The 112,082-nt window shown below is 30.1% G+C and overlaps 11 protein-coding genes and 2 long non-coding RNA genes across 37 annotated transcripts in view; 7 read left to right on the plus strand and 6 right to left on the minus strand.

Annotated features, from left to right (window-relative positions):
- The window catches only part of LOC105207734 (cleavage and polyadenylation specificity factor subunit 6), an 18,380-nt gene extending 10,832 nt beyond the window's left edge, over positions 1 to 7,548 (plus strand). For 7 of the 9 annotated variants that reach the window (XM_011177351.3, XM_039457034.1, XM_039457035.1 and 4 more), the window contains 3 exons: positions 369 to 633; positions 3,376 to 3,456; positions 4,531 to 4,829. In XM_011177351.3, the coding sequence (XP_011175653.1) occupies positions 369 to 633; positions 3,376 to 3,456; positions 4,531 to 4,699 (515 nt within the window). In that variant the 3' untranslated portion in view covers positions 4,700 to 4,829. Of the gene's footprint in view, positions 1 to 368; positions 634 to 3,375; positions 3,457 to 4,530; positions 4,830 to 7,351 lie in introns of those variants that run through there. The other 2 variants (XM_039457036.1, XM_039457038.1) reach the window with 2 other exon arrangements.
- A 5,384-nt stretch (positions 7,549 to 12,932) lies between these two features.
- On the minus strand, positions 12,933 to 19,522 carry LOC105207735 (Hermansky-Pudlak syndrome 5 protein homolog). Its single transcript, XM_011177358.3, has 6 exons — positions 19,369 to 19,522; positions 17,981 to 18,091; positions 17,597 to 17,830; positions 14,804 to 16,779; positions 14,020 to 14,137; positions 12,933 to 13,687 (listed from the first exon to the last, which is right to left on the minus strand). The coding sequence occupies exons 1-6, from the start codon at positions 19,465 to 19,467 to the stop codon at positions 13,433 to 13,435; spliced, it is 2,793 nt and encodes a 930-aa protein (XP_011175660.1). The 5' UTR covers positions 19,468 to 19,522; the 3' UTR covers positions 12,933 to 13,432.
- Positions 19,523 to 21,370: 1,848 nt separating this feature from the next.
- LOC105207814 (probable cytochrome P450 301a1, mitochondrial) lies at positions 21,371 to 32,848 on the plus strand. The gene is made up of 10 exons (XM_011177459.3): positions 21,371 to 21,712; positions 24,617 to 25,099; positions 26,127 to 26,243; positions 26,326 to 26,402; positions 29,438 to 29,639; positions 30,427 to 30,589; positions 30,771 to 30,940; positions 31,493 to 31,571; positions 31,750 to 31,953; positions 32,428 to 32,848. Exons 1-10 carry the CDS (start codon positions 21,690 to 21,692, stop codon positions 32,533 to 32,535), a joined length of 1,626 nt encoding a protein of 541 aa, XP_011175761.2. The 5' UTR covers positions 21,371 to 21,689; the 3' UTR covers positions 32,536 to 32,848.
- A 61-nt stretch (positions 32,849 to 32,909) lies between these two features.
- LOC105207736 (probable cytochrome P450 49a1) lies at positions 32,910 to 55,149 on the minus strand. Of its 4 annotated transcripts, none has more exons than XM_026134052.2 (15): positions 54,689 to 55,149; positions 54,458 to 54,612; positions 52,440 to 52,735; positions 51,878 to 52,066; positions 51,514 to 51,700; positions 45,989 to 46,199; positions 40,561 to 40,807; positions 39,454 to 39,570; positions 39,217 to 39,293; positions 38,593 to 38,788; positions 37,521 to 37,680; positions 36,844 to 37,013; positions 36,021 to 36,099; positions 34,683 to 34,880; positions 32,910 to 33,234 (listed from the first exon to the last, which is right to left on the minus strand). In XM_026134052.2, the coding sequence occupies exons 6-15, from the start codon at positions 46,188 to 46,190 to the stop codon at positions 33,127 to 33,129; spliced, it is 1,554 nt and encodes a 517-aa protein (XP_025989837.2). In that variant the 5' UTR covers positions 46,191 to 46,199; positions 51,514 to 51,700; positions 51,878 to 52,066; positions 52,440 to 52,735; positions 54,458 to 54,612; positions 54,689 to 55,149; the 3' UTR covers positions 32,910 to 33,126. The 4 variants fall into 4 exon arrangements, with proteins under 4 accessions (XP_025989837.2, XP_025989836.2, XP_011175661.2 ...); XM_026134051.2 differs by having other exon boundaries at positions 52,440 to 52,750; XM_011177359.3 differs by having other exon boundaries at positions 52,440 to 52,775.
- Positions 55,150 to 55,506: 357 nt separating this feature from the next.
- LOC105207739 (transmembrane protein 131) lies at positions 55,507 to 76,596 on the plus strand. 5 transcript variants are annotated; one of them, XM_026133973.2, is made up of 23 exons: positions 55,507 to 55,769; positions 58,766 to 58,830; positions 59,316 to 59,344; positions 61,797 to 61,880; positions 61,950 to 62,073; positions 62,862 to 62,975; positions 64,600 to 64,722; positions 64,817 to 64,980; positions 65,241 to 65,427; positions 65,544 to 65,652; positions 65,740 to 65,999; positions 66,115 to 66,531; positions 66,819 to 67,007; positions 67,096 to 67,324; positions 67,617 to 67,998; positions 68,583 to 68,798; positions 68,877 to 69,064; positions 69,509 to 70,788; positions 72,183 to 72,507; positions 72,931 to 73,361; positions 73,437 to 73,638; positions 74,107 to 74,276; positions 74,346 to 76,596. In XM_026133973.2, the coding sequence occupies exons 1-23, from the start codon at positions 55,676 to 55,678 to the stop codon at positions 74,433 to 74,435; spliced, it is 5,472 nt and encodes a 1,823-aa protein (XP_025989758.2). In that variant the 5' UTR covers positions 55,507 to 55,675; the 3' UTR covers positions 74,436 to 76,596. The 5 variants fall into 5 exon arrangements, with proteins under 5 accessions (XP_025989758.2, XP_025989759.2, XP_025989761.2 ...); XM_026133974.2 differs by having other exon boundaries at positions 73,440 to 73,638; XM_026133976.2 differs by having other exon boundaries at positions 68,877 to 69,016; positions 73,440 to 73,638.
- A 77-nt stretch (positions 76,597 to 76,673) lies between these two features.
- Positions 76,674 to 78,288, minus strand: LOC105207738 (cilia- and flagella-associated protein 97-like). Its single transcript, XM_011177363.3, has 2 exons — positions 77,439 to 78,288; positions 76,674 to 77,315 (listed from the first exon to the last, which is right to left on the minus strand). The coding sequence occupies exons 1-2, from the start codon at positions 78,237 to 78,239 to the stop codon at positions 77,232 to 77,234; spliced, it is 885 nt and encodes a 294-aa protein (XP_011175665.3). The 5' UTR covers positions 78,240 to 78,288; the 3' UTR covers positions 76,674 to 77,231.
- Positions 78,262 to 81,760, minus strand: LOC113003648 (mini-chromosome maintenance complex-binding protein-like). 7 transcript variants are annotated; one of them, XM_039457008.1, is made up of 7 exons: positions 81,567 to 81,759; positions 81,028 to 81,168; positions 80,299 to 80,463; positions 79,867 to 80,168; positions 79,616 to 79,798; positions 79,408 to 79,439; positions 78,262 to 78,444 (listed from the first exon to the last, which is right to left on the minus strand). In XM_039457008.1, exons 2-7 carry the CDS (start codon positions 81,052 to 81,054, stop codon positions 78,299 to 78,301), a joined length of 855 nt encoding a protein of 284 aa, XP_039312942.1. In that variant the 5' UTR covers positions 81,055 to 81,168; positions 81,567 to 81,759; the 3' UTR covers positions 78,262 to 78,298. The 7 variants fall into 7 exon arrangements, with proteins under 7 accessions (XP_039312942.1, XP_039312943.1, XP_039312937.1 ...); XM_039457009.1 differs by lacking the exon at positions 79,408 to 79,439 and having other exon boundaries at positions 78,328 to 78,444; XM_039457003.1 differs by lacking the exon at positions 78,262 to 78,444 and having other exon boundaries at positions 78,765 to 79,439; positions 81,567 to 81,760.
- On the plus strand, positions 78,300 to 79,492 carry LOC120359466. The gene is made up of 3 exons (XR_005576242.1): positions 78,300 to 78,533; positions 78,765 to 78,871; positions 79,198 to 79,492. It is a non-coding gene; the product is annotated as an uncharacterized LOC120359466 (long non-coding RNA).
- Positions 81,761 to 82,470: 710 nt separating the features above from the next.
- LOC105207741 (DNA replication licensing factor Mcm2) lies at positions 82,471 to 86,684 on the minus strand. Its single transcript, XM_026134044.2, has 12 exons — positions 86,320 to 86,684; positions 86,094 to 86,176; positions 85,837 to 86,019; positions 85,349 to 85,560; positions 85,049 to 85,238; positions 84,748 to 84,954; positions 84,378 to 84,597; positions 84,051 to 84,301; positions 83,651 to 83,815; positions 83,143 to 83,442; positions 82,827 to 83,009; positions 82,471 to 82,725 (listed from the first exon to the last, which is right to left on the minus strand). The coding sequence occupies exons 1-12, from the start codon at positions 86,468 to 86,470 to the stop codon at positions 82,693 to 82,695; spliced, it is 2,178 nt and encodes a 725-aa protein (XP_025989829.1). The 5' UTR covers positions 86,471 to 86,684; the 3' UTR covers positions 82,471 to 82,692.
- Positions 86,685 to 87,322: 638 nt separating this feature from the next.
- Positions 87,323 to 90,596, plus strand: LOC120359515. Its single transcript, XR_005576274.1, has 2 exons — positions 87,323 to 87,450; positions 90,163 to 90,596. It is a non-coding gene; the product is annotated as an uncharacterized LOC120359515 (long non-coding RNA).
- A 1,026-nt stretch (positions 90,597 to 91,622) lies between these two features.
- LOC105207742 (THO complex subunit 3) lies at positions 91,623 to 94,560 on the minus strand. Its single transcript, XM_011177366.3, has 2 exons — positions 94,252 to 94,560; positions 91,623 to 92,509 (listed from the first exon to the last, which is right to left on the minus strand). The coding sequence occupies exons 1-2, from the start codon at positions 94,435 to 94,437 to the stop codon at positions 91,727 to 91,729; spliced, it is 969 nt and encodes a 322-aa protein (XP_011175668.1). The 5' UTR covers positions 94,438 to 94,560; the 3' UTR covers positions 91,623 to 91,726.
- A 6-nt stretch (positions 94,561 to 94,566) lies between these two features.
- Positions 94,567 to 96,514, plus strand: LOC105207743 (probable 26S proteasome non-ATPase regulatory subunit 3). Its single transcript, XM_011177367.3, has one exon. It carries the CDS (start codon positions 94,726 to 94,728, stop codon positions 96,229 to 96,231), a length of 1,506 nt encoding a protein of 501 aa, XP_011175669.1. The 5' UTR covers positions 94,567 to 94,725; the 3' UTR covers positions 96,232 to 96,514.
- A 527-nt stretch (positions 96,515 to 97,041) lies between these two features.
- LOC105207744 (RAB11-binding protein RELCH homolog) lies at positions 97,042 to 109,418 on the plus strand. Of its 4 annotated transcripts, none has more exons than XM_039457140.1 (17): positions 97,042 to 97,190; positions 97,571 to 97,692; positions 97,823 to 98,023; positions 98,408 to 98,566; positions 99,509 to 99,858; positions 100,850 to 100,963; positions 101,111 to 101,355; positions 101,829 to 102,139; positions 102,494 to 102,780; positions 103,509 to 103,836; positions 105,091 to 105,244; positions 105,538 to 105,661; positions 105,917 to 106,187; positions 106,891 to 107,026; positions 107,738 to 107,934; positions 108,476 to 108,737; positions 109,062 to 109,418. In XM_039457140.1, exons 2-17 carry the CDS (start codon positions 97,641 to 97,643, stop codon positions 109,207 to 109,209), a joined length of 3,339 nt encoding a protein of 1,112 aa, XP_039313074.1. In that variant the 5' UTR covers positions 97,042 to 97,190; positions 97,571 to 97,640; the 3' UTR covers positions 109,210 to 109,418. The 4 variants fall into 4 exon arrangements, with proteins under 4 accessions (XP_039313074.1, XP_039313073.1, XP_039313075.1 ...); XM_039457139.1 differs by having other exon boundaries at positions 97,043 to 97,190; positions 107,735 to 107,934; XM_039457141.1 differs by having other exon boundaries at positions 97,043 to 97,190; positions 103,509 to 103,796; positions 105,075 to 105,244; positions 107,735 to 107,934.
- The last annotated feature ends 2,664 nt before the right edge of the window (positions 109,419 to 112,082 follow it).

The following is a 112,082-nucleotide window of genomic DNA, read 5'->3' on the forward strand; positions in this document are numbered from 1 at the left end:
AAATATTGGATGGAAAATAATATCTTTAATTAAAAATTTTTTAATATTATAATCGCAACATTTATATTGCGTTCTTTATTATTATAATATTGAGAAATAAAAATACATTTTATTGAAATTTAAAATTCTTAAATTAGCGAGAGTCACAGAGAAACTCTTTAGATCGAAATTACGTCTAAGGAATGATATAATTTTATCCGTTTCCGTTTCTACTACTATTACTGTTACTATTAAATTATATATAAGCAAAATTATCATAAATAGAATATAATTTTCTACTTATATATGGTACAATGATTGTTAAATAAAATATATTTAATTAGTTTGAATTACTAATATTTTTTTTTGTGTAACAAATTTTCTTACAGAGCGTTCGCGTTCACGTGACAGAGAGCGTAGCCATCGAAGACGGCGCGAACGATCAAGGAGTCGAGACCGTGAATACCGTGAGCGTAGTAGAGACCGAGAGCGGGAACGTGACCGGGAACGTGATCGTGAGAGAGAAAGAGATCGCGATAGGGACAGGGAGCGCTATTACAGCGAACCATATCCAAGGGAACGTTCACGCAGTCGAGAAAGAGAACGTGAGCGTGAAAGAGATCGTGAATATAGAGAGCGAAGCAGAGAAGAAAGGTAAGCCAAATGATCTCACCAGACTACTCTTAATTGTGTCGCTGTTGTTTATTGCATAAAATTCGTCGTATAAAAGGAAAAATTTTATGGAGAGAAGCTCTTTAAGGATTTCGATTGTTAGAGAGAAAAAAAAATAAACCGTTTATATCAATACTAACAAAATATTATGTATTCTGTGAGAGATATCCGTCCTAGAAAAATACAATAGAAATAGGATATTATAAGCAACAAGAAATTAAAACGAGTTTCCATCTTGATATCCATATTTTTCTTCGCATGCGATACATAAAATTCATATTTAAATCGATAGATTTTCTTCCGTTGTTGAAGATACATCGCTAATGAAGTTCCATATTATCAGGGTATTTACAAGAAAAGTTAAAACCTGGAATTTTTAGGGAATTTATTTTAATTCTTGAAAATTACGGATTTTCATGGAACTTTATCGATACTCAGGGAAATTTTAGGAGAGAATTTTACTTTTAAATTAAAAATTTTTTTTTTTCTAATTATTTTTTTCCAATTCTTTTTTTCTTGATAATCAACGAGCAATAAATGTAGCATATATGTCCACACATACATTCTCTTGTGACTCGTGAATTTAAAAAAAGAAAAATATTAGTGACAATAAAAGACAAAACATTGTATTAAATTAGGGTATTTAATCATCTTTTGAATTCTGTATTTTCGATGAGATTCATGTTATTGTGGATAAATTGTTATATGCTCTATTTAGTTTATACTTATATTTCTTTTTAATATTTTTTCAAATTTAATATTGAAAACTCATTCTTTATTAAAGAATTCTTTAATCTTATCTTGAATAAAATTCCTTGAAAATCTAAAAATTTTCAAGAAATTTTTTTACAAAATTTAAGTAAACACCCTGATCATGCTTTTGTATCGTAATGAGACTCAAACATGAACGAATCTCGCGATTATCATTTTTGTCAATTATAAATATGGAACGCTCTGAAAAAGTAACAAAAAATAGAGATCAATATATCTATAAGCAAGGAAACATGTAACAATTTGCTTATCGATATTTTGATATACCAGAGTGAATATAACAGCGCACTTTTATTATCTCAGCCGTAACATTGTCTCATTTGTTGTCACTTCAGATCTTATCATACAGCCGTTTGAATTATTGCGCAATAATCATAAAAGAATTTAATGTTTATCTTATACCTACTTAATTTTAATGCAACGCGATATTTATAGCGATAGCTACAATTTATAAACCATTATGAGTAAAATTATCTTTGGACTTGCAAAATTATATTATATCGTCATTTTTTCTGGATAGAACATTCTGTGAATAATTTTTATGATTATGGTCGAGCATTTTTTAAATTATATATTAATATACATATAAGGTCTCATTATATTCCATGTATTTTTATGTAATATAGTTCCTAAATTTGACAAGATATATTGTATTATATATTGCACTAGATAACAAGAATTAGTATTTTTGTTTTTAATTAGTTGTGTTATTTATAAAGTATAAATTGCAGCATTATTGATCATCTACTATCAAAGTATACTGTGAAGTATAGGACGACATAAAGAGTATAAACTATTCATGAAAAAGTAAACGTTGAATTTTACTCAAGTGGAGCACTTATATTTCTATCCATTGTGTATTATTTTTATTATAAGAATAGCATCTTTATGGTGCTATATTTCAAGTATACTGAGACACGAAAGTTAAACATAATAAAGTAGATAATGATTTCTAGAAAAATATTTTACTGTAATATATAGGACAAAGGAAATTTATGTACTTTCTTAATTTGTTTATAATTCCACTTTCTTACGCGAATTCACGCTGTGTACAAAACGATTGTATTCTCTTTTTTTTAGTTTTTCTGACACATGCAGGTCAAATGTGACTTTTTTTATAAGCACGCGTGGAACAAGCCCAGACACACGATTGAGTGTAAGATTCACGTTGCACGCGGTCGCTTATGATTTTTTATTACAATTTAATTTTAAGAATTTTATTACTCTTGAATTTTAAGACTCTCTTGTGTGTCTATCACCTTTTACGCGGAATCTCATTATATCAATATTTTATAAGGATAGATCAGTGAACAGCGACAAAAGTGCTGAGTGCTGGATAAAATATAGTTTGCCAGCAAAATATGCAAAATGCGTAATAAAGTCAATTAAAACATTTTAGTAACAGATATCACTCTAATTCATGGTCCATACTCATACTGTTTTAAAATTTGTACTACAGCGTCATGGAAATATGAAACCCTGTAATCATGTACATGGACTATCGATCAAAATTACGATTATACGAGAAAAAGTAAAAGTGAATTGAAAGTATTTCAAAGCGTTATTTAATCTTTATGCAATTTATTACTTTTACGTTTTCTCATTTTGGTACATGGTACCAGGGTTAATGTTAAATCACAACGTTGTCCTAAATCATTGGTATTCAATTTAGATGTATAGTATATTAAATTCTTATTTTTATGAATTGCTACATTAATTGAATTGCAATTGTGATTCATACTCTCGGGCATCTTGTATCTGTAAGTGATTATGTAATTTATAAAATAGTGTAAGCTTCGCAAAATATGTCTCGTTGATATCGAAACGAACAACGATCCACGCGATCGTCTCTCTCTTAGAGTAATTTTTATTTTGCTTTTAATGAAATGTACTAAGCCTGGTTAATAGTATGTGCATAAATCGTCATAACAGAATATATCCATTTTCCATTAGTACAACACGTCAATCAGCCAGGCCAAGAGTAAAAGAAGAACCGCCAGAGACGGCACCCGTCTCGTCTTCCAAGGCGACTAGGTAATTAACTTTTTTTCATTACAGCGAATGCATGTAAATTTAAATAAGCGTTAAGTAAGTACGACGAAGTAACGATAGGGAACGTTACGCGTTCATTGCGTGGGTAACATAAATAAATTCATGCCCTCTTCTTCATTTCTCATTTCGGATATTGAAGAGAAAAAAAACGCGTATAGGATAATGAAATAAGAAAAGTTTTAATAAAATGATTAAGATAATTGAAAATAAAAGAAAATTGTTCTTCGATTAGATCTTCCATTGTTGGATTTTATATAAGGAAGAGAACAGGGAGAAGCATTATTTTTAAGAATTTATGTTGGTATTATATTGTTACTGTTGTGAAAATTCTCATATAACTGCATAGTCATGTCTCTGTACTTGTTGCGTGCCGATTTATTTATGTTTATGCGCTTTCATGCATAAGGTTTCAGTAAATAAAAACAGAATGAGAGAGACAAAGAGAGCGGTATACATTCATCGTTCCTTTGTATTCATTGATAATACTAGATTAATCTTTGTAACAGGGTTGTGCCGTGTGTTTTAAGATTACGTCTACATAAATCATATACCTATTGTTTACATGAGTTTTTTCACGTAAATAATACAATGTAAATTATCATAAATTGGATAATACAATATGCAAAAAAAAGTTATAATATTGTTAATACACCTGATTTTATTATAATATTAATCAAAATTATAATATTATATTCCACTTTTTAATTAATTAAATTAAAAATATTAATTATATTATTAATTAAATAAATTTATAAATTAAATAAATTATAATATCAATTATTAATACAATTTTTAATTTAATTAATTAAAAAGTGGAATATAATTTTCACTATTTCTGATGAAATGTGAGTCTTCGATATCCATAGATTATTACTTACTTAGATGACACGTGAAACATAATTTATATTTACATAGTTTACATTGTATATTTACGTAATATAAATTATTTTTCGTTTAAATATTCAACCCTGGTTCATAGTAAAGTGGACGCGTAAATATAACAAAGTATGCAAAGCAGCATTAAAGTAAGATAATTGGCTGACGTGACTTGTGTAGGTATTATGACGATCGCTACAGAGAACGCGAGAGAGAGCGAGATCGAGAGCGAGAATCGAGCCGAAGACCATCCGAGCGGGAACGGGAACCGGAACGGGAACGTGAACGGGAACGAGAGCGAGATCGTCGAGATGAACGGGGAGACTCCTCACATCGTTCAAGACATTAGAAAAAAGAAACAAGCACCGAAGACAATGCGAGCATGGAACACGTCTACGTGACATGAGATCGATGATGAAGCGGCAAATGCAACAACACACACTCACACATTGCGCGATCCTCGTTTCTTAATCCTTGAAGTAAAAGTATAGTGTGTCGCTTATAATGTGCGGATATAATTTGTTACATCCAAAGATTATTAATGATTATCAATGACACGCGCGGTATTAATGAGGAAACATTGTAGGATTACAATGGTAAAAGGGTAACTTCGAGAGTTGCTTGACGAATTGCTCTTAGGCTAATATAAAGATTTAGAAGTAGACTTTACGTAGGGAAAATTTTCTCTTAGAACTTACTTTCAGAGTAGTTGTAGGACAACATGATACTTGAAAAATTTTACTGTTATAATTTTAATAAAATTTAGTAAAGTTTCAATAAAACTTAAATTATTTTATATTATAAGAAAGATTATAAGAATTCTACCATAATTTTAGTAAAATTTTAATAAAATTTAACTAAATTATTTTATATTATAAAGAAGTTTATAAGAATTGTTTGTAAAATACTTCAGTTAAATTTATTAAAATTTTACTACTATGTAAATTATAGTAAAATGTTTATAATCTTCAATTTTAGTAAAATTTTAATAAAATTGTTTAATTTTATTGAAGTTTTATTAAAATTTTATTAAAATTATAAAAGTGAAATTCTTTGAGCACCATATTGTCCCATAATCATTATGATTTTAAGGGTAAATTCTAAGAGAAAATTCTCTCCCTGCACATAGAATTTTGAACGTGTCTTCTTTTGGGATAGCAGAGTTCAAGCTCAGTATAGAATTGATGAAAACTCTTTATTAATCGCGGAGTCCTTTTGTCTTACGTACAAATGTATTAATATGGTAGTGCACTACATGTATACACGTATACATATATCTATATAACTGTGTTATGATTAAGGAAGTATTCATTTAGTCCGAAGTTAGTGGGTTTGTAAACGAATGGTTATCGCGTATGAGTGTCGAGGGAGGGTAAGAAAGAAAGAAAAAAAGAAAGACATCTTGATTCGAATTCGTCCAAGATTATGATTCGCAGTGACAAGAAATGGAGAAGGGAAGCAGCAAGATACGTCGCGAGCAAGAGAATACGTTCAGCTAGAGAAGGAAAAATGAAGATATCTACGTGAGAAAACCATCAGCCTTCTGCACGGACGAGATTCAAGATTGTATCTTAACGTAATACATATATACGCTTTCAAAAAATATAAATGCCAAACATGTCTTTACTTTATTCATCTGTACACACAAATTCCTGATAACAAAAAAAATAGCTATATTTTTGTTTCGACGTTCTTGAGTTCACAAGTTTTTCGAAAAGCTGAATCGTTAAATGTGTGTTGTGTTCGTGCGCGCGCGCATGTATGTGTGTGTGTATGCGTGCGTGTATGTTTGTGTATGTATGTATGTATATTAATTCTCTGATGCGTATCATTTGTGTGAGGCTCGAAAAATTTATTTAATATCGTAAGAAGGCTGTACACGCATCCGAGGATTAATGGCAAAAAAATATTTCATTATTAAGGTAAACATTTGAATTCTGTACGATTCGCTTTTCGAAGGAACGCAAGTATTGAGAATGGAATATGTTTTAAGAAGAAATTAGGAATTAATGTGCTGATATATATGTTTATGAGCTTTGCACAGATTATTACTGCATGTATTTTCTCTAAAAATCTGCAGTATAATCTATTATTGTTAAGTTTCATGAAGCATATTATGAAGATAATATTTTATATTGATAATAAAATAATAATGTCTTCATAATATCGTTTTAATATCAAAAATTTACTTTAATTTTATTACAGAGAATATCTCATCTCGTGAAACATTTATATAACACAATTATTCCTATGCAAAATTAACAAACTTCTGATCTTTTGTGTTGTAAATTGTAAAACTAAGTTAAAGAAGTGCATAAGAAAGTGCTTTGATTATAATCAGACTTCGATGTATTATAACAAAGTATAAAATCAATGATTATTATATCATTGATATAGAAGTAATATTAAGAAAATCAAAAGCTAGTATACTCGATATTGATCATCAAATTGTTTACTTGATATTATATAAATGCAGCGGCGATCTATGTATCATAAAGTCGACATATCGAAAACAATACACAATAAATTGTGTATTTATTTTTATTTTTATAAATAAGTAATGTAAACAATTTGATTATAAGTACAATTTTATTGAGTTTATTCTTGCAATACATGAATATTTTTCATAATAATCTTGAAAGAAATTAAAATTTTCAGCAAAATAGCTTTGAATTGCAAAATATTCATTATATACATTTAATTTTTAAAAATATATCAATATATTCGTAAATTTATTAAAGAAATAAAATTTCGTTAATTGACGTAACATCTTTTTTCTAGAAGAAAAAAAAGTAGGAAAAAAAAACAATTTTTAACGAAGTATATCTTTTATATATAATTTAATTTGAGATATTTGTGCGAGATACAAATGCTTTTTTATTTATGTAAGTTTACATTAATGCTTTTCGAAAATGATAGTTCTATAGTTTTACGTTCAACTAGCTGTAATGTAATTTTACAGAAGAATGAAATTTTATCTATCTTTTTTTCTCTTTTTTAGGAATGGAAGAAATGAATCTTAAGAAAGATATATGCGTTAAAGAGACGCGTATATTTTCAACAGCAGAATGTTCCTGCCTTCTCTATATTATAAATTAAGAAAAATCATGAATTATTTCCATGTAATCTTAAATAATCCAATAACTCTGTTTAAATTTCTTATTAATTGATATATAGTTAAAGGTGATATGCATTTAACATTACAATCTACTACCCATCGATGCTTAAAAGGATTTTTCCTTTTTTAAGACAGATGATTTCTGCATGGTTTATATGCATCCAAATGTTTTAATTTTATTTATATTAGAAAACTTCATTCAAGGAACGAATTTTTTAACCATTATATATATATATATATATACACACATATATATATATATATATACATATATATATATACATGTAAAACGCTTTTAATGTTTATGTGTGTGTGTGTGCGCACACGTGCGTGCACGCACGCACATACACGGACACACATACCTATGCATTAAACGCATACCAAAAGAAATGTTAAAAATGCGTTTAATGCATTGTGTGATACATATATGTATATAATAACGATATATATCATATAATTCAATTAAACGCATTTTTACCATTTTTTTCGTAAATATAAGATTTTAAGAAAATATTGAGACAAATTGCACATTTAACATTAATTAAACAGTTCAAAATTGTAAATTTCTTTTTAAATTGTGAAAATAACTTTTAAATACTATTATTTGCGCTTTATCAAATTTCGACTTTATCAAATAAGAATTGTAGAAATTTTTTTTTAAATTTTTAGAAATGCTATGTAAGTGCAACTGTATATAACGTATAATTATTCGTGTGTTTGTATAATATTACACAGTACTATCTGGTTATTTAAGACTTCTGACTTCTCAGCCGAGAACTCCGCGTTGAAGGTAGCAATGTAATATCCCAGAAAAAATTAGAACTAGTAGAAATATGACAGGTTGATGATGAAATTTTGTGCACTTGTCATTTTATTATTATGTATTTTATTGTCAAATTGTAACTTGTTTCTTAGTTAACAAATTCGTAAAAATGGGCCACAAGTAAAGTTATCTTTGAATTTTATACATAAAAGTACATTTTTTACTTCTTTCAACAGTTATTCGTGTGTTTTCCTGTCCGAATAGACTTCATTTTATGTACTTTTTATGATTATTTACTGACTGTTAGGGGGAAAAAAAGAGGCCCATTTTTCCAAGTGTTTTAAAGCGATCTTATTATTCTGTTTCATCCAAATTCTCTTTATTTATAAATGCCATGGATGAAACTTTTACGTGTTATTTCTCGCTTATAACGTCACAATTTCAATATAGTCGCGCGAGGCGTCAGGAGTCTTAAGTGTTACTAAAGCAAAATACTGCTTGCTATTTTTTTTTGCTAAATCATTCAAGAATAACATATTACGATGAATGAATATTCAATTTTAATGTGCGATATTCCTTTAATGAAATTCTATTGCATTTAAATTCATTCAAGAAACAGTATTTATTAAGAAAAGTACGAAACAGTTCTCATATGCAATGCCAATACTGCAAATATTTCAATAATATACTACTACTGCAAGGAAGTATCACATAATTATGTGATATAACATGTTTTACACATATATTGAAATATCTTTTGAAACCGTGCACAATATATTCATACAATAGAATTGTTCCGTTTTAGGAGATTAAGGAAACAGTATGTTGCCATGAAAGTAGTTCTACAAATTTGTATATTAAGGATGTATTACATATAATTTCAAAATTATGAAAAAATTACAGATTTTATATTGCATTTGAAAGTAATACAAAAAATTCAACAACAATTTTCCGTCTGGATAAAAAATTGTTTTAATAAGTATAAACGTGCTCTGGTGGAAATATAAAGAAAAATTATGAATTTTTTTATGAGTTTTTTAGGTAATTTAAATGATTTATGTAAAGTTTTATTGCGAAGCAGTAATTATTTGTTTGTAAAAGTGAATGAATAAATAAATGGATTGGGACTTTATAAAGTACTTATATAAAAAAAATTCATATATTTTTATTTTTTACTTTTGACATTTCTTGCTATAAATAATGTATTTGTTTATTTACGGAATAACTAAGTTCAGAATCACAATAAAACTTTGCATAAATGAATACTTAAAATCACTTATTAAAAAATTGGAATTTTTCTCATTTCTTAAAATTTAATTTTTTATAACAAATAAAATAAATAAGTTATACAAATGTGTTAAGTAAAAATACAATGTTATTAACGCAACTCATGTATCTAGTATAGTTTAATTAAATTTTAAAATGTAAATATTAACACGTTCTAATTTCAATTTAATTTGCAGGGACTGTATGTATGTAAATGTGATACATCTTTAAATTGATAAAATTGTATCTATTATTGATAGTTTCACGTATTAATTAAAATTCTATTGTCGATGTTTTGTGCACGGTTTTGTGCGATCGCAAGTACAATCGTCTACATATAATTTGTTCCTACGTATATATTTATTTGTTTTTATTCTCTAACCTTATTTGCTAAGTGCATCTTTTATCTCGAGAGAAAGGGAGCCGTTGTCCAACGGATTCCGAAAAACCGCGATCATTCCGTCGGCGTATTATAAGTCATCCATTGCGATTATTTGTCAGATCTTTGATTTTCATATAGCATTTTGTTTGCGCAATAGAATAGAACGACACAAATAAAAATTTGCCTGGGAGAAATGTATATGGACGTAAAATGGGTAAGTGCAACCAATCGAATGGAACTCTACATTTAATCATATTTAATTTTAAGTATTTTTGTGTACAAATATGAAAGGATGCATTTTTCTCGTAAAAAGAATAAATATTTCCATTTACTATTTAACTTTATGATGCCCTCTTGGAAAAAGGACAAGAGGGCATATATATGTATATACATACACATTTGTAAACGATTTTATGTACAAATGTAACTTCATCTTTTGGAAACTAACATATTAATATGTTATCTACTGTGCCTGTGTTTCTACCAAAATTATCTTTTTATTTTTTATTCGTAATCTGTATACATAATTTAATTATTATATACAGATAATATTAAAATAATTTGATGTGTTTTTCAAGGTATTAGAACAAATTGCACAGTGGAGATCAATGTAAAGACATCTATACGAAGTGCTTCCTCTTTATAAAATTCGAACTTGTAACTATCTATTAGCAAAATCATTATTAGGAGAAGATATATCGATAGTATTATTAACTTTCAGAAGATCTGTAATTCACATCATATTTTAGGATAATATTTTATTTATAATAATTTCTTAATGTCGTGCATTTTGAAATCCATATTTTTTGGTTTCTCAAGTATTTTTCGTATATTTTATATAAAATAAATTTATAATTAATGTATTTATATATAAAACAATATTAATACATAAAATTAATTATAATATTGATGAAATTATAAATAAAATTTTATCCTAAATTCTGATACAAAGTATTATACTGTTTTTCTGAAATAAGCTTTACGAAATGTTTAACGTATACATTTTCTCCATCATCAATACTCGAAGCATTTTATTTTAAAAAGTATACTTTATTTTTAAAAATGCAAGGTTTACTAAATTATTTCTGATATTTCTAAAATGTTAAACATGTTAAGCGTTGCGATTTCAATTTGCAAAAGTGGAAGCATAAAACTTTACAACTCTATCTAAAAGAAAATTTTCTGCTTCCCCACAAATTGTTATTAGAAATTTTATTAGAAATTTGAAGATGCATACACTACGAATATTTTGCGATTTCTTAACGAAATATCTTTTCCGTGATAAACATTCGTATAATGCAATTTTTGCAAGTTACGGCTTTCAAAGAGAAAATGAAACATCTATGAATAACTTAGTAACTTAATAATTACAATTGTAATTTATATTTTGCTCAAAAAGTTATAATGCTCAAATCGAGTTAATTAAAAATTAGATACATATGTATATGAATATATTGGTAGGAATTTTTTAAATATTTAATATCTGTATTTGCTCTAACATTTTTATACTTTTTTTAATAAGTATATACAAAAATATTTTGTAGGTGAATTATGTAAAAAAAAAAATCGAGTATAACAAAGATTTATCTCTAGTCACACCATGATAGAAAATCACAAAGTTTTGTACATTTTTTGCCATTTGAACTGTGATACTGATATACACTCATGCAAAAATCTATTAAAATATTTTTCTAAACTTAATTTCATTTAATATTTAATAAGCTTTTGTGCTGCTTTTATTTTAATAAATAATGTTTGGTGCTATTGCATTGCGGAGCACAACGTGTTTGTAGAGATAGAAATCGTCCGATTTATGTAAACAAATTTTATATGAATTTATTTATTCTTAAGGATACATCGATATTTAAGTATCTATATAGAGATCTTGCTATAAATATCAGACCTGATGGTATGTGAAAATATATATTATCGCTTAAAAGTTTCAGCACGCTTGAAATTTTCTCGCATTTCACAAAAAATCTAAAAAAAGTTTTTAAACATTTTGAAAAAATTTAATAAAAATTGTAGTAATATTTTTATTTTTTTTCCCATAAACTCTTAGTTTTTAAAGTTAACATTTTATAAAAAATGAATTTTTAGTTCGTAAGAAGTTCGATATCATTGCGAGAAATTGTCGCATCAATTTTTATAAGAAAGCATTGCAATAACTAAAGACCCTAATTTAAAATAATTTTTTCTTAATTTTTGTTTCATAATGTTTATCAAGTTACAGCATTAAAAAATTAAAACGTAAAAAATTGAAAAAAAATATTAAGTTTAAATTTTATGCGCTTTAGAAACGAAAAATTCATAGTTTTATCATTCTATTATAAAATGCATTTTTAAAAACTAAACAATTTCTTCTTATCGAAATACTTTTCACGAGATGCGAAAAAATTTCAAATATACCGAAATTTTTGAGTGGTGATATATATGCAATGTACGTTACAATAATGTCATCATATACATTATGTTCACGATAGAAAAATTTTGATGACGATTCTTGACGTTTCATTAAATTTGATAAAATTTCAATGAGTGCAATAAAGTTTTCATTATATTTTGCTAAAAAGATTGCTGCGTTTAATGAAAAAAAGACAATATTTTAATGGGAATTTGATAAGAATGTAATAAAATTTCAAAGAAAAATTTATTAATACTATTTAATGAAAACGTAAAGAAAATTTTATTGACTTCTTTTGCTGAAATTGCAAAAATACTTTGCATTTCGCAACGATAAATTAATGACGTATTGAAATTTATGAAATTTTGACGAAATTATTGGTCAAAATGTTGCAAAAACAAAGTATCATTGAAATTTCATCAAAATTTAATTTAAATTTTTTCGCCAGAGGTTAAAGCTCAGTTTAATGTATCTTGGATTAATCTAGATTCTGAATTTTTTCTTGCTAAAGAATAATTTTACAAAAAAACCTTAACAACAAAAATTAAGAATGCCAAATGTACGTAATAGGTCAACGTGTACAAAGTTATATTTACACGTTGTACGCGTGTAATTGTAATATGTATTTCGATTACGTCAAATAAGGTAAGTGATAAGACAAATAATGTAATATGTAAATCTAGATGTATATTTCCTCTCCTCAATTTCTCGCAGAAGACTCAACAAGCGGCGTCAGAAATTGCACGCGTGCAAGCAGATATTTTATTTACTGTACACACGCATGTTTAATAACTCTGTACACAAATTATAATCAATTAATGATTATTTTACAACGATCTTATAAAAATGATACATTTTGATAACGAACAAAAAAAGCAGTAAATTTGAAAAATGTATCGAGATGATAATGTTTGTATTATACATCGATTTCGCTCCGTCTTACAATTTACGATGCTCTTCTGTACTGTCCAACTTGCAACTGTGATAACGAATGTACCGAGATAATAAATCCAAGTATTTGTGACGAAAGAAAAAAGATCTTTACTGAACAGGTGATAAATAATAGATTCAAGTACATCTGAAGAGAGCTTTATTTAAAAAAAGTGTATACGGTACGTAACTTTTTTATTCGACTCTTATTTACAATATTTATTGATGAAGATTGCATCTAGTGAGCTTTCTCTCTATCATACAATTCATATGGTACGCGTGGCCGCAACGGAAGATCGCAACTCCATTGTCACCCAATAGAATTGGCGTTTGTAAAGACAATGTGCAACCTGGGCATGTCAATGATTTAATCTGATGACGCTTGCCCCAATGATGAGCACCTGTCCCGAACACAGATTTATCTATCGATCGTCTTAAATCTTTCTCAAGGGCTTTCGTGAGTTGATCACGTATCTGTAATAATGAAAATAATATTTAATATATTGTTTTAAACTATTCTATTGTCACTAAGTTTTCCATTATTACTACTAATATCACTATCTCTTTATATTCACACTCTGAGAAAGAAGGTCCGAAGTTGCTCAAGTATCGCATAATTTGATTGTTTTAATTGTTGCTTACAAAGTGGTTTTAAAGAAATTCTTCAGTCTTCATATTAAGAATTTGATCAAGTTTTGAGAATATTGAAGCTTATGATTTTTATATGTATGATAAGATAATCTTCAGATTGATATTATTTGGATATTTGTTATTTTTACGATAGAGAGAATTAGTAATGGGATTACCTGTGGAGAACAAATTGTACCAAATTCAGATGTTACTTTATTAGTTTTACTAAAATCAATCGACTTCTTCAGACCTCGGTGATGCAGCATTTTTGTAAACACGATGGACTGGAATATACTGTAATAAAAATAATGTATTAATATTGATAGTTAGCCAATTCTTAGTAAAAATTACATTAATTTTTTTTATATATGTATACAAAGCTTCTTTGATGATAACCATGTGTATATTATTGAAAAAGAAACAGATTTCTTTTTCTCTCCCTGTCTGGGACATTCTACATTTTACATATATTTCTTTGGTGTTGTATTCTCTTGTATATTCTTTTACAGTTCATAAAATAATGAATAAAAAATTAAGTCTTATTATATTAATATAAATTATCTCATAATATTAGTATAACAATATATTACATTAATACTAACACAAGTTCTTTTAATAATAAAAAAACAATTAAAATGTTATATTTGCCACTCATGGAAACTTTTCTCTTTAATCTTTAAAAATTGTTGAATGAATGACAACATAATGAACAAATGCCTTTATAATACTAACAAAAGAATTTTTCAGCTAACACTTCCGCAAATAAAGTGACATTAAAAATTTTCGAATTATTGTGCAGATTATGTTCTAAATATATTGGCCTTTAATCAGGAAAAGTGAGATACAAGTTAAACTTAAAAAAAAAAAAAAAAAAAAAAATGCAATGGGAAAAATCCAGAAGTATGGAAGTCGGTGCCATATAAATTCTTTCTCTCTCAATACTTGAAAATATTTCAATACCTTCTGTCTAAATCAATGTCCGGCATCATGCTCTCCAGCTTAATCAGAAATGCCATGGCCTCGTCTGGTCCCTCCTTTCTCATGATCTCTCTGGCAATTCCGCTCCAATCTATCAATACGTCGTAATCAGGCTTTTTCGCCAAAGGCGTCGCGCAAAACAAGCAAGTACCATCTTTGATCTCACTCAGACATGCGTTCACGCAACTCCATTGTTGCTCGTTTAGCGCCGGTAACAGGAACGACAATACGATATTGTCTCTGGTCTGAAGGCACTGTCTCAACAAGTCGTCCAGCGCGTTACGTTGTTCAATGCGGATGGACAAATACACACGCCACATGTAAGGTACCTTGTCACAAATATTGCTACATTCGGTTGGCAGGTTGTCCGCGTATCTCCTAATCAGAGACTCACCGATCCCCAAGAATTTCGGCTCTATAGTCTTGTCCATTGGGTAGGGATAACCGCAGCTGCATCTGGCGTAAATCGGCGCATTGATCTCGACGAAGGCTCTCGCGAAATGCCGCATGACGTAATCATTGTTGATGGAGTCGATCAACTGCACGGAGGTGTTTTCCAGAAACACGTTGTAATAATGCAATTCCGCGGCGCGAGTGATCTCGTAGATGAAACTTTGGAGCCTGGATGAATCTCGATATGAATCCTTGATCGTTCTCATCCTTTTATCCGTTTCCAAAATAATTTCTTCGATCTCTTTCTCCGATATATTAGGTCTGACGCTGTTCGTCAGATCATAAATCGAACGCAAATCTGACTGTACTTTATGCGTAATGTCGTCCTGAAAATCCGGCTTCTGACGATCGTCATCCTTGATATCTGACATTTCTCTATCGTAACCCGAATTGAGCGTGACCTCCGAAACCGTTCCGAGAGTATTTCTTCGCGCGAAATTCTCTTCTCGGTCTTTCCTAGATTCTATTTGCATCTCGGACGAATCGTCGCTAGAAATTTCGGGAGACTGCGACGAAGACGTCATTTCACAGCCATAAGTTTTCTTATCCGTGAATTTATCTTTTTTGGAGTGCACGACTACGATTCCGGAGTCCAGTTTGGTCGGTCTACTATTACCGCTAGCCTGCAGAAGTGTAATCAATGGTCGCAGTAGTGCTTTCTCATCTCGTAACGGTGGATCTTCCATCTCGAGCAGCTCGACTATCTCCTTAGTGCCAATGGCTTTTAGTAATTGAGACTTATAAACAAGACACGCGTTCAGACACTTATTATATTGCTCGCGACAATATAGTCGCAATATCAGGTTGTCAAGTGACGATAACGCTACGCAATGAAATTCGCTACCACAGGTCATCAAATAGATTTGATCGTCCACAATCGACGTCGTGCCGATGTTCGTGTACTCGTTGCTCCATAGCAGTATGCTCGCGTTCGCAGGATCGATGACATACAGGCCACTGGCCGTATAGGAAAATAAATACTTGCGCGCGAGTACGAACAGATGCGAGAAGTTGACGGATTGCGGTGGCCACTCGTGCCTCGTCTCCTCCTTCTGACTAGATTCTAAAGTACTAGATTCTGAACGAAATATTATTGTCGGAGGAATCGCCAGAGCCTCCTTGAACTGATGCGTCTTTGTGACAATTCCATCGGCCGACACCTCCCATAGTCTCGAACCAGGGCGGGCGCAAAATATCCTCGAGTGATTTTCGCCTAAGATATTACTGTCATTGTCGGAGATCAAGTTGAACGCGCCTCGTGCGTCGTTAATATTCCTTTCTTCTTTCTGTGAATTCGAAATGATGTTCTCGTGCGTATAAAAGCAGGCGCCGAACTCTCCGTTTCGCGGTTTATTGCCTATCTGTTTGTACTGCTCCCGTATCGTATCACAAATGTAGCAACGCGCTAGCGTGGAGACCAATAGCAGGGGCGAGAAAAAGTTCAATTGCACGACACCGGAATCCAGATTCAGTATGCACGCTGGAGTTTGAAACATTCCGTTGACCTAACCGTAAAAAAAAAATAAGAATATATGCAAGTTTATCAATATAAAAAACAAATAACAATTTAAAAACGGCCACAACAGGCAATAGAGCAAGGATGGCAGTGCTTAATTCCATATTAATTTAAACAACAATTATATTTTAAATACAAAAATTCATTTTAATCATGATACATATTTCACCTCACTTAGTTTCCTTCAGTCATAGAAAAATTAGAAAATGTAAAATTTCAATTAGTATAGTACTAATTAACAGTTAATATTCAATTATAAAAAGTCAATTATAAGTATGTTCTTATAATTGAAATGTTATATCTTTTAATTTTTATATCTATGACTGAATAAAATCAAGTGAAGTTAAAACGTAAAGTAAAAGTATATTATAATTTAAATGTATTTTTATTTCAGTTGAAAATATAATTACTGTTTAAATTAATGTGGAATTAAACGCTGCTATCCTTGTTCTATTGTTCATTGAGACCGTTTTCCCATTATTATTTAAAATCACTTCTTATTTACAAAATTTTATAAATTGTTCTTAACAAAAACTTTTATATTTCTCTTTGTATAAATGCGATAATTTTTCTTCCGATAATAAGTACAAAAATAAAGTTTCAAATTCTGATTAATATTTTTTAAGAACCTATTTAAAAAACAAAATAAATTTTTGAACTTGTTTGGTTTTTATAGGAAATATTCCAATTATGTTATATATTACGATTATTTATATTAATACATATTATTTGATTATGTTGAATTGTTCATTAAAACATTAAATCTTGTTAATCTTGTTCACAATTTATGGTATTACAAAACTTACCGTAAATATGGACAGTACTATGACAAAAACCCTGCCAATTGCATCTCCTATATATAATTCGGTACTACTATTATTCCAACAGATACAAGTGATTTGTTTATACATGTGATCCGTTAAAACTGATATCAACTGCGGAGTGGATTTTAAAGAGACTAGACAGATGGTACCGCGAGTTGTTGCTAAGGCTACAGTCTTCTCATCAGGTGATATCGCCACTCGTGAGACCACACCCTCCTGATAGAAAACAAAAATAATATTAAACAACATAATCGTATGTCAATAATCATCATAAAAGAAAGTCGCCAATACATAGCAACTCCTAAAGCAACATCAATAAGAGAAATAAAAATATTTTAATATAGTTAGAATTGAAACGTCATTTACCGATAGAGGTATTATTTGAAGAAACGAACATGGCTCTCTGGAGAACAAGTAAACGCTGCCACTGGTAGAGCCTAGTACAATATAACTTGATGAAGCGTTGAAACATGTGTACTGTGAACAATGTTGTCAAGTATAAATATTTGTGATAAATATTGTATAATAATAAATTAATGTATTATAAATCAAGACAATTTGTGAAAAATGCTACAAATCTTTATATTTGCCTTCCTAAAAAATTACCCTAAATTTTCCCCCAAAAATGACCATGATGATAGCAAACTCAAATTTAAAATCTTTGTAATTATACATTGTATAATTTATTGTAGCACATATAAGAAAAACCTTATTTTCTCTGCAACTTGTGTAGCATGCATATGCAAGTGCTATACATCATTACATTATAATGTTACATTTCAATAACGTTTACTCTAGTGATTTAATAAGAAAAACTGAACATTGATGCGCACAAAGTATTCAAGTTTGAATAAGGTCTTGCACACAATGGAAGAATATTAAATATTAGGAATAAGAAGTGTAATTTTAGAATCAGTTTCTTCAGCTTCTAAAATGTTAATTCTTATTCCTTATAGCTAATATCTTTCTATTGTATGCAGAGCCTGACACACAGTAATATATTTAAACTACATTCAACAGAAAAAGCAACTTTGCAACAGGAGTGTCCCATTTGACAGTTGACCGTGTTGCAATTAGCTACAATCACAATATAACTTCTTTTGGAACAGTCAATCACAATATTTTGTATTAAATTAATCAATTATCGATGTGAGCAATTGATTATAACCATTGAACTCAAATAATACTTGAGCTCAGTGTCACCTTTTGCAATTGTTGCATGAATCATATGATTGATTTATTCAGATCCGGCAAGAACTAAGAACAAAAACCAATTGTATTAAAAAATCTTACAAAGCTGCTTTTTCTATTGAATGCAACCAATGTTATGATTAATTGAGAAGAAACCTTGAAAGAAGAAAATAGATTTTGGAAATTGCATTTTATCTATGCAACTAATAGAGCATTTGACAGCAACAACAGTTATGCAACAGTGCTATGAATAATAATTTATATGTATAGATACACAATGATGTATCTTATAAAGCTAAAAATGTTTTATTATATTTATTTCTATTCCATCTAAAGATAAAAATCTTGTTCGACACTATGAAATTGCAAACACGTTACCAAAGTTATTTATATTGTTCTTTAAAAGTTGGCCAAAACCATGGAGGAAAACCGTGTGACATTTTTTGACAGGTGCATTGTGTACGCCCATTGTATTGTACTACGTTCGAGTTAACCTCTTCGTTCTGGCGCACTGATGTGCAAAGAAACGCTGGTATCTTGCCACACAATTCGCTATACCGTACCTTTATCCGCTGCGTTGAATTGATTGGTTTGTACAGGATCGAATTGATTTCCTCACGTTCTGACAGGACGTAAGGAAAATCCGGTGCAGCGGGATACATCGTCCATCATCTTCCAACCCAATACTCCAATGCTCCAAACCACAGAACAACCATATAACCAGAGAGGAACCTGAGAGTGCCTATGCCGGCCTTCTAACTTTGGTACTTACTCTGTTTTATTCATTTCCTACTTTATCGACTCTTGATGACGGCGCCTTAGATAATCGAGTGTCGGTAAAGTAGGAAGTGAATAAAACAGAGTAAGTACCAGTTTACTTCTTCATACCTCTTTGTTCTGCATGATCCCATCGTAATAGAAGCGATTTCTTGAAATCCCGAAATCCCGGATTTCTTCTCGAAACAAATGCAAACTAAATTCCTAATCTATTTTATGGTACAGAATTAAAATCACTTGGCTATTTTTATGATGTTTCCAGCACCTCAACAAGTGCAGAATATTTCTCGCTATTATTTAATAATAATTTAATATTAAATAATATACATCCTTATTACAAATATACATGTTAAACGCAAAATAAATGACGTAAAAAGAATGAAGAAACTCCTTAATCAAAGCTTTTCCAGGAAGGAATCGTCAAACTTTACCTCATTAATAATTCGATGCTGTTTCATGGTATTCAGTCCCTATAGAGCTATTGTCTTTTGGGTTTGCTATTGTCTATGTTATGCCAGAGAGGAATCTAAGAGGCGCCCCATGGCTCTCATTTAAATTGCAGAAAAGAAACGCAATAATAACACAAAATATTTTATGACACAAATAACCGTATAACTCATATTTTAATAAATAAATACTGTAAATTTTTAAATGTAACAAAAATAACAAAAATAAATAAGAAACATTTAAGTAGCAATATTAAATACGTTATTATATTTATGGTTGTTCACGCGCGGATCGTTTTCTCGTTGCAGTGTCAAGAGCGCACTCGGTGTCGAAAAAAAAGGAGTTTGAAAAGTAGAAATAAAGAAGTGATAAACGATTCACAATGCCTTCATTTAAATCGCAAGTACACGCGACGAAGAAAAAAAGGTACGAAAAGTGGACAATAGAAAATTGTTCTCTGTGAAATCGAATTGGCAAAAGACGCGCATTTGGTCTGGCCATCCCTTTTTATACGGAAACTTGTCTCCCAGAAGGTTCCCGCTCAGAATCATCGATCCTTTGTTTATTAGTGTAATTATTTGTCAGTGGAGAACATTCTAGAAGTCATTTTAACTTATAGTTAAAAATGTTTTGATTTCGGCTCTCATGCGACGTATACCAAGCCACGCGAGAACGGGTACAAGTTCGCATTAAAAACGCTAACCGTAAATATAACAGAAAAATGCCAAACCGGAAGTGCGGTCGAAAAACGCTTAAAGCGGAAGTGGAGCCGCTTAACGCTTAAGTTTTTGCATTTAATTATTAAAAAGTGAGTAATAAATATCTCATTATCTTGAGTCTAGAATCTGCTATACAATATTTTGATCGAATTTGAATACAATCGTTCAAATTTCAATATAAAATATTGATTATAAACAAAATTATTGAATAAAATAAAAATGGATGCTATATTATCCTCTTTTTCTTTAATATTTCAAAAAAATTGCAGATTTTTGTCAGTATCCTTTAGTAATTTTTTTGTGAGATTTCAGATGCAAGATTCACTGACATTTTGCTATTTCAAAAATGTTTATCGCAATTTTTATAATACATTTCACTATTGAAATATTTCTGAAAAATTTCGATACGTTGTGAGACGCTGTTTTCATCAAAGTCACAATTAAAGCATGTTTATCGTAATATTTTATTAAATGCAGATTGAGAGATTACCTGATAAAGATAATATGTTCCGAATGACAGAGATACATATATAATAATTTTTCCTTTAGTTTCCATTATTCCTTTTCGATTAAAACAATGTCGAAAATGTTGAGAATGTTGAGAAAGGATCGAGCGAGAAAGTGTCCCGATTTCGATACTCTGACACAGGTGAGTCAAGCCAAATTTGTCGGAGATTCGGGTCATTTTATACTGGAGGGAGAGAAGAATTCTTCAGTGGGGAGTACTTAACGTGGATCGGATCCCGCGACCTTCTTCGCTCGCGGTACACATCGTTTTCAGTAACGGTGCATCCATGAGCCATAACGTTACCAAGTCTTAGCATTCTTTGTCTCAGCCATAGATTTGTGTGTATGTGTGGGTGTGTGCGTACGCATATGTGTGTGTATGAGTGGGTCACTGAAAATTCCAGGGTCGTCTTCGCGAAGAACAGATTTGGGCAATGTTGTTTTTCAATATAACGAGGTACGTGTTCGCAATAAAAATAACTAACAAGGGAATTAATTGGAATTAACCGAATAATTTTACGTCAGTTAGAATGTAATCATTAGTACGCAAATTTCGCTGATCTAAGAAAAAGATGGAAACTGTTTTCCCCTTCGAATGAAATGATTTCGATGCATGGGAGGGAATGCTTCCCGCTCGAGAGAACTCGGATGACTTTCCATAATAGTCTTCAGTTGTCTTGTATATCGTAAATATTAGAAATTTAGTATCTTAAAACGATCGGTAAATACTCCTTCTATATTATAAAATGATAAAATCACGTATTAATTGTTGAACATTGTAATTACCAAATGACTGAGAAAATATTAAAATAATAAGACTCCAAAATAATAAATTGCAAGTTAAATGATATTTTTTTAGATCTTATTTTCATACAGATTTGATAAAAACGTTATTTTTTATTGAAACCTAAAAATATATTAAATTGTTTTTTTTTGTTTATTTGTTAATTCAATTTTTTATTTGTTCATTAATTGGGCAATGAGTAATAGATAAATAAAAGATAAAGAAACGATCTATCTAGTAATATATGATAAAAATGTCTCAGTTTCCTGCAAAAAATCCATTTGCGTTGTTTAATTCAATCTTGCTTGAGTGTTTAACAGATATTTTTTTAATGCATGATAATTATTTAAATAAAATTTTTAGAAATAAAATGAGATTTTAAATGATCTCTGATTCGCCTACGGTAATAGTGTAGTACTTGAGAGATGAACCTCTGAATTTTTATGCTTTTTCGCTATAACTTTTTAGGTCATGGCGCATTGCATTTACGAAATACAACGCAATAATTGTATAATTGTAGTGTCCCAAATATTTGAAAATATTGTTTTAAATTTAATTATTATTGATTTTATAATTTTTTCAAATATTTTTGAAACATTATGAATATATTCTTCTACAATTAAATATCAATAAAGAATTTTTATATTGAAGCAGATATTGAGATTATTTCAACAAAAAATCTAATACCAAAATGTCAAACTTACAATAATTTTTAATAAAAAAGGTTTTTAATTGATTAAACGATTTGTATAAAATTCATGCAGTTAAGCATGTCATATTACACAGTGAAAGCATTCTCATGACATGAATTTAATTTTTTTTATTTATATGATTTTGCGTATATCTTTATTATTGTGCGAGGCGCCATGTTTAAGTGCACCAATTTTGGATAGTTTGATTGATCAACTTTTTAAACCCTTCTCATTTAAAATATCTTATAACATCGATATTTTAGTATTATAATTTTTGTCTCTAAATAATCTCAAAAATCTACTCTTAATTTATTATTGTCACACAAAGTCTGGTACATCATGCATTAAAAAATGTTTTGATAATATCTTTGAAATATTTTAAAATCTTCCCTTCAGTGTATTTCATTTTAAATAAAGAATATTAATTTATATTGTAAAATATTTTGAAATTTTTCTAAAAAATATATTTTGGAATACCTTTTAAAATATTGTACTTTTTAAATATTTTAAAAGTATTTCATGCTATATAGATATACTTTAAAATAGGTAAATACTATATTCTTAATAATTAATGAAACTTTTACATATTAATATTATTTTTATATAATAATTTTTTTCTTTCTTTCACTTTTTTTTACAAAAGCTAAAAATCCGAGAAAAAGAGAGATACATTTAAATTATCACATTACGATTCATTGAGTGAAAGTAAGATGTTTGTGCGGTTTAGGTCTAGATAATAAAAATACGGGAATTTGCAGCATATACATCCAATAGTAGTGGTAATCCAAGTAACACAGGTTTAAAATACGTTTAGCAAACATTGAAAATCAATTTTAAATCTTTAAACTGAAAAATAAAAATTATACAAATAATCATTAAACGTTTTTAACGTCTATTTTAATATTGTTCAAAATTTAACTAATTTAAAATATCGTTTTTATACGAGACATTTTAATGATTTAATAAACGTTGAATAGACAATAAAAAGCGTTTAATAAACATTTTTATACATCATAAAACGTATCGGCCAAATGTTTCTTAAACGTTTATTAAATGTAAATGGTTTGTCTGGAAATAATGACACTTGTGTGTAAAAGTGTAGTGTATAAAAAAGACAGATAGGTAATCAATGAAATAGGTTTAATAGAAAATAAAATAATCACGAGATAACAATTAACTCTTTACGGAAGCTTTCTAACAAAGTAACTTATGGAAATTTTTGTTTTCTAAAGATTTTGGGGTTGCTGAATTCTAGTCTTACAATTCTAAAACTCAATATAATGGACTAAATTTAAAAAGAAATAGTGCATATATCACTTAATAAAATAGTTATAAGTATATCACTGAAAACAGACTATTCACTGTCTTTCAGTGAATAATACTAAAAACACTGATTCCAATTTAGAGAGTATAGATATGTTTGAAATTTAACAAAAGCGAGAGAAGTAAAATGCCAGTGCAGTATATAATAAAAAAACAAACTCAATTAAAAATTCTCTAAGTATTAAGATTAATCAATTACGACGTATTAGCATCTTAATACAGTACTTAAAGACGGTCTTGAAATAAGATTATGAATACCGGCTTAAAACAGAATTTTATGAAAGACTATTTGCAATATTATTTTGAATATTTTTGCTTTTGAGGTCGATTCGAATAAAACGTTATCAAATTTATTGTCAAGTTTTAGAAAAATCGAGCAAGCAGTTTATAAAATAAAAAGAAGTTGCCTCAAAGAGTTAAACGTTTTCCACGTTGTTAGAATTTTTTTAATTATAATTTTCGTTCCTTCGCTATTCTCGCTGTGCTATTTTATTTTGATATCGACAGAAATACTATATACTTCGGAAAATTAAAGAAAGTGGTAACGGGAAATCGATTACAGAATGAAACCGTCACTACGAATTTGCGGGATACGACACTGTTCATTGCGGTCCTGCGAGTCGCTTTTTCGAAGAGTTGCTTATCGAGATTTCTGCAGCGATACGATCACGTCGGAGTGTCCTCATGCATCGTCGTCCCCAAGGATCGCATCCTCGTTCGTTAGACCGTACGACGAGGTGCCAGGCCCGCGGCCAATACCGATCTTAGGCAACGCATGGCGGTTGCTGCCGTTGATCGGACAGTATCAGATCTCGGACGTTGGAAAGATCTCACAACTGTTCTATGAAGAATACGGCAAAATCGTACGATTGACCGGTCTTATAGGTCGGCCCGATCTGCTCTTCGTATACGACGCCAACGAAATCGAAAAGGTGTACCGACAAGAGGGCCCCACGCCATTCAGACCCGCCATGCCCTGCCTGGTGCGCTATAAGAGTATCGTACGCAAGGATTTTTTCGGCGAATTACCCGGCGTTGTTGGCGTGTAGGTGAAAAATAATTAGCGGCGAATAATCTCAACATTAAAAATTTACTAAGAGACATGGTTTAAGTGCTAGAAAAAATTTTGAAAACGTTTTATTTATTAATCCTTAGATGTATGTTATAGCAATGACATAATTATGAAAAAGCTGAGATTTATTACTTCAAAACCGATAAATTTCTTTCTTGTCTTTCGAAAATTTATCTAACTTTATAACCATTAAAAACTACGACCAGATCAGCAAAGACAACTAAAAAATAATTCAATTGAAAATAGGACTGAAGCATGAAAAAACATTACTGATACAAAAATCACTTTTCAAAATTAATTTTGTAATTAATTGTAGAATTTAAATTTAATTATTTATACATATTATTTTTTTTTGCATAAATAATAAATAATTTTATAAAAAGTCATATGTTTTTTTAGTAATTTTTTCCGTAGAATCGATTGGCGCAATCAGTTTTCTTTCTAATACAGTTAATTTTTAATAATTTGTTTCTAACAATTAGTTGCAAAATTAATTTTGCTTTCTACGTCAATAATGTTTTTTTTTTTAATGCTCTGGTCCTATTTCCAAATATTATTTTTTAGTTATCTTTGCTGATCTGGTTATGGGTTTTAATAGGATGATAAAAATAATAAGTAATAAAGTTTCATAGAAATAAATTTTATAATAGTAAAAATTATTCTGTTAATCTATTCTTTTACGCACATACATTTATAATATATAATATATATATATATATATATATATATATATATATATAATAAATTCTATGTTTATTTAAAAACAAATTTATAGAATTAAAAATGGACGAAAATATCGAACATTTATTACCTAAATGAAAAGAAGCGTGTAAGAATATATATATAGAGTCTCAATGAAACTTTCGAGTTTTGTGACCTTGTCCTCGGTTTCTTTATTACGTCAATACTGCTTTAATGAAAAGTTCCGTACGGTTGTAAAGAACAGTCTTTATTTGCTTTGTTCGTTTATTCTGAACTCATCGCTAATTCCTCTCGTTAGACATGGCGAGCCGTGGAAGGAGTTTCGTACACGCGTCCAGAAACCTGTTCTCCAGCCAAAGACTGTGCGAAAATACATAACGCCGATTGAAGTGGTTACAAAGGACTTCATAAAAAGGTAAAAGAGGATGGAAAACAAATTTTGCATATACATGTTTACACAAATTGATGATTATTGCAATATCTTTTATGGATCGTAGAATCGAGAAGATTAAGAGGGACGATGGTGAACTGCCCGATGATTTCGATAACGAGATACATAAATGGGCTTTGGAATGTTAGTTTCTCATCTTATGTAAAGTATTATCCGCTTATCCTATGTAAACTATTAATAACATTCACTAAAAATAGAGTTTAATAAATAATAATAATAATAATAATGAAGCCTAAACAATAATTAATTATTTTTTAGATAAAGTAATTTAAATTAAATGTTTAGTTAATATATAATCAGATAATAATATTTAGTAACCATTTAATAATATTTAGTAATCATTTGGTTATTATTAACTGAATTACTAAATATTTGATTATATTAATCAAATACTCTAAAATTATTTCATCAGAAGCATGATTATTATTAGCAAATTCTGTTTTCAATGTTGATTGCAAATTATATAAAACGCCTCTCTCTCTCTCTCTTTCTCTCTCTCTACGCTAATAATGGATATTTTAAATTGTATTTAATATATTTCGAATAACTTTAATATCAAAGTATTATTCTCTTCTTAATATATTTTGAATACTACAATTGAATATTACAATTCCAATTAACTTCCAAGTTTAAAAAATGATCATGAAAAGGAAAATTCAGAGTCATCAGGTGCGAGTTATAAATTAATTTAAAAGTGTCAAATAGGTATTAACATTTAAAAAGTATATTTAAAATAAGGTACATCCCTTACAAAAAAAATACACCTAACTTAGACGTTTGCGGTCCGAAATGTCACTCAAATTGCCAACGCCTACTTGGGTGTATTTTTTTTCATAAGGAATGTGAGTTAAATAAGCCCACTAAATATATTTTATTTATAAAAAACTTGATTTAATAAAGTTTATAAAACCAACAATTGTCAAAGACTATCCTTCGACAATTGTTGGTTCGATTTAAAATCTGAAGAGCATTGATTTGATCTACTATTGTTAAGTTTATAAAATTATCATTTAAAAAATTTTATTCAGTAGGGTTTTAAAAATAGTTAAAAAAATTTTATTTAAACTTAATTATTATTAATTATTAATAAAAATTCTATTTGATAAAATTAAAAAAAAAAATACATAAATTATTATAAGTTTCTTTTTATTTAATTTAAGTACCGTACATTTATGTTAGCTTTTATTTTGGACATTACGATTCTTAATTTTGTTAGCCATTTTCAACAGTTTAGTAAAAACGTTTAATAAATTCGCAAAAAAAATTTTACATGAATAAATAAATCACAGTCAAACCGTACTAATCACAATAATAAATATAAAAAATTTGAAAAGTAAAATTTTAATCAAAACTTTGAATAAAAAAAACCGTCAGTAATTAAAAAATAGAAAAATATTAAAAAGTCGCAGATGATCAAAATTTAAAAATGTACAAGAACACGATTACAATTAAAATGATAAAAACTGAAAATAAATGCTAAGTTATATTGCTAAAAGTAAATAAGAAGTGAGGTAGAGAGAGATAAGAAGTTGGCATTTTTGTTTCTGTCGAAGTCGCAATAAACGGTCGGCAGGACCAAGTCGAAGGAAGATCGTGTGTGACTTAATTGACTTAATTATTGTGACATGTTAATCAAGATACTTCAAAGTATACATTTTCAAATGTGAAAGAGATCTTACAAGAACCGTGATAAACAATTTTAAGGTCTTACGACCGCAACAACCGACTTTCTCGATGACAATGCTATAAGAAAAACAATTATTCATATATACATAGACATAACGAGATTTGTTCTTGAACGTCCGAAAGCCTGTTGTTCGAGCATTTAAGAAGATTCTCGTTTTACATTAAAGTTGAATTATGAATATCATAGAAAACAATTTATCTTTCGATCCTAAACAGTTCCAATTTTAAACATCATAGAAAAAATCGCATAACGCTCGTCAAATACGCAAATTAAAGGTAAAGATTCAGTGTGAATATTCGGTTTCGAACACTGTAATCACAGCAATTTGTAACCGATTTTTAATTCATGCCATGGAATTTTAGTTTGTAAAAAATTTTGAAATTTAACGAATCACCATTTGTATCTGTATAGCTTCATAATAATCAGTAATTTATTTAACAAATTCAATCTCAAAAGGAAAGATTTCAAGTGGTAAAATACTTTTTGGAACATTTTATTATGATTATTTGTTATAAAGTTACATACGCTTAAAATTTATCTATTTTTGAGAGTCAGAATAGGTAATTCTTTAATTTTGCTGTTAAGTTTCCAAGCAGCACACAATATTTATAAAATATTTACTAAATATTTATAATAATTAAAAGAATATTTTTAAATTATAAGAATATTTATCAAAATATTTTATAAATATTTGTATAATCTTAGATTGAACAGATCATAAATATTGTGATTAATATTATATAAAATATTTAGTCTACATTTCAATATTTTATACATTATTTATTATAATATTTATAAACATTTTTATATTTTATTATAAATATTGTATGCTGTCTGGGTATGTATATACATGTATATGTATATCTGGCAAAATATATCTTGATTTGGATCACTTTCTATTTGGTTTTTGCATCATATTTTTATATGAGTACAGATTATCCAATCAGCAAATATTCTTTAAATGTTTTTTAAATATTTAAAAAGCATTGTCTGCTGATTGGGTAAGGTCTTATTGAATGTCAGAAATTATAAAATTTCTTGCTTTACAAACTGAAGTGTTCACCTTTAATTTTTAATATTTAACAAAATCTTTAACACACACATACACACATAGAGAGAAAGAGAGAGAATGGGAGAAATAATTTATAGAGCGGTAATTACAGAATTTAAAAGTTTCGTAACTTTTGACATTTAACAAGATCTTCAACATTTTATACACAAGGACGTAATTCATTTTACATATAGAGAGACAGGGACTATAGATAGTATCGCTATTTATTATCGCGCTCCAAGATAAGATTTTCTTAAACACTAACACATAAAAAGAGAAAGAGAGAAAGAGAGAGAAATGATTTATCTATTATGATTCTCCCGGAAAAATAATCCGTTCCAAGATTCTCATTCCCGTTATCCGGATGTGCAATGATAATAGAATTCACTACGTACTATGCATTAAACATTTGTTGGACAGGTATCGGCCGTGTGGCACTTGACGTCAGACTCGGGTGCTTAGGCGAGACCTTGTCATCGAATTCCGAGCCGCAAAAAATTATCGATGCCGCTAAATTCGCACTGAGAAATGTCGCTTCTCTCGAACTCAAAGCCCCGTATTGGAGATATATTCCAACGCCCCTCTGGACCCGTTACGTGCGCAATATGAATTATTTCATTGAGTAAGTTTAGAAAGAATAAATAAGTAAGGTAGAAAAAAGTTTCTATAAAAACATGTATACATAGGGAAATATAAAATAAATAGAAAATAGTTAGAAAAAACTTCTGACAAAATTCCCTTATATTTCTTTAATCTTTTAATTTATGGGATTAATCTGATAATCATTTGAAATCCTTTTTTGTCTAATTAGATGAGACTAGAAAATAAAAGATTTGGAAAGAATTGAATTTTTTATTTAAGATTTAGATAATTTTGCAAACAGAAATTAATAGTCGTTTGATTGTCTTTTTTTGTCCAGTTATTGTAATTTTCAAGATAAGTTTGAGAAAGAAAAATATTCATTTCGTATATAATGCAGATAATTTTTTAATTAGAAAATCTGGGATTGGTTTGATGATCGTTTGACCTCCTTTCCCTCTTATCTAATCGTTGGAAGTTTACAAGACGAGAAATCAAGAAAACTGGGAAATAAATGAATTCCTTATTTGAGATTTAAACCATGCAGTGAAAGCGAATTCTTTTCTACTTTTATCCGCATTTTATTAGAACACTTAACGTATACATGTTTGGAAATAGAAAGTTGTTACGAAAAACCAGTGGAACAAAAAAAGATTCATTTTGAAGTTGTTATCTAATTTCATAATCTAATTAAATGTTTTGTATCTAATTAAATGTTCAATGTTACATAAATCTTTTTCTAACTTAACTGAATTTACAGCTCGTTTGGTGATGATTCATTCTCGAAATTCAACGAATGATTAATTATGTAACAATATGTTTTATTTTAGGATATGCATGAAGTACATCGATGCCGCGATAGTCAGGCTTAAAAACAAGAAAGTCGTGGACGAGAGCGACTTGTCACTCGTAGAGCGAATTTTGGCCAAAGAGACAGATCCTAAGATAGCTTATATCTTCGCTCTCGATCTGATATTGGTCGGCATTGACACCGTAAGTCACACAATATTATTATTATGTTATCCCACGATTACTATATGATTTTGAAAGTAAATTCTAAGAGGAAATTCTCTCTGTATATAATCGTACCCACTATGTCTATTTAAAAAATTACGATTGCTATATATTAAATGTGTAAGAATATAATGTAATTTAAAGTATACTTATATTGTAGATATCAATGGCAGTATGTTCGATATTGTATCAATTAGCAACTAGGCCGGAAGAACAGGAAAAGATACATCAGGAACTTTTACAAATATTACCGGATCCATCCGTTTCACTCACACCGAGCCACCTAGATCAAGCGATCTACATGAAAGCTTTCATCCGCGAAGTTTTTAGGTAATATTATCATGGATAGCATCATGGATAATATCCCAAGTAGAACAAAAGTCACGATGAATGACTTAAAATGATATTAAAATATCCCAAGTAGAACAAAAGTCACGATGAATGACTTAAAATGATATTAAAATAATTTATAATTGATTGGAAAGAAATTTTGAATTATTATTTTATAGTTATTTTAACGCCATTTTTATTCCATGACTTTTTGCTTTGTTTAAGATCATAGGAAATAATAAATTTTGATAAAATAGTTAATTTGCTATTAATAAACTTTACTAATAATTAACTTAACTTTTAACTTTTTACATGTATTGATAATCCAGCAAACAAAAATAAATTAAAATGGATACAAATTAATTTATTTCGATATTTCGAATTCGCGTTTCAGATTTTTCGAATCTATTTGAATTCAAAAATACTTTGAGACTCTGAAGAGAGAATTCGAATAAATTAAAATAAATTGCAATTTTCAATTCATTTCAATTTATTTTCTGGGAGCCTGATTATTTCTGTAAATAAAAGAATCTTATACCCGTTTTGTTTCAGAGTGTATTCCACTGTCATCGGAAACGGCAGAACGTTGCAGAACGACACCGTCATTTGCGGCTATAAAGTTCCAAAAGGAGTGAGTAACATACCTTATTTTTACATTTTTTAACATTGAAAACATCTGTTTATACAAAATGGACCAGAATACGATCGGAAAGATGATTTTTAATTGTGTTTATACACATATGGATGTGTATAAATAATATGAGTAACATTTCACTGTTAAAATTAATCATTAATATTTCTAATTTTAGGTTCAAGTTGTATTCCCAACGCTTGTCACCGGTAATATGGAGGAATACGTCACGGACGCGAAAACGTTTAAACCTGCGAGGTGGCTCAAAGATTCTGATAACGAGAACTTGCATCCATTCGCGTCATTACCCTATGGTTACGGAGCACGGATGTGCCTGGGCAGACGATTCGCGGATCTTGAGATGCAAGTGCTACTTGCAAAGGTATTTCATATACATATATTTCTTTTTTAAATTTATAATCTGCATAAAATAAATCCTTGGCTCTTTTCCAAGGTTGGCCAATAATTAAGTTAGCTGACTACCTAGTTCAATGAGAAATTAAAACTATTACAGAATTTAAATTGAGATCAAGATCTCATTCAAGCTGCGGATCAATTTTTTTTCATAATAATAACAATCTTGATGTATCGTTTAATTTGACTTTTCGAATTCCTCAACTTTTGAATGAGAGTTATATTAAAGAATATGCCAGCTTGAACAATTTAATGCATACACTTATTTTTTGTCATTTAATAGTCAATTTACTTAGACTAAATGTCTAATTTTTTAAACATCTTAATTTTATTTAATTCACTTTGACTTTTAGATCTGATTTTAGTTGAATTTATAAAAAATTACGTAAATGATTTAAAACAACACATATTAATGTAAATTATTTAACAATATTCTTTTCAGCTCCTGAGATCATATAAACTGGAATATCATTACCAGCCGTTAAAATACAAAGTCACGTTCATGTACGCGCCCGATGGAGAACTCAAATTCAAAATAATAAAAAGATAACATCCCGCATGTCGTATAATTGTAAAATAAATTTAGTATACTCTTTGACAAAAAATAGTTACACGCAGACTGTCTAGACTGTCAATCTTTAAATTGTTATAACTTCATGAAAAAAATTGTATAATCTTAATGGTGTAATTTTAAAGGGCAAAGTTCTTAGGAAGATTGTACGATTTTGTTATCATAAAGTTTAAAGTTAAAAGACCTACAGTCTGAACTTGTCCGTATCTTTTTTTTTGTACAAAAAAGTGCATCTAAATATAAATATATTAAAAATTTGTAGATTAGTACTAATAAAAAATAATTCTAATTGCTACATCATGATATATCAATGTTCGACTATATCACGACATAATACTATTCATAAATATAAATCGTAAGAATATTATTTATTCTAAATGCACTGTAATGAACAGTTATATTAACATACATTTCATATAATGTAATTATTTACTCGCATGTAAAGTACGTTCTAGAAACTAATCATACGTGAATGCAAATCTACGTACAATACGCACAAAAAAAGTTTATAAATACCAGTAATATTGGCGACTATGTTTTTTTTCCCATGTATAAAAAGAAGTAGAGATATTATCTCTCGATAAATCTCAGCTTTAACGGTCCTTTCGGCGTGTACATTGGATTAATGTAATAGTCCAGTTTCTCATGGTGATATTCTATTTTGTAAAATTGAAGAATCTGAAACAAAAAATATTTTGTCATTTACGTAAAATTATGTTCAAAAACAAAATGTAGCATTATCAGAAGATAACATATATTCTCTAAAAACATGCCATTATTTTCTTATAATAGTAATTTCTAGTATATAATTTATATTGCAACAAAAATTATATTAAAGTTCATGTTATTTCAAAAGTATATGCGTTAATAATGTAAAAACTGCTGTTCGAGAAACTTGAAAATTGCTGTTAAAAGAAATCTGATCATAATTCAATTTTCCAATTTCTTATTAGAAAATTCAAATAAACTTGTTATTATATAATTAATTCAGAGTTTAAAACTAAAAAATATCTCGTGGGATGACTTTGTCATCATTTAAACGTATTAGGTTTACTATCATAATTTGGCAAAATATAGTTTTCCAGGAAGAGCTTTTTGGTAAAATCGGGACATTTAACTTGGTATAAAAACAGCGCAATCACTTTGAAAGCAATACGTCTGATCATTAAAGTAAACTTGTTGAAAGAAAATATTTATCGAAATTTTCTACAGTTTGTAAAAGTGCCGCTGTTATACCTGGAAACATTTCACATGTCATTGTAAGATTTTACAGCGCAAAATATTCTTTAATCTCATCAGCATGGAGAAAGTTCTCTACTGCGATACGACGATAATGAGGCAGTAATGTCACGCTTTGTTGGCGACAATAACTACAAGAATAATAGAAAATAACAAGTACACTGCAAAATTGCAGCTGCAAAATGCGCAGTGCATGCTCATTCCTAGGTAGTTATAATCACAGAACTGCATTGCACAAACAGTTCCTTATATTTACGACGTACCGACATACTTTTAGTGTTATGTAATTGTAGGCCTGCAATGTCAAATTTTTTTAAACTATTTTAGCTGTTGTCAATATATATATACTCGTATTTCTGCTTGTTGGACACGCATTCATTATTCAAATTTATGCTGTCACGTCAAAATATTTTTGATCTCTTGCCGCCATTTTTCTCAAAATTGTGACTGGATAACCAAATTTAAACAATGGATTCATGTCCAGCAGATAAAAATACATTAAAAACATCTAAAATTGTTAAAAAATTTTTTATAATTCTCACTTTTGTAGGCCTGTGTTATTCTTACTATTCCTGATAAAATTTCGCTATAAATAAAATATAATTATAGAAATATTTACATCAAATAAGATATGAATTTAATTGTTAATCAATAAAATTGAATTTTATTTTACATTCAAATCCACCAGAAAGAATCTGTAAAAATTAAGATTGTTGAGTCATTTTAGATTCTTGCAGAACATACTTTACATTTTCGAATAACCAATTTGCCATGTAATTGTACGAAGAAAATAAGCTGATAATCTTAATCAGTGAAAGCGCAATTTTCCATGGAACTTTTTTTTCCGGAGTTAACGCACGTCTGACCAATTGGAAGTCGACTCTCACCTTGCTAACGACAATAATTATTTCAAGTTCGGCAAAGCGTCGTCCCAAGCACATTCGTCTGCCGTAACCAAAAGGAAGTGAAGCAAACGCGTGACGGACACCATCGTCGCATAACCATCGTTCTGGGAGAAACTCATTACTTTGCGGGAAATACTTCTCTAGGTTGCTAATGACGTAGTGTTGAAATACCACGTGCACCTAAAAACAATCATCGTTCTCGATTAACATCTATTTTTTTTCGTTATTTCCGCTAATTTTAATTAACATTACAAAAATGTCATTCTAAATAATTTTAAATTAATCCTAAGGGTACACCAAAATTTTCTTAATTGGTTTTCGCGGTTTTAATGTGCCAGACAAAACTTTAAATGCAAGTTAACGTAGTTAAATGAGATTTTTTAACTTTGCAAAATATAAGGAATCAAAATATAAGGAATAAAATGATGAAAATTAAAATTATGTAAGATTATGAAAAACCTTTGTTATAAACAAGTTTTCACAACGCTATCTGGAAATTTAGTGCATAATTGAAAAAAGTAATTTCCATTCGCGAGGCAATTGAATACAAACAATATTTATCCGTTATATAAAATTATGATGATCATCTACATAATAAGGCTTTATCTTATTTTTATCTAAATATTATTAGAATTTATTTTATCTTTACTTTATTTTAAATAAAGAAAGTTTTAGCTCTTTCAAATTATCAAAATTAATATAGACAGCAAATACGAAGTATTATCCTTAGCTTCAACCTCAAAGTCATTTATTCTAACAATAGAATTTTTTGAAACGATAACAACACATTGCACCGATCAAAAAATAATAACGCAATATAAAATTACACTATAAAATTCTCGAAAACTTTTACTTAGAACTTTGTCATTTATTATAATGTAAGTTACATATTTTCTTTGATTTTTCAACTTTGATTTCTATTTGCGTATTTATTCAAATAAAAAAAGAAACAGATTTTTTGCCAGATTGAATTATTCAAAAAACTCTTTTTTTAAGAAATAAAAATTTAAATAAAAATATGAACATATTTTTGTATCCTAAATTGTTTTGTTAAAAAATGATATCATCTTCAAACGATTTAGATAAAATGTGTATAATTTTAACTTTACCTAAATAAATTTTTGAAAAAAATTATTTTTATCTTACTTAAAATGTAAAATTTATTTTTAATCTAAATGATTTTAAATGATCTAATATAATGCTTTAATTATATCTAATACAAAGTTAATATTTAAATTTGCATTGCCATTAACATCAATTACAGTGTACTGATTTATAGCTGTCAAATTTAAATTGGTAGAAGAAAATTTTTTCTCTTACTCCTTTTGGTACACGATAGTCGCCGATTACAATATCCGAAGTTGTACTTCGCCCATTGCCTATTACAACTGGATACATCCTACATAGAAAAAAAAACATTTTAATTTTAAAAATATATTCATTTACAAAACATTATAAATATTAAAATAAGATTATATAGTGTCAATAACCATAAATTAACCATAATAAATTAACCATAGATGTACACACTGAAATTGTCTCTCAGACCCAAAAAAATTTCAAAACTCTAGAGGAAGAAAAGAGATAATGGAATATCATTTTATTTTTCTAAATAACTCAGTAAATATTAATACGCCAAAAAAATTCTAACCGTCATCAGTCATCAAAAACGTCAAGTCGTTGGTGACTCGACCGCTTTCCGTTTTTGGTGACTAATGACAGGTAGAATTTTTTTTTTATTTGATACGCTGAAGATGACTCCAAAACAAGTTGAAACGTTCGTTCATTTGTAATTTAAAAATAAATAAATAATTTGTATAATATCTATTAATACGATTGCGCACGTTTACCCGCGCTGATTTACCCACTCTTATTAGCTCAATTTCCAATTACTAATTGTGTTAAATTTCAAAAGTCCTTAACTAATTTTAATAGTTTTTTAAAAAAACATTTTTTCAAGTAAATGTTTTTCAAATAAAAATGACATATTTTATTAAATGTTAAAGAAATGTTTTTTAAATTAAAAGAAGGGTACTCTAATCATTATCTTTAACATTTTTAAAAACATTGTTTGCTAATTAGGTAGAGCTTCATTGCAAAACAATAAATTCAAATACACACATATGTATTTATCTTAACAAACCTCAGAGTTTCTTTGATGCATGCTTTCAAGTATTTTAAACTGTCAATATTTGTCATCTTGAGAGGCGCGTTTCTTTGTGGAAGAACGTTGCATATTTCATCGTATGCCAAAGCTTGTTGTTCTTGATGTAGCGCTAACTGATAAAGCACCGAGGCCACTGTAGATGACGTCTACAAATAACTTGACTCTATAGCACTTGTATGTGAAAAGACGTTTTATTAAAGTAGCTAAAAATTAAACCGGATTTATAATAAATCTGAAACTAATTCTTGTTAGTCAATCGAAATAATTATGTATTATAAGACACTCAAGCTGGTTGCTAAAATTTTGTGCGGCATTGTGCCTCATATTTGAATGTCCTTCATAATTATTTTGATAGTCCAATAATATTATTTTCTACAAATCTAATAATTTAGTTAGGTCTCTAGCTAAATTATTAAATTTTTCAGCAAAATTACTCTTTCTGTGCAAATTTATAAAATTATATTTAAAAAATTAAAAATAAACGGAATAAAAGGGTATAATAAATATTCCATTTGTTTCTTCCCTGCGCTTTTTTATATCCATTAAATTTAGATGTATTGTAGATGTTTGCCATTTTTTAAAATGGGTCGTGGTCTATGCAAGTTTAAGAAATCTTAATTTAATGAGAAAATTTTAAATTACAAAATATTTACCGTGTCAACGCCAACCAAGAACAAATCTAGAGCAAGGATAGACGCTACCTTCGTATCGCCCTCGCAAGCTAAAACTCTTTCCAAAAGAGAAAGTTCCCTGTCCGAATCCATGTTGCTCTTAGTCCTTGACAGAGCGGCGGCTGTATATTTTGATATGGTACTAAATATAAAAATAAAACCAAATATCTCACATATACATATACACACATATTACTCTTACATTTATATTTTTTATATTATTTAATTAATGTTATTTATATGTATATCATAAGCCAAAACTTCTTCCCATGCAGCACAATAAACACATAAGAGTTATAAAAAAGTTATAAAATTTATAAAATAATTATAATAATTATTTGAATATCTTATAAAAATTTACCAAAATATTTCATAAATATTTTAATAATAAAAGAAACTATTGCGAGTATCAGACGTTTATATTTTTCATTTTTTGAATATTATAATAATTCCAAATAACAAAAGATAATTTTTCGTACAAAAAAGTTATTAACTTTTTAATTTTATTATTTAAAGTAGAGAAATATTAGACCAATAATGTAACAACACAAATTAAACAATAACGTCTTTGACGGTTGTAGATAGATCGTAGTGCTTATATTTATACGTGTGATTTTATATACTTCTTCAAACTCATCAAACTGCGCGTCGAATTACTTTTTCAGTCATAACACAACTCTAAGTTAAATAAGAATTAGTAATATCTCGTTTATTAAATTAAAATCAATTTAATAATAAATGATACTAACTAGCATCTAAATATTATAAGCCTTTCCCTCCTGAAAATAAATTTGAAAAAGTATATAAAATCATACGAATAAATATAAGCACTAAGATCTAGCTACAAGCGTTGAAAGCATTCTTGTTTAATATTTTTATTATTTAACTTTTAACTAATTACTACTTAACTCTGTTAATTTGTACTACTCAACTTTATATTACATATTTAGAACAATACTCAATAAGCAACAATATCAAGAAGCGTAATAAAATTCTTCAAAGATATAAAACGGTAAACGCGCGATAAAATTACTTAATTAGATCAAAATTTTACCTCACAATAGTATCCAAAGAATTTACGTATTCTTGCCATGTAGGTGTGTTAAAGAATTTCCAAAAAGGTATCTTTAATTCGAGCACAGGCACATTTTTGAAGAACGTGATTAATGCGTCTATAAGCCTCTGCGTTTCCGCGTTTGCATCATCATCCAAACAACCTAAACGCACATCCAACGCAATTTGCGCAATAGCTGTCAAGAGAAATAAAATTATTTATTAAATTCACTTATCTATGTTTACAAATTTATATAAATTTATCTTACAAATATCATCATCTATACATAACAATTATTGGGTCTTTCAGAAAATTTATAATGACTTTTTAAATAAGAACAAAAATAATATTTTTTATATTTAAAGAAGAAATATTATTTTTTAATACTTTTTATTATATATATATAAAATAATATTTTTATATAAGTATCTTTTCATTTATAATTTTGTTCCATAAACTGTCATCATTTTCCGCAATTTGAAGATTTTATTTCTTAAAAGTTTCAAATTTTTTTTAAAGAGACTTCAACAGATGAGACATCAGTTTTGAAATGAACCCAATATTCTTGTAAAAACCGGCATTTATTAATTTTTTTCTTATTGATTATATTTTTCTCTTACTCACATTCTAAAGACCATTTGTGCATTTCATTGAGAAAGTTGTCGGGCACCTCATGTTTCTGATCCCGTATCTTTGCTATTCTACAAAATGACGTAGGAATAAGTCGCCTTAGAATAGCTAAGTGGGACACAAACATAACTAGGCAGGTAAACGGCGAAAGCTATCGAGAATACTCGAAAAAGGTCAAGTATTATTGTCTGTACTAATAACAGCATTTACAAAGCAATAAAATCGACAAACCTGCGAAGCAGTGCCGTACTCGCTTCCTCGATAGCGCCAATATACATTCTCGCGATCCGCGGTTGCAACATCACTTGTTGTACCTTGCTTCGGAAATTGTACCAACTCTCACCATGTCTACAACATACAGAGAAGAGAAAAATTAAAGCAGTATAACTAGACTGTCATTCTTCCATTTGCTAAATGGAGAACATTTCATTAAAAAAAAATGAAGAATACAATCATAAATCAGAATATCAATGTAACACCAATTAATCTTACCAAAAAATTTAAAATATCGCAAAAAGCCAATTTTGAAGTATTAAATCTAAATTATTGTGTAAAATAATCTGAATTATGCTAGAAACCTAGCTGACATGCTGGTAAAATTTAGCTTGTGTTGTCTAAAAATCTTTAAAAAACATTTTATCTAGTTCAAAATAATATTCGACTATAAACTTATTGTGTTAATGTAGTAATTAAGATATCTTTTTTTACAAATTTTTTAACAAAAATAATATTGTATTTATATTAAATTTAATTAAAATGCATAATAAAAAAACACAAACACAAATAAAACAATCGATTTAATGTTTTAGTCAATCTACAATAGGTGTAGCCAAATATGAAAATAATAATATAACTAACTACAATAAATTTACTTCTTACGACTTAAAGTTTATTATGAATGTATCTATTATAAATCAGAGCTAAATAAACCTATTTTTTGACAAAAACGTGATGTATTGCTTTGCAACATAAATTAATATCTTTACATATATTAATATTCTCAACTGTTTACTTGAATCATATATATTGCTAAATATTCCAATAATAGCATAAAATCCCAAAAGTTAACATATTTTTCATTTTTTTAAAGAAAAAAATTCAATTTTAGCTATATTTACTTATTATTTAAAAAAATATTATGACGTCTCACTTAAACTTAAAAATACTTGAAATTTCGCGTTATATAAAAAACATTCATATTTATTACATTTGTATTCCTTTAAATGTTTAAACTCTTATTTTAATATTATATTATTTTCTATGTTACAATAAAAATAATTCTTTCGAAGAGCGGATTTAAAAGAGTGGATTTAAAATTTAAAATAATATCCGGCTTACACGGCGATGACACCCGGATTAGTCTGAAAGAAGTCCTTTCGTAGTACATGCTTGTAATAATCAAGCGACGGCATGGAAGGTCGATACGGCATCTTTTCTTCTCTCCGAAAAATTCGCTCGATTTCGTTTGCATCATATACAAACACCATGTCAGGCCTGCCTAAAAGGCCTTCTATCTTCACGATATCGCCGTATTGGGAGTGCAGTTTTTTCGACAGCTTGTCTATTGATTGTATTTCGTAGTTTCCTGAAATGTAATTTTTTAAAATTATATTTTAAAACAAGTTTATATGTTTTTTAGTATAAGTAAATTTTTTTCATGTATATAATTTAAAAAAAGTAACGCCGCGCAGTTTGATATGAATTGAAACCAATGAAATATTATTTCAGGATTCAACTATGACCGTCTTGGCCCAACTTCTGTTTAATTTGTTATATACAAATCGCGGTTTTAAATCTATATCGGATTATATAAATTTAATTTTTTTTACGAATTTGTCAAGTTTAAATTTGAGCAAAATATTCTACTTTTTTTAGACATATCTGAAGAGTACAAATAATTGTTTTAATAATAATAGCTTTAAAAAATTTTAATTCTTGAAGATATTATTATTTTCTATCCGATATCTTTCAACTTACAAAAATTATTAAATAATAAAAATATTTTTTTTCATACAAAATTTCGTCAGCAAATTATGGCTGCTTAATGCTTATGTATAATTTTATTTAAATATTTAACATTTTGAATATTTTCAAACAAGAATGATTTTTTTCTATGTAGATATATTGTTGTATATGAGTGAGTGTGCGTATGCGTGCATGTGTGTGTATATATATAACTTCGAAGTAAAACGTTTCCAATCAATTACTTGACGCGAAATTAACATTTACAGCGCAGTCCATTAGCGCTACCAGTTGAATCAACGCTACGCAAATAAACCGGTATTTACATATAATATTTTAATGCTCTGGGAGTTTAGAGAAAAAAAAAACCGATAATTATAAACAAAGTTGGGTAGTAACCAGTTAAAAAGTTACAAGTTTAATAACTTTTAACTTTTATAATAAAGTTGAAAGTTAATAACTTTTAATTAAACTTACTTAATAACTTTTAATTAAACTTTAACTAGTTATTTTTGAAACATAAACTTTAATTTATTAACTTTTCCTAAGTTAAAAATTTATCTTTGTAAAAAAAGAAAATAAAAAAAATACGTTCCTATAAAAAATCATATGTCTTTATTATTTCATAAAAACATAATTTACAAATAAAATATTAAAAATTTTTTTTATGATACATGTATATTACAATGTAATATGACTGTTTTGAGTTATCTAACTTTATAAAAATACTTTTAATTTAATATGAATAATGTTTATCAAACTTAACTTTCAATTTAACTTAAGTTAATTTAATCTAAACGTAATTTTTAATTGAGTTAATTCTTTTTCATGTAATTAAATTAATTTTATAAGTAATTAATTTTTTAAAATTTAATTTAGTTCAAAAAATATATTAACTTACCTAATTCTGATTATCAGTAACATTCATGCTATCTCATTGTAATACTGTTAAAGAAAAATAATATTGCTGTAATATGTTATATGCTATACGAGATCTTTTTTTTATATCTAAATTCCATTCTATTCTGTTATATTCTTTATAAAAAGATATAAATATGTTGAATGTAAAATTTTAAGCTATAAGGATTTATTACTAATTGTAAGCCTAACATCTAGAAGATTAGGTAGGAGAATTAAAATTCACTCTTCTTCAAAATACTCTTATCAGTTAAAAAAGACAAAGTCAACAAATACTTTAGAATTGTAATGTACTAAGAATCATAAAAATTCATGTCTCTTTCTCTCTTTTTAATTTGCAGAATATTAGAGACATGTACATGTACATGTACATTTTATTTTTGTAATATCTGTATCCGTACCTCAATAGAATTTTTCCAGAGTATCAGTACCTGTATCTATACAATAGGCACTGAAAATAAAGTATCTTACACAACACTGTTTATATCACACATATTTTAAAGCAGTTTTATTCGGTATGTAAATTCAATGCCTTTTTTCATAAAATTCAAAGTTTATAAGTCAAGCAATATACAAATTTAAACGATCAAAATAATTTTTTATATTTCTTATAACTTTGACCTATCCACCAATTGCATTCCATAATAAAAAAAATATGGTAATTTTTATTCGATGAGTTCTCATTAATGCATTCTCTTTTTATTTCTTTAATAATTTTAAAATGCAAATCAGATAAATGATATTGCAGAGACTGGAATAAATAATAATCTGTTTAAGTCAAGTCTGAAATCACGCAGAGTGTGAACAAAATTTCTCAACCAAGATTAAAAACTTCTCAATATTCAATATATTCATTCTTTGCGATATGATGCCTTTGGCATGCCTTACGACGTAACAAAATCACTTTCTTTGTTTCTTAATCTCTTGCAGTCAATTCAGTGTTTAAAATAATGAGTTATTGCTTTTAACGATCACTTTAACAGTTTCAACATTTTTTTATTTGAATGCAAAAAAATGCAATAATATCATGGGTCAGCAATAAAAATGTATACCAAACTAATCAATTCCCATTAATTTTGCGATGCTCATAGCACTGTTTGACAAATTTAAACTTCTTTTAGATCATAAACCGGATCAGAGATTCTTATAGATTTTTTATCGCTAAAGACAAATCCGTAAATGAAATAGCTCTATCACATTACATTTTTGAGAAAATTGTACTTAAAAATACTATTCTTTAAGACAATCAATATTTTTTTTAAGCTAAAATGGTTGAAAAATGTGACACAATAGAGCAATTTTATTTGCGGATTCCTGTTGTGTTGCTTTTGCTTTACGCAAAAAGTTACAGATAAATTAAAAGGAAAAGAGATCCACAATAATAATGCACTATACAATTTAAATAATCGCATTCTTCAACATAGTTTTGCATCACAAATGCGAATAGTCATTTGCATATATTGTATTTTTGTCTACTGAACGTGAATCCGGTATATAAATTTGTCTACGTCACTTCATAATTTTAAAGAAAATGACGTCAAAGAGATAGAAAATAACAAAATCTTAAAATAGTCATTTTTAGCCTCTTGTAATCAAAAGTTATAACAAATTCTCAATAATTAAAATATTTTATAAGTAAAAATAATTTTGTATACTTAAAGATTTTATATATTCTTTAATATATAAGTATATTTATATATTAAAATAACTGCACACTTCTAGAGCGGAGAATTTATTTTTGCATGCGGATGGCCAACTCTTCTTGCGTCTCTGAAACGATCGTTACTGAAAGAAAGTAATAATAACGACGTTACAAATAACGCGTTACTTCCTTCTTTCTATATATATTTTTTAGATTCGTACATCTCTAAAACTGTTATTCTCGATAACATATCACACGCAGTCTACGTATAGATTGGCAGCAAATTTGATTATGACAGCAAAATCATAGCTGTATCCGCATTAAGCTCATTATTAGAATCTATTGATAAAATCTCTTAACATAATATGGCCAGAAAGTTTCGTCTTATTTATAGCAGTTTGTCGATAGCATCAGATAGTATAAATAGACATATTGTGTAAAATTTATTGCCATTCTACTATCAAAAGTTAAATAGCGTGCTAGCTACACGAAATCTATTTTTGCAGACTTAGCTATTCAGGATGACGCAAGAAATATTTAAATTTTAAATTAGATAATCAGAAACCGGTAAGTTTACAACGCATCAAATTAATTTACATAACTGACACGTAAAATTTTGTGCTCTATTGAACGCTTGAAAAATTATCTATTCCAACTTAAAGAGAAAATAAAACTTTAAGATAATTTTAAAAAAAAACCCACTTTAAAAAAATTCGAAATTATTCTTTCTCTTTCTCTCTCCAAAATGTTTGATACATTTTTTCAATATCTTATTTTGTAGATATAAAGTGTGCAATTAAAATGAAACATCCTGTATATAACACGCAAACGCGCACACACATGCACGCCCGCGCCCATCCATTCACTCATCCACATACATACATACATCTCAGATCACTAGAATATCTTCAAATATTCTCAAGGTCGCTAGAATAACTTCAAACATTCTACAGGTTTCTAGAGCCTAATAAAAACATTTCATTAAAATTTTAATAAAAATCGAGACATATTAATGATGTCTAATACATTCTCATTCATAACGATGACACTCCATAATAAATGATTTATTGATTCTTTCCATTTTTATTCCTCAAGTTATGTGCAAAGAAAAATTTCTTCCGGGACTATCTCTTTAGAGAGATCACGATCGTATCCATCAATCAGGTATACGACGAGAATTAAATTAAGACAGGTGAACTATATAATTAATTGTATAATTTTATGTAAAGGAAAAGGTATGCTTTTGAAATATTATTGAGAAATTGACTGCAAGCGATAATAGACGACCGTGTGTATGCACTACAAATTGAAGGTGCTAACTGTTCTCTCTTTTCCTTCCCTACCTCGTCATCTACTTTTATTAGTAGATTCTTTTCATAATTATCATCTTTTGGGACACATCGGCGCGCTTTCACTTTTCTATCTTTCTTCGCTCCGTGTTTTTCGATGGATCACTTTAACTTTCATAAAAACTTCTAAGCCATGGGTAACTTAGAGAAGTAAACTTACTCAAGTGGGTATATTTCTTTCAAATCTGCTACATATGTAGAAATAATAATACATGAAGATAAAGTTGGGAAATAACGCGTTACTTGTAACGCCATTACCATTACTATTTTTGACTTTTTTTGAAAAGAATCCTTCCTTTTTGTCTGTTTCTGGTAACAAATTTTTCGTTACTTTATAAACAATATGTGTATAAATTATGTTGCGATTAATCAAAACTGCTATAAATTTCATATTATATTGGACAAATATTATATATACAATTGGGTGCTCTAAAAAAGTGCTAACCAACATTTTGTGTATAAATTAAAAAAAAAAATCGTTATTTTCTAAGTAATGCGTTACTTTTATGTAACAATGTTCCCTGATAAAAACAAAATTTAATACAAAATATAAAAGTGTTAAGTGATTCAAAAAGCTCTTATATCTTATATTAAATTTTGTTTTCTAATATTGGTATTCTTCTTATACATATGAGAGTGTAAAAATTGAAGGAGTAGTGACTATTACTTATGTACATACAAAAATGGAAACATGAGTGAAGTATTTTTCGTAGTTTTACATTTGCGCCAAGTTCGGAAGGAATCGAAATATATTCATTTAGGTAGGTTTATTTGTTAACTTATTTTAGTTTCTGTAAAAATTTACCATAGATGAAACCGCAGTAATAACAATTCAATAATAACGTATTTTGCGACTTGATATACTATCTGTTTTAACAAAATTATTTAACTATACCTATATAAGGCAGAAATCGCCAAGTGTTGCCTAACAAAGGAATTGGCTTAGGTCCTGGGATCTCCGAATACGGGCGAGCATGTCGTAGCAAATCCTGTCTCCCAACATCTGTAACTAGCGTATCTAACGCTCTATCGCTTTTTGTGTTGCTTCTAACGAATCGATGCAACAGTTGCTTCGCATGTTGTTTCAACGTAGTCATTTCTGGTCTCTGTAATAAAAAAAACAATTGTAAAATAATTACTTTTATCTAGGGCATCTAGGCTAATAATATTTGTATCGTAATTATCGTAACTATTGCAGTAAACGTACTATTAGAGAAGTGACCAATACGAGTTAGTGTAAAATTTAAAAAAGAAATCTAAAAAGTAAAATAATTAAAATTAATTTTTCCTTTCTCCTAATATCTTTTCTACTAAAGCTAACAATAAGTAAAAATTAATATTTATTTTTATATTTATAGAATATCTAAGAACTACTTAAATTATACAAAAATAAATTAAAATGGATAGAAGTGAATTCATTTTGACATTTTCGAATTCACGCTTTAAATTTTTCGAATCTACTTGAATCTAAAAATAATATAAATAGTAAATATCTGAATTCAGTAGTAAACAATAGTAAACATCTGAATTCAACATGAAAAATAGCTCATTTCGTATTTCAATTCATTTGAATCTAAAAATAATATAATGGGGATATGAATCCATCCGAATTCAAAATGATGAATAGCGCATTTCGCATTTCAATCTATTTGAGTTTATTTGAATTCAAAAATATTCTGGAACCTTAAAGCGCAAACTCGGATAAATTGCAACTTTTAATTAATTTAAATTTATTTGCGTTTGCTGGAATAGTTTTATTATCGTTAACGTCGTTGCGCACAGCTTTTTTACCATGCATTATATCTACGTAACGATGTTACAATGATAACGTAACTATCATTGAGAATTACGGAATAAGCCTGCAGGTTGTCTGTATTAAGTCTAAAGAAAAAAAAAATCTTAGCTGGACTCACAAAGGATCTAGGTAACGTCGAAGGACTGACAGAGTCCCGCTTCTATTACCTACTACTACTTTGCGCTACAAACGGGGCAACCGGTTTTGCACAGAGAGTGTAATGCAAACGTGACGTAATAAATAAGAGGTAATACAACATTCCTTATACAGAGAAGCATATTGATTATTATTGGGTGCATCGAAGCGTAAAGCACTAATTTCAACCACTTTCACATGAAGGTTAGTAGTAGTAATGATTGAATGATGCCTGCGATTCACAATCGAACAGAAAGTGACATTTAACGTTTCTGAATTTACCGCATTATTATCTTGTATTTTCTAAAATGTGTTTTGCATTTTTATATCATATATTACTACGCAAATCGCTGTATTTCGTATATATTAATTTTAATGCATCTTAAATCGTTGAATAAACATTTTATTATCTGAACCCAGACACAACAAATCATACTTTTTAAGATTTAAAAATTTTTAAAAATATTTATAATTTTTTAAACATTTTACAAATATTTATAAGAAACAAGAAAAAAATATAAATTTTCTTATCTTTTATCTCAAAGTAGAAATTAAAGCTGTCAATTCACTGTAACATTTCACTTGTACATGTAAAAATATTTGTTTCAATTTATATTACTACTCCCTCATAAAATTTGCAAATACTACTATCGCGATTTTACATAATAAAAATCATAATCAAATAAAAAATTAAATAACTTTTAAATCAATAAGAGACTTGTGCTTAAATCTTACACAAATATTCAAATATATTATTAGAGCAATTTATAAAATTTTTATAAATTTGATAATATTTTCAGATACAGTACATCCTTGGAATGCTTATATTATTACGTACGTATTATTTCTTATATTATATTTTAATCCAAAGTACTCCAGGTATTAGACTTTTAGACTTTCATAGCAAACTGCGCGCAGTCTGCACACAGATTGATAGCAAATTCAATCAAATCTGACAGCAGAACCGTAGCCACCTGTACGCATGCATGTTATGCATGCATTGATCAATCAAACGCTTCGAAGCATTTGTAGCATCAAGCTGACCACAACACACTGCCAAGACACTGACGTTAACAGTGTTGCATTTAGATAACTAAAAATTATCTAGATAAAGATAATGTAAGTTAAATGTAAATGTATCTTAAATAAAATAAAGATAATTTAAATTTAAATTTATTTAAATAAAAGATAAAATTAAATATTGTTTTGTCTAATAATTTTAAGACAATATCACCTTTGACGGCAGTTCGCCGACAACATCAGATATTTTGAACTAAATACAATTTTTTCTTCTCTGCCAAGATAGTATATTCTATTCAAAATCTGTGTACATCAATCGCTAACGTTAGAGGCATGGAAGATCTGTTCAGTGGGTGTTAATACATTATCATAAAACTTCAAGTCAACTTGAATGTTAGACTTCCGATTGCGCATGCATCTTCGTGGCTCTCACGGATCTGCACAGTTACACGTTCAAGTCTTCACAGCACTCCTCGAAGTAATTATAAACTAGATGCATCGAAATGTACTGATAGTGATTGATGTAATGTTCAATGATGCAATAAATTCTTTAGTAATTCCTTTTTTTTATAATGTATTCAAATATATTAAAATAAGTAAAATGGATTACAAATTTTCAATCCGTTTCCGTTTACTGGATTACTATTTATTGCATCTTTATCTTTTATTTTTACTTTTAAAATTATTATTTTATTTTTTTAAAAACATTATCGAATAGCAGAATATTGAATATTCGTCGCAACTCTAGTTCATATCCATATTATATTATTTTTTGATTTAAATGGATTCGAAAAATCTGAAGCGCAAATTAAAAATGTCGAAGTAAATTCATTTCTATCTATTTCAATTCATCTTTGTATGTTGAATCAGTAAATATTAACGCGACATAATTCTTATTAACATCAGTTTGTTAATCATAGAGTTTAGCAATTATCCTATACGTAAAAATTCATGAAGAGAGAAAAAAGTCATATTCAAGGCTTAGACTTCTAAACCTTAGAATATGATTTTCTTTCCCTCTTCAATAAATTGTAAATTATGTTCGTTCTATATACCTGACCTGAGCTTTTATCTATACGGTGATTGGTAGAACTTAATGATTAACACACTGGTGTTAATAAGAATTATATCGCGGCGCGTTAATATTTATCTGACCCAGCAAAATAAAAATTAATGAATTGAAATAAATAGAAATGAATTTATTTCAACATTTTCAAATTCACGCTTCAGATTTTTTAACTTTTGCTAAAATTAAAAAATTAATATCTAATATCTTAAAATTACGTAAAGAGTATACATCTGTAATAATCTTCGATATCGGCAAAATTAAAATTCAACTTTTATAAAGGTACAGTAAACATTATTGACCCAGTAACAATCCTACAATGTCTAACCCAGTAAACGGAAATAAATTGAAAATTTGTAATCCATTTCAATTCACTTGAATACATTTTGGATTAAAAGATAGCAATTAAATCATTTCAATCCCATGTCATGGATTTATTGGATGATCCGTGAAAATATCTTTTAGATAAAAAAAAATAAAAATCACTTTATTTCAATCCCATTTCATGGATTATAAAGTCCGCATAACTTTCTTGAATAAAAAAAAGAAATCCAGTAATTTCACTCTCACATTATAAATTAAAATGTATTCAAAAAATTCTTAAACTTTAATTGGATAAAAAAAGATTAGTGTGGTCATTGTCGAATGCAAATTCTTAATTTCTTGAATCCATTTCTAGCCATTTTAAATATTTTGAATCCATTTCCGTTTATTATAAAATCGGCTGTAACGAAGTAGTTTTTAACGGCTACTTTCACAATTCAAGGCGAATGTACGAAATATCATGACATTTCATCATCCTTATTTTACGATAATTTTTTCTTCTTTAATGTTTAAAAATGTTACCTATTTTTATTTTAGCAATTAGTTTTCGATTTTGGACTTAACAAAAAATTAGAGAAAATTGCAAAGTTTAAGTAAGCTATAGGATGTACATATTTTATATATTTTAATAATACTAAGACTAAAAAATTACTGTAATACTTTACCAAATATATTAATATTAAAAAAATTAATATTCTTTATTAGTTTTATGCAGTTTCAACATTGATACATCGTACAAGAAAAAAATAAAACTTTAAAGAGTAGTTTTATTTTATATATATATATATATATATATATATATATATATATATATATATATATAAGAATTGGTAATAAAATAGATATTTTTAAAAAATGTAGAACTTCTTTCTCTTAATAAAATATGTAATATATGTAAATATATAAGAAATTGGATATTTTTTGAATATCATATTAAAATAAAAAAGTGGAAAACATCGTGAATAATCTAACAATTCGTTTCGAGAAAAATTGCGAGGTTTATAAACCATTAATGTGGAATTCGCAATTCGTACTTACGATGCATTCACTGCACCATATATTGTCGTTACTTTCCCATAGACCGTCACAGTTGCAATTTAGGTGGTTGGTTAATGATGCATGTCATGAAAACGCATTCGCGGTATGTATTATCAAAGGCACAACAAGAAAACGTAGTTTTAATCGCACATTCTAAATATAATTCAATTGTTGTTAACTTATTTAAAAAAAGAAACTTTTCAGGTAGAAGTTACACAATTTTAAAAGAGAAATATAACGTATGCAAATAAATTTTTTATATCATGTACATGTATAAGATATAATGTTATTAATATTTTTTAATGAAAGTACATTGTTTCTGTAATCATTCTGTAAGTAAATAATAAAAATATTAAAAAATCAAAAGCTTAATATATAAAAAAAATTTTATACTTTATTCTGATATTTTAATATAAAACATAAAGTATCTTATATATATTTATATAGTATCTATATAGTATATATATATATATATGTATATATATATATATATATATATATATATATATATACACACTATTTATATAGTATATATAGTATTATATATATTTTGTTAACTTTATAACTTTTATGCATAGTGTAATAAATTAATTAGAGCATAATGAAAATATTATTGCATTTAAAAAAGTACATAACTGTTTATTTTTTTTAAATAAATTTTAAAAATATACAAATGTATAATCTATTTTGCACCTCACATGGATTTCATAAAAATACATTTTAATTGTAACAGACGCATACACATACACATATTTTTATTTCATTATAAAAATATAACTAAACAGTGCAGTCCAGAATGTTCAATAATATTCAATAATATTAAAATAAATCATGATTAATCGAAATAATCGATGTAATAATTATTTTATAGTAATGTTGACGTTATTTGGTATGATTTTTTGTTCTGCGTAAGTAAAGATGAAAAACTCATCAATAAATTTTACAAAATAAATTGATTTAAGTAATATATATTATTTTTATAAAATAATCTTAATAAAATTATTACATTATGCAATTTGTAATTGAGTCGTAAAAATCTTACCTTCTAAAACATGTTGTAGACACGAAAAAAACCATGATCTGACTGAAACCGACTTGCCTTGCTTTACACTAAAGTACCCGCTATTGAAGATGTTGGACAGAAAACCGCTCGTGAGTGGGAGAGCGAATACAGGAAGGGGAAATATGGTAATGTGGCAACAGTCACATATTTGTAGATGTATTGGAGACTGAAAGAATGAAATCCCATAATTACATTCCGTTCTGATGACTTAATAGGTCAAAAAAGTTAAGAAGTAAAAGATTAATTAATACTAAACAAAAAAAACAATAAACATTAACAAGAAATAGAAAATTCCTAATTATTAAATCGTTTTAGTTTATAATACAAAAATAATAATACATACACTACATAATTGACTATTTATTTACAATATGTTGTTCACAATATTTTTTAATGCATATTAAAAGCCATTTGAGGATTTGTACCACTTCAATTTTTTTTTAATCAATTCCTTTCAATTTACATCTAGAATTATTTTGGAGCTTGTTGAAGTTTGTGTCGTCTGTAATCAACTTCTTTGTTTCTTTATCATCTAAAACATGACAAGAGAAGTGTATTATAAAAAAAAGCAATCCATAAATTAAGAAATTCCACATAATTAAAATAAATTACAAAAAAATAAAATTAACTCTGCAGAGCCGACAGTAAATCTATTGGAATTTATCATCAATCACAGCTCTTAATTTAAAGTTAAAATAAACTTACTATTCATTTTTTTATACGAATTTTCATTATGGTTTTTAAAATTAATTAATCTTTTAGTTAACATAAATAAAACGAGTTTTATAAATCCAACGTCAGTAATCATGTTACAGATTTTAATCAGCTCCAGAAAGTTAAATATGAGATATTATAAACTATATTAGAAATTAATATATTTTACTGACATATTGTTCTGTTTTTACCTTTTTTTTTACATTCTCCAATTGCTTTGCTGCTTTATTCATCTTCTTCTGCTTTTTTACAGTCCACGTATGGAATTCAAATTATGATTTAAGATTAAAATTTCATCAATTTATCATGGCCTAGTTTGCTGATCATGCCTGTGTAATTTTTCTGGATCATTTGATTTTCTGATTTTAATTTGTTCAGCTGAAATTTCATCCTTGATGTTTTCATGTTTCTTCTTATTTTTGTTTCCAGATCACAATTAAGGGATTGCGCTCACGACTTTTATAAACTCTTCTTTCCTTTACGTTCACTAAGACACGATTCTCTATAGAGAATGCAACTATGGGTTTCTATATTAAATTTAAAAACTAATGTAAAATACCTAGATAAGACTCATTTAATTTAATTTTTTAATGTCTTTTACACTCTATTAAATAGAATTTTCATTTTTTATAAAGTATCTAGACTGACAAAAAAAAACAAAGAAGACTCTTCACGGATGTTTTAATCTCTTTCAATGTGATGAATTTACAGAAAGAATTTACAAAAAAAAGTTATGTCATGTCCAAGTGTTTTGTTAAATAGTCCTTAGAAATAGTACTTTTAATGCTTAAAATATGGAATGTTCTAACATCAAATATATGTTATAAGACTAATTATGAGAGAAAGATATTTGATAAGCAATCTCATACAGCGCAGTTAGATGAAAGACGATGAACGGTAACGACTAGATCGCTCATTTAATACCACGCAACAAGACTTTGTTTTATTTTTATTTTTATAAATTAATATGTAGTGTACAATATGTATTCAATTATACAATATGTAGTTCTATAATATATAAGTTTATTACTTAATATACATAATATACCTAATATACATAATATACCTAATATACATAATATACCTAATATACATAAAAAATACTCCTATATATATTTTGGTACATATTTTTCATAATTAAAAATCACTGAATAGAAAAAGACACAGCATTATAACATTTCTCAATCCTTATTAAACTAAACCCTCTATTATCACACGCTATGCTCTAGCATTCATCGCCAAATTTTTTAGACATTGTAGTATCAAAATATAAGTCTTTGAAATCCTAGGTGCTAGTAAAATTCTTTGATGATAATGGATCTTATGCATCAATGACCAGAATAAATTAATAATTGTTATCATGTTAGCAACAAATTTGAATCCTACTATATTTCAATTATATGTGTTTTCTACATTATTTAATACTGAAAACTTATAAATATCAAATTCTTTAAGTGTAGGTGTTTGAGATGACAGTGCAGTATTGAATACATAATAAATTTTTTTTAAACAAGTATATTTTGAACTTATTTTAGTGGTTTCTTTGAGCATTAAATTAGCACTAAATTTAGTGTATTTGTTTCTTGTTTTTGTAACCACTCTATATATTTTTTCTGATATAGGAGTGCAGCTTAATGGCAAGCTAGAACCAACCCACTTTTTATCAAATATTCTGTTAAATGGTTTGAACACCAAAATTTGAACTGTAGTACTAAATTAGCACCTAAATAGCACAAAGTTTTGACTAGATAAGAACTTGGTTTTCAATGGTGGAAAGGATCCAGCTTAATAGAAGTTATTTCTAAACTATATTAATTTTTAACAAAACAAAATGATGTTTTGAAAGTGTATCTCCAAAATTAAGGTCCTAAATAAAAGTATTTTGACACAGTATATTCAATACTATACTAGCACAAATATTTAGTTCAAATTGGTTTAAATATTCAAATTAGTCTAAATTCCTTATTGGAATGTTGTAGATATTTTGTTGATTAAAAAAGATCTAAGAAATATTCAGATTTTTTAGATTTTAAATTGTTTCTGAAAAATATTTTAATTTATTTAAAAAATTCTGACAAATTTTCTAAACGTTATAAAATTTATAGAAAAATTCTGAAAAACTATTTAAAAAATTTAAAGAAAAATTTTCACCAAGGAAAATTAAAATACATTTATATTTCTCTATTAAATGAAATATTCAGATGCATACCTTAAAAGATAAATTCCTTACAATTATTCAAGAATTTTAACCATTCACATCTGCATCAGTATCAGATGTTTTTGTATCAAAACTTTTTACTCTCCTCAATTTAGCCTTTTGCCGATACATCCAAGATAATTTCTTCCCTTTGTCACTTTTTTGTCCTAAGTGATACAAATACTAGTTATATAAATTGAACTAAATCATTGCATTTTAATATTAAGCTTTTAATATTCTTACCATGAGGTTTACCCATTTTTCATACAAATTAATCAGCTTTCAAAGCCTTTATTTTTAATTGTCTCTTAAACTTAAAACACGCGTCAACTTGCTTGAATACAAATTGCTGTTAAGCCCGTATCAGACTACGCATTGAAGATTGAGATTGAAGATTAAAGATTGAAATTTGACCAATCAAAACAAGGAAATTTTAACTCCTTTTATTTTGATTGGCCAAAGCTCAATTTTTAATTTTCAATCCTCAATTTTCAATGCGTAGTCTGATACGGGCTTTACAGCATCATACAGCATGTTACGGATTAGAACGGTTAGAACTACCTCGTTGCACCTGCACCGGTGGCTGCACCACATACTTTTGTGTGCATTCTGCTGAGCTCGAAAATAGTCGACAATCGATAGTCGATATTCGATATTGAATAAATCTCGAATATGCATTCAGCAGACTCGATATGTTGAGATATTCTTTTGGATCGTCCAATCAAACCTTTAATTCTAAAAGAATGCACCAATAACAGCAAGTGCTAACGCGGTTCATAGCGGATTAATGACGTCAAGCTCTATTTTAAGTTCTCATTGGATGATTCCAGCATATGACGTCGTTAATCTCTGACTCGGGTTAGGTTAGGTTAAAACCCATTGCACACGAAATCTCTATTATAAAATTTTAAAAGAAGCTTAAAATATTCTTCTTTAAATCTTGGCAAGTTTAATATGAAAAGTTCTTGAAAATATCACGAGAATTTTTGTCATCGGTTTTGGAATAATCGCGGCGGACCGGTGGCACCATCGAGCGGCAGTATCGCTCGTCGTGCTCTGTGGCGCTCTGTGGTCTGTGGCGCGCCACAGCACGGAATCGATATCGCGCGCTTCGATAGTACCGGAGTATGGCCGAAGGCAGACTCTCATGTCCGCTAAAGACGAAATAACGTGCAACGGCAGCAACAGCGGACGCGACAGCAGTGCAACAGCATTAGCCGCGGCGTTATTATGCCCGTGTCAAAGGTATTTTATTGTCTGCTCCTGTTGACGCTATTAGACGCGACGTCGCAGATCCGGCCGTCGCTGCACGGCCACAACAATGGTGAGTTTCTCTCTCTCTCTCACACACACTCATAAACACACACATGCACGATCTTGCTTTTGCTCTTCTCATCTCTTTCCCGCGTGACTATTTCGATGCAGCCGCAAAGCGATTTGCATCTAACAATAACAATCTACGGCGTTGTACGTTTTCACGCGCGAGCGCACGCGGAACTCACCGCGAGGTGCGCGATAAAGACCACCACCATATCCTATAGCTTAAAGAGCTTTTACGACCCCGCGCGATATCGTCAGCGATATACCCATCACGCGAGAACGCGATGACGAAGGTCACGAGCTTTTGTGCACCAAACATCACGGCACGAGTCGTGCCTCTCTTTCTCTCTCGCTCTCTTTACCTTTTTATTAGTGCAGTTTCCACTTCCCGTTTTTCGAATTTCCTAAAGAAATTGTCGCGATAATGAGAAAGAAGCGATATAACCTCTGCGCCGCCGCTCGTCATGATCGCCGTGTTTATGTTGTTGCGCGCGACAACGCGACGTACGACGAGCTTTCGTTTCATCTATCACGAGAATTTGATAACGTTTGTCGCAATGGCAGATAAATTTTAAATAAAAAATGATACACATCAATGTCAAACATTAGTTGTGGATGATAAATCATGGTATTTACTTCTGGGAAAGATTGAGAAATTTTGAAACTTTCAAGGATTTTATCTTTTGTTTTTAAGAATCATGGATTTACATAGGCTTTATTGATACTTTAAGGAAAAAAAATTTGGGGAATTTTTCTTTCAAATTTAAATTCCATTTTTCTTCTGACAAAATTTTTCTTTGATTATTTTTTTTTTATGCAAAATTGATTAACAATAAATATGACATATACATCCATGTACATTATCTGTCATTCAAAAGCTTTTATTAAAATAGAATAGACAATACATTGTTGTCATCATTACGCTGTTTGTTTAATTAGCTTTTGAATTCTGTACTTTCGAGCTACATCTGTGTTGCGTACAGATCTGTAATCATATTTAGTTTGTATTATTTTTTTAGTGCTATTATAATTCACATTTAATATTCAAAACTCAATTGGCTTTTTTTGTTTTGCATAGTTGCAAAACATTAGAAAGTATAATAAAATAAATTTGTATCAAAAAATAATGGAAAGTTACTGATATACTACTTTATTTTCGGGTAATGTTTTAAGAGCTATAAATTCAACTTTAAAAGTATGGAAACAAACTAGAAAATGTTTTCTATTAGATAGTATAGCTAAAAACATATTTTTATAAGTACTATTTTATATTTTGTAATAATTAGTTTTCACAACGTAATCCAAAAAGAACATCTGAGAAATTGAATCTTAAAATTAGCATTGCTAAGCAGCAATGACAGGCAGTAATGACAATTCAGACACAGCTCAGTAGGGAAGGAATGAGAATTATAAAATAAATTAATAAACTGTAATAAAATATATGTTTATGCATTAAACAAAGTTTATAAAATTAAATGAACAGGATTGAATCCTCTCATTGTTATGTTTTGTTGGCAACTTATTAATGAAGCTGTTGCTATTTTTTTTATCTTAAGCTATTAAAGATAATGTAAAAAAATTCATAATACATTTGTTTTGTAGTTGAAGATTTCATGGTTGTTATCTATTCTGATGGAGAAGAGAGGTGTAGCAAGTGGAGAGTTTACACAGACGATTTTATGTTTCAAGCATTACACACTATGAAAAAAATATGGACAAAATTGTTTAGGGAGCTATAAACATGTTAAATGATCTAAATAATATACACTATTGTTTATTATACAATTTGCAAGAGAAAATTATATAAATTTTATTCTTTTTTTAACAATTTGCTTTTAGCAGATTTTCTATATGTAGAAAAAATCTATGAATGTATGAATATATATATATGGCTTTTTATTTTTTGAATTATTTAAGCAGATCATGTTTTTATGAATATTACTAGAATGCAATCTTTAGTTTCTAAAAGAAAAGGGGAGGAAGGCTATGTCATTATTGGCGACTTACCTTTAAATTTATTTTTATTTTGCTGGAATTTTGAATAAAATTTCTAGAAAATTTGGGAATTTTTAAGGAATTCTTTTATAAAATTTGAATAAACTTATTTTGGTAATTGGAAACAAAATACACGAATTTAACAAAATTAATTTACACGGTATCATTTTTATGTAAGAGTATGAAATGTTCACGAATTATACTATCAACGTGGAGTTCTTGGCCAACTAGTCAGGAACCTTAAATAGAAATTTTTTATTTCATATTCTTGTAACTGATTTCAAGATTTTTTCAAACCACTATAATAAAGTATTTTTTTTTTAAGTATTTTTTTGAATTATGATTCTCGTAGCCTTTGGCATTAGCAACAAAATTAAGACTAAAAAATAGCAGAAAACATAATTTTATTTACTTGCGAAAGATACAACTTTGTAGGATCTGGCAACCCCTGCTCAACTTTCGCCTGTTGCTATACGAAATACGATTGACAAAATGCGACGTTATTTGATAAGTTATTACTAGAATTAATAGAATTTATTTATCTTCAGTATAATAAGTTCTTACTATCAAAAACTTTTTTGGGAAGGGGAACCAGTCACTTTTGTGTAACGAATAATTCAAAATTGAAAATTTGTTGGAGTCTTCAAATTGTCCTGATGCCCTCGGTTAACGATCTTATAATTCAATTTAATTTATTATGTTATCCAATTTCTAATTTATCATATATTTATATTAAATAACATAATATAAAATAGATTGCTTGTGTTATTCATGTGATAAAGATTCGTATAAACATAACGTAAATAATACGTAAATAATCCATGTAAACATGTATATAATTTTGAAATGTTCAACACAACTCTGTGTATTATTCTATAATCAATAATTCTATAATAATTTTTTGTCAAGTTAAAAAAAAATTTTTCTCTTTTTGAATTATGTCACTTTTGAAGGAAGAATGTGATATATTTGAATTGTATAAAGATGTATTTTGGTATTTTACAGCCTTTGTTCAGGATGACAACGACGTTCAATATCTTTTGGATAATATGCCAATATCTATGCATAAGGTTAGTAATTTTGTTGTACGCTATGAGTTACACAATTACATTAACTAAGTCTATATTAAAGAATGTTAACTATTCACAAAAAGAATATTTAATGCAAAGCTGTTTGTATTAATAAAGATTTTTGCATTTATTTATCTACATTCTATGGAGAACAACTTTAAATCTAATACCTGTCGAATAATTGTTCTTTATTAACTTTAGACTGCTTATATTTTTTTTATATTAACACTACTCTGGGTGAACGTTTATTCATATAATTATGAATTTTTTATATCCTTTTTTCTACTTTATAGATTGTCAGAATAACTGAACTAATACTCTTTTAATATAGATCAATTAAATGCTATTTTAAGCTATCAAGATTTTGGTAACAAAAACTTGCTAAACTTGAAAAAGATTTGGACGAAAATTCACCCACAGTAGAACTCCAGGATTAAAACAGCATGACATATACGGCAAAGATATATTTCTGTTTTTATTTATAGGAATTTGCTAATACAGTACACGGGGCTGGGTAAGCATAATACTCATTAAGATCACGGTGAGTGGAAGTAGGAAAGGTATTTATTATAATCTCTCTCTTTGATACCCATCTTGTAGAGTTGCACAGGGTATCCTGCGTATGTATTGTGAAAAACCTTGCAAGCTTTGCCGCATTATCATTGTAGGATGAAATTTTGCAGTCGTATACTTTGCCTGTATCTAATTACATGTTTTATCTGCGACCATTATCTTGTTATACTCTTGCTTGATTTATGAATCATAACAAGATTCGCTGAGCCTAGGTGATTTGCAAAAACCGTTAGCAAACCGCAGATAACATAATTCAAACTTTAATATTTATCACATATTCTAAAAAAAGAAATGAAAATATACAAGGTGACCATTAGGAAGTTTGCTGAAAGTAAATATTTATAACTTCCGTATAACGAAGGTTAATATAGGTATATAATCGTATATTCGTCAGTTTTATTTTAGCCGTTATAGAAAGCAATTTACGAAAAGAAACATGAATGATTTTACCATCGAAGAGAAGATATATCTCATTGAGTGCTTTTATGGAAGAGGAAAGATTTACGCAAATACATATCGCAAATTCCGTACAAATTATGAATCGAAACGAGTTGCAAGTGAGAACACATTGAAAAGATTAGATTTTTACTGTTTTATGTAACGGCACGTGGAAATTATATTTCTACCATGTCGCATTGTGTTAATTGTCCCAGATATTCTTAATTTCTTGATATCTTTGTACAGGATTGATAATTTTGTCACATATAGTACATTATTTGACCAAAGACATGATTTATTATATCTGGACCTTTGTTTGGCGTAACGATAGAAAAAATTATTGACATCGAAAAATATTTTGAAGCAAAATTTTTCTATTCGGAAAGCTGTTTAAGTTCGTGGATTAAAAAAAGTAAAGTTTACGGAAAATTGTAAAAAATGTTATAAAGCTACACTCATACAAAATAATAATGTATCAATTGTTAAATCCAACAGCTATAGAGAAGCGAATACAATTTTGTAACACAGTGACCGAAATATTTGAAAACGGAGATTTTAACAAAAAACAAATTATTTTTACAGACAAAGCACATTGTTTGGTGATTGTATGTGAATGAGCAAAATTATCGATTCTTGGAAAAAGAAAATTTATACTTATCCATTACCGCTTCACCCTCAAAAAAATTCAGTACGGACAGTTCTATATAAAAAAATTTATCTGGAATTTTTTAAAGAAAGAATCAGGGGAAAATTATAAACAGCCGTTAGAGACAAAATTCATTTCACATACAAAAAAAGAGACTTAGTAAATTTTTATTTTATGCAAGATGGAGCGACTCCATACCGAACTTTAGAGGTATTCGAAATGATTTATGAAATGTATATAATAGAATAATTGGTTTGAAATATTCTACACTCGTCAATGGAGATCTCGAATGGCCACTCTACTCATCAGATTTAAATTCTTGTGATTGTTTTCTTTGAGAATATATAGAAGATTATTATATATACGTTATATATATATGTACAGTATATACATCATTATATATATGTTATATATATAGAACAATACAAACATTAAAAGATTTGAAACTACCTGTTCGAAAATGTATTTAGGCCATTTTTTTTATCCATGTTAGTATGTGTATTCAATAGTTTTTGGAAACACATTGATTATTGTATAAATTCAGACGGTCATTATTTCGAAAACATCACTAAATCACACCTATAGCCAATTTTTCTTTTTTATTTATCTTAATAAATTTATAGACATATATTTTGTTTTGTATTATGTTGCAATAAAACGATGGTCTTTCTCTACAAAATGGTATTTAATTTATTTCATTCTGTTGTTTATAAAGTGGCAGCTATTTAGTTTCAACAACTTAATGGTCATTTTGTATTTAGCTGCCTGATAAATTTAAGATAAATTTTTTGTTGAAATATACATTGTATAAAAGTACATCTATTAAAAAGGTTAAGAGCGTTAAACATTAGATATTTTAGCTGAATAAGACCCACTTAATTTATTTTATTTTGTAATTAATATTGATTAAATTAATATGTATATTTTGTTAAAACTCTAATACAATTGAAAAAATGAAGTAAGTTCTATTACATTTAGTTTAGATTCTTTATAATATAAATTATTATTATATAGAATTATTATTATTATATAATTTGTTTTGTGCTGTTAAATAAAAAAAATCTATATATTGGAGCAAATGCATCATGAAAGTCATCTACCGAATAATCATTTCATCATGTCATTTTAATAAGAAAAGCTGGAATTCTAAATATCGCTTTACTAACAGTGTATCAAACTGATTTTCTTGAAACTAATTTTTCTCGTACCTTTCCTATTTTCAATTTTCACTACCAAAAGTATTCATTTAAATTAAACAAATGTACTAATATAATATAATTTTTAAACGACATTGTTTTATTTTTATTAGGGATGCTACATCGGACGAAGATAAAATGGAAAATTTATTCTCTCACATTTCTTTTGAGCCAAGTATCTTGGACTTCAAAGAAAGGTATCATTTAACGTGCTGTCACAATTCAGTAGATTGTAAAGGTTAAATTATAACAGTATAATCTTTTAGACAACTTGGTAGTCCTCACCAAGAGACTGTGATCATGTTTAACAAGGATCACAATAAAACTGTACATCTTTCATCAATATCAGGAAACACACGTCATTTCCATTCATCGTTTTTTCAAAACAAAGTAAGTTATTGAATAGTGTAGTAATTTCAGAGTAAGAAATAAATAAGTTAAAACACAGATATTGGACAGATTATATTTAATGCTTATAATGCTTTATAGAGTTGACTAATTTATGATCTTTAAATATCCAATTTATTTTATGTAACACAATTAAAATCTAGATAGTAAACGGTCATAATAGATTTTATTGCTTAATAATATATTTTGTTTGTGATTTTTATATATTTTATAGTTCTTTAAAATTGCACACTGTTATACATAATATTTGAAGTGCTTTGGTCTTGAAATATTATTGAGCAATAATTCTAGAATAATTCAGAACAATGTACTTGTAGAGATGCTCCATTGTTTTTCTTTTTTGGATTTAATTGGACGTTTTAAAAATGTATCTTATAATTTTTTAAAAATTATATCTTATTGTTCTTGTTCCCGAATTTGAAAAAAAAATAGCTTGATGGGAAGAAATTTTCATCGAATTCTGAAGTGCAAAATATTGTGAACTATTTCTTTAGTTTAGACAAAAGTTTTTTTTACCGATAATATGAAAGATTTAGAAAAACATTGGAATAAGTGCATCGAGTTAAAATAAGATAATTTTGAAAATTAAATTTTATTTTTCTCCAAAAATTTATGCTTTATTGGTTAGGTTGAAAAATTTTTAATTTATCCACGTATTATTTATTATTTTATATATATATATATATATATATATATATATATATGTATACATATAATCTTTAAAAGAAATTGTGAATATTTAATTATTTATTATTAATTTTTTTTATCAGGTTATTCCACCACTGGGGAACACAACATTTAATGTTGTATTTCTTGGTCGAGACGAAGGTGATATTGATACACACCTTTTTATACATACTTCAGATGGGACACTAAAGTATCAGGTAATAAGTTTATCTCGATTAAAGGGATGTTAAAGTAGCACAAATTATCGACATTTTACAATGACTGGAAATCTTTGAATTGGTTTTACAGGATCAAAAAAAACTTTTTAGAATTGAAATACGCGTAAAAAGAACAAGTGCAATGATACATTTTACAAGAAAATCGAATAAAAAGTTAAAAATCATTAAAAAATTACTCGCACAGTTGTCACTTGAGATTAACTTCACCTTAATACAGAAACATTTTCAACAATGTGTAAAATAAAAATTGGTAAAAATGTTAATTTATTTAAAAGATATAAGATAATGAAAGAGAACTTTCAAAAAAATTTTGTACACAATACTGTAACTCAAGATGATCAGAAACAAAAATTTTGAATTGTATTAATAGTATGGATAATAGATGTTAGATTTTTTTATGAAAATATTGTAAATTGATAGAATGGATAAAGTTTAAAGTTAACATTATATATCTTCACAAGAAATCAGTTTTTAGTTATCACGGGAAGAAACATTTATTTAAAAAAATTTTTAAAGATTGTTCCTTAGATAGACGTATATTAAAAATAAATGTTAAAGTATAATTTAATGTGTCAAATAATTTTTGAAATATTGTGCACACAGATTTTGATAATATAATTTTGAGAAAAACACATTAAAAATTTATAATTATACATAATTATTTTTTTTGTTGAAGATATATAGAAGACACATTGTTAAAGATACAGAAATAAAATTTAAAATTAATCTAGTGCATAATTTTTACCAAAAATTTGTAAAAATAATTCTGTTTTTGCGTGTAAAACAAAGTGAAAGGTTTTTTAAGTCTGATTTGTGAAGACCATAACTGTTAACTTGTATTGAAAAGTTTAATACTAGGATTTGATTGCTTTCTTTCATAATGACTTACTTAACAAAAGCATTGAGACTTCAATTAAATTTTATCCAAAGCCTTTATTATTAAGTAAAATCAGAGAAATTTCTGATTATGAAGATTTTTATAAGATTTTAATAAGATTTTATTAGTACTCGACAAATTTTGAAATTAAAAAAAATTTTTTGTGTTTTTTTTCTTTTTTTAACAAAATTTCTTTTTTTTTCTTGATATACACAATCGATTTTAGTAATAAATATAGCATGCACTTTCACATACATTTTTATTTAACTTACGAGTTTTTTTTTTTTTTAATGAAAAAATTAATGACAATGCATCGTAATCTTTGATATTTAATCATCTTCTGAATTCTGTTCTTCCAGTGAACTAGATCCATATATTGCGAACAGATCGTTATGTACTATATTTTAGTTCATATTTCACTTTATTCTTTTCTCTTAAATTTAATATTTCAAATTTAAGTATCTTTATGATTATATGATTAAAAGATATCTATTAAATAGATATAATACAATAAATTTATTTTAGTGTTTCATTAAAGAATTCTCTCTAATCGTACTTTTAAATAAAGTTTCTGGAAAATTTGGAAGGGAATTCTTTTAGAAAATTTGAGTAAACATCCTGTTACCGGTTTCGACATAAATTAACGGTTACAACTTCTACAAGCTAGATTTTATAGTATTGATACCAAATATATACATACACCTATAATGACATTGTAATTTACAGGTCAAAGGAATAAGTGTCAGTAGTCCTTATAGACTCAGACCTGTAGTTGATATCAAGTTACCATTAAATGCGTCTTTTACACCTCTTATATACATGCACAATCCACATCCAGAAGCTTTACAAGTGCGTACAAATATTCACTACATAATTTCAAATATAAGTTGTAATTATAATAATTATATAATTTTTCTTTATCTGTTGCTGTCCGAAAATCAAGGTGATGGAAGTATATAGTAGTGGCGGAGATTTTCAATTAGAATTACCATCAGGCGAGCCAGAAGGCACTCGTGAATTGTGGGAAATTTTACCTTATCAAACGAAGCCTATCATCAGACTAACTTTTAATGCTTACGCAGAAAAGAATCATACAGCATATATTAGGTGAGTACATAAAATATAGACTATTTATATGAAATATTACGTATATTTTTCAACAAAACTTAAGTGACTTTTCTTTGTGATTGCATGGTTAAGAAATATCAAAGATATAATAAAATAAAAATATTTTAAAATTGGTTTAAAAAAGCTTCTAATTTTGTTTGGAATTTTGAACAAAATTCCTGGGAAATCTCAGGGAATTTTTTTATAAAATTTGAGTAAACATTCTATATTTAAATATATTCAATTAATGTATGTTGCAGATTTAAAGTGAATAATACTGCTGAGGTTCTCGTGGTAGCAGTTGAGGTAGAAGTCAAAAGTGGAGCTGGTCTTCATTGGGGTGGAAGTTCTGGAATAATTAATTTAGGTATGGGCGGTTCGTTGCAGCCGCCTATTCGTCATCCTATTGCTTTAAAAAATTCAGCAAAGAAAGCAATTAAAGTTGTGGTAAGTTGTGTCAACAAAAAATTGTCGAAATATTATCGTGTATAGAACCTCGACATAGAAAAGAGACTCGAGGTTAATTTCAAGATAATATTAAGCAAACGAAATGATTTTTGTAGAATATTATAAATACACCTGTATCAAAAGCATTAAAACTGCATTTTGAGCCAGCAATAATTCCAGGAGAGACAGATATACCAATCGCCATTGGAATGCTGATTTACGATTGTAAGATGCAACATTGTCTAGTATAGAAAAATATCTCACGATTATATGCCGCTACTATTTAAAATAATTCCATATTAATTTTCTCAGGGAAAATCGGTTTGGACTTGCAACATTTTAAAGGCAAATTGATAATAAAAGCAATAGGTCCAGGTGGTTCTAGTCAGAAATTAGCGATTCCCTGGGTAGCCCAAGTGTTGCAGGGTGGATTAGAAGTAAACACATCGATTACGCACTATTGCTCTCCACAATCCAATCAGGCCCGGAACTTTAGCGTGGTGAATAAATTTAAATTACCGTTAGCTATTACGAATGTCACGATGTGTTCGAACGCGAAATCGCTTTTTACGGTAAGAATCATTACTTTTTTTTAACGAACATTGAATATAATCTTTTTAGTTCTCAATTTATATTTTTTTTCTCAATTTTCTTCTGAGACGAAATAATTTGTGCGATTTCTTCCAGATAAAAGATTTTACTCCTAGAGTAATAAAACCTGAACAAAAGGTCAATATATTTTCTTTACAACTTGCCAAAGAAAGAAAGAGTGATAATGTGAAAATGGAGTCGTCGATATTAATACATTCAAATGTATCGGTGACTGAAGTTCCAGTGTTGAGTTATGACGGCAAACTAAGAAAAGTTATGCCGGGCGAGAAGCAGGATGACATGGGAACAATGAATTTCGGTACTGTGGGAAGCGGTACCGAAAACGAGGCGATTTTTGCGCTGGAGAATCAGAATCCCGTCAATGTGGAACTACACAGCTGGGGTGTGAATATGCCTGGTGCGGTCTTGGAATTGATGGGTTGTCAAAACGGTCCTGCAGACTTGTTGGATAAGGAATTTCGAAATATAACTGTATGCAGTCATTCTGGAAATGTGAGTATCGCGCAATAAATTGGGGTTGGAATTGGAATTTTTAAGGACTGTTTATTGTTATAAGGGTTTATCACATTTCAATAAAAGTAAAATCTCAAGCTTTTAATGGAAAAAGCATATAAAATCAGATTTTCAATATATGTGGTAGTCAATAATTAGATCTCATTTACCCTATGTATTTATTTACATTGCTATAATTTTCTATATAAATTTTCTAAATATATTTTCTAAATATAATTTTCTATATAAATTTTCTAAATATATTTATATATAAATTTTTACTTCAGCAATATATAAAACCGGAGTTTCTGGCGATCTTTAAGATTAAAGTGAAGACTCCCATGGTCGAAGAAGACACGATTGTTGGCGACGTTTTTGTGCGAACGACCTACGAGCGATTTACCTTGCCAGTGTATATGCGAGTTGCACATGGCAAAATTTCCTTGAAGAAGCTCATTTTTACTGATTGTTTCCCTGTGAGTTGTAATCTATCTTTTTGAAACTAATGCTTTTTTTAATGAGATACTTCCACGTAACTTTACATGATTTTTCAATGTCAAACAGGGATCGATCTGTATGCAACAAGTGAAAGTGCACTCTACATTCTCAAGACCAATGGAAGTAACACACATTGCACCCATAAATAAGGATGATAGGATAAAGTATATCCCATTGGAGGAAGCTACAATGCCTGTCATATCCAAGGGCGAGAATAATGTCGGCTCGATACAAATCGACCCTTCAATGACTTGCAAACAGCAATGTTATCTAGGTTTATCACTGGACACTAACAGTAAGCAATACATTTCATATATCTGTATTTCGCTATTTACAGATTTGAAATGCATTGTATTTTCATTTTTTACTTATTTAATTCTTGTGGAAATTTTATATTTTATTTATTTTCTGTTTCTTTTACTGGAACAAAATTGTTCATAATGTAACGCTGCTAGCAGAGAATGATTTGGCGCCATGATCCATATTTAAATAAGAAATAGACTTATTTAATTTTTGTAGGAAATACTTTAATTATATTAGTCAGTATTATATGTCAGTTTAGTTATGTAGTTGCTTTTTATTTATAGCGGGTAATCAGTGGTTGAACACGATGAGCCTTCCCTCGCATACTCGCGACTCTGACTTGAACTTTCTGAACATGCGACACGTTCGCTTTATCAATTCCACTGCGGATGGTTCATGGGAAAATATCACGATGCGCTTGGATACGACCGAAGTGCGCGGTCATAAATTTTACGTGAACATCAAGCCGTACTGGCCAAGCTTATTGGCCAGTTCCAATAGCATAAAAAACAAGAGTATCCTAATGTTTCCACTGACTCAGGTCGGAAACACGTCATATCGAGCAATTAAGCTGTACAATCCGAGTGCGAGTCTGTTGATAGTTCAGCTGGTTATGGATTGGAGTTATCCTCAAGGGGCACGTCTTTACCACTCCTTGCCAATGAAGTACGTAATTGATTTCAATTTGATTAAGGAAGTTCTCCAGCTTTATTTAATATTTTAAAGATGCAAATGCCAAAAGTTTTTGTGTTCAAAATTTAAGCATTAAAAAAAACTATAATTTGTTATTTAAAAAATTTCTTTGCAATATTGATAAATATTGATGTGAAAAAAATTGAAAAAAATGGAAATTGTTTATAGTAATGATTTAAATGTAATAACAAGCGATGCCATATTAACATGATGTTATATTTAAAAAGAATTGTATAATTCGTGAACATTTTATTCTTTCAACTCTGATCTTATAAACATAGTTTTTTAAAATTATATATTTTATTTGCAATTAAATTATTTGAATCTTTTTCCTATAGATTTCAATGCTATTTTATATGAATAAAGTTGTTTAAAGAAAACTATGATCACAAAATTTTAAAAAAATTCAGGAACGTTTATACATATTAATATTAAATTTCTTAAAATTTTATTGAATTTTTTTCTTATGTATAAAAACTAAAGAACTTTATAAATAATAATTTCACAAATTAATTTTTATTTTGGTAAAAAATTAACAACGAAAAATTTGATACTAGATTTAAGCCTGTGTGCGCGCAATGTTCATCCACGATTCCAGAGGAATTCAAACTAGAAGAGAGCGCGAACGAGCGAGAATTGTTTGAAAAACAATGGGGCATAACAATAGCGCCTCAATCACTTTCTTTTTATTTAAACCCTTTGGAAACGAGAACGGTTCGCGTAGCATATACACCCTTTTCCACTTCGACATCGTCTGGTTTTTTATATATTAGGTAAGTAATGCGAAGGGGGGGGGGCAGAATATAATGCACGTGCTTCATATATTGATACATGTTTTGTTGGCTTTCCAGAAATAATATGACTATTTTAGAAGTTCTACGTTTGAGCGGTCGAGGCGCGAGCGCACAATTTAGATTTGGCCATCGCAAACCGGGATCAACTACGCCTTTATTGTTTGAACTGACGGACAAGCATCTTAAAGATTGTGAACGTATGTACGTTTCTTCATCTTCGTTTTCTTATACTCTAGGAAAAAGAGGCAAGATATACATCTTTTTTTACATGTTTAATTTATTGTCTTGTTAAACCCGTAAAACATGTTTTAAATCAATGTTTTCTTGTATCGTGTATATCGCTCATTTGCTACAATGACAGAATTAAAAAATTCTTGTTGCTTGTCCGCAAAGAAAAAAATTCTGGTCAAAATATAATACACTGAATAAAGAACTAATGAAACTTTTATTTTCCGTACAATCAGTAGATCAAATCAATACAGTAAAATCACATTTAAAAATTATATAAAAGTTTTAATGATTTAAAACTTTTAAAACATTTTTTTTTTTTTGGGAATTCTCAAGAAATTCTTTTATAAAATTTGAGTAAACACTCTGTGTAACAACTGAGCGATATTTCCTCGGTAATTTTAATTTTATTTTAATTATTGAAAGATAGAGATTTTCTTTATACCGCTTCCCTTTCCCAGGAGATCGCAGCAAACTTGTCACGACTCTTAGTGTAAAGCGATCTTTTACGGCCAGAAATACGGGGGAGCTGCCGATCGAGATTTACGGATTTTACATCAACGACTGGCACTGTGAAGGCTACGGTTTCAAAGTGCTCGATTGCTCGCCTTTCAAGTTGAGTCCGAATGCCACGAAAAGAATCGAGATAGCATTCACACCGGACTTCACGCTGTCTCGCGTGGAACGGAAGTTGTTGGTGATGACGAGCATGGGACCGGACGCTGGTGAGAACGTCGAGAACGGCGTAGTAATACTTAACTTGCTGGCGACTCTGCCGGCACACTCATTGAACTTATGCGCGTCGGTACTCGCCAGACCGCCGTGGGAAGGCGCAGTACAAAAGGCTGCCCTCATCCTCTCATCGGTGCTGATGTTGTGCGTCGCTGTGGTTTCGTTTCTCGAAGCGGACCGAATATTACGGGAAGGTTTGGCTAATTACTCAAAAGAGAATCCGGTGCAACCGCCACTAGATCTGAGACTGCTGTCGCACAACACGACGCAGGGAGGTGGTGGTAGTTGCATCGGTAACAAAAACGAGAAAACTGTGACGAACGATGAGAAAAGCAAGACAATGAAGAAGGACGAGGCATTTCCCGACTGGTCATTGATGAACGTGAAAAAGTGTAAGGATAAGGATGTGCAAAAAGGATTGAAGATCCCAGACTGGTCCGCCGAGGAAGAACGTAGATTCAAATTGGATACCGAGTCCAAGGATCTGCTATCCTTCAAACGCTGCGAGGAAACATCTAATGTAGATAATATTAACGCCGCAAATGCAACAAACACGTGCATGTCGAAGAAAAAGAATAATAAGAAACAGAATAATGCTCAAGAGGTTCAGTCAGACAATTGCGTAACAAATGACACGCTCACGGACGCTCAGTTGATTCAAGAGAAGAAATATATTGTCAATGCGGTTACAAAATCGAGTCCGACATCGAACAGAAAAGGAAAAACAATACAATCAACACAGTCGAATATTAAAGAAGAATCAAAGTTAAATGATCACGAAGTTCAAATGGACGCGGTGATAATCAATAACAATCGAACTAATAAGTCTGACAAGCGCAATAAGCAGACGAGTAGCAATGGAAACAACAGTAGTAACCACACTAATCATGTTTCACTGAAAAAGCTCGAACCGGCGAGCACTCAAAAAACCATTCAACTTTCAGAAGAGGAAACTTCATCCACTACAACAGAGAGTTCGACTCACGATGAAACATCGACATCGTGTAAGGTAAGTCCTAATTATGTTGAAAGATTAATTACAATTTTATTTTAATTTTATATAATTTTTGCAATTGTATTTTATTTTATTTTTTTTAATTTTACATCAGTACTAAAATGATTCTACAAATATTAATGTCTGCAAATGGAATATGACAGATTTACAAAATTAATGAAATTATTTTGTTTATAATGAACTTTTTGTCAGAATTAAAGATGTTTTAGCTATACAGTACCAATTATTAAGTCGACAACTTAGAGGCCCAACTTAATCCTCGACTCCTATATTTAATCAACTACACCTATTCAAATTAAAATTTTTTTCCCGTCATATAGTAAGCTTAGGTTTATTTTTTTTTCTAATTAACGACAAAAAATTTTGGTTGCAAATGCTCGAATTTTCTATTCAGAAATATAGCATGTCAAAATTACAGAGTTTCACAAATACATAGGTGGAGAGAAAGGTAACCAAAAATAAATGTGAGGAGCTAGGGTTAAACTCCATTCTTTCTTTATATAGTTTACATTACTACTTTACTTACTAAAGCAATTATATAAACAATTTAATACAAATGTAAATTAAATATTGATTTACCAAAATAGTTAAAATTATTTTGTTCATAATGAAATTTTTGTCCCAGAATTAAGGCTCCTGACTCCTCAGCCGAGAACTCCGCGTTGACGGTAGCGACATTTCGTCGCGGACAAAATTAGAACTAATACACGTGAAACGTGACAGAATGACGATGAAATGTTATCGTGCATGTCATTTTGTTATTATGTGTTTCATTGTAAAAACATGACTTGTCTCGTATTTACCAAATTCGTAAAAATGGACCGCGAGTAAAGTTTCTTTGAATTTTATACATAAAAGTACATTTTTCACTCCTTTTAATAGCTATCCGTGTGTTTTCCTGTCTGAATAGACGTCACTTTACGTGCTTTTTACGACTATTTATTGACTGCTAGGCGAAAAAAGGATAGTCGTGACCGATATTTAGAAGTGTTTTAAAGCCATCTGATTAGTCTGTTTTATCCAAATTGGCATTATTTAGAAATGGCACGTCGGACAAAATTATGTGCCCATGTGTTTTCCTGTTTCAATTGCTTCACTTTACATGCTTTTTACAACTATTTACTGATTGTTAGGCGGAAAAAGGATAGTCGTGACCGATATTTAGAAGTGTTTTAAAGTCATCTGCTTAGTTTGTTTTATCCAAATTGGCTTTATTTACAAATGGCATGTCGGACAAAATTACGTGTCATTTCACGCAATTTCTCGCTTCTGACGTCACGACTTCAATATGGCCGCGGCGAGTACTCAGGAGCCTTAAAATATTAATTATTAATTACAAATGCAAGTTTTTTTCTAGCCATTTATAAAAAAAATTTTTCTTTTCTTAGAGTTTTGATCAACCGTGCGGAAAGCAAGAGAAGCTACAAAGAAAGCCGATATCTAAGAAAAGCAAACCTCAGTCTATTCCTCCTGTGCCATGCATAGATTATAAGGACAACTATGAAGGTGACTGTGATGACGATGAGTACGACAAAGAAAAGCAGAATAATCCAAATAGATGGAAAACAAACACTACTAGGTCCAGCACAAAGCATATTCATACCTCACGTACCGTCGAATCATCTTTTAAGTTATCACGTCAAAATAAGAATACACCGCGAAAGGAGAAGACGATGCAGAAGCGTCGCGTAGCTGACAAGATACATGTTAAATGTATGTTACGTATGTATAACGTAATTGAAATGCATTAGAGAGAGAAAGTTACAGAATACTTTTTTAACCCTCATCGTGTTACATGTTTTTTGGCATCCATTAAATGTAAAAGGGGATTATTAATGTCTAACATGGTTTTTTTAAGTGATTCAGAAAATATTAAAAAATGTAGCTTAACTATTCTAAATGAAGAATAAATGGAGGATTTATACATTATTTAACAAATCTATTTGTTTAAATATTTTATTTTTGCAAATATATAAATCAAAATATTCATAATTTAAAAAATTGCCTGGACAAAAATGACTGCTCTTTACACGATGAGAGTTAATGACATAATAACGTAATAATATAATAAATTAATAACGTAAAAATATACATATCTTACTATATAAAAATATTCATTTTTACTTATTATTGCAGCCCCTCCTGCAAACGGAAATATAAGTCAAAAAGATGATGTAACGCGCATTATTGGAACAATGCCCACCATATTGCCACCTCCGCCCTCCTGTTGGGGCGAAAACAGAGCTAAGTTCAGTGATGTAGTGGCGCGAAATCCAGAGATTGTCTCTCTGTTCTCTAATTTAAATCATGTGAATCACAAGAGTCAAACGAGTACATCGAATTTATCCGCCACATTTAATGCTGATGTCAAAGACGTTCAATATGTTAAGCCACAATCGACGCAAGAGTCACAAACGCCAAAGGAATATAATTTAATGTCAAATCCAGCCCCTCTTTGCAATACGACCGTGAACAAGAACAAATCCTTCGATCAAGAGCCTTTGATTTTGCAGTCCGATTTGCAACATTCGAACAGTTATTTCATTAATACTTTCACAGAACATCCAGTAAGTTTTGCAATTTAAATTAACTTCATCTCTTTGAATATCATGTGAAAAGATTCAATTGTCAAATTATATCAGCAGTTTGAATGCGAGCTGGTGCCGTACGACGATCTTCCAGAAACTGACGAACCTTTAGTAGAATTGGAGAATCCTGAAGAAGATACGCGGTGCCAATTATGGGAAGACCCTAGTCCTATGATTTTATTATCGGATAATACAAACGGATTTCAACTGGAGTCGCCAAAAACGTCGGAAAAACCTGTTTTGTCTGACTTAAAAGGTATATTAGCCTATTTAGAAAGATATTTCTTTTAGGACTTCTCTTATTATTTATTATCTAATTATCTAAATTATAATATAAATGATACATTTAAGGATCTCTAGTCTTTTCACATAAGAACTCGAAATATCAAATTTTGAAAATATTTATAATTAATATACAGATATTTAGGAATTTAAAAAAAGTTAACCTTTTTTTTAAATAAATATCTTTCTAAAGCAGCACAGAATATTATGGAAGAGATTTAATCCCAAACAAAATATAAGAATTTTTAAACACTACTCATAAAGAGGAATAAAATTTAAAGAATATTTTGAAATTAAATAAAGTTTAAAATATCAAATTATCAATTAATATTTTGACATGCTTAAATTTTGTCCATTATTATTTTAAAAATGCCAAAAACTTCTATATTAAAAAGATACATGAATGAGAAGTCACATGTGCAATTATAACATATACTTACAGATAATTGGACGATTGATACCAATTGGGAACCATTACACACGAGAGCAGCGGTTGGAGAAGAACGTAGTGGCGCATGGGGAATTAATACAGGAGGAGTATGGGCTGCGGCACCTTGGGGTGCGGCCGCACCTCCTATATCACAAACATTGCAGTCCGAGACGGACACACAAGTACGTGTGTCGCGCAATAAATATAAAAAGAAATCTTTTTCACGTAATTATTTTCTATTATCGTTCCAGGAAAGATCGGGATTCGATCCATTCCGTTCGCTCAGCACAATATGGACGCCATCATCGACTGAAACGTGGAGGACGAAACGCGAGAATTAATGACTTGGAATTTCGAAGTTTTTATCTTGTGATATCTTACATTTGTTTCGCGATTTTTTGATGAAAGAAAATAACGACAGTCTTAACGACAGTGAAGCAATTGCCGCGATCACGAAAATGGATTTGGAATTACGGAAATTGTTATGTTTTGTTGCTATTGCGCTATGCGTACTTTGTGATATATAATTGTTTACTATTATGTTGTAACGCAGGTGAATAGTCTCTCAAACGAATTATTTTCATACAGTCTAAACCAAAATTTAGATGTTACTTCTTATTTTCTATTATTTCGTTATTTAAAGCAACTAACGAGATACTTTATTTATAAACAAGTATAAACAAATCCGGACAACACAAATCCAAGATTGAGAGGTAAGACTAGGCTGCGTTCGAATATCATTCGAGTTCTGCCCTGTATCATTTTATCCTTGTTTAATATTTGATGAACAAGGATGAAATAATATATGGAGACACGAATGATGTTTCTGAACATATCCCTGGTATTATGCCGTATTTCAAAATTATGTCTACATGGATTATTTACATTTATGTTTATATGAATCTTACATGTAGATAATATAAGCGAATGAACTATAAATTCAATAACAATACAGAAAAAAATAATTAAATTTTAAGATCTGTTGATCTGACTTAATACTGATAATAAAAATATCTATAAAGAATTTTCTCTTAATATCACGATAATCATGAGACAACATAAACACTGCAGATTTTTACTTTAAAATTTTAATAAAATTATAATACAATTTTTTGATGTCCATGTTGTCCCATAATTTTAAAAGTAAATTGTAAGAGGAAATTCTCTATATAAAAATATTAATGTGTATAATGTTAAAAATTTTAAAAATTACAGTGAGTAAAGATGTATCAAAACTTGAGCAGAAACAAAATTTGAGCAGAGTATATATAGAAAAATATTCTCTAAAAAAAGCGATTACTCAATTTTTAGTTTTCTTCTTTTCTTAAAATACACTCGTCATTTAGATGAAACAAGCAGTGTTTATTTAAAATAAACTATATATCCACAAAAAATATATACTTGAAATAAGTAAATATTACTTATTTCAAATATTTTATAAATTCATATATTTGCAAATCTTTCATAAACATTGAATTTGCTCAAAATATGTTCTGAATCCTAGCAATTATGTAATATTTATATCAAAAATATCAAATTAAAATAAAAATTCGATTTGTTTATTCTGATTTTTTTTTCGATACAATTTTATATTTTCCGAAAAAAATTCTCTTTTTTTTTTAAGTATATGATAATAAGTTTTTCTAAAATTCTCATGACGAATATATTTTAAGTCAATTATCAAGAAAATATTCTTTGTTAAAAATAATAGTTATTAAAAGAAAAGAAAAGTAATTGACTAATCACTTTTTTTGAAAGCATTTTTCTACTATTTTCTATATAATGGCAGAAAAGTAAACAATTTCATACAGCCAGTAATAGATATTTGATAATGTCAGCAACCGCTGCCAAAAATATGATAAAGCTTGTTACAAGTTCGCGAGCAAATTGACGGCAAAAAAACTTACATCTCAAAGATGTTTTACGTTCGGACTTTGTGTTGTCTGAGAAAGTACTTGCAGGATAATTGGTTTTTTTTTTTTTTTAAGGATTGTCATATAGTGAACATGATCAATTACAGTGAAATAATATATATGGAATTACAAAATCAATATAAAAAAAGTGAAAAAAGAAATACAGTTTCATATTATAATCGCAGCACGTATTAATTTAAAGAAACAACTATATGATTATACATTGCTTAATACGGAAATTTATAATTTGCTCCTTGACACACATACTATACTCCTTCTCTTCTCTTACGATGTTACCCGTGTATGTATAATGCAAGGAAAAAGAAGAAAGAAAAAAGAGAGCTATCATAATACATATTCGAAAGTTCTCAATTTTGATATTAACCGTGAGTGATAATTAAGTTATTTGAGATGAGTGAGAACTGTGATTTTTTATAGTCTTGACTTGTAGAAAATATCTTCAAGTAAATTTTCAAGAAATGATGAGAGTTTACAAGTTGCGTCGTATTGACAAAATACGAGGTTAAAGAAATGTGTACCTATTCTTCAAGACTGGTAATCGTTGTGTTTTAATAAAGAAGTCACAAAAGAAAAGAACAAGAATGTTTTGTATTTGGAAAAGTAGAAATTTACTATGCGAATTACGCAATTCAACAAAACGAAGACTTTCAATATCAGATTATTTATTTTCAATAATTCTTTGAATATTAAATATGAATTCAGATTTCCAAGTTGCCCCATTATGTTAATTTTAAAAAATTTGCAATTACAGTTGCAAAAAAAAGCTTTTTCACATACTTTGTCATATTTTAATTACATGTGCTGAAGAATTTGTATTGTAATTGAAATTAAATAAGTTATTAGGGCTTCCAACAAGAATTTTTTGGTGTTGGCCGATTAATAAAATATTCATGATTAATATGAAGTTTAATGCAAAAAAAGTTGTGAATTAGATCACTGATGATTTATCAAATAGTTACAAAAAAATGGCAAGTTCTATTTTGACGTTTTTTTCAACTATGTTATCGAAATTGAAACTATTGCAATTTACATATATATTACGTATGCTAAAACAAGGTATAACTTTGATGATTCCCCATTACTTCCTCTACAAGTAGCTTAATGATAATTTATTAAATTTCAGTCAGTTGATGCGATTGATTGATCTGTGTTTCGTAACGAGGTAACACAAAATTCTTTTAAATATTATAAAAAATTATTACTTTACAAAAAAGTCAATCTACAACCCACTTTCGATGCATTTGCGAAAACACATGGCTTTGCTTGTTGTATTCTTCTGAGGAGCAGCTGTAAATGAAGTTTTCGAGTTACATACTTTTCTTTAGTTATATTTTATTGAATTTAAAAAAATATGAAAAATTGATGTACAAAAATGCATAACCGTCTATCTTTAATATGGAAATTACATACCATATTATCATTTTCTATCTTCTTTTGCAATTTCTTCCTGTTTACCGCGGAGCTGCTAATTTTGGACTGAACAACACCCTCGCCGAGGATTTTATGCCGCGGTTTCTGCTGCGCCATGATCTTCCTCAGCAGCAGCTCATTCTCCCGCTCGATCTTACGCATCTCTTCGTCAGTGAAGCTCATGTTCCATCGTCTACACTTTCTTGACTTAACGAACCCGTTATCCCTATCCGTCGTAACGGCGCGAGATAATTCGTCACTGAGCGAATAAGATTCATCCTCGTCCTTCCACTCACTCATTCTGATATTCTGTTCCTCCGGACTCTGGCTAAGCTGAAGATCAGTGACATGGATCATAGAGGAGGAATTCAGCGATTCCAACGTGACATTCGTGATTTCGTCGCAAGACTCGTCGGAGCAAAAAGATTCGCCTGTGTATACGGACTCATTGTCTGACGTCTCTTTAGTCTTCTGTGCAATTTGATCATCTTTCTCGTTCGAAATGGAAGGACTTAGGCGCTCTAAAGCCGTTTCTTCTGTCTCGCTCTCTTCCTCGTCAATTTCATGAATATTAGGGTGATCATTAGAGCTGCTTCTTGTCTCTTCTGCATCTTCAAGAGTGTTCCAGCAGCTGCAAGTGATATTCGTTTCATCCTGGTTTGCCATGACGAGACGAGAATCATCGCAGGAGACAAAACAAAATCCAGCGAGGAACGCGAAGTTCCTATTGATAATGACGTGCGAATGAAACAAAACGTGACTCACGTGGCTTGCTTCGCCTATGCTGAACATGGTAACCATGCCGACCAAACGAATAACAGGAAACTTTGAAGCTTTTAATTTTGGCGATGCCAAGTAGGTCAGACAACGCAGACTACAAGGGAAGTGGCTATGATCGCGGTCATCTGGCGGCGGCTGGGAATCACAAAGTGGACCAAAAACACATGGAACAAACCTTTTTCACGAATATGGCACCACAGGTTGGAAAGGATTTCAACAGAGATTCCTGGAACAGATTGGAGAAATACATTCGGAAGTTGACAAATATCTATACAAGGACGTCTACGTATGCACGGGGCCATTATACCTTCCTAAGTGTGTTTGCTTTTTGGGCAGTTTTCAGTTTTATTTTGAATGTTGTCTATTTTCATATTATTATTAATTAACGTAGTAATACTAATTGTTTTTATTGTTATTCTTACTATTGTTCTTGCTATTATATATTTGTCATTTTTATTATGCAGCGCTTTTCTTTCTCAATAATTAATTTTCAAAATCATTATAATTAATCAAATTAATTTACATTTTGTTATTGTCTATTTACAGGAGAGAGGCGGATGGAAAGAAATATATGCGTTATGAAGTGATCAGCGCGAATCATGTGGCAGTGCCTACACATTTTTATAAGGTCATCGTCGGCGAAACCAATGATGGTAAACTCGAAATGGAAGCTTTTGTGATGCCAAATACGCCAATTGACGATAATGCGCCACTCACTAATTTCCAGATATTGCTTTGCATTCCAAGAAATTATAATGTATAGAAAAGATATCAAACTAGTTTCACGAAAATGTTTCAATCGATCTTTAGTTTCCAAAAAGTGATTTACCGCTTCAATTGTATTATCATAAATGTTTTCTATGTCCACATCGACAAAATGTAAAGCAATATGAGCACAATTCTATAAATAAACAATTTCATTTATTAATAGTTGTAGAAAAAGTGTAACATATCTTACGCTACAAATAAATACTTGCAGAAATACGTGATTTTATATCAGAAAAGATCAAAACTGGTATGTCAGTTTTGAGCTTCACGGGATGATACGTGCAGTTGTATGCTATTTCTTGATGTAAGATCAAATTACATAAACATTTGTAATTTTCAGCGCCGGTCGTGGTAAGTGTATTAATGTCTAAGCTCGGCTCATTTATAATAAGATATGTATTATTATTCAATTGAAGCTCACCATTCGTCAGTCTATTGTGTTCGTAATCTAATCTAGAAATAATGCGAATTTATTCACTAATATATATGCATTCAGACCTGTGGCATCAATGTAGATTAACTTTAAACTCAATTCAACTTCCTTTTTTTTAGTTCTAAGAATTAGAAGATAGAAAGCAAATTAAATCGAGTTGATCTACATTAGTGCAAACAGAATGAGATAAACTTACTTTGGCACTAAAGGTGCTCTATTCAAATTGTTTGCAGTCACTTCCAGGAAGTGACTCTTCCTTACTAATAATCTAATTATATTATAGAATTCTTTTAGAAAAATATTTAATTTACTTTCTGGTAGATTTGATACATTAATTGAAAATCGCCCAAGAGATAAACCATCAGATGTCCTCCCGTATCTAAAAATATACTGTATGAAATAATATCACAGATGTGTATATTTTTGTGTAGGTATTCAGATACGTACATCGAGGACAGCAAGTAACATATTAAATAATCTGCAACTAATGTATCTCCAAATAACAACTCAGTGAATATTATATGTAAATCACTCCTAATGTTTTGTGCTTTTGATATTATAATGGAAGCATTTGTAATGGTAGGTTTTGTTAGGTCGATTATTTTTACTGTGTGCAACCGAGGTACCAAAGGAGGATTATGAGTAGATATTTCAGTATCGTTAGTTGAACTTAAATTAATTGGATTTAAGAATATAAATCCTATGACATCGATAATTTGATTTGGTTTTAAATCAATTTTATTGTAAATCTGAAAAGTAGCAAATTCACAATTAACAAAAATAACCAATTAAGAGAAATGTATACAAGATAAAAACATTTTTGCAAAAACGTTTTGATGCAAAAACATTCTTTTAAATATTCTGTATATTTTAATTTACCTTTACTATACATGACTCTCTATCGATTGGGATGGGAAAATTGTGATCTTCAAATAAGTTCCCTTCCTTCGCCCAATCATTTAGGCCAGGTATAGAAGTTACGAAGTAAACTTCTTTTTCTGAATATTCATCACTGTCAGAGTATATAGGCTCTTCATGCGGCATCTAAAATAAAAATTAATAAACTTGCCATTGCACAAAGCTTTGTGTTTAAAATGTTGGAAATTACTTTGAGATTTTGAATGGAAAGAGAATTAACAAACCAAATTTGAATAATTCAATCAATTGATTAATTTCTAATGTCTAATATTATCAATACAAAGTTTAACTCAGAAATAGTCACCTAACTTTTAGCATTAACAGTCATCTGGAATGTTTCTTCTTATAAAATTCTTCAAAACACGCAACCTTCGAGTCATGCCCGTGATATTTACATTTATGGTACAATAGCCAAATGTAAATATCAGCATGGCTCGAAGGCTGCGCGATTTTATTTACCTTTTGGACCCAGGTTGTTATAGATTAAAAGATCAAAAAGATCGTTATTAACTATGTATTGTTTTGAATGCTATAATTTCTTATTTGAGAGATTAAAGAAAATTAAAAAGGTGACAATTTACCAGAATCACGTCTCTGTACATCCCACAAATAGTACGGATATCGTGTTTTTATTTTTCAATTTGTATTGTTTTAAATAAGATTCAGGATAGAGTATATCTTGTATCATACCCCGGAATCTGACCAGGGCATTATCATCAATTTCACAAAGATTGGTTAACAAAGGGACTTCGGCTATAGCCGAATCTTCCAAAATTTGCATGCACTCCGATTGGTTTGCGAGAAAATACTCCTGCGTCCAATTTTTTATTGCTAGAATAAAAATGAATATACTGTAGCAGAAGAAAGGCTCAATGCACACAGGACGCGTCAACGCGTTACGCGTGGCGAGGTAGCCAATCATTTTTTTTGCTTTTATGACAAGAAATAAGAAAGCGAAAGAATGATTGGCTATTTGCCACGCGTAACGCGTTGACGCGTCCTGTGTGCATTGAGCCAAAGGTACTTCCTTAACATTATTCACAATTCACAAGATTTATCGCACATTCTGGTTTGTAACTCTTTGCACATTTTTTATTTCTCGTTATTTTTTCTAAAAAAAACTTATACACGTTTGTTTTTTTACTTAAAATATTGAAAGTGCAATAATAAACAAAACAAATCGAACGTAACACAAATCTCGTGCGCGTGCAAAACGCGGTTATACGAACCTATCATTTTAAAAATACTTGTTAAAAACACCAAACGTAATTCCTAATCGATTAAGGAAAGCTGACCACGATGGACCACGAGCGACTGACGCGACACGCGACTGTGCAAGATCATGATGTAAGAAGTTTTTTATATCATGTGCAAGATGAAATCATGGGTGTTTATGATAACTAATCGGATCTCGGATTGGATTGAACAATGGTACTCAACGTAAGTATAGAAAATTTCCCTAGGCTAATCGGATTGACGATTGCTGTCTCAAATGTAATCCGATTGATAACGAAAGCGTGGAGACCGAGAAGCATGCTTGAAAAGTAAGTCTCTTTATTTTTTTAAATAATAACAAAAAATCAAAGATTAAGTTAAAAAGAATGATTTGAATTTAGATTTATTGTAATTTAGAATTACATTTAGAATAGATATTTAGAATAGATTAATTAATTTTTACAAACAGAAATTTAAACGAAATCCAGTGTTTAGACAAAAAAATTACAATAAATCTAAATTCAAATAATTCTTTTTAACTTTATCTTTGATTTTTTGTGTTATTATTTTAAAAAATAAAGAGATTTTTCAAGCATGCTTCTCGGTCTCCACGCTTTCGTCATCAATCGGATTACATTTGAAACAGCAATCGTCAATCCGATTAGCCTAGGGAAATTTTCTATACCTACGTTGAGTACCATTGTTCAATCCAATCCGAGATCCGATTAGTTATCGTAAACACCCCATGATGTAAAAAGAAAGGTGAAATAAGTAACCAGATGCGCAGTAAACCATACTCTAGACCAATCAGAACTGGGTCCAAATTTTGAGATTCAATATGGATACGGCTCCGGTACTGGGACGTATTTATATGTGAATCGGAGATAATCGGTGAAACGAAGAAATTTATAGCCCAAATCATTTTGACATAATTTTTTTATTATATACTTATTAAATCCTAGTATTATTTTCGAACTAAGTATATTTCGAATCAAATTTAACGTAATCGTTTGCATTACTCGTTCCAACAGATCCTTCTCCGAAATCTCGACGATAGTAATACGTCCACCGTGCAAAGTTTTCTGAAACGCCAGAGTGTTCAAAGCGATTTGTCGTAGTACGTAGTAGAAGTTCGTTATGTTATTTCTTGTACGATAAATATTTCTGGAACGTCTGTAACGAGATGTGCGTGCGTTAAGTTCAGTATTAAGACGAAAAGTAAAAAATAAATACAGATCGAAAGGGCAAACGGACAAATAAAAGTGGAGAGATACCTGACGCATAGATTTCATAATAGAGTATTTTTGCGTGTCAATGAAACTATCGAGAACTATCTTGATAGCCAGATTCATGTCGCTCTCTTGAACGTGACCTCTCAGATGCATTTTAGCACTAGCCTCCGCCATACGAATAATGCTCTCCATGTGGCGCATAGTAATCGGTAAACTCCCAGTCGCCTAAAACGTAGTGATGAAATAAAAGCATTATTGCAAAATACCGAAATTTTTTGCATTCAATAGTATTTAATATCTCTTATCAATTTTCAAGAATATACAATATATAAATAGGAGATATTTTTGTTTTACTCACCAAGCTTTCCTGTCTCAATTGGCTATACAGTTTTACCACTTTGTCCTCATCGATGTTGGTTAGTTTTGGATGTACATTTTGCCTCGCGTAGACGATGTACTTTTTTAGAAGATCTTGGGGAATACACAGATCCCTCGTGGCAGGATCCAATACTACGGTCTGTGCTCTCTCCGTGTTATTTGTAGGATGATGCAAATTCATAACAAACTTGGCTAAATGACGATCCTGCATGGGATCGATCTCGTCTTTGATTATGCACAACACGTCAAATTGCGAAAGAATCGGTTCAGAAAGATCCACCTGTACACACAATTTAATATATTTAATGTAAAGTATTTATGATTTGTTTTTACGTATCGATAAATTTATAATGTTTAAGCAAGATTTTAATTTTATAATACTATAATTCTATAATTTTTTATTTCCATAATCATATTTCATGTTACAATCTCATTTACGCGTCATAATTTTGTGCAAACGCAAATTTAAAAAATTTTTAAGTACATACATTTTCCAAAAAGGTCATACTGGAATCATATCCACCACGGATAGGATTAGTTGCGGCAATCACTGCGCATCTGGCGTGAAGAGACATAACAAAACCGGCCTTAGAAATAGAAATACTTTGTTGTTCCATAGCTTCGTGGATAGATGTTCTGTCTTGATCATTCATCTAGAAAAAATGTAAATTATATTATAAATTATTTATATACAGAAAAATATACAATTTTAATAATACATATAAATAATCTATGATAGATATTAATATAAAAGCTATATTCTCTCTCTCTCTCTTTCTTCCTCCCTTTTTTGTAACCTAACAATAATTATTGCTATAAAAACATAATATTTACATTGATATTTATGGCATTATCAATGCGTGTGTCATAAATTATATGTGTTCATACTTTGTTGAATTCATCGACGAGGCATATTCCATGATCGGCGAGGACTAAAGCTCCAGCTTCCAAAGTCCTTTCTCTGGTGATGGATGAGCTCCTAACGTAAGTGGTCAAACCAACAATCGAAGCGCCTAGATTCCTAGTAAAAACAACTCTCGGCGCTATCTTCTCCATGTGCTTTAAAAATTGCGACCTAGCTATGTCAGGACTACCGCACAACAGGACATTTATATCACCGCGAACCTTGTGTTTGTTGCCTGCATATCGCAATATAATGCAAATAATAAAAGAGAGAATGTGTAGACTGCTAAGATAATTCGAAGAAATAATTACCAGGATTCTTTGGCTCGCCTCCGAATATCGCCAGTGCCAAAGCTCTCTTAATGTTCTCATGGCCGTAAATTGAAGGCGCGATACTCGCAACTATGCGGTCCGCGATGCGTTGATCTTTACTCAAAGCGAGTATACTCGAGATGTCTTCTTCCGTCAGATAATCTATGATTTCTTTCGAATCTTTGACAAATAAGTGATTAGCTAATAAAACTGGTAAGTCCTGTACAGAAAAAATACAGAAAAAATACGATAGAATAGAAATTTATCCCTGCAAAAGATTACTCTTGTGAGTCATGTGCCGCGGAACAGATGTAAAAATATGATAAATATCTTGCAGATAAATGTGATTACTTAAAAATATAAATCTTACCTGTTCAGTATTCAAAGAACCGTCATAATTATTAGTATAAATAGCTGTAACATCTATCTCGTCTCCTGGTTTACAACGACCACAGAGGTCAGATAGGAGAATGCAGTCTTTTCTGTACGGTATTTTATCAGCGGGTATTCTACCCGGAGATTCTTGTATTGTTATCTTTTGATAGTTTCTGTATATAGTTTGCTCCGACATATTGATCTGAGACACGCAACACATTCGATTGTATACAAGTAAAAGCAATAATTTTCAATTAACTAGATGTAACAATTAAACACAGAACTTTGCAACTCACCGTAAATGGACCGACGCTCTGACACTTGGGACAAGATCCCGGTTTAACTTCTGTATTTTGAAATTGGACGAACGGTCCGAGAACGTAGTTACATTTTGTACAATCGTACTTCACCGATAATTGCGGCAGGATACTCGTAGCCGCCGTTACAACTCCAAGAGTTCGGACCAATTGATTTAAGTGGAGTTTTCTATTGTAAGGAAAAACAAAATACAATTTCATTTTATTTACTATTTCTATTACCAAGATCACAATTTAGATAAAATAATATTAATGTGCATATTAAATACAGATATGTACCTGAACATCCATAATTCTTTGATCCACGGTAATTCCGATATCCTCACATGAATTTCCGTCGTAACTCTATCATAAGTGGGAAAAATTGTAAGCACCAATTCCTTCGCCACTTCATCAAATATCTCAAGCATTTGGAATGGCGCTTCTGGTAAAAAATAGGCCAAGCCATGTTCCTTACTAGCAAGAATGGGAAATTCCACTATGAAACTGGACTATTAAAATAAACATAAAAAACTCATAAAATAAAAACTATTAAATAAAGAAAAACAAATATAACATTTTTAAATGAGAACTTCTTATCTCTTTAGTATAAAAAAATCAAAATGTATAAATATAAAAAATTGTACAAATTATAAAATAATTCTGTAATTTCCAAATATTATAAAAAAGATAACATAAAATAATATAAAAAAAAGTAATATTACAAAAGAATGTTTTTAAATTAAAACTATTGTTGTCAGAATTATGCAAGAGATTCAATGTAATACCTGATTACTTTCACACATATGGTGAATACGTTTTTTGTACATGTGCTGTCCCTTGGAATTTGTATGAGTACAAAGAAAGCTTTTAAAGCGGTTTGAAATTTCCGTTCGTGGTCCTAGCATCGTAATCCATTCCTTTACCGAATGTCCTTTGGTATCCTCTAAGTTTTCAATAGACTCAATCATCTAAGATAGAAATAAAAATTCGTTATTTGTAAATAGTAAAATACTTTTATACAGAATGATTGAAAGATTCTTACTTCTGCATCTTCTAACGTGCCAGTGGCAGCCTTTACAGTCATACGTCGTATGCGCGCCTGCACATCCTCTTTATCAGTTTCATCTAAAGATACAAAGGAAATATCTTCTGCATAAAGATAGTTGACAATTTTATAAAGTATATTTTTGAAATTTTATATTAGAATCAATTCAGTTGTATATAATTGTTTTATTTTTAGATATAGATAAATGATAAAACAAAATTACCATAAAGAAGATTGCGATCATCCCTTGAAACACCAGCTGCACAATCTCTTTTTCTCATTTCTACTCCTGCAGCTACACGTTCACCCTGAGACAAAAAACAAGATTCCAACTGAGAAGCTTCTATGCTGTCTCCTTCGCATTCCTCTCCCATTCTTATACTATTTGGATTGTGTGTATATCAATTCTGGAATGTAACTTTGTTAAATATACGAATTCACAGCTTATTATTTCCTTTACTTGCTATAGTCACATTCAGAACAGAATCTAGATTTCTAGTAAACACTTTCCATAAACTATCAAATCAAAACAAAAAAAAAAACAAAATTATAAATATGTTATTGGACCGATAGTGTAACAACACAATGATAGCAAGAAAGCCTTCTTCGATCGCAGCTAGATCTTAGTGCTTATATTTATTGGTGTGATTTTATATACTTCTCCGAATTCAACTAGAATGTGCGCCGAATTAATTTCCGGTCGTAACACAGCATGTCGAATAAGAATTAGTAATATCACTATTTATATTACATTGATTAATTTAATATAATAATTGATGCTGAATTGCATCTATATACCCATTCCCCCCTGAAAAAACTGTAAGAAATTAAAAAAAAACAAAAATTAATTCTAAGAAGTTTGATACTGGCTAAGCATTAACAAGATTCTTTTTTTTTAAGACTTTTTTATGCTAACTTGCTTTGTTTATCCAGCATATCAAGCATATCCTCTGCCTTTTCGATTATAAAACGGGTTTGAACTGAAAAATTTTTCTCTTTGTTCATCTTTATAAGGAATTTAGTTTTTCTTTATTACTAGTCCAAGCAAACTTTGTAGCAATATCTCTTATTATGCGTCTGGGGCCGTATTCTGTAACTTTGAAAGATAGCTAGGGATATCGTTACGTATCGTTACGCAGCTTTTCTACCATGTATCAGGGCTGTGTTCCGTTTTTACTGGCAGTACTGAAAATTTATAGTTCACGTCACATATACTATACATTTTCAGTACTGGCAGTTAATATCGGAACACAACCAATATGTGCACAACGACGCTGTAACGATACCGAATTGTCGTTATAAAGTTAGAGAATAGGCCTACTGGAGTGATTTCGGTACTCTAGTCGGAATTCAGGTAATGCTATGGGCCTAGTTTACACCGAGCACTTGATACGCGTACTAAATCGTAACTTTCTATTAATTTATCTTACTTTCGACAATGCGTTATACATAATTTAATTATCTTATCAGTATTTAATTATCAGTATTTAATTATCAGTATTTAATTATCTTGATTCATATTATACCAACTTAATATACTATTTTTTAAATTTATTTCCGAAATTAAGATAACTTAATAGAAAATTACTAGTTAGTGCGCGTATCAAGTACTCGGTGTAAACTAGGCTATGGATCTTGTATATCTAGTGTGTACACCCAAGGACTTTGATTCTGTCCATGGGGAAATTTTCCAAACTGAGAAGTCACCACTTTCTACATACTCGCAGTTCATGATTAATGAAACGACTAGAGCTTATTGGTCGTTACGTTAATTATGAACTGTAAGTATGTAGAAAGATAGCGATTTCTCAGTTTGGAAAATTTCCCCATGGACAGAATCAAAGTCCTTGGGTGTACATGGTTATTTATTTAAGTATGGCAAAAACTTCCTTTACTTTCATATTTCAATTGTAGATTCTTAAATGATCAGGGAGTCGATTTTGGCTGTGTTCCGTTTTTACTGGCAGTACTGAAAATTTATAGTTCACGTCACATATAGGCTATGTTCCGATATTAACTGCCAATACTGAAAATGTATAGTATATGTGACGTGAACTATAAATTTTCAGTACTGCCAGTAAAAACGGAACACAGCCATACTATACATTTTCAGTACTGGCAGTTAATATCGGAACATAGCCTGTGTATCATGTAACTAGAGTGAAAATGACAAAAGTGAACAAATTTACTAGAGTATTTATTATTTTATTGGTCAATACCTAGTGAATTCGCTCACTTTTGTAATTTTCACTCTAGTTACATGATACACAATTGACCCCCTGATGTACCACCGACGAGAGACTATTAAAGACCGTCAACCCTGGGTAAATTTTCGAGGCCATCACTGGGGCCCGGCGGTAATTGAAGAGCGATAACGTTATCGACTATATGATTGTTAATACAAATATTTGAGTAATACGTTATTAAAATCTTGATTTTTTTATTATACAAATACTTCATAAGCAAATATGCATACTTATATTTAATAATGTCATTGTATATTGCTTTAAAATTGTAATTCTTTTTGATCAGTTATTATCTCTGTCGATAATCAAACTTGAATGTTAACATCAAAACTGCAATTTTTAATAAAAATCGAGAATTTTTGGGTTACAAATACATAAGCATATCTATAAAACTTCAAGAAAAAAAATAAATTATAAAATTTGTACTGTATTGTCAGTTTATCATTAAAAATTGAACAATCACACAAACTCCCGTAAAGTTAGCGGTCTTTAATAGTCTCTCGTCGGTAGATGTACAAAGCTATTGTATTATATTATATTTATTGCCAATATTAGGAGGCTTACCTCTTTCATCCGGATCCTTTGGGTTACTGCCCCTTTTCTTTGTGTCCTCTTAATAACTAGTGGTGGACTTCCTCGTTTTTATCCTGCTATTTTTCTCTCGGTTACGTTATTTTGCTTCGATGGTAACGTTTCTTTCCACGTGCTCGTGTTCTTGGATATCGTATCAATTTCTCTTCTTTCTTCCGTCAAATATAATTAGCTCTTTCGTTCGCAGTTGAACGTACGAAAGATGATGCAACAGCAGGAAAGGTTGTGCGTATTACCGGACTTCGTGTGCTCTTAAAAATATAATAATACGAAAAGTCTTGTAGTCATGAAAAAAAAAATATATATATATTAACAATAGACGCCATAAACCAGATATGGATGGGGCGCGTGTATAGCGATATAGATATTTTTAGTTTATTTCTGAAAAATGTGTCTTCGAACTATAACTTTACCATACATGTTTGAATTTGTTATTAAATATGCTATAAGTTTTGATATAAAATAAATTTAAAATTTTTCAGAAATTTAGAAAAGAATTTCGAGAAAAATGATATTTTAAAAAAATCTAAACAAAGTGTCATAAAATACATAGAAATATATAAAACTTTTATTTGAAACTTTTTTTTATATTTTTTACTATTTCGACGGTATTACTTCAAAAATGAAAAAATCAATTTATTTCAAGAGCGTGTTTCATCCTCTTGACAATCATGTGGGCCCGTTGTAATACATATAAAAATACGTGTCCCATATTTTTATCTGTATTACAACATATTAAAGGCTTGTCAATTTCTTGCAAACTCTTACGCTGTTTCTTATTTCTTTCACACGTGTTCTCGCGATGAAGAGGAAATGGAGGAAACTAACCGAATGAACCGAATCTTCGGTCAAAAATTAGTGTAACATAGAGTCCTATATAAAGAGAGAAGCGACATTGAACCCCCACCACAACCTTCAGTATCCAATTGAGTCCTCCACCGCCATTTTGGGACCGCTCTAACGTCATCAAACACCATTCGTATCATTCTACAAACAGCTGTGGTCACAATACGGCTGCTCGCTTAGCCAATCAAGTATCAATAAGATTACCAATCAGAGCTTTGGACATCAATGTCGCTTCTCTCTTTATACAGGACTCTAGTGTAACACTTCATGTGCATAACTGTTCCCGATAGAAAGAGAAGCAGATACTTGAATAAGTGCATGAAACAAGGACAGATGACTCGGCATACCAACAGGCTGACGCTAAATAATTTTGCTTTTCACAGTTGGCTGTCTGGTCAACTATAACCTACCGATAGACGAAGAGGGCAAATTTTTAGAGACACGCGCGAACTGCACACACCATGTTATCCTTTCACCATGCTCCTGACCCGACTGTGTAATCGATGGAATGATACAATGTTCAGCTGAGACATAACTTATTATCGATGATACTGAGGATTCGCTGGTCGGCCGCGTACCAGAAAGCGTGTTTGTAATAGAGTGAAAAAGCGCGGTTAGGATTGCTGATGCAATCCTCGAGTTCTTCACCGAGTTTTAACTCGAGTATACTTCTTGGCATTCTTATTTACGTTTTTGTGTTCCTAAATTGTTTTGTTTTGGTCGTATCACTCCCGCCCAACTAATATACAGGGAGTGGGTACCATTAATCAAGAAGAAGAAGAAGATCGATGATACTTTCAGATAGTGCTGGAAAAAATAGTTGAAATGAAAAATAGTAATATTTAAAGGATATATCAGCAAAATATATTTGAAATATTTTGTGTAATAAATATAAAAATCCAATTATATAAATGATACCAAGGTCCGTGGATTGGCGTAGGAGGGGAAGGAAGGTCGTTGCATCCACTTCAACGATGTGGAACGAAAATGGCGGCGGCCATACTTTTACTGCACACTCGCTCACTCACACAACTAATAGCTGTAGTACCTTACTATCTACGTACATACACTAACACTGACTCGCTGTCTCGAAAATGGCGGCTATGCAACGACCTTCCTTCCCCTCCAACGCCAATCCACGGACCTTGAATGATACTTAACATTTATTGTATATACATTTACTTGAAATATTTATTTTACATTTTGATTTATCATGAATAAATATTCTTTATTTTCCATTTTATTTACTATTTTTTATTTCTTAATAGTGCAAGATAGAAAATAGTAAAACCAAAATAAAAACAGTACATATTTCATGAATATATAAATGTAACTTATTTTCCTTACTAAGTAGCTAGATTGTGACAATGACAAATTTATATTGAACATATTTATAGAAATTGAGCTATATCGATATACTCGTGAGATGTTTTATTTTAATAATTTTTTGCTCTTTAGAAATAAAAAATAGTAAATAATGGAAAATATATAAAGAAAACTTATTTAGTCATGATAACAGGTTATAAAATATATTATTTTAAGTAAACATACATTATAAATGTGAAATAGTATTTGCTTTTTTTTATATCTGCTACAAAAAATACTTATTTCAAATAGTATTATTTTATAAAAACATTTTTTAAATATTTTTATTGAATCTATTTCAATTTTTCTTCAGCACTACCTTTAAAATTTTAATATGGTCTCATAAGTCAAAGTGTTTTCAGACTTGTTTCTCATATCTTGTTATATGATATGTCTATAATATATTAGCATTTATATAAATATCTTCTATTTTTTATATTCCCACTTGTAAATATTGCTCTCAATTTTTAGAGTACAATTTAATTTTATGTCGCGCTTTATTTATAAAATACTATTTTTATTTATATTTATAAAATAAGACAATATTTTACGACAACAAGGTGAACTTAAAACGAAGACGATTCAGTCATTTGCGAAACCGAATACTTTTAAACTACCGGCGTCACGTTTCCGGTCGTAAGAGTCTTTATCGTCACATGCGTAAGCCAACAGATACTGTTTCGGATGCCACGCGACGGTGAACGTTGCCGCCTCTACTGGAACGTCGGCGATCTTCTCGCCGGTCTGTACTTCGCCAATGTCTATGACCAAGTCCTCGGAAGCCGCCGCTAGAAGCTGCCCGTCGTACGAGAAGGAGATGGTCCTGACTGGCCACTCCAGTCGCGAGAACGTCCTCAAACAACACAATTCGTCAGCATCCCACAAGGAGACCAGCGCGTCCGCGGATCCAGTGGCGAAGTACTGACCGGTCGGGTCGAACTCGATGCAGATACATGTGCCAGGATGCGCTTTGATCACGTGCAATAGCTCTAGCTCCGGATAGCTGAGTATGTGCACGCAGCCCTGACCATTCGTCAGATAGAATGTATCCGAGTCCTTGTTCCACGAAATTTCATTCACTTCGAAGTTGAATTGCTCTTCCGCGCGTATCTTCATTACCCGGGCGTCGATGAACGTGACCAGATCCTCTTTATTCCCTACGGCGATCGTGTTACCATCCGGCGACCATGATATGTTGATGTTCTCTCCTCTAGTGCCAATGTTCGCCGTGCACTTTTGTGTTCTTGTATCCCAGATGCGAACTGTTTTATCTCCGCTCGCCGTGGACAGTAATTCTGGACAGAAAGCATGCCAGCACAACTGGTCGACGCTACCGCCATGTCCTCTAAAAGTCGTTTCCTGTTTCTAAATAGAAAAAAGTTTATATGTCAAAAACTATAATTAAATCTATGATTAGACTCATGTTAAAACGGTTTAGTGACATATGAAGAATAATAAAAGACATTCCAAGTATTTATTAAAGTAAATTGTTCTTTAAATTATAAATTTTCAACATTTACTAGATATTGAAAACGATCCCTAAACGTTTAGTACACAGAAAAAAGATTTTCATAAATAAATTTAAAATATGAAAAATTCTAAGAAAAAGTATAATATTACTTTAGTGAAAATTTTTCTCAGAATTTTTCATACTTTAAATTTATTTATGAAATTTGTTTTTTCTGCATACTGAATGTCTATGAATCGTTTGAAATATTAAATATTGAAAATTTACAATTTAGTACAGAGCATGGTGATTGTAATCTGATGGACCATACCAAAAAGAGAATGTTAACTAATTAAAGTTCTCTTTTTTGTATGATCCATTAGACTGCAGTCACTATTGCAGTTAACTATTGTTAAATTTAATCAGCCAATGAACTAATTGAAAATAAGTCTGGTTGAGACCTAATAAGCTTGTATTTTCTATCTAATGCAATTAATAATGGCTAATCGCCAAGGTTGTTATAAATATAATTAAAACGATGAAAACGCAATTTCTATCACTATTAAGGGTTTAAAAAATATTAAAACAAAGTATTAAAGAATAATCCTATCTTTATAAAAAAAACTGTGTTACTGTACAGTATACACAGTTTTAGTGCATACTTTGTTCCAAATAAATGCATAACGTTAGGCCCTATGCACAATAGAAGAATATTAAATATTAGAACCAACAATTAAAACTTAACTAAAACTTTCGAATCAGTTTCCCTAATAAACATTAAATATAATGTACAGTGGATATAAATAAAATGTGAAACATAAATGTGTCACACAAGATAACATAACATAATATATTATTTATCTACAGTGTTCATTCAGGAAAATGATTCTAAAATTCTATATATAATTCCTATTCCTTTATTTAATATTTCTCCATTATACACAGGTTTTTATACTATGTGCATTCCACTTAATGTGCCCAATGCTCAAAAAATCATTTTCTCCTTGTCATTTATCATTAAACAAAGATAAATTACACTGACAAGCCTTAAACATGCCCTTTGTGTATTTCTGTATATGTGTCAAGATATATTAAGCAATTGTGGAAGCACCGATTGTCACTTAACATTGATAAAAGAATAACTATTCCAAAAAAAGGGAATAAAGCAATACTTTTGCATTAATTTATCATTGTTATTATCTTTTTTAAAAAACACAATTTACAAAAAAAATTATAAAAAAAAAACAATAAGCTTTTAGAATGTTATTAATACTATTGAGACATTCTGTATGGTTGAATATCCACAAGATGCGTCAACGCGTTATGCGTAGCGGAATAGCCAATCATTCGTTCACTTTTATGAAAAAACGATAAATTGGCTACCTCGGGCTACCTCGCCGCACGCGCGTGCGCGCGCACACACACACACACGTTCTGTAAACATTCAGCCTGACTCCGGCTTGCTCCGGTATATTACACACTAGATACGGATACATATTAATATTCATATACAAAGTTCTTTGTAATTATCGAGTTCACAGATAAATGAACAATTACAGAAAAATTGTTAAAATTTCTTGTTAAGTTTCATTGACAAATTTCCCGGCAAACTTTCAATCCTAAGACAAAACGCATCGCGTTAGAGGTTATGTTTACTAACCAAACGATCCGGGCACAGCGAAAATATGCAAACGGATTTGTCGAAAGAACCTGAGGCCAGATATTTGCCGTCACAACTCCATCCTACGCTATGCACCTTTGCCGAATGGCTCTGCTGTTCTCGAATTTTGTTATGCGATTTGAAATAATTAACCAGTTCTTCCACACGCGAAGTGGCAACCGCCATTATTGTTATTGCCAATGATTGCCAACCCCCAAACCCCAGGTCTCCCAAAAGTCTTAGAATCAACGTTCAAAGGCTGCGTTCCGAAATTCACCGTCAGTTCCCACTGCTCATGAGTGTACCAATAAACGCGCAAGACATCCTAACCTCACCGAACCTACATGAATTGCACAAATACGGATGAGAAGCTAAGCTGTTTTCGAAAAATAGTTCGTCTTCCGTCGGCACTGTGAACTGCTGTGAACGAGACCGATCGCTACCAAGCGAACTCGAGATCGCCGGTGGACAGCGATGGGTGTGCCGAGCGGCAGAAATATCGAGGCAATGGACGTGGACGTGAATCCGGCAGGAGCGCCGGACGGCGACGGCGACAACGCGGGTGAGCGTAGGGACACCGATATGCAAACCTTGTGCGACATCCGCGAGCATACGCGACAGATTGAGAAGGCGGTGCAAAACAAGGAGCCGCGCTTCGTGCTTCGTGCCCTGCGCGCCCTACCCAATACCCGTCGTCGTCTCAATCCGGTTGTGCTGCGCGGCCTCGTCACCGGGTTCTATACCAAATCCGTCGCTGAACGCGACGCCCTGCTCGCCTGGGTGGAGGAGCCGATGGATGTGGACGATTGTCAGGCGATCACCCAGAAATTTCGCAGTGCCTCATCGTCGCTGCTGCCCGAGATCGATGGTTACATTCACCTACTGGTATTGATCCGATTGATCGACACTGGCAAGTATAATGAAGCGGTTCAATGCTCGGAGCAGTTGGTTCAAAAGATTGCCGCGCAGAACCGCAGGACCATAGATCTCATCGCTGCCAAGTGCTACTTCTATCACTCGCGTGCATACGAGCTGACAGATCAGCTGGACAAGATTAGAGGTTTCTTACACCTCCGTCTGCGTACTGCGACTCTACGCAATGATTTCGAAGGCCAGGCTGTGCTGATCAATTGTCTGCTGCGCAATTATCTGCATTACAATCTCTATGACCAAGCAGACAAGCTAGTACTTAAGTCAACCTTCCCTGAGTCGGCTAGCAACAACGAGTGGGCGCGCTTTCTCTACTATCTCGGCAGGATAAAGGCCGCCAGACTTGAATACTCAGCTGCACACAAGTATCTGGTACAGGCGATGCGTAAGGCCCCTCAGACCACGGCGGTTGGATTCAGACAGACGGTGCAGAAGTTAGCGGTCGCCGTGGAGCTTCTGCTCGGTGACATCCCAGAGAGACAGATATTTCGGCAGGCTGCCCTGCGCAGGGCCCTTGCCCCATATTTTCAGCTGACACAAGCGGTACGTCTTGGTAACTTGCAGCGTTTTGGCGAGGTCCTGGAGAATTTTGGCCCGCAGTTTCGCGCAGATCACACGTTCACACTGATCCTGCGATTGCGGCACAACGTCATCAAGACGGCGATCCGCTCCATCGGACTCTCTTATTCGCGCATCTCGCCGACCGACATCGCTAGAAAGTTGGGACTTGACTCTAGCGTGGACGCGGAGTTCATCGTAGCAAAGGCGATTCGCGATGGGGTGATCGAGGCCACTTTGGACCCGGAGAACGGTTACATGCGCAGCAAGGAGACCACGGATATCTACTGCACCAAGGAACCGCTGCTGGCCTTCCATCAGAGAATCACTTTCTGCCTGGACCTGCACAATCAGAGTGTCAAGGCGATGCGTTATCCACCTAAGTCCTATGGAAAAGACTTGGAGTCCGCAGAGGAGCGCAGAGAGAGGGAACAACAGGATTTGGAACTGGCTAAAGAAATGGCTGAGGAGGACGACGATGGTTTTCCTTGAATCCATGACGTCTGCGGATTTTAAATGAAGTTAGAACACGTGACATTTTGTTGAGATTGATGTGCGTTTTTTTAATATTAAATGAATCTGTAAACACATCTATACAATGAAGACTAATAGAACGATTAAGATGTTGCCGTGACGTTTACAAAATGCACCCTTGCATTTGTATGCGTTAATAATGACTTAAAAAATAAATAATACAAATTAAGTTATAAGTACATATAATATGAAATAAAAAGTTATATTGCAGTCGATTTAATAAAGTAACATTTTGATATTATTATTTATGTTACTGTACCAAAAATATCTTATTTCGACTACTTGTAATAAATTCTGAATATTGCGTAATTAAAAACGAAAATTAAAAATATAAAAGCGATTGTACGTAAAAAGTTTTATTACGACTAATTGTAATAAATTCTTAACATTGCGTGAATGAAAATGTAAAAACGGAAGTAAAAATATAAACAGTTACACGTAAATAGTATTTTTTCGATTAATTGTAATTTTTACATTGTATAATTAAAAATGTAGAAATATAAAAGCGATTATACTTATGTATAAATTTGACATATTTGTCGTAATCTCGTAGTATCTAGAGTTTTTATATCTTAATATGTTAGTAAAAAATATCTAATTTCTGTTAATGAACAAAAAATTGCGTGAAAATCATATAATTGCTTAAATAAATTTCAAAGAGTAAGAAATAATTAAAATTCTATTCAAAAATCGCTCGTACCGAGCGACCTAATTAACTTGAATTTTAATTGGCCGCTTAATAGGGAATTTTAGAGAAAGAAGACTCGTCATTCACCACTTTACGTGTTGCCAATCTACGTATCGTAATACTTTCACACCCGACAATGTCCGACATCGTCGGATGAGTTGATTTGTGCTATAAATAATCGTTTTTCGTTACATATGTGTGGTATTTAATGTCAAAGCGACATACGTAGGACCACAGATATCTATACTAAACTAGATCGCTAACCTGTGGCATTAGCATATGACAGTATTGAGGCAGGAAGGATATCCGGTTTCAGCCATGTTACCTACAACAAAATGGCAGCTCCAATGCCGCTCTAATGCCGCTCTTGCTTGTCATTATGGCACGATATCGAAAAAACACACTCGATAATCGCAATTAATATGCTCAACGGTGCTCAGCGGTTAACCGGTTTAGTTGTCAAACCTGTCAAACACATACGCACTAACCTAATCTACGCGTAGACGCCATTTTCTTGTTGGGTAAGATGGCCGAATCCGGATATCCTGCCGGACACAGCTATTCAGCCGAAGGTAGCGATCTAGTTGTTAGATAGATATCTGTGCGTAGGACAGAATATTATCTCACGTGGAATTCGTTGAAATGTCATTCTTTAGAAATACCTGAGCGCGTTAGCATCATGGCGAGTGTCATCGAGGAAGGAAAGGAGTCCCTGCCCGCAAATGACAAAGGTAACCTCCTCCTTCCTCACAACAATATGCGCCATTATAAAATTATTCGGTTATAATCATACAACGAATTATGAAGCCAGTTGTAATTGCGAACGAAATTAATAACCAAGTTTTTTTCCTATTATTTCAGGATATGCGGCTCCAAGGACGTCGATATCCTACGAGGAGATGGCTACGAAACTGCTCAATGAGAAACTCCTTTTGACAGCTCTAGAAATGCACGCCGAATTATGCGAGGCTGGCAAGGAGCTGCCTGTCCTCAGAGAATTCTTTTCAAACCCGAACAACTTTGAGAGCTCTAATATCAAGCCAGAACCATACACTCCGATGCGTATGTATCTTGCTAATCGTGGACGTACAAAAGTAGATTTTGAGTAGATTTGGCTGTACTGCATATACTATTTGTTACATCTATTTTTAATTCTTGACAATTTTAAGAGTTTAATATTATTAAAATTATACGTTTTGTATCACTTTTCATCATTTTTCAGCATTTTTAATAATTAGAATGGATAGTATTTTAATATTATAAATGATTTATAGATACTGAAATATATACAACAATATTTTAATCTCATAATTTCAACGATTTATTTTTAATAAAGTTAAACAAACTATGCTTTTAGTTATTGTTAGTAAAGCTTTAGCAATAATTAAAATATAATTTCATTACTTATTGCTGAATGATAGACATTACAAATAAATGAAACATTAGCCAGATCTTCTAGTCAGGCTACCTTGGATTCATTGGATATGACTCGATACTCGGAAGATGGAGCTGGAGTTGATGAGCGAGTGGCTATTCTGGAATTTGAGTTGCGTAAAGCCAGAGAAAATATTTCTGCACTACGTGCCAATTTAACTGTAGTAACAGGTACTTGAATAAAAAGTCTTTTAACTTGTGATGTGTTTTTTTAAATTAATACAGGACGTTTTTACTTATCACGAAAACCTGGAATTTTTATAGAATTTTTTTTGAAAATTATTGATTTTTATGTTACAAAGTTCTTTGATCATTTTTTTCTGATGATGTAAAATGACAATTGATAATAAATATGGCATACACATTCATACATATTTCTGTATATATTTTTTTATGATTCACAAATTTTTATAAAAAAACATTAAGAAGAATAGAAGATAATATATTGTTATAATTCTAATTGACGTTGTATGGTTAATCATCTTTAGAATTATATACTTCCTTAGGTTAAATTCGCGTATTGCTGATTGATCGTTATATGTTATATTTAATGTATTATTTCTTTTTAACACTTTCTCAAATTTAATAATCAAAACTTAAGTGATTTTTAAAACTAAGACAAAAATTAAGGCTCTATAGATGCAACATCAGTGAAATAAAAAAGCCAATGTTCCATAAAAATTTGACAATAGAGTTACGATTATCAAAATTTCAACCATTTTTAACATCAGACTGCGACGGTCTTTGCTTTTAATTTCAATCTTTGTATCTATCTTCGGTTTCCTGTTTTCACTGAAGATGACCCATACCAAGAGTAGAAACGTTTGATTGAAGCTTATCATTAATTATAAATAGTGCGTATTGTTACGCACTAAGAACTCATGTTGGTTCTTATCGACTTTTTTATCTTGTTGACTTTTTTTGTATAATTAAAGATTATGATTAAAAAGTATAGTAAAATAAATTTTTTTTAAAGCTACATTAAAATATTTTCTAATCTGATCTGAAATTTTGAATACAATTTCTAGAAGATGCGAGAATTTTTGGGAAATTTCTTTACAAAATTTGAGTAAACATTCCATAATACCTACACATACACACTTAAAATTTCAGAATTGGAAGGTACACTGAAGACGCCGGACAAGAACTCCGAAAAACTAATCACTGAACTGCCCATAAAACCGCACGAGCAGCGAGCATTGAATTTCCTTATCAACGAATATCTGTTGGCAAGATTGTATAAGCTCACTTCGATTACGTTTAGCGATGAATGCGAGGAGCAAGATTTCGAGGACTGGCAGGACGTCGGGTTAAATATTCCCAAACCTACGGAATTATTGCAGATATATCGGGAATACATGAGAACCAACGGATACGACAAGCCTCCATCTACAAGCGTTGCTGTGCAAACGGACTTCGTAGTCGAGGATGGCAAAGAGCGAAAAGCTGAATCTCTGGAAATGGTTCGTTGCTTTAATGAAGCTTCAGGAGTTTCGAAATGTTTAGATTCTTAATTTTAAAAGTCAAATAAAAAACATTAATAAGAACCAACATAGGATCTTTATTTGTAAATAATACAATTTTATTTCTTAATACCAAAGCTTCAAACATTTCCACCCAAGATTTGAGTTATTTTTTTGTGGAACAAAACAAAGGGTTTGCAGCAAAAACATGGATTTATTGGACTAAGCCCGTCCTAATCATTCGCAGGAAAATCTTCGTCGACCAAGAAGTCTTTAAACGATTAAGTCAATTGATGGTCAAATTAATCTTTTTCTGAAATTCTTCTCTTCTCTGTTCGCGGAGAAAAATCTTAGGAAAAGATTAATTTCTAAAATGATTCATATACAAAAATAAAAACAAGGCTTAAATTTACAAATTGACATGGAGTTTCTTAACTTGATATATACTCATTGTCAACTGAAATCATGATGCTTCCCCTATTCTTATCACTTATATACAGATATTAAACGTGTGTTAGATTATTTTGTTGCGTTGTTCTTACAAAGTCATTGCTCGTCATAGTAGATACAATATACATCTGACTGCTTTTGATAATGTAAGTTTTTATACTTTTAAAATTTTAACGATTTTTAATTGTGATTTTAATTTAATACAGTTTTTTATCATGATTGACCATCAATTGACTTAATTGTTTAACGATGTCTTGGTTGGTAAATCTTTTACCGTGAATGTAGAACGGGCTTGATCGAATAAATACATGTCTTTGTTGCAACTCCTTTATTCTATTCATTGAAGATAACTCGCACCTTCAGTCGAAATGTTTGAAGCTTTATTATTAAGAAATAAAATTGAATTATTTACATGTAAAAATCCTTTGTTAGCTCTTATTGGTTTTTTTATTTCATTGATTTTTGTTTTCAGAGTTTTATTTATTTTGTTTAATTTTTTAATTTTAAATCTGTGAATTCTAAAGACGCCATATTTTTGCAGGTAGAACAGATTGAAAGATTGCAGCAGCAAATTGCAATGCTAGAGCAAGAAAAAACCGCTCTCCAGGAAGTTAATTCCTCAAATAAAGAGAATGTTATGGAAAATCCAGTAAAGGTGAGTTAATTAGTTTTTTAGTCTGTCAAGTAATCTTTTAATTAATAATAATTTAAAAATTAATGCAAGAATAAATTATAATTATTATATAATTAATATAATTGTAACAATTATATATTAAAAAAAAAATCATTGTTTTACTTATAGTCAGGTAGCTGTGGAACTATCCGTACCATCAATTCTAACTCTACGACGCCTGACAAGTTCGAATTGCTTGAACCATTACCAAGGGATACATCGACCACTACTCAAGAACCGGAGGAAGACGATAGCGTCTCCGCGATAGTTAGTTTGGACGAAACGGATCCAGGAGATAAAGAATGGACCAGGCTGCAGTTACCCAGAGTAAATATTACAGAGAAATCCTCTGTTCTATCAACCGCATCTTCCAGGTTATTTATGCTATTATATATATCTAATTTTTAAAAACGTTAAACTAAATCCAGAAAAGTATCATTTAAATTAGAATGTTGTAAATTTTTATAGTTAAGTTATTTAAAACAATTAGAGGCATAACAAAGACATATTACTTTCTTTGTTATGTACTTTTTCTTTTACATATACAATAAATATTTAACCTAAGAAAAAAGTTAAAGTTTATGTCTTTTAAAAATAATTAGTTAAAGTTAAAAAGTAACTTATTTAAAATTAACCAAGTTTATTAATTTTTAAACTAGTTATTATCTAATCCTGGATTCTTCTATTCAACTAGTTAAATTTTTTTTGTTTTAATTCTGATCAAAGTTGAAAAATATAAAAATAACATATAAACTTTCTTATAAGTAACAACAAAAATAGCTAAGTATTGTTGTATGAAGTTTTTTAAGTATTTAAGATACCTTAATTGTGTTTCTGAACATTACAGAGATTTACCGGCTAAATTCAAATCGGAAATAGCGGTACACTGCACGGCGAATGTTTCGGAATCATTAATATCCTCTGTAGAAGAATCATTGAAGCATGGAGTCACTCGGGATACACTAATTGATATTTTAACATACACTCTGCCGCGTATAATACCCAACATTATTCTTAATAAACGGGAAGAAATCATTCCTCTAATCCTTGGTGCAATCCATCTCCATTCGAATTCCGGCGAGAGGGAGAAGTTGTTGCAGTTGCTGTTCAACTTAAAGAAGAGGCCACAAGAGGACGAGCGGCAAATGATACTGGCCGGTTAGTAAAAAAAATTTATATGAATTAAGGAAGTTTATCAGCTTTAAGAAAATGGAGGGAATCACGTGATCATTTTTCATTAGAAATGGGAAATAACATGCTACTTGTAACGTCATTATCGTTATTTTTTTGTAACGGTAATGTTATATTTTTACAGTAATGGTAATGAATTTTATCTTTATTTTATAAATATATAATACGTATAGATCATGTCGCAATTAACTAAACCACTATGGCTTTTGTATTCAATTGATCAAATAGCGACATAAACAATTGGATACCACTCTAGAAAAAAATCATCAAAATTTCTTGCTCAAATGATTTTTTATATTAACCTGGCTTTTTCTGTGTCAGGCTTAATCGTAATGGCGAAACTCGCAGAAGAGCCGCAAGAAACAGAAGAAATCCTAACAATTTGTTGGGAGCAGAGTCAACACAAATATCCAGAGAGAAGATTATTAGCTGTTGAATGTTGCTCTGTGTTAGCGTCCTATACATCTGCTTCTATCAGAAATTCGCTAATGCTGTCGATGTTGCAGCAGATGTTATTGGAAGACAAAGATCCTATTGTACGAACTAGTGTAGTGAAAAGCCTCGCACTACTCATAATTTTGATGGACGATTCTGATAAATATTTTCAGGTAAATATCTTTTTTTGTTATTTCTTTTTCTTTTATAAACTTTTACAATCAAGAAATTAAACTGGTGTTTTTTAATTCCAGTATACATATATGTTGTACCTAACCAAAATTTAATTTATCAAGTATTATTTATTATATTCAAGGAAAATTAATTATACTAATGAAAACTTTATACTATCTGTTACTATAAAAATACGAAATATTTATTTCTTATAATTGAACAAAAATTGTTGAAAATTCTTGCATTTTTATCATATATCTCATATGAATAGGATATATGGTCAGTCGTATGTAAGATATACAACGCGTAGATAATTTACAAATATTGTTTATAAATAAAACATAAAATGACGTAATAATTTATAAAATGTGTTTACAAAATTTATTAGAATAAGAACGATAAATATATGTACGAAATAATAATAAAGTATTACAGAGGAGGAGATAGAGATTAAAATAAAAAAAATATTTTACTGAAGTTTTAATTACAGCAGTTTTTTGCTGTACAACTTCCTTAATTTTGTTGTAAAAGGTTTATTAAAGCTAAATGTGAAAGAAATCTTACAATCATTGATGGAAACGATAATAAAGATCAACTTAAAAAAAATGATCTGAAAAATGGCTGCTTATATTATTAATTAAAAATTAACTTATTTAACGAAGTTAAGTTATTAGCTTTTTAATTTTATTATTTAACTAATTATTATTCAACTTTATGTAAATTGCAGTGTGAGGAACTAGTATTAACAGCGCTCCACGACACATCGTCGATGGTCGTTGACACAGCGTTGTCGGTACTGTTACCGGTTTTGGCACAATGGGCATTATCTCTGAGGAGACTGCATATGAATTTGTTACCGCGCATAATCTCAAAAGTTAAAAACCAGTTAAAGTTGGTACATTCCCAGACTTCGCCGAATAAAGATTACGTCGACGAAGAGAAGTTGGTGCCATCGATCAGTATTCTACAGTGCATCTTACCTTACACGGTCTTGTGCGTTGCCAATACCGACGAGGTACGAGTTTGCATCAAGGATAACATGTCATCAGACTTGTGTGAGTTATTAGAGGAAGTAAATGATAAATAACAACGTATATTTAAATAAATGCAAAGTAAAAGAAATATAAACAAGAAAAACAGTACAAAAACTACACTGAAATTTAAAGATCAATGTATTTACTACTGGAAAAAACAACAACCTGGAATTTTCAACCTGGAATTCTCAAGCGAGTTCTCTTTTATTTTGGAAAATTATGAAATTTCATAGAATTTTATTGATACTTAGGGAAATTTTGGAAAGAAGATTGTTATAAAAAAGTTTGTTTTTACTGTGCTCGGAGAAAACAAACAATTTTTCAGGCGAGGAATCTAGTGGTGCTAGTTAAAATTACATCATATGTGACATTGTGTTTAAATTGGGAAAATGTATGTTGTCACACTTATTCATGAGATAGGACACTATGCTACATATGTATCGGTACATAGTGTGATACATTATGTTCTGACATTAAAAATACAGAATATAAAAAAAAATATTACATTTAGTAAAGAAAATATCAAATGTAAAGGAAAATTTTTGTACATTTGCACGACACACTTGCACGGGTGGCTGGCAGCCCGCTAGGTGGAGAAAAACTATCTCGAACCTGTGCAAGCACACGACCGTTGTATCTAATAAATAAAACATTTTTATGAAATATTCTATATTTTTAATATCAAAACGTAATGTCACATCGTGTATTATTAATACATATGTATAGTTTATCGATCCGTCTTCTGAATTGCGATGCCACGCATTTTTCCGATCTAAACGCAATTTTTTTATGTATTTCCGTTATGCAACATAATTTTAAAATTAGCACAATCAGATTCCTAGCCTCAAAAATTATAAAAAATAAAGTTAGTTTTATTTTCTTCTATCACAGTGAGAACAGTCCTTTTCACAACATTCTTCTTTTATTTTTAAATTTTAATTCTATCTTTTTCTAACAAAATAGTTTCTCTGATTATTTTTAGTACAATAAAAGTTAATTATTTTTAATGAAATAAAAATTAAATTTAACAATTCAGAAATAACAACGCAAAAAATTTAGAAAATTTGATGAATTTAGGATGAATATGGATATGAGTAGGTTATATTGAAAGCTAAGTGTATTTAAACATTTAAAGATTTTAATAGAAAGAGTAGATTCCACATTTCTAAAAAATTCAGAAAAATTGAAAATATTTTTAGTAGATTTTTTGTACAAAGCTCATAAGCTCGCACAAAAACAAAAGCACAAAAGTTTTCTAGAAACTTTGTGGTGCAGCCGAGGAATTTCTGGCGTTGTGTCACTCCAATATCATTGATCCAAGGACATTCTATGAGGATTCTGTTGACGTCGGCGTTCTTCTCAACACTTTCTTCTCCAAATCTTGGGAGGACGAATCCTGGCCAGAATTGGAGTGGTTTACGAACAAATTGTGAATATTATTTATTTTTTATATTATTAAAATTATATTAAATTATATTACAATATTAATAATAAATAATAATATTAAAAACTAATTGTTAAAATAATAGCGTATTATATATTATTACAAGTACAGTTTGCTTCATAAAAATTTATTTTTTATAATGTTCAATTATTTAGCTTTAAAAATAAAAATTACAACTATAAAAAAAACTAAAATTTTTTCAATGCAAATCTCAACACATTGATTATTTTTGTTGCAAGAGACATTGATTTTAAAATGTATTTCTCTTTTTTTCACAGACTATATGATATCTTGGATATGGTGAAGTCTATAGATGCAGCTCAGGAAAATGTTTTAAAAATTCTTCTTACATACATTCATTCATTGTGTATAGGATTTGGGAAATATATCACACAATCAAGGGTAAATAAAAGAGATTCTATGTTTAGATAGAAATATTACTGAGATTTAATGATTAGTGATTCAGAGTTAGTGAATTTTTAGTTATTTCTAAATTATCAATTTCTTAAATTTTCAGATAGAAACTTTTCTATTCTTGAAACTAGAATTATAATATGTTTCTACTCTTGAATTTTTTTTCAAAATTCTTGTTTTTCAAAATGTTTATTGAAATATTAGTAATATGGTTAAAAATTTTATGTATAAATATTATTTCAGATACAAGCAGTATTTTCTAAGGAAGTATCAGAACTTGAGAAGGAATTGACAGCACTATCAGCGGATAAGAAAAATATGAGCTTTGCGTTGATACCAAGTTATTTGGTGATTCTGAGTACTCTTGATTGCACGGAGCTCGCACACTGTTTCAAACAATTTCTTGTAGTTTTATCTATGAGCGGCACCAGCATATCTTGGCTGCAAATCACCGCCAGTATATTATGCGCTCGTGAACAAACACAAGAATATGTGCTTGCTAGTTTATGGGATGGTTTGTATCATATTTCTTTTTTCTTATTATTATACGATTTAAAAAAATAATACTGACGGAGTTAATCATTTTCTGTAGTGTTTTTTTCTCCTCTCTCTCTTTTTTTTTTTTTTTACAATGAATATTATTCTGGTTCTCAAATTGCTTCATTACGTCACAATTTTGAAAAATGTGCAGTTAAAGTTGTAAAAAAGACTTTCACATACTTTGTCTTATATGTACAATATATGCTGAAGAAGTTTTATTGCAATCAAAATTGAATATATCATTAGGACATTCTCTCAAAATGAATTTTTTGTGACTGTAATGAATAAGATTCACGATTAAATATAGGATCTATTGCGGAAAAGCTGTAAATTAGATCATTGATCATTTATCAAATAGCTTTCAAAAATATTTTTTTAAACTTCAGGGATTTTTAGATCGATAAGTTTGAATCCGTTGTCTGCATTGACAAAATGGATTCAACATGGCGGATATTAAACACACACACACACACACACACACACACACACACACACACATCTTATTCTCGTTTAAATTCTAATTATTTTAAAAGATTTCTTTCTCGAATTAAAAATATATTTATGTATCCAAAAAACTAACGAATATTTTATTTTTATTTTCTCAAAATCAATATACACATGTTTTTGTTATAATACTTTGCGATATTTTTGAATTATAACAACAAACTTCTTTGCAGGTGTAATGCATCAGAGATCATCTGTGAGGTGTGCAACAGCAACATTATTTGGTTCCATTATCGCCCACATCTCGGACCGATTAGTGAACACTAAGATCGTACCGGCCATTGCAACACTTGCCAGCGATCCTGAAGTGTGAGAGACTTTTCTTCTCTATTTATATATGCATATATCTGAAATACATGATCCTTATAACATCATTAGTTTCTTATCAAATTTTAATTATAATAATTTTTAAATTCTTAAACATATAACTTAATCTATAAACAATAGTAATAGTAAAAATCAACCATTGAAAATGTGAAACATAAACGAAGAGAGTGCCATTTTTTATCTTAATCTTGATAATAATTTTTGTATGAATTTTATAATTTTTAATTCATACAAACTGCCAGGTAAATAGGCATCACGGGATATAAAAAAGTCTAAGTTCAAACTTTGGCTGAGGTTAATATTTTTTACAATAAATTCTTTACAGTGATTCTACAGAGTTTTTACTACTGAGAAAATCTGAAATTTAGAAAATTTATTTAATCATTTCTATTTTTGAAAATTATGGATTAGGATTCTATTGATTAAGAAAAATTTTAGAATTTTACTTTGAAATTTTAATTTTATCTTTTTCTGATCAAATTATTTCTTGGTCAAATTTTTTCTTGATAATACAAAATTTGATTATAATATTATTTTAAATATTTTTTTTATCAGGTAAATAAATCCATAATTTTTCTAAAAATTAGTCATTTTCAGCAAAGTTAAAATATATTTGACAAATCGCTTTTGCGTGATATTGATGTGATTTCTATTTTATATCGTACAATAAGCGAATAAATATCTTTACAGTAGTGTGCGTTGCGCTGCAATCTCTACACTAGGCCGTATAATAATGGAGTGCAAAGTGAGGGAAGCACGCGATAAAGCACGTTTAACATTGGAAACAATTGCGAAGAATCCTCAAGAGCTTTCTCAAATTTTGGCGACTTCATTAGTATCCACGTTTGCAGTCATCGCTCCCACTTGCCCACAGACATATATAGAAGACAGTACGTTATTTTTCATAGATTATGTTCTTTGTCTAACTTGAAAGCTAAATTCTTGAATGTGGAATGCGAACTCTCGGGCTAATATTCATTGTCGATATTCATTTTTATATTTAAGATTATCTTAAATACTCTTTTGAAATGTCATCAACCTTTTACAAATTAGCATTTTTAGTATTATTAGCATTTTAAGACATTATTACTTAATCCTTTTGTGCCTGATAGCACATATATGTGCCAAATTTTCAAAAATTTATATTTTCCACAAAAATAAAACTAGCAACTTGTTTCTGGGCCTATAAGAAAGAATAGGACTTTTCACAAAAACAAACATTATCCTTGGCAGTCTCCCCCTTTGATCTGCATCTCGACAAAAATTCGTAAAAAGGAATAAAAGTGAAAAATGCATATATCTCACAAAAATTAAAATAGCGAATTCTTTCTGATCTTATTTTAAAGATCACCAATTATATCTCTGTTATTATTATTGTTATTATCAATATTATATTACTGTATTACCATATTGAGCTCTTGTTAATTGCAGTAATAGCGACGCACTTGTCGACAATCGCTTCGTTCGCACTTCAACAGAGCCGTAAGATCGAATTAGTAAATGCACTGGTAGAGGCGTACTCTGTGCTGGTTTATTGCCCGTTAAGTAGTCAATGCGTCTCTGGAATAGTGCTACCAGGGCTAAGGCATCTCGAAACGCTGGTAAATCAGTGTCTGCCTCAACAAAAAGACGCAGTGCGTTCCTTACTTAGAGAAGCAGAGTCCAGGCAAGATTTACCGAAGTCGATAGATAGGTATTGAATAAAAATAATTATATCATAAATATACGGTCTGTATACAGAATGTTTACTATTGAGAAAATTGGGAAATCCTGAAATTTCCTGAAATAATTTCTGAGCGAATTTATTTTTTATATCCTTGAGAATTATGGATTTTTATAGAACTTTATTGATACTAAGGGAAATTTTTGAATTTTATTTTTAATTTAAATTCTATCTTGATAAAATTACACTTCTTTGAGCATTTCTTTGGAACATCTCTCAAGAAAAATATTATATATCCTATATTTTCAAAACCATCTACGAAAAATATTTATAAAAAAGTTACTCTGTTTCCAGGACACTTTCGACGAGTTCCGGTCTTTCCCTGTCCATTGCAACGGTGAATGTTGGCCAAGGTGTCGAAGACATGCGCCAAAGGATGAGCAAGATCTTTCAACCGAAAATCGGATCACCCGGTATGCCGAGTATCTTCCGCAAGAAATAAACTTGTCTTACAGCAAAGAATCGTAAGAGCAGAGCATCAACATCGGTGAAACTCACGAGAGTATTAATAAGGTTGTTGTTAGACATATATGTACAATATTGTTTCAACGAATGTTAACTTATTTTTTTATTGCGCTAGTTTTGTAAATGACGTGTAAAATATTTTGTTTAAATATTAATATAATCCAAGGATGCCGAAGGCAAAGAGTGTTTTCACGTTTCACAAAACTTTGATGTCCATTCGATCAGTTTGCGCCTTTGCAACATGTCATTTCCTACTCACCAGCATCTTGATCACTTTCCGACGATCTTCTCTTAAACTCTCGAAACGTCGCATTTTCTTCAATTTTTAGTAAAAGAATTAAAAAACCAAGATTGAGTAATAATTAGTTGAAAAGTTGAAAGTATAGTCTAATAATAGTAAGTAAATTATTGAAAATTACAAAATTTACGTTCCAAAATTTCAGACGCTTTTTTCAAAAATTTTTTTAATGATGACCATAATAACTCTAACACGATATTAATCCAATCAATTTGAAGACTTTAAACGTCAGTTTTAATAATATTTCACATCGGGTCATAAAGGTTTTCTCCTAATTTTTTTTAAGTTACAACAAAAAAACAAGTAGAGATATGTTTTGGACCGATAATGTAACAACACAATGATAATAAGAAAGCCTTCTTCGGTCGTAGCTAGATTTTAGTGCCTATATTTATTCGTGTAATTTTATATACTTCTTTGAATTCGGCGCACATTCTAGTTGAATTCGAAGAAGTATATAAAATCACACGAATAAATATAGGCACTAAGATCTAGCTACGACCGAAGGCTTTCTTAAAAAAATAAATGTAACGTAAAAAAATGCTTAAGTTAATACTAATTCAGATAATTTATTAAAAATCTTGACCATTATGCAGCTCTGCGATGATTGTTTAGACCGTCATTATTCTTTATTTTAGTACTTATAATTTTGCATCTTAATTTTATCAAAATATGGTTATCTAAAAAAAACTTTCTTCTAACTCTTTTATAATAAAAATTTTATATGATGTTGAAAAGAGAGAGTAGTATCCCATTTTTCGACTAGCTATAAACCTTTAAAAAGAAAAAAAGGATAAACACAAAACACAGCGACTAACAGTAATTAATGTTTAATTTCGAAATCTGTCACTTTACATAGTAATAAACAAACGTCATAGATCATATCATATATCATATATATCGCATATCATATATATAATACACAAGTGTTTTCCTCGTAGAATAGTTTACAAAATCAGACTTTCTAGGAATACACATCCTGTTGCGTCCTGCTCTTGCTCGGTTCTGTTTTCATTTTTTGTTTTTCTTTTTAATGTAATCACAGCTTATCCTGATGCGTCAACGAAACGTTGCTATTGCAGTGCTTTTTTAAAAATCCTTTTTTGTTTGATATTTAATCGATACAATCATCGGAGAGAGTTTTGCCGTAACGATAAACAATTTGCTCGATCCCGATAAACAATTTATGGAACCAAAGTATGTTTCATTGTCACACTCTCACGCGGTGCAATTTTTTTCGAAGAACTCTCATTATTATACCAATTTATTGTTATGAAAATTTTCTTGAGGATTATCTAAAAAGATCTAGTCTCTTAGGAAACCAGACAACGACCCGGTTGCGAATCTGAAAAAGCTCAGTCAATTAACACTAAAACTCTTAAAACTCCGATTTCAGCGTGAATCTATAAAAATCACATAAATAGCACACAATTAACCGCGATTAGCGCTTAAATTAATGGGCAAAATACTTTCGCAATATCTTATTAATTTTCTTCTCCCACTTCATTCTAAGTCGTTTAAGATCAGGAGAAACGCTGTTAAATATGGGCCAATATATTTTTTTTTTGTTGTCAAATATTTCCTTCTAATTTTCTCTTTTTGCCATTATCTTTTTTGCCTTTCGTAATTAATATCTATAGATCCCTCGATCTAATTTTCGTTAACCAGCTATATAAATTACACCGCACTTTTTTCTCCGCGTGCACATATAACAATATCGGAAAGCAACAAACGAGACATGAATGTAGGATTACTGACACCAGTAAATGACTATTTAACAAGATAGATCGAACTTCGTACAGATTTAATTAAAATAAATATGTTTATTAAAATATGAATTAATTGTAAATAAATGTGGACAAAAGAAATGTATCTCATTTCAACAAATGTATCTGTAACAGAAATTTACTAGAAGCAAAATACGTACCAAAAGAAATAAGTTTTACATTAAATATTATTGAAGAAATTAAAATCAATCTTTTTTAGAATTGCATAGTATTAAAATTTCATTTTTGTTCATTGACTGGGATGCAGTGATCCTACGTGAATGTAGATAAGAAAAAGGATAAACGGAAAAAATAGAACCTAAAAACCCGTGTTAAGAAAAGGAAATCGAACGAAAATTGTTTAGACAGATCGCTTAGAGTCGCTCGCGCGTGTATTATGACAAGGCGCGCGATTGCGCGAATCACTACTTTTTTTTTGCTCTTCCTTCTTCCTTTCCCTCGTCCTCATACGAATTCACGACGCGAGAATCGGCGACGCAAGTCGCAGTATAGGATCGTGAGACGCAAATCGCGACATTACATTACGCGCACATACATCAATGTATGTATAATATTAATTATAATAATTAATTATAATAATTATTATAATTAATTATAATAATTATTATAATAATAATTAATGCTTAGCCTATCCCGTTTTGTGTGTCCTGTGTGTGTAGTAGTAGTAGTAGCAGTAGTAGTAGTAGTTGTAGTAGTAGTAGTAGTAGTAGTAGTAGTAATAGTAGTAGTAGTGGTAGTAGTAGTAGTAGTAGTAGTAGTAGCAGT

This window comes from Solenopsis invicta, chromosome 14, assembly GCF_016802725.1.
Source record: "Solenopsis invicta isolate M01_SB chromosome 14, UNIL_Sinv_3.0, whole genome shotgun sequence".
Lineage (NCBI taxonomy): Eukaryota > Metazoa > Arthropoda > Insecta > Hymenoptera > Formicidae > Solenopsis > Solenopsis invicta.

Coding starts and splice junctions, on each gene's coding strand:
- LOC105207735 (XM_011177358.3), bottom strand. CDS start 19,467: ATGTATCCCGCTGCACCGGATTTTCCTTACGTCCTGTCAGAACGTGAG. Junction 18,092..19,368: donor ATTCAACGCAGCGGATAAAG/GTACGGTATAGC, acceptor CATTGTTCACAG/TACACATGTTTCAACGCTTC. Junction 16,780..17,596: donor TAGTACTGTCCATATTTACG/GTAAGTTTTGTA, acceptor TTTTACGGTTAG/GTCAACGGAATGTTTCAAAC.
- LOC105207814 (XM_011177459.3), top strand. CDS start 21,690: ATGTTGTTTTTCAATATAACGAG. Junction 26,403..29,437: donor ACATAAATGGGCTTTGGAAT/GTTAGTTTCTCA, acceptor TTTGTTGGACAG/GTATCGGCCGTGTGGCACTT. Junction 30,941..31,492: donor TTCATCCGCGAAGTTTTTAG/GTAATATTATCA, acceptor GTTTTGTTTCAG/AGTGTATTCCACTGTCATCG.
- LOC105207736 (XM_026134052.2), bottom strand. CDS start 46,190: ATGACTACGTTGAAACAACATGCGAAGCAACTGTTGCATCGATTCGTT. Junction 39,294..39,453: donor AGTACGGCACTGCTTCGCAG/GTTTGTCGATTT, acceptor GTCATTTTGTAG/AATAGCAAAGATACGGGATC. Junction 33,235..34,682: donor TAATTATTGTCGTTAGCAAG/GTGAGAGTCGAC, acceptor TTTTTGTTTCAG/ATTCTTCAATTTTACAAAAT.
- LOC105207739 (XM_026133973.2), top strand. CDS start 55,676: ATGCCCGTGTCAAAGGTATTTTATTGTCTGCTCCTGTTGACGCTATTA. Junction 66,532..66,818: donor TATGCAGTCATTCTGGAAAT/GTGAGTATCGCG, acceptor TTTTTACTTCAG/CAATATATAAAACCGGAGTT. Junction 74,277..74,345: donor AGTCCGAGACGGACACACAA/GTACGTGTGTCG, acceptor TTATCGTTCCAG/GAAAGATCGGGATTCGATCC.
- LOC105207738 (XM_011177363.3), bottom strand. CDS start 78,239: ATGGTTACCATGTTCAGCATAGGCGAAGCAAGCCACGTGAGTCACGTT. Junction 77,316..77,438: donor AGATAGAAAATGATAATATG/GTATGTAATTTC, acceptor CTTCATTTACAG/CTGCTCCTCAGAAGAATACA.
- LOC113003648 (XM_039457003.1), bottom strand. CDS start 81,054: ATGATAATGCCCTGGTCAGATTCCGGG. Junction 80,464..81,027: donor TGCCCTGGTCAGATTCCGGG/GTATGATACAAG, acceptor TTTTTATTTTAG/ATGCCGCATGAAGAGCCTAT. Junction 79,440..79,615: donor AGAGCACCTTTAGTGCCAAA/GTAAGTTTATCT, acceptor CATTATTTCTAG/ATTAGATTACGAACACAATA.
- LOC105207741 (XM_026134044.2), bottom strand. CDS start 86,470: ATGGGAGAGGAATGCGAAGGAGACAGCATAGAAGCTTCTCAGTTGGAA. Junction 84,302..84,377: donor AGGCGAGCCAAAGAATCCTG/GTAATTATTTCT, acceptor TGCGATATGCAG/GCAACAAACACAAGGTTCGC. Junction 83,443..83,650: donor GTATGACCTTTTTGGAAAAT/GTATGTACTTAA, acceptor TTGTGTGTACAG/GTGGATCTTTCTGAACCGAT.
- LOC105207742 (XM_011177366.3), bottom strand. CDS start 94,437: ATGGCGGTTGCCACTTCGCGTGTGGAAGAACTGGTTAATTATTTCAAA. Junction 92,510..94,251: donor CGCTGTGCCCGGATCGTTTG/GTTAGTAAACAT, acceptor TTTTCTATTTAG/AAACAGGAAACGACTTTTAG.
- LOC105207743 (XM_011177367.3), top strand. CDS start 94,726: ATGGGTGTGCCGAGCGGCAGAAATATCGAGGCAATGGACGTGGACGTG.
- LOC105207744 (XM_039457139.1), top strand. CDS start 97,641: ATGGCGAGTGTCATCGAGGAAGGAAAGGAGTCCCTGCCCGCAAATGAC. Junction 99,859..100,849: donor AAGCTGAATCTCTGGAAATG/GTTCGTTGCTTT, acceptor ATATTTTTGCAG/GTAGAACAGATTGAAAGATT. Junction 100,964..101,110: donor TTATGGAAAATCCAGTAAAG/GTGAGTTAATTA, acceptor TTTTACTTATAG/TCAGGTAGCTGTGGAACTAT.